The sequence below is a fragment of the Acipenser ruthenus genome, chromosome 9, assembly GCF_902713425.1.
Source record: "Acipenser ruthenus chromosome 9, fAciRut3.2 maternal haplotype, whole genome shotgun sequence".
Classification (NCBI taxonomy): Eukaryota; Metazoa; Chordata; class Actinopteri; order Acipenseriformes; family Acipenseridae; genus Acipenser; species Acipenser ruthenus.
The window spans coordinates 31,403,341-31,508,463 of NC_081197.1; the positions used below are offsets into that span (position 1 = coordinate 31,403,341).

A 105,123-nucleotide genomic window follows, 5' to 3' on the forward strand; every position below is an offset into this window, starting at 1 on the left:
ATTTTTATGTGCCGTGTGGTCTTTTTCTGTTGGTCTTTGTTGCATTTGCACAATCTGACCAGTGACAAGGTGATGATACTCTCATTTTACTGTAAATTGTATGAATTTATCATTCCTCTCATTGTCTTCGGTCTGAGCTGATAAAACCCGTATTGTTCTATTTACATAAAGCGGGCTATGGAACTGCTGCTACATACTTACTAAACAAACACAATGCAAAGATGTAGCCTACATTCTCTTCGTACTGCAGTGCTAGAATTGAAGTGAGCGTTACTTGCATAAATTACTCACTTTTGAAAACGTGACATTCTATCAATTTGTATTTAAGTTTGAATGTATTTTCCCTAAAATTTTTATTGATTTATTTATTTTTAACGGTCGTCTTCCAATCAGCGACTTTAATTACACAACGTTTCAAATAGTTATGATTTGAGCTTTCGTTACAGTGCTAATTTACATTAATACTAAAGAAAACTCTTCTTGGTATTCCAAACGATTGTGTTCTTATTCTTTGGTTATTTGAAGAATGTATGTTCTGAGTCATGGTTTTGATTATTTATACAATTATGGGTAATTATAAAAGTAAAATCAAATAAAACTATTCTTTCCATTTTGAAGCAGTCAGTACTGAAACGTCACTAGATGTGTAATCCACTTCTTTATGTTTATAAGGAGGGGAATGGCTGGCATTTAATATCAACCCCCTCGAGGCTTTAATTCAGACGGGTGCTTTGGTTTCGTTATTTCGTATCAGACTGACACGCTATCATTAAAACACCTAAAAACGATCTTATTACATTCGACTAGCCTAAGTAATAGACACTTAAACAGAACATCAACCGCCCTCCCCCTCCTGTTTGTTATGTACAAGTTACGTGCTATCACTGTTATTCAGCACTTTGCAGCAAAGTGCCCATTATTGTGATAGGCAGTGAAACGTTTTCTGTGGTTGTCTCTCTGACTAACATGCTGTGTCTGCCCCGAACCACAACATTTTGCACAAGCTACTGTAACCCCTAATACCTGGTCAATTACATCAAGCGCCTCATTGATTCACCTTTACAATTATATAAAACATGTGAAACTCAATCGCACATCAATTTAAACATGCAAACGACTCTGAGGAGCCAAAACATTAACTCTTCAAGGAGACACGTCTGTTAAAATATTTTTACAAATATAAATTAACCGCTATATGTTGCCAGACCTCTTTCCACATTTAAAATGAATACAATTATTTTTTTATAAATAAAAAGCGGTAATAAACTAAAAGTGAGGATTGAGTATAGGCATGATTTAAGAAACATGAGTACCATTGTTTTAGAGACAGCATGTGTTTGGTAAAGAAAAATAGATATGTGACATGTGGTATACTTTGCTTTAAAGATACATGTCCTTCCTTAACTGGATTAAACAAGGTCTGTTTGCATCTGTTTTAAATTGCATCAGAAAACGGCAAGTTTACTTACAGGTATTGTTTCACTACTCCGCACCCTGTTTCTCCGGTTACGACAGTCTTATCTTCTCTGTTACCTGCTTCCACATCTTTGGGTGGTTTGCATTTTGATAGTAAACCGTTTTTCTTTTAATTAACGAAAACCGAACACATTACAATCATTTCCACCTGTAATCTGTTTATACATTGTTTTACACATCACAACACGGTCAGATTAACCCCGGCAAGATCAGAGTTTCCCCAACATATCGAAATGAAGTTCTAATTGAAATCGGCAGTTGTAAGAGGAGGGAAAGGAATCGAAGCAGCTGTCCAGGTAGCCCCAGCATGTAAAAAAAACAAAACAAACAAACGAAAAAAACACACACGTTTTTGTTAGTTTTTTATTTTATTTTATTTAATCACTAATAGCATTAGTGCATACCGTATATTATTAGTAGTACTATTACTACTACGAGTAATAATACTTGCCTTTATATTCAGCCAGTGCCACCCCTTTCAAAAAAGGCTTATGAGTTCTCTTTAAAAACAATTATTCAGGTCAAAGTAATTTTCAGATTGCAGGAGCACTTTTAGTTCATAATAAAACGACACTTGCACTGCATGCAAAATGAACTTGATTAATGATGTGTGTTTAACTGTTGAGAACATAAGGTCATAGAAACACATGTTGTGTTTACAAGGATCCCTTTTAAAAGTAACATGTATTGTGTACAACAATCACAAGAGTCATACATACAGTAAAGACATTTGCAGTTCAAATAAATTAATAAACAGATCCAGCAGAGGCGTTTTGGTAAATGCTTACATTCAGTTTCAAGTTTCCTTTGCTGTGCAATGTAAGCACTTCCAGTTACTCTTTTCATTATGAACTGTAATACATTACAGACAAATTTAATGTATTTTTTACTCTCCCAAGAAAACATTATTTTTTTATGAAGAAACAGAAATAAAATGTAAATGTTAAAAAACGTATTTCTTATTACAATGAAGAAACTACATTACACTGAAATAGATACATGCAAATGAATTAAAGCAGTCGTTTTCCTTTATTAAAGGCTAATATTAAAACACATTTGAGAAGGAACATGGTATTCCAAAAAAAGGACATCTCATTTGCGTATGTAATGTCCATCAATATTGTAGCGTTTCAGTTTTGGGACAGTCAGTAGATTGAAGGCCTTTTATTTTTTTACAATAATTAAATAATCACAAAATAAAATCATAAAGTGAGGGAAAGGGGACTGGGAGTCAAAACTGAAAATAAATGATTGTAGTAGTTTTTCATTTACCCTACCCTTCCCAGTCTTTTCCATGCACCCCCTTAAATGCCCTCGCTTCCCCCCTCTTTTGCACCAAACCTGCACTCCAATTCCCCTCCATACACATCCACACACTACCATACAATCCCTGCACGCATAAACCCACCATGCAACCCCTGCACACTCACACCACCATGCAACCCCTGTACGCACACCCCTGCATGCATACACCCACCATGCAACCCCTGCACGCACACACCACCATGCAACCCCTGCACGCACACACCACCATGCAACCCCTGCATGCATACATCCACCATGCAACCCTGTATGCACACACCTGCATGCATACACCCACCATGCAACCCCTGCACGAACACACACCACCATGCAACCGCTGTAAGCACGCTCACACCACCATGCAACCCTGTACGCACAGCCCTGCATGCATACACCCACCATGCAACCCCTGCACGAACACTCACACCACCATGCAACCCCTGTACGCACACCCCTGCATGCATACACCCACCATGCAACCCCTGCACGCACACACCACCATGCAACCGCTGTAAGCACGCTCACACCACCATGCAACCCTGTACGCACACCCCTGCATGCATACACCCACCATGCAACCCCTGCACGAACACTCACACCACCATGCAACCCCTGCACGCACACACCACCATGAAACCGCTGCACAACCATACAACCCCTGCAGTCACACCGCCATGCAACACTTGTACACCCACCATGCAACCCCTGCACGCACACACCACCATGCAACCCCTCTCGCACGCACACACCACCATGCAACCTCTGCATGCACACAACAAAGCAGTCGTTTTCCTTTATTAAATGCTAATATTAAAACACATTTTTGAGAAGGTACATGGTATTCCAAAAAAAAAAGGACATCTCATTTGCTTATGTAATGTCCATCAATATATAATCATGTTTAGGGGTTTATCAGACCACCTGGGTTTAAGAGACCCATCCCCTTCAATAACTTAAAATAAATCTTATTGTATTAGTCAACATTTTCCTTATTTATTCCTGATAGTTTATACTGTAGGCCAGGGGTTTTCAACCTTTACCCCTGTACCCCTTCTATCTCGAGGTTTCAGCTCAAGTTGCCCTTTACAATTTCCGCTAAACTGAACGGTGACTCAATTGCAATAAAATGGAGAATAATGTGATGAACACATTTCCTGTGGATGCATGGTGGTGGTGTATGTGTGCAGGGGTTGCATGGTGGTGGTGTGTGTGTGTGTGTGTGCAGGGGTTGCATGGTGGTGGTGGTGTGTGTACAGGGGTTGCATGGTGGTTGTTTGTGTGTGTGCAGGGGTTGCATTTCTGTTTCTTCATAAAAAAATGTTTTCTGGGGAGAGTAAAAATACTTTCAACTTTGACTCATGTACTAAGGGTTAATCCAGTTTATGGTAAAATGTGCATGCATGACTTAGAAACTCGGCTGTCAGCTGAGCAGAATATCCCAAAAACTGGGCTGAATTAAAAAATGCAAAGCAGCCCAGAATTTGGAAAGTTATCTGAAAACTACAGCGGCCCAGAATTTGGGATGTAAATGAAAACAGGGTCAGTCTATATGTAAAACTGTGATTACATTAGAGATAAAACTAATGTATCTTGTAACAAAACTGTAATAGTGTGGAAGAAATATATATTTGCTATTAAAATATATCGCACAAAGGATTACAGATATGCTATTTGAAAGAAAAAAAGTACACCACCACAGAAAGCTCTCTCTCTGATCGCAATGTTAAAACATGCCTGAAAGCTTTCCCTCTCGTGTGACGACATATTCCTGTGACAGACAAGTACCAATCAAAACACGACACTGTTATGGTTCCATCCCAAAAACCGGGCCTGTGTCATACCTCGATGGTAGAGCAATTTATAAACTGTCACAGAAACCCGAGATGGAATTGTTTTCCTGTAACTCACTGAAGAGGCCCATCTATTATTTTTATAATACATGGATACCCGTGTGATGCTAATAATAAATAAGACGAGGTTCAGCAGTACAGTTCGTTTTTTTTAAAATGTAGTGTTTCCAGTGCTGTACAGACATTCTGTTGTTATCCGTTTCTCCAGTTTCTCTGAGATACGAATGTATCAGCTTTACATCTTTTTTCTTTTTAATGTATTCTCATTTTGTTGATCATTAATTAACATTTCTGTACTGTGGGTGTTGTCGAGTGATTGAAAATGAGACATTTTGTGTTTGAATTGAAAGTGATGGTCTCGAGTCAGAGTCAAAGTTCAAGTATATTTTCCTCTAGAGGAATTATCACTTTTTGACGTCACTAGTGTGGTATTCTGCCTTTTTTTTTTTTTTTAGAATGGCTCAAGATGCAAATATAGGCAAAACACACAGATAGGGAAGAGTCCCCTCCGCTCGGCGTTGGGGACGGAAAGGCTTGAGTACGGTTGGAGAACCTGGAAAAGAAAAAGGGTAGTCAGGTGCCTGTCACCAGGAGTCATCCTCTGTTAGAGGTGAAGCGCGGCTTCTAAAGCAGAGTACGGAGAAGTACCTGCAGGGACCTGGGAAAAGGGAAATGTTTAGAAGGCCGGAGCAAGGTGAGGAACTGAGCCCGGGCAGAGTAAGAGTAGGATTAGGATAGAGCCAGCAGGCGAGGCAAAGCGCATGAGCTGCAAAAGTACAGTTGTGGCCGGGGGTCCCCTCTGACTCCGCGGGAGAACCTGAGATGCATCGGCAGAGGGCGAGTCCCCCCCTCCCCTCCCCTTAATAGAAGAAGGAAACCTCTGGTGGACCTGGCAGATGAGCTGCTGCGTTGTCAGAAGGGGAGGATCGAATGTAGGACTCCTGCAGATGAGGTCCAGCGCCCCAGTCTTAATTAGGGGCTGGTTGATTCCTGCGCGTGCTGCTGAAGTGGCATCTCCGATCCGGAAGGAGTGGGGAGTGTAGAACCGGGCAGGGAGGCCGGGTCTGGAGATGAGAGTAGCGAGGCATGAGGAAAACCAGTGTCTGGTGACGACGGTCCTGGAGGAGTCAGTGAAGAGCAGGTCTGCTAGGAGAGAAGGATTCTTCGTAGCGAGATATCTTAGGGGCAGATAGCAGAATTGATTTTTGAGATCTCAACGCACTGACCTTGACGAAGTTGGTTGGTTTTAGATGTCCTGATGATGAGAACGAAGTGGCTGTTTGGGACTAGGGACAAGTCGGAGTGAAGCTGTCTGTTGAAGGAACCGTAAACTCGGAGCAACGCAGGAAGCCGAAGAAGCCTACGATTAGGGCTTATGATTTTCGGTTTTAACCGATAAAACACCCGATACAAAAAAATTAAATCGGTGGATAGCCAATAAACACCGGAAAATACTGGAAAAACTGTGGAAATGGTTAATCTATTCACGTTGACTTTATCCTTCTCCCATTAAAAAAAATAAAACCTACTACAAAAATAATAATAAATACATTTCCCTGTGCTGCTGGGCAATGTCCCGCCTTCCTGACTTGCATCTATCATTGATTCATTCTCAATAATTTAAACCCGCCCCAACTACAGAGTGACAGCAGATTCCTACATTTCTATTGGAGACTCCGCTTGCAAGATTTAAAACGAGATTACAATCAGGATGGAGGCCTGCTAGCTGAATTTAAAGATGTATTACAGTTAAGATCCGGAGGATTTAAAACTGAATTGTGGCGAAATGTACAATAATGCCTACACACAAAAACCCCAGAAGAATGTGCCTGTGATCATAGGGATTTCGTTTTGGAAGACAGCAAAGGAAAGAAGGTACAACTTAAGAGTGCAAGTACTGTCGAGCTACTATACATATTTTGAAAAAACAAAAACAAAAAATAAAACAACAACCTCAAGCATTTTGGAAAGTAACCGAAAAGACTAATTTCATACAGTATATAAAAAATGAAAGCCCCGAAATAAACCAAATTTACATAAAACCTGAAAACAGCTAAAAATAAGCACCGAAAAATACAATTAATAAAACCCAAAAAACAGAAACCCTAACTATGATGTTGTCAGTTGCGAGGGCTGCTGCAGCCTTAGCAGTGAAGCTCTTGTGGTACTCTAAGAACATCGTACAGCCGTATCGCACAGACAACTCGACAACGTATGTTAGGTAGAGAGCCAGTTCCTCGTGTCCATGACGGTAAGCAGTGCAGAGGACATCGCGGAAGATGGAGAAGGCCAGGACAAACTCTCCCAGGGTGAGGTTCTCGAGCAAGCGGGGGTCACTGGACTTCAGTGCAACAGAAAAATCTCCACAACAAACTACTTGATGGTCTATTAACTCTGCCGTGGCAATAAGAACAGAGATAAGATTTACGTCCTTACCCTCAATGATTTGCCGGTGCACAGCAGAAGAGATGGTGTAGCGTCGGGTGGCAGGACCTAGGTGAGGTCCTGAGACCGATGCTGAAGCCAGACTGAAAATGGGAGCAAGGTTGGGATCGACGGTGGTGGTAGCGGTGGTGCTGGCGGGTGGAAAAGCGGGCTTCGATGATGTCGAGGCGGGAGTTGATGGCCAATATAGAATCAGCAAGAGGCTGCATGAACTCCTTGATCTTCTGAAAGATACCCTGGTGTAGCGACTGGAAGCTTGTGGCTCTGGCGGTGGCTGGAGGCTGAGGAGGAGACCTGGGAGCTGTGGGGCTGGAGAACTACCTGCTGGGGCCGCTTGGATGCTGGGCGACTGCAGCGGTAGCAGGCTGCGAATCGGAGGCTGGAGAGCCACTGGCCGTGCTCCTGCTGGGGGGGAGGTATGCTGCACCAGAGATGATGAACGAACACCAGTGGAAGTGGAAGGCTGGGCTGGAAGCAGCTCAGGGGAGCTGGGAGGTGCAGAAGCTGGAGCAAAGCTGGATTGGCAGCCTCCGGTCGCAGCGCATCTGCATTTCAGTGGTGGTAAGACGGGCTTTGCCACGGTTGAGCTACAGTAGAGCAAGACAAAGGCAGGAAGTCGTGCTCGTGCATATATAGAGTAGGGAGTGATTGACAGATGGGACAGTGAAGAGGGGAGCCCCGACCCACCCCGCTCTGGCCCGGAGGCTGACGTAGCATGCAGGGTGCAAGGCTATTGGAGAGCTGGCAAAGAGAGAGAGCGTCGACCCGCAACTACCTTTTGCTGGTTTCCGCGGCGGCGCGCTGCTACAGCTGGAAGGAAACAGAGAGGAGAGACACGAACTACGCCTAAAGGCTAACATTATATGTGTGTGTGTGTGTGTGTGTTTTGTTTTGTTAATAATGTATTATAGTGAAAACTGAAGGTAATTTATCTCTGCCTGTAACGTGGGTATATAAAGCCCCTGATTTGAGTTCAATATGTTTTTTGTTTTCAAGAATGGCAAACTGCTACTGAGGGTGATTTATTAGAAGATGTTCTTCCAAGGTGTTTGCCTACTCTGTGTACACTTTAACTCAGAGTTGACAATTTGGGGGTGTGTGTGATGAGAAGCACTGCTTTATTTTTCAAAAAAGTTTTGTCCTGCCATCGCTTCTGACAATCCAAGATGCTTCATTTTACAACTGAGACAGCATTGACGTGTTCTGTTACTTCTGTTCAAATTTGTTTTCTCAGTTTTATTGATGCACTTTTTTCTCCCAACAATTTCTCTGTATTTGCAACAACCTCTTCTCTAAAACGAAGTTCTTGAGTGGAACATTTTGTTTTTCTTTTCCTCTCTCTCAGAATGGTTTGATTTCCACAAGCCTGTACTGCAGCAAAGTAAAACTTTCCAGCCAGCTCTGTTTCCGATATAGGAATGGGACGAATTCATATTAATAAATAAATAAATAAATAAATAAATAAATAAATAAATAATCATTAGCTGTCAATATATTTATCCGAACAGTGGTTTTATTAAAAATATTAAAAAATAACCCACACACAACAGCAGGGTGTATTATTGGGACAATCTGTCTTTTTATGCATAACCCCCATACATTTCTTAAGATGTAACACATTGTATTGAAGGAGGTCCCACATTAACCTGTGATCTAGAATGCAACAAGTACACATTTTTCAGGTGTTGTTCAGGCTGGTTTTCAATGGTGCAACCAGGCAGAACAAGACACATATCACTTACTGAACTCCCTCAACTAAATTTCTTTCTCCGCCACACTACCCGAGGATAAATCTATTTTGAAAGGAGTAGTACAGATGTTGTCAAAATTGTGTAATACCTTTGGTACTGCATCTAAAAATCCCTGTTCAGGATGTTCATACCATGCACTTAAGATCAGCTGGTGACACAGCTCTATTTGGCTAACTGCTCACATGGTGGAATCAACCTCTTGACCTCACTTACAGATGCACTTCTTTGTAGCTTCTCCAAAACAAAGCTGTTTTCAGATCACATTTTTCACAATGAGTAAGGACTTATAAAACCAATGCATTTATTATGCATTCATTCTGTTTGGTTTGAACTAATTATAAAGTGCACTGAGACTATGATGAGGGCCATTTTAAAAACATTATTTTTGTCCAGTTAAGAGTGTTATACTCACCAGAATATGTAAGACTTGAAAGTTGCTAAAATGAGCAAACTATGATTCGACATGTAACCCAAAGAAAGTTCTACACAAGAGCAATCTGCTTTAATTTCAGTTCTGATGCAAATCTGTCATTATTTTTATTAAATGAGTAAAATTAGCTAAAACCTCATAAAATAAAGCACTTTTAACTCCCGAAACAGAAAACTCAATTTTATTGGGATTTCTTCTTTACCCTTGATCTAAGGACACCATTTGAAAGGCTTTTCTTCTGTACTATAATAATAATAATAATAATAATAATAATAATAATAATAATAATACTACAACAATAACAATAATAGTGACTGTTGTCCTCTTTTCCACTATTATTATTCTAATACGGCACTATTAAGTATTCAATCTACTTTAATTACAAATTACATTCAGAGTATTTTGTCCCTAGTGGGGTTCCATCAGATTCTATGTGGTTCACATAGTAAGAATGGGCCTGTACATCACAGTTCACATTATCTGTGAACAAACGATCATTCTTAAGGCTTAAAGAATACTATAGGCTAAATCACATGTCACTCTTTATATGAAGTGCTTGAGATATAGGTTTGGAATGTTTTAGAATTCCAGCACTGGCCTTCCAGGTGAACAGAACTGAAATAATGTGCAGACAGCATTACAGAGCAACTTGTTACAGAGTTAAAGTGCGCTTTCAAAGACAATGAAACTGGGGTCTGTGCCTCTTGACCTGGTCGTGGTGTGCATCTGACTATTTAGCACAGCATTCGGGCGACTGCTTTTCATATATATCTGAAAAAAAAAATAATACAAAATAAACACGTAATTAAAACAGCTGATATTTATAACTTGAAGGCTTTTTTTTTTTTTTAAACCGTTATCTTATATGCATAATAACAAAAATGAAACTATTATAAGATACTTGACACCGATGTAAAACATATATGGAATCTATTTCTTCAAATGTAAGTGGGATGAGTCACCAATACTGTGACAAAAACATCTTCAGTATTTTGGAGAGGTGCATTCTTTCCATTTTGAATTTTATGCCAAAGCAAGCCTCATTGTGAGCCTAGAGGCTATATACTTTTGTTAATACTCTCTTTACCAGTTACATTGAAACTGGGAGTGTGGTACTGCAGTACAGGAACACAATGCCCAAGATTCAGGCAATGGGACAAAAACAAATCTATTATATATATATATATATATATATATATATATATATATATATATATATATAAAAAAACTGCCTTACAAAAAAAGTTACATTGCAAAGCAGCAAAAAGTAATTTCAAATGCTTGTAAAAGATGTAAAAAACTCAGTTAACAACAATAGTAGATCTACTCCTGTCACCAGGTTCCTCATTCAAAGCACACAATAGATTTGGACGTTATTATCAGATTATAATCCCAATGTATTTAAACCCTGACTGACAACTATAGAAACGTCACACTCTATTTATGAAATGTCTCAGTATTTAATAAGTGGTGCTAGGCGGTCATGGGAGTTAAAGTAATCTGATCTGTGGAGGGAACCGTACAATAAAGAAACGAGACGCAAGTGCTCTAACAATGTCTCAACCAAGCAACTACTATGCAGCGTAAGGTGATACTAAACAATAGGACACTATGCAGAGTCTTTTGAAATCTAGTATTTTGCCAATTTCTGTCTGGGCTTGAAGAGATACAGCTTTTCTGATAAACGTGTAAGAAGGACAGAAAGGAAATTAGATGATGCCAAGTTTGTCTTATTCCACAATGACCAGTTTTAAGTTGCTATATTGTATCTGTGGTTCCTGGCAGATGCACATGAAAAAACCATATTGAATGATGAATAGACTGTTATCTGAAATATGTTGGAAGGAAAAATGCACCACAAATGAATTTTAATGAAAAAAGAAGATGAAAACTATTGTAGTAAAGCCCATAGAAACTTTACTATAATCCAGTTACATTAAAAGAGACCAGTCCTTCATTAAAAAGATATGCAAGGAATGAGACTAGCCTACAAACCCCACTTCAGCAATATAGTTTGGAAGTACACTTGAACATAGATAAGACCATATATGTGTGTTAGAAAAGCTGTAAACCTTTCAATACAAAAAAGTAAACTCTCATTTCATCCCAATAACACAACTGCTATGCAGTGGAGAATCATGACCTCTGCCTGGGGCTCTGGGCTACAGCTGCCCATGGCAACAAAACAGTGTGTTTCCACTGCTTGCCCAAGCAAGGTATCGGGTAAGGTTTCGCATCTTATACTCAATGTAGGCAAACTGGCTAAAAGGAAGTGCGTCATCATATAGGTAAAGCACACATATGATATTTTCTTTATTTTTGTTTAAGCTTTATTGTATTCACCAAACAGCGGATAACTTTTTTGAATTGAACAATTTCTATCCTGCTTCGGGACACAAGATAAAAGCCTGGTTGTTTGTTTGGCTGTGCTCTACTTCTTAACCAGAGTCCTTTCTATTAAAGAAACAGCTGCTTAGATTTGTGATGATTGCTGTTTTTCTTAGATTCTGTGAACAGCATGGTTTCACTGGAATGGTAAATTAGCCCAATCAACACCACTGACACTCACCTGTGGAGATCTTAGCAAAATGATCGAATAATTGGTTTGTGCAGCTCTATTTGCTACAAATAAAGCAAAAACCCAAACTACACCTACAGGTGTATCCAGAGGAAAAAAAAAAAAGAAATACCTCTATAGAATATTTTTGTATAAGATACACCAACAAACCCTCTTATATCGTTTTAAAATCTATTTTAAAGAAATGAACATCAAAATGCAAATTAACAAAATGCTGTGCAATGAAAAGTGAGTGGCTAAGCCAGACTTCTATGTAATGATAGCCTGTGTGATGCCTTACCTGTTTGGCTGTCTCAAGAAGAGCAGCAGCTTCAGCCTTGCCAGTCTGCTGAACCATCTTATAGAATATGCTGTCATTATTTTGCAGAAGAACATAGGGCTCATCATATTCATGTATTTTTCCTGCATCTAAAACCTGTAATCAGTACAAGCATGTATAAGCAAAAGTTTTTTGTTACCCTCAACTCTTTACCTTGATTATCATAACTGGTACTTCAGATGTCTGTTAGTTAGCTGGGAATAATAAAATAAAATACATAAAAAAACCAAAAAAAAACCCACACAGAGTAGGGTACTATAGTTCAGCTTGACGTGACTCAAACACAAGATCCCTTTACTGTACTATTATACTAAATGTAGCCGTAGTAGTTGAAGTTGAATACCAGTTGAAATTGGAACCTTCTATAAACCTGTTTCTATATAATACATTAAAAAAGTACTTATTATTAGTCATTTGTACACATATTTACCTTATAGATGGCTATTATCCAGGCTAGAATGAACGCCACACAGGAATAAATGTCCATTCTAGACTGATAGGAGGAAAGTGTTGACCTGCATATGGGTTTCTTCTAGGACAGAATGAACTTCCAAAGTGCACAAAGTCATTCCCAGCAGAGGACTAGCAATGGGATTCAAAGCCTTTCACAATACTCAGAACAATGAACACATACGGGTACGAGTACTTTCTATAGCTAAGGCTCTGCTATCCAAACATAAAAACTGCCTTCCATCTTTTTTGGATGACAAAGCTATTTAACTAAAATGTGGGGAAAAATCAGTGGCCTGCTGGCAGACCACAAAACACTGCAGTGTGTATTCACATGTTCCCTCATGCTGCGCTCAATCATTATCATGCTTAGGTGGTTATATAATGGAAGCCTGTCTGCAGGTGGGTCCCTATCTACCAATTACTGTTTGTTTGCTTTTTGACCTGTATATCATTATATAATTATGAGGACAATGTAAGTACACTATGTGGCAATATTTGTGTTTTTAGCTGCAATGTACAGTGTAACATATAGCACTGCCACTGGTATGGACAAGTACATTTACAAAAAGTTTCTGTGGCTGTAATGGGGGATAAGTCCATCTTATTTGTATGTTCTGAACAACACCCGTAAAGGTGGATCTACACTGGAAGCGAGCAAATAATTTAGAAGTGACTGGAATGTATGGGTGCGTCTGCACCGAGTGCTAGCGATGAGAGCGGCCAGTCTGGGTGACGCGAGCTATTCCAGAGGAATAAAAATGTGTTCTATTTTTCACGACAGTCGTGAGTGACTAGAGTGAAGCAGACCAATCAGAAGCAAAGTCAGTTCCCAACCCACTCACAAACCACATCCAGGATCAGCTTCAGTTTTCCAAGCAGAGTCCCAGGGTCAGTCCCAACCCCAGTACCAGGATAAGCCCCACCTGCAACAGCTTTAATGCAGTATGGCCTGTTGGGATTGTGGGAGAGGGTAGACGAGAAGGGGAAATTATGTAAATACTTGTTTGTGTACTGTTTTGTGGGTGTATTGTGTTGTATTACTGCGTGCGTGACTGCGTGTGTTTTACCTCTTCCCCCTGTCAGCGAGACCTCTCTCCTGGGTGTGTGGTGATTTCACCTGTCATTTCCCTCTCTCCTGGGTGTGTGGTGATTTCACCTGTCATTTCCCTCTCTCCTGGGTGTGTGGTGATTTCACCTGTCATTTCCCTCTCTCCTGGGTGTGTGGTGATTTCACCTGTCATTTCTCTCTCTCCTGGGTGTGTGGTGATTTCACTCTCTCTTTGGTGTGTGTTGGCTTCGCTTGCTTGTTCCATAGTCCATGTGCTGCGTGAGTGGTGTTGTGAAAGGATGCAACTGAAGGGGGGCGTGGAAAAATTACCAAGTAAGACAGAGACACAGCTGACGGACTGGTTGGGAGAACAGCGACAGTGTTAAGGACATGGTCACATGACAGTTTCTGCTAAAATATTCGCTTTTGACGTAGATACAATATTTGCTCACATCGCTGGCTTCCAGTGTAGATCCACCTTAAGGACTTGATTGAGGGCATCAGAGAACCCAGCTGTGTATCAATTATAAATACCATGTCGCAAAAGTGTGCTGTCTCTACCATGAATAAAACGAAAAAACACTATCCCCGCTGTCAATGTCATTTGGTCTTTCATGTTTATAGAATATGAAGCAAGAACTTCCAACGGTCTCCGAGAAGGATTTCTTTATTTAATTTTCACATTTCTACAAAGTGTACATCTGGCTTGTTCTCCCCCTAAAGTTAAACAGGGTGTTCATTTCTATGCATATATAAAACAATAATAATGAAACACATTAAATATTTAACAGACTTACCAGTATTCTATCACTGTCAATAATAGTGTTAAGTCTGTGTGCAATGGTAAGTACTGTACATTGCTCAAACTTTTCGCGAATCGTCTTTTGAATTAACACGTCGGTTCTGTCGAAAAGTAAGAAAGAAATTTTAGTCAATCATGGGTCACATTTTTCAATTTACACCTTGCATATCTTAAAACTTTAAAAAGAATAACAAAGTGACAAATCAACCATTTAAAACATATCTGTATTCCTACACTTTGATATGTGTTAGCTTCTGTCAAACTGGTTAGTGTGTAGCACACTATAGCTGAGTACAGAAGCTGAAATTGGAACATTTTAAACAGGCATGTGTTTTATATCATTGTGCGTACAGCAAGTATGTCTGCCAAGCCAGAAGACTAGAAAACAAAAAATTATGTAAAAATCACAAAAAAATAAAGATAACCGAGTGATTATTTAATGACATCACTGTATAAGATTTCCAAAACCATCAATTATCTTTGTAACACTTGTTGTAAGTTTGGGCATTTGTTACATTTTAAAAGCTCTATAAAGCAAGCTGTGCCATAATTAAAATTGAATCTTATGGTCAGAGTCAGTTTGAGGATCTAGTGAATGAATGGTCCATGATAGAGCAAGGAAACTTCCAACACTGCGTAGGCCCCATGGTCAGGTCTCACTAGTTACTAAAGATGACCATTGCAGTGTAATGTTTGCACAGTTGCATGCATTTTGAGCACATTACCTTGGGTCCACATTCGCTGTTGCTTCATCGATTATCAGTATACGCGTTTTCCTGAGGATTGCCCTGGCAAGGCACACCAACTGCCTCTGGCCAACACTAAAATTTGATCCAGATTCAGCTAGCTGTGTCTCCATCTTACTTGGCAATTCTTCCACTACCCCCTTCAGTTGCACCTGTACAAGGAATCCAATTACCATTTATCCACAGGTATCAAAACACCAGGATCATTCCTCTCTTTTTCTACATTCCCTCTATTCAAATCAAGGGACTGTGAGCTAGAACAACAAGCTAATCAACCAGTCTCTAAAAAACAGAAATCAGCCTGCCGTGTCCCATCTGACTGACCAACAGGATTACAAAACATAAAACAAACAAACAAAAACATAACAAGGAACATTCTTTAACACAGAGTAGGACTGGATTCTTTTGAACTTTAAACATTTTAAAAAGCCCTGATTCGACACCAGGACCGATTCATGAATATCAAACTAGAACTGTATTAAAACTTTAAATGACACACACGTTAGAGCTTTGTGTATGGGGTCATATGGTTAAGACACCTGGTTATGATCAGCAATCACCTGTGACCCCATCTTATTGTTTGTCTCTTGAGCACATTCAACACATCCCTTACATCTTCACTTCGGCATAGCACAAAGCAGCCCTAACAGGATCTCTCTTCAGTTTCTGGTGCCTAACAGGAAACAGAAATCATTACGGCCTTGTCCTCGTCAAAAAAGAGACCCCCCCCCCCCCCCCCGCTAGAACAGCCATCTGTAAAACACTTGGGAGTGTGAAGAGACGATTCAAACACAGATTGCATTCCTCCAGTACCTCTTGGAGTGCATTCCACAGGTCCTCATCAGTGTGCTCGTGAAATGGATCAAGGTTCTTCCTCATTGTGCCTGTAAACAATACAGGGTCCTGGAGAAAAGAAGAAGGGGTGTTAAACACAATAGCATCCCAAGGACAATGTGAAATGGTACTGACACGTGGAATACAGCTGCAAGCATAGAGTGTGCAACATTCCATATCAAATCATCTCACCGCTATTCACCACTTGGTATTCAGATGAAACTAGGCAAGTTGAGGAAAAAACTAAAGCATACAAAATCACAGAGATCACGTGTGATGGCTAAAGGGTTATATATCATAACCTGGAGGTGATGGGATTATACGTGATGCCAATGTAAAAAAACAAAAACAAAAAAAAATCACCATTTCAGGAGGAATCTTATATCTTTGAAATGTTTTCTCATTCAAGCATAAACTAGATTTACGAATTAAAAATGTTCCAGTTACATGTAGCATGTAACATGTAAAAATGTGTGTTACACATATTTACGTACAGGCACCTCCATATTAATTTGTATTTTGAATAAATTGGTTCTCTAGATTTGCATTCCTTGCATCACTTCTCTAGTTACTGATTCTTAATAACGTCTATAGTTTGATCAAGGTCCAGCAATTGGGCACCATTGAATAAGAGCAAATAAAATACTTTATTTTATTGCTGTCTGCACACGCACTTTCCCTGTCTGCACGTTAAACAGGTAACAGTGTTCCAACATGCCATACTCGCTGCTGTAAATCTAGGTCAACCGGTTGTTAACAATAAAGCTATGTGACTTAAATTTAAATTGGCAAGCCTGCCAAACATTTTACATGTGGAAAAATACAGGAAGTTGATTTGTTTAAGAGGAGTAACAAAATATGATTGGAGGCTTTCCATGTTATCTTATTATTTGCTTATTGTTTCGCAATTGTAGCACCTAAAGTAAACATATCTATTGCCTGCTTCCTTGACGAACAGCAGTATTTACGATACTTTAAGTGGTGATAATGGGTGTTTGATAAAACATTAACAGGGAAGTATTGGCCTGTTTATGTCCTGTAGATAAACGTAGTGGCAGGACATGTGGTTTGTAGTCTAGGAAACTCATCTAAGAAAACAGTCAAACAATTAAAATACAATTTTCAGATTGAGAAGTCTTGGATGGAAAGCTGAGCCTCTTCATATGCAAACTGCCATACACAGAATTCCTGTATGACGTCCCTGACTGACAGTGACATCACGTTAGCTATGTGAACAAACTACTGTTTGTTTACATTCGTTTTCAAACAGATTGATTTTTTTTGGGCTCAAAGCATAATTAATTTGCCACTCTAACTTTTTTTGCATTCCCTTTTCCCAGCACTCAACTGCCATGCTATTTAACCAGCTCAAATCCAATGTTCATTTTAATGATGATTCCAGGTAACATGAAGCTTTCTAAGGAGTGATTGTGTAATTGTTCATACCAAGCCTACTCTTTGCTACCCATTTCATGTATATGTTGATGTCATTTCTGCACATTAAATAGAACCTGAAACAGATTTAGTTTAATACAGATTTTATAATACTAGATTGAGTCTCTGAAGCTACAGTACAATATACAGGACCTATATCGCATGTAGACTTTTGTACATGACAGTGCCTTGAGCATATGGTCTCTATCATGAGGGATCAGGTGATAGGATGGGGAAGTGAAACTCTAGTGGGAGAAAAAAGGTCTTAAAACAATGGGACCTGACATGACAGGTAATCCCTTTAGCACAGACTGGTCTGAGTGAGTAAAATCACCCTGGCAGAACTGGTATAGAATGACTGGTAAATCACCACTATGCAGGGTCTTCTTGTTATCCTAACAAAACCATTAAATATTAATCATGTTCCTTTGGTATCCGATTTGAGAACAATCCCCAATAGTTGTGACTAATGTTCATAATGGACCTTTGAAAAACCATTAACAATTAAAGATTTGCCTGCATATGTCATATAGATAAACATAGTGGCGTCATATGTCTGTAGTACCAGGATCTGTTTGTTTTCTGATTTAATACAAGTCTTGTAAAAAGGGGCTTCTGGATTTGCAAGCTACCACAGCAAAAAAAAAAAGAAAGTGCTTATACAAGATTCAAGGTGTGCTTACAATACACTAAATTTACTCTTTGAAAAACAGACGTTTCATCTCAAAGAGATGACAGTAGAGAGCAATATTTACTGCGAGTGTCATTTCTTACTCTTAAAACAACAGGACTTAAAGTGCCAATCAGTGGAACCCAGCTGTTCATTTAAATTATACAAATACATTTGTAATTAATACAGTATTTCTTGAAAATTCTAATTAATTCACAAGTGTCCCTGAAAAAGTGTATAGACAAAAAAAAAATAACAAAAAAAACGCACACACAACCTTTGTAAACCACTGAGTAGCAGAAAACAAGTGCTTCTTTATATAAAAGAGAAACCTTATATGCGACACAACTGATACCAGAAACCCATCAGGGCCGTGGTGAAGACCTTCATGAACTCAGAAACCCCCAAAGCCCTCGGAAACACTAAACAATTAGGCTACAACAATAAGATCAGAGATGATTTACAATATTTTAAAATATTTCCACAAAAAAACATCTTCTGTCACCAGCTATTTTACAAGGTGCAAGAGTTAATCCCCTGAATTTACCAAAACACATTCCCAAAGGGTGGTATTTTCTAATACGGTACCACATATCATAATGTAGAAATAACCTCAAATCTTCTTATAATACCCCCCCCCCCCCCCACACACACACACCTTTTTAAAGCCTGCATCTCCTAAATGAACTGATCATCATCTGTTTGCAGTAGAAAAAGCACATTGTATTTGCACAAAGCACACAAATTTAAGTTCATGTAAAGTTCTCTTCACAGACTCAAAGGTTACCAGCTTGAGAGAGTAGCAGTACTGTGCCTTGATGAAGTGCTCAGTGTGTAGAAACAAAGCAGAGCCTCCACTGGGCTGCAATCCAGTTGTGTTGCTTTGATGGAAACACAATACCAAACTCCCTGCATTGAATTGCTGTTCCTCTCATAGGTGAAGCCCTTCTCATGGCATGGCTGCCCACAACCCTCTGACAAGCACGGGACAAAAGCACAATTGCTACTTCCTTGAGCTTCTGTGTTTAAGAAAATATTGATGTACATTGTAATTTCGAAGCCAGGTAATCTGTGAGATACCTAAAACCGAAAGTTGCCCTCTTGTCATGGTGCTTAACATGTACAATCCCTTGGTCACTCTTATGACACTATGTGATGTTGGTGTAATGCAAATAGCCTTTTCTTTGTGGATTCCAGTTGTCCAAACGGGCAGACCTGCTCTAACACCCCCCCCACATTGTTTCTTCGCATCAGCAGGGTACTCTACCTGAGGTATGATTGACATTTTCGTACGAAGATCATGAAGTCCAAGTTCAGAGGTCAAGACTCCGTCAATTCGGATATTGCCGTCAGGTTCAGCCAGCCGAAACAGGGCAGAGATTAGAGAACTTTTCCCAGCACCCGTCCTTCCAACTATACCAACCTACAAGACAAAAGCAAGCACGGACCAGGAACTGGAGTTTGAGAGAAAGAAACATGAAGTAAAACAGATATAGTCTGTTTCATTGATCTAGCTAGTGATTAAAACAATATGGCAGGGAAACGGGTCATTTGTAATGGACAGCACCTGTAATGGATTTTATTTAAGAGAACCAAATATAACCTGTATTTATATGGCAAGAGGTTAAAACAATGTGGCACTGACAGTTATATTTGTACTGGACAACACTGATAATGAAACTTAACCGAGGAAATCATAGTATAAAACTGTGTACTAAATATTACACTACAAGATGTGCCTCTGTACTCGTAGTGAACTAACAGGACATCAATACAGGAGTCATTAGGCCAGAAGTCAAGTTAATACAGTGCTGCCTAAAATCAGTGACATCCTCCTATCTTTTCAATATAAATTGATACAGTGCCTTGCGAAAGTATTCGGCCCCCTTGAACTTTGCGACCTTTTGCCACATTTCAGGCTTCAAACAAAGATATGAAACTGTAATTTTTTGTGAAGAATCAACAACAAGTGGGACACAATCATGAAGTGGAACGAAATTTATTGGATATTTCAAACTTTTTTAACAAATAAAAAAACTGAAAAATTGGGCGTGCAAAATTATTCAGCCCCTTTACTTTCAGTGCAGCAAACTCTCTCCAGAAGTTCAGTGAGGATCTCTGAATGATCCAATGTTGACCTAAATGACTAATGATGATAAATAGAATCCACCTGTGTGTAATCAAGTCTCCGTATAAATGCACCTGCACTGTGATAGTCTCAGAGGTCCGTTTAAAGCGCAGAGAGCATCATGAAGAACAAGGAACACACCAGGCAGGTCCGAGATACTGTTGTGGAGAAGTTTAAAGCCGGATTTGGATACAAAAAGATTTCCCAAGCTTTAAACATCCCAAGGAGCACTGTGCAAGCGAAATGGAAATGGAAGGAGTATCAGACCACTGCAAATCTACCAAGACCTGGCCGTCCCTCTAAACTTTCAGCTCATACAAGGAGAAGACTGATCAGAGATGCAGCCAAGAGGCCCATGATCACTCTGGATGAACTGCAGAGATCTACAGCTGAGGTGGGAGACTCTGTCCATAGGACAACAATCAGTCGTATACTGCACAAATCTGGCCTTTATGGAAGAGTGGCAAGAAGAAAGCCATTTCTTAAAGATATCCATAAAAAGTGTTGTTTACAGTTTGCCACAAGCCACCTGGGAGACACACCAAACATGTGGAAGAAGGTGCTCTGGTCAGATGAAACCAAAATCGAACTTTTTGGCAACAATGCAAAACGTTATGTTTGCCGTAAAAGCAACACAGCTCATCACCCTGAACACACCATCCCCACTGTCAAACATGGTGGTGGCAGCATCATGGTTTGGGCCTGCTTTTCTTCAGCAGGGACAGGGAAGATGGTTAAAATTGATGGGAAGATGGATGGAGCCAAATACAGGACCATTCTGGAAGAAAACCTGATGGAGTCTGCAAAAGACCTGAGACTGGGACGGAGATTTGTCTTCCAACAAGACAATGATCCAAAACATAAAGCAAAATCTACAATGGAATGGTTCACAAATAAACATATCCAGGTGTTAGAATGGCCAAGTCAAAGTCCAGACCTGAATCCAATCGAGAATCTGTGGAAAGAACTGAAAACTGCTGTTCACAAATGCTCTCCATCCAACCTCACTGAGCTCGAGCTGTTTTGCAAGGAGGAATGGGCAAAAATTTCAGTCTCTCGATGTGCAAAACTGACAGAGACATACCCCAAGCGACTTACAGCTGTAATCGCAGCAAAAGGTGGCGCTACAAAGTATTAACTTAAGGGGGCTGAATAATTTTGCACGCCCAATTTTTCAGTTTTTTATTTGTTAAAAAAGTTTGAAATATCCAATAAATTTCGTTCCACTTCATGATTGTGTCCCACTTCTTGTTGATTCTTCACAAAAAATTACAGTTTCATATCTTTATGTTTGAAGCCTGAAATGTGGCAAAAGGTCGCAAAGTTCAAGGGGGCCGAATACTTTCGCAAGGCACTGTATAACATTTTTAAGAAATGTGGAGATCAATTAACTATACATGAAAATTCTTCTAAATATGTTTTGTTTTTATTTATTATTATTATTTATTTATTAGCATGATACTTTGTTACAAAGTATCATATTACAGATAACAGCAGTTATAGAATACAATAAAAGCAAGTTCAAATGAGAATAAAATTTCAATAAATAATTACGTTTGAGAGTGGTTATGACTAACAGCAGTTAAACTTGCAAATATTTGGTTATACGAATCAATTCCATTAAGAGCAAGTAGTAAGTATAATAAATGGATAAGAATGATTTCAAATAAGAGCAATTGCAAAACACAACACAATACAGTTACCTTTAAGAGTAATATCAAGTACAAGATACAGAAAGTATAATTATGATTGAGAGCAGTAGTAGAATACAGCAAAGCGGAGTAGTTAAGTGCAAGTACAAGATGATGCACGTACTGACACAGTTGGGAATACCATCTCATACTAACAAATGCCCATGCATATATTCAAACCCTAGCAAGTTCTAGATTCTGATAACTTTAGGTACGAATGCCCATACCCAGCTTTATCACAATTTATAGCTGTGAAGGTGTAAGACTGACAGAGAGGGTCAGTTAATTATATATCAGTCGTGACCCTACTGATGGTAACCACACATGATTTTTCTCTGTGGAGCAACAGGTGTCATAGGTTAGGTAAAGATCCTCAAGATACACCAGATGCACTACAGAGAAAATCATGTTTGGTTATTCTGTGTGTAAATATTATACCTGTTGCAGAGGCACTGTCTTCATGAAAGAGTAATAGGATATACTGTGGTAGCAGTGCCAAAGGGCTCATTAGAATTTGAAATATTTTTAGTTCATGGGATTTAAAAACCTCCAACAATTTAGATGGGGTCAACTGTTCGCCAAACAATGGCAAATTGGTTATTGGTGGTTTTTATTAAGAGGGTTCCAATTATATATTGTCAAACCCCATTTACAACGTACCTGGGATATAATGTACACAGCGATATAAAAGAACCAGTATCATGGAACTCAATAAAATCGTATTAAATCCAGTTTAAATTCTCCTTTTAGTACGTACTCCGATATTGCATACTTCGTGATGGCATGCAGTGGTCTGTGCAGCGGATATTGTGCACTCGTAGGCCTACTATTTGCTGTTTGAACTTGACCTTGCTCTTGATTACTGTAATGTATGCAGTATAATAATGGCCAGCGCCAAACGATCGTCAATTTCACTCAAGGACAAACTGTACATTATTGGAGAAATCTTAAAGGGACAAAAGCAGTCAGAATTATGTTGTCAACTGCCTGTAAACGAATGAACATGTCTGTGTATACTGAATTGGATGAGGCTCTGCTCAAGTGGTTTAAACAATCACAAGATGCATCAATACCGTTGAGTGGTCCACTAATGATGGAAATGGCGAACGAACTAGCAAGGCTTTAGAACGTCAAACAGCTTTCTTGATCACTTCAAATTCCGCCATGGGATTGTTTAAGAGAATTTGCAGAGATGAAAAGTCAGTTGATGTTGCAAAATGCAGTGTGTGGACAGACACAAGACTGTCAAACATATTGTCGGCATATGATCCTCGGGATATATTTAATGCAGATGAAACAGGACTCTCAAGATGCTGCCGTCACACTCTGTGCTTCAAAAGTGAGCACTGTTCAAGGGGGGGGGGAGCAAAAAAAGACACTTACTGTTCTTGTGTGCAGTAGTATGGTTGGTGAAAAATTACCCCTATTGATCATAGGAAAGTCTAAGAACCCCAGATGCTTAAAAAATGTTAGGTCCCTCCCCTGCAAATACAAAGCTAACAAAAGACCATGGGTGACGGGAGAGTGGTACCAGAAATTAAAACGTCAGAATGGTCAAAGAAATGCAAAATTGTGTTAATACTGGATAACTGCCCTGCCCATCCAGCCAGCATGAACCTATCTAACATTAAAGTTGTATTTTTGCCACCCAACACAACCAGCAAACTGCAACCCATGGACCAGGGTGTTCTACAGGGTTTTAAATACCACTATCACGGATCGTTCTCAAACACCTCTTGGAGCTGCAAGCCAGAAAGGAGGAAATGAAACTGTCACTGCTGGATGCCATGGCATGTACAAAGGTGACTTCTGAAACAATTTCAAACTGCTTCTCACATACAGGATTCAAACTACCTGGTGAGGTGGGTGACGCTGAAACAGTAAAAGGGGAAGAGGAAGATGCACAGCAATTGATGGCAGATCTTAATGTAGGGGACATTAGCTTCTCTGACTTTGCTAACATTGATGACAATGTTGTCACTAGCAGAGGTCTGTTTGACCAGCAGAGTGTAAAAGGACATTCTAGACAGTCGTGAGAGCGCTGTGGATACCGAAGCAGCAGAGGGTGACGATGAGAACAATGTGTCAGTGATGGTGGTCCCTTCTCTCAGCCAGTACAAACAGGCCCTTGATAGTGTTAAATCTTTTGTGATGAGCCAACCAAATGGAGATGAGTTCATGGACTTAGTAGTACATCTTGAAGAGCTCAAGTTTAAAAAGCAGCAGTCATCTATAAGACTTCTTAAAAGTAGCACACAGGCAATGATTACTGTACTGTACCTGAACCAACAGTTTGCATGGTAATGTTTATTAACTTGTATATTACTTTTATTATTATTATCAGTTGTATTATTTCTATAATGTATTAATTATTACTGTACTTTATTTTTTTATTCATTCATTTATTATTTTACTAATTACTGAACAGTATTATTTGTACATTAATTACATTATCATTTTTTTTTTGTTATTTTTTATTAACTCATTTAGCTGACCATCTTTACCCAAGGCATCATAGAATTACTGTATTAAATCTTAAAATACAGAATGTTACATACTGTATAGTAATGTACTAGTTACATGTTACATTATTTTATATTGTTTCTACTGTAAAACCTTTATACTACATACATTGTACATGCACATTATCAATTAGTACTGTACCAGGTTTTGAATTTTGTTTTGAATGCTGATTAGCGGGTATGTGGATGTACCTGGCTATTGCATACCTTGGTTATAACATTCTGTTTTTACGGTGCCAAGGCAGTATGTTGTATCAGAGTTTCACTGTATATATACATACATACATACATACCAACCATACATAGTTGTAGTCAAAAGTTTACATACCATAAAACTTTAAATAAACGCGGCGTTTATTTACAATATTTGCCAGTAGCCCCGGTGCCTATTGGAGACCGGCGACATTAATGCTTGTGTCAGTGGGTAATAACAGTTTGTATTGTAATAATAGTAAAAACAGTAAAATCCACTAGTCAGCCCTGTACATATCGGAACACAAGCGTGTATTAAGGTAGGCTTGCAGCACAATGGAAATTTATAATTTCTAGAAATTTCTCAAAAACAAAGAATTTTAGGGAAAAAAAAAAAAGTTACAAGAAAACAGAAGTTTACAATTATTTATTTCAACAATTTTTTTTGCAAAACTCCAAAAATGCAAATTCAGAAGTAGCCATACCCTTTGATGCTATGATAGTATTGTCTACAATTTCAAAGGGTATGGCTTTGAAATTGAAATATGATCATGCAGAACCCAATTCTAGAAAAGTCTAGAAAATGCTGAATTGTAGGTGAACATTCTTAGAGAGTATAAAAGGGTTAGGCATAGGATGATTGCTGCAATTACCAAAACCTGAAGACCTTCGGCAGAAAATTATTTATTGTCACAACGCTCCCTCGGTCTGGAAGAAAGAAGGTTCTTTCACCAAGAACAAGTAGAACAAGGTTAATAACAAATCTGACATTGACTGCCAAAGATGATTCCAGTGGAAAACAAAGTGAATTGGTTGCAAGTGGGACCGGGGTTTCCATTTCAACTATAGGTCGCTCTTAGGAAAACGTCACAAGGACAAATCGCTCAAAGTTTGCAAAACGGCATTTGAATGATGGTATGAGTTCTGTGGAATGATGAAACAAAACTCAAGCTATTTGGTCACGCTGATTGTCATTATGTTTGGAGAAAGTCTGCTGAGGCGTACAAAGAAAAGAACACCATACCGACTGTCAAGCATGGAAGTGGTAAAATCCTTCTATGGGGCTGTTTATCCTCTAATGGCACAGGAAATTTAGCTCCAATACATGGTAAAATGAATCAGAAAAAGAAAAAGAACCAGGAGCGCTCTTTGGTTTAAACTGTTTATAGTATAACAAATCTTCATGTTATGAAAAAGGTGCTCTTTGGAGTCGAGGGTTTCTTCAAAAATTTAGTAAAAAATATGTGAAAAAATACCTGTATCCATTGTTTTCATTGTCATCAGACAAATCACCAAAAACCAAGGCACTCTTACAAACTTATAGGTAAAAAACCTTTATTAACGGGGCATATCCAACAACAAAAAGTTAAAAATAGAACACAAAGCCAGCATGTTCTAAAAAAACAGAGACTACTGATGCATAGCGGCAAAACTAGCCTTCATCAGGGTACAGTCTGGTAAAATGGATTCCACAGCATACCAAAAGATATTGGCCAATCACCTGAAACTCTCTGCTGCAAAACTTTAAAGCGCAACTGGATGGTCTAACACAACAATGATCTACAGCACACATCTAAATCTACTTCAGAATGGTTAAAGAAGAATAAAATCAAGGTTCTGGAATGGCCTAGTCAAAGTCCTGATCTAAATCCAATTGAGAATCTTTGGTATGAGCTGAAGAAGGCTGTGCAGCACAAGAGAAATCCTCAGAATTTGAATGAACTGGAACAATTTTGCGTTGAAGAATGGTCAAAAATCACAAAAGAATCATGCCAAAAGCTCATTGACAAATATCCTAATTGTTTAAAAGATTATTTAAAAGATATTGCTAAAGGTGCCTCAAATAGCTATTAATTTCATTTTCCTTGTCAGGGTATGAATTAGCATTTTTGGAGTTTTGCAAAATTGCTGAAATAAATCATTGTTAGACTATTGTAACTTTTTTTCCTCATCCACAAAAGCAAAACTTTTGCCACTAAAGATTTTTCCTACAATTATTTGTTTTATAATTTCTAGAAATTATAAATTTCCATTGGGGTATGTAAACTTTTGACTACAACTGTATATACATACATATAAACACCTTTCCAAAAATGAACCCAATAAAATAAAGTATGCATGTGTCATTCAGTGAAGGATAAATGTGGCAGCAGTGACAGATTTCTATGATAGACTGTCACAGAAATATAATGAATCTTGGTTGTAAATCTCCCTCCCGACCTGTGAGGACGCTAAGCATCGAGGACAGAGTTCTTTGGACGGGCTGGTCTGACAGTTTCCCCGGATCGGGAAGTCTGTCAGTCTGGAAGAAGACGAGACTCCGTTGCAAGAATGTATTGACCCAGAAGAAAAACAATGTAGCAGCCGCAGATTGTAAAGGCAGCTGCATTCGTTTACCAAGGGGTCATGCGTGACAGCATATAAGGGGGACGGAGAATCGTAATCGGTTCCTTCGCTTGGTTTGTGGTTTTTAAATCTAGAAGGACGGTGAGAGACCCTAAAGGACTATAAAAGTATTGCAAGTGTTTTTTGTTTGTTTGTTCTGTCTGTTAGGAATTGTCTTGTTTGTGAATCACCAGACAGCTAACACGTTTCCGGAGCTGTCACCTTGGGCCAGCACAAAGCCGGAACAGCACTTCACCACTGTCACGAAATAAACTGTATCACTCACCACAAGCACTACAGCATGCACCCAGGACTGGTGACCGTGTTAGTATATTGTAGGAAGGATACGCGTGTTTATTATTTGGGACTGCAACCCTGTTGTTATTTACTGTTATTTACATTGCTGTGGATTATTATTTGGTCACCAGACCTGGATAAAAATAAAAACTGTTGCCTAACCGGATTATAAATCTCTGCGTGTTTCATTACTGCACTGCATCACGCCTGCACCTGCATGTACCACTTACCACATAGACAAACAGATTAATTAGAAGTATATTCTTGTGGTTGTAAAGCAAAGCATTGCCCCCTCTATTTTCAGTGATTCACAGGTATTTGTGTTTGACTTTGCTACAAAGGGTGATGAGTGACAGGTGCGTGTTCCACTTATGGTGTTTGCAAAGAGCTGTCTGCACATACACAAAACCTACAGGTCTACAGCATCAAAGGAATGCACTACTTAAATGCTGTGAAAGTCTTTTCAAGGCCACTTGAGATCTGCCCTTTTCATTTCCAGACCATCCAATGCAGAATCCACAGAATCAATTATCATTTTTAACATTTAACATTTTTCAAAAGAAAATGTGGCTGGCCTCAGTGCTGCTTACACAGGAAATGTGTATTCAGGCCAGCTCACTTTTTTTTTTTATTATTATTTATTTTTAGAAAGGACACACATTGTGCATGTGCAGTTATACCTAAAAAAAAAAGAAAGAAAATACGAGAATATGAATAATACATGATTTCTAATGGATCACTGATGAAGGCACTAGATGAAAAAAGCATGTCTATACTGTATGTATGTATGGTTGCTCTGGTGTATGTAAACCACAATAACACGTTTTTGTTGTTGTGTATCATGGCATTAAAACCATTCACTGCTTATGCACTGCATTCTGGTGCTTGGAATACATTATTCTACATGCTAATTAGCAGTTATATTTTTGTTATTTTTTAGTTTTTTTATTTGTTTTGTATTAATAGAAGTGCCTTAATCTACTCAAAACACCTGACAATGTACTTGTTAATGACCTACATTTAGCTATATTGAAAAAAAAATAAACTACAAACTGAATATGAATCTATGGGTTTTTAAACCTTGCAGAGTTAAAAACATGCTTTATTCAATTATACTAACTTTGTAGCTGTATGTATCTGTAAAAGTGCACATATGTTTTTTGGAAAAGATAGCTGCATGAATGTTAACTGGGTCTGGAAATAAATACTGTATGCCTGACAGTGTAGCAGTGTTTTTTTTATTTTAATTTTTTTAAAAACAAATGTTTTATTTTTAACACAGGGCAGTTTAATAGAAACTTACGTAGTATACTAACCTTCTCTTTGGATCTGAAAACTGCATTAATGTTCTTAAGAACATGCGGCCCGTCACGGCTGTAAGCAAAGTTCACTCCCTCGAAGACAATCACTCCGTGCCTTGGCCAGTCTGGGGGAGGCCGGCACTCCGTCACCCAGGGGGCCTCGTTCTCCAGCTCTGTGTAATCCAGCACCCGCTCCACTGACGTCATCTGAAGGTGGTCGTACATAATTAGTGTTGCATCTTAATCTTCTACAAAAAGTTTAAAATGTAAATCCTGTGAACATAAACCTACAGGAAAAAACTGTATATTCTTATATTCATCATATGCAAAACAAACACATTAACATTTGGAATTTACATTGGACTTCCAGAACAGCTAGCATATGTGCACCAATCAGCAGTTGATTGCATTTTGTAGTCACAGACATTTTCAAAGTCCCACGATGTACACGGCAGAATTTTGGAATTGAGGTCATGGTGTGATGAATTTCAATGTTGTTTATAGTAAAATTTACAGGACAACACTCCTACAACTTGAGGAGTTTTGGACAGAGATGTGGATCTTTTCCAACTAGTGGGCGCGTCTTAATTAGGAAAGCAGTGATCCACCATGACTGCCTGTAATAACACGGCACAATCTGTCAATGAAAACACTGGGGCTGTGATAAAGGAAGCTCTGCTTGATTTGTGGTTAAAGGTACGGCTGCCTTGAACAAAAACCTGTGAATGAAGCTGTCAACCAAAGCAAACATAAGCATGCTACAGCACAGCACTGAGACTCCACATCAGGGCTCTGTATCCATGTATTCCTTACCAAGTCAAACATGTATTGTTTTCAATGTCTATATACTGTACAAACAAACTTGATCTTACCTGATTCTCAATAAAACCAGATGGATTTTTGTAGTTTCTCAAGTTGTATTCAGATTGAATTTTATTTATTTATTTATTTTTTTTGGTTTCATGACAGGTTTAATTACCTGATTCTCAACTTCGGCACTTTGCCGGACACCCCACTGGAACATTCCTACCAGAGTGATAGCGTAGGAAAGGGCCAGACCAACGTTGCCAGCCTCCAGTTCTGTAGAACGGGAAAAAGAAAAAGGGGAAGTATGTAAACTACCTTGCTTCGAAGGAGGTCATTTTCTGGATATGACCTAAAACTACCTCGCACAATTTCATTTTCCAACAATTTTTTGTTTTGTTTTGTTTCTAATTATGATCGTGGATCTGTCTTTTGAGAGCCATAACACATTGTTTGTCAGAGCGTTTTAAAACTGGAGTACAATTGCACTCCACATGGAGTCCAACTGGGCTATTTTAGATTGGTAGTGATGAAGGAGGCTGTGTGTTCCAGTGGTTAAAGAAAAGGGATTGTAACCAGGAGGCCCCCGGTTCAAATCCCACCTCAGCCACTGACTCATTGTGTGACCCTGAGCAAGTCACTTAACCTCCTTGTGCTCCGTCTTTCGGGTGAGACGTAGTTGTAAGTGACTCTGCAGCTGATGCATAGGTCACACACCCTAGTCTTGGATAAAGGCGTCTGCTAAATAAACAAATAATGAAAGTATTTTAGGGCATGAGAAAGCTCAGTTGCAGTTTAGGGGAAACAGAACTTTTGAGGGGTGTCCTATAAAACTTGATAACCCATTACTTAATTGTCTTTAGATAACCTAGCCTTGCTTGTGGGCAATCAAGTTTTTCCACCACATGTTTAATATTCCAGAAAATAAATAAATAAATATATATATATATATATATATATATATATATATATATATATATATATTAAATGTAGTAATTGCCAATGATTTTACCCAAGTTTTCTCCCCAATTTGGAATCGCCAATTGTATTTTTATTAATCCCGGTTCACCGCTGCAACCCCCCAGCGACTTGGGAAACGATGGCTGACACAAGCGTCCTCTGAAACGTGTCCCTACCTAGCCGTCTTTTTTTCTCACTGCAGATCCACAGCGAAGCCATCAGATCTATAGTGCCGGAGGACAACACAGATGTGAATGGCTCCACTGCAGACCCACAGGTGCCCTTATCAGCCACAGGAGTCGCTGGTGCGTGGTGAATCATGGATTGCCCTGCCGACCTAAGCCCTCCCTACCCGCACAATTGTCCGAGTGCAGCCCCCTGGAAACTCCCGGTCACGGTCGGCAATGACAAAGCCTGGATTCAAACTCGTGATCTCCAGGCTATAGGGCGCACCCTGCACTCCACGCGGAGTGCCTTTACTGGATGCAACCACTCAGGAGGCCCCTCAGAAAATATTTTTTGATGGCAATAAGTGGAAACTGCAATGGTGGGATAACATTTTTTTCCAGGACAGCCCTTATTTTATCAAAAACAAATTGACACCAAGGTTGATATATGTTGATATCTTTTATAACAGATTTGGTGAAAATAAAAACTAGATGCAGTGTCATGCTTTATTCCTTACATATGCTATTGTACAGCTTTTATTACACATCACTTCAGGTTTAGTGACTAGTGGTTACATTACAATTGCACCAAGCTTAAATGGGAAGAACATCCAGTTTAGGAGATTATCTGATCCAAATCTGGAAGCACATTAGCAAATACTTAGTTATTGCAAAGCAAATCACATTTCTTACCATTCGCGAGGAGAAGAGATCCAAAGGCAACCGTTGGTACAAAAATTGTACAAAGGCCATCTAGTCGAACAGAAAACCACCGTGATGTGGTTAAAAACAAAAACCAGGACTCTGAGGGGGAGGACGACAAAAAGTCCTGATAAAACATGGTTCTTAATTTAAGAGCTTCAGACAATCCAATCATTAAATCAGAGGTTAAAGCACTGTGGCAGTGAAAGAGTTACTTTTAACTGTGCAACATCAGTAATGGACTATAAAAGACATTCAAAGAATCAGTTTACCACATTAAGACAATTACTCCATACAGCAGAAATTTAGAAAGTAACATGGCCTCAACATCAGATATGAGGCTTTGACACTGGCAGCGACAGCTCTGTAAATATAACGAAAGGATTCATCATAGAATATAGTCATAGAATGTAGTTGTGTATGAAGCCAATCTCTCAAAGCATTAGGTCTTTATCATCTGGAAACCAAGAAATGGCAAATATCGGCAAATTCATACAAGCGCCCCTTACAGGGAATGTTCACTAAACCAAAACCAGAACTTTCCTTTAATACTCCAATCAATAAGGTGTCAGTACTGCGAGGCCACCAGGACTTCACTTTATGCAACAAACGAATATATAGTGTTAATCAATTAGGGGGCACAATGACCCAGATTAAGAAGAACTGGGAAACTATTACTAACTTGTAACAAATTCATATAGTTTGAATTAATTACTGCTGTATTAAGAAATGATTCTATTTCAAGACAGACACAAGAAAAGGAATGAAGATCTTGCCATGTATGTCTTCAATTTTGCTCAAGGGTTGAAGAAGCTGCCTTCCTCCGAAGTCAATAGTACACTAACCTGAATGGAGATCTTGATGGTCATCAAATTCACTTTGAAATCTTTGTTCTGCTTTAAAGGCACGAATGGTCCACAGCCCTTGGAGAGACGAAGACAGGTGGGAGAAGACAGGACTCCGGGCTAAAAAAAAAAAAATTAAAGACCTTCAGGAATCAAAAATTATTAATTTTATCATATCTAAAACTGGGGTACGGGTTCCCCAGATCACCTAGAAAGATTAGAATCTGAAACATAATAAATAAATACTGGGATAAACAAGCTGTCATAACTTTTAAATGTACACATTATCTTAAATTGCTTAAAACAAACTGGTTGACTATTCAACAGCTTCTTCAAACAGCCGTTTCAACATTGTAATTTCTCAATGAACCTTACAGCTGTGTTGAAACACTTGTTTGAATAAGCCATGTGTTCCAAGTTTAAAGCTTGAGATAAAGAGAGGTTCAGGTACGGATTGCAACGTGTCCCAGAATGTGTCTCATCACATGCAGTGCGGGTTAAATGCTTAAAGCTATTTAACACCTTAAATAAATAAGCATACAAAAAGAGTTGATGAAAATGTCCTATATTTGAAAGGATCACATTTTGTAGACAGCACATGTACATGTGTGTAGTGGGCGAACAAGTGACCTTCAAGTGAATAAAACAAAATAAAATGATATATCTTGAAATATCTACAGGCGAGGACAATCTGTTATGTGCAAGCGTACAACCCTGTAGTCAGGACAGGTGAATGAACAGACCATAATTAAAAGGTTAGTAAGTACACCTTTAAAATCTTCAAGATGGAGTTTATATACATGCTGCAAAAAATAAATAATTACTGGTCTGTGTCTATGGTTACAGAGTAAGTCAGGGAGGGTGGATTTATAACTGTGGATCTGTTGGCTATCCACTGTAATCTAGCCATGCTGAACTGGTGCACTGTTGGAGGACTACTTACTATGTCTTGTAATGAAGAATGCCTTTGATTTCAGTACCGCTATTAGTATGCCATGCTTATAAAAAAAGGCCAAGAAAAAAGAATGAGCTTCTTAAAACCTACTGGTGGATTCCAAGCGCTTGACATCTCGAGAGGTCTGCAGGAAATACCGGCGTAGGATTATGAAAATGATCAAGAGGGGAATGAGCGGGATTATAATCCAGGGGATTACAGACACAGCCACGGCTATCACACCCACAATCTGCAGGGAGATCTGTGGAGAGAAAATAAAACATGTGTTGCCAGTTTATTGTCTCTTTTAAAAGCATGATCCAAAGGGCAAGGTGAGACAGGGGGTTAATGCAGTAGCTGTTCACTCCCGGCGCTCACTGTCCTCCTAAGAGGCTGATAACACCAGGTCAGGATTGGAAGATTGTGGGTTACTGTGCTGAAGCTCACACAGCTATCCCTGCTCTGTGGAGGAATAGTGATGGATAGAGTTCACAGCTGCAGAAGCATATTATGTAAAAATAATATACTGTATATATATATATATATATATATATATATATATATATATATATATATATATATATATATATATACACACAGTACTGTGCAAAAGTTTTAGGCAGGTGTGAAAAAATGCTGTAAAGTAAGAATGCTTTCAAAAATAGACATGTTAATAGTTTATATTTATCAATTAACAAAATGCAAAGTGAGTGAACAGAAGAAAAATCTACATCAAATCAATATTTGGTGTGACCACCCTTTGCCTTCAAAACAGCATCAATTCTTCTAGGTACACTTGCACACAGTTTTTGAAGGAACTCGGCAGGTAGGTTGGCCCAAACATCTTGGAGAACTAACCACAGTTCTTCTGTGGATTTAGGCAGCCTCAGTTGCTTCTCTCTCTTCATGTAATCCCAGACAGACTTGATGATGTTTAGATCAGGGCTCTGTGGGGGCCATACCATCACTTCCAGGACTCCTTGTTCTTCTTTACGCTGAAGATAGTTCTTCATGACTTTCGCTGTATGTTTGGGGTCGTTGTCATGCTGCAGAATAAATTTGGGGCCAATCAGATGCCTCCCTGATGGTATTGCATGATGGATAAGTATCTGCCTGTACTTCTCAGCATTGAGGAGACCATTAATTATGACCAAATCCCCAACTCCATTTGCAGAAATGCAGCCCCAAACTTGCAAGGAACCTCCACCATGCTTCACTGTTGCCTGCAGACACTCATTCGTGTACCGCTCTCCAGCCCTTCGGCGAACAAACTGCCTTCTGCTACAGCCAAATATTTCAAATTTTGACTCATCAGTCCAGAGCACCTGCTGCCATTTTTCTGCACCCCAGTTCCTGTGTATTCATGCATAGTTGAGTCGCTTGGCCTTGTTTCCACGTCGGAGGTATGGCTTTTTGGCTGCAAGTCTTCCATGAAGGCCACTTCTGACCAGACTTCTCCGGATAGTAGATGGGTGTACCAGGGTCCCACTGTTTTCTGCCAATTCTGTGCTGATGGCACTGCTGGACATCTTCCGATTGCGAAGGGAAGTAAGCATGATGTGTCTTTCATCTGCTGCAGTAAGTTTCCTTGGCCGACCACTGCGTCTACGGTCCTCAACGTTGCCCTTCTTTGTGCTTCTTCAAAAGAGCTTGGACAGCACATCTGGAAACCCCTGTCTGCCTTGAAATTTCTGCCTGGGAGAGACCTTGCTGATGCAGTAGAACTACCTTGTGTCTTGTTGCTGTGCTCAGTCTTGCCATGGTGTATGACTTTTGACAGTAAACTGTCTTCAGCAACCCCACCTTGTTAGCTGAGTTTGGCTGTTCCTCACCCAGTTTTATTCCTCCTACACAGCTGTTTCTGTTTCAGTTAATGATTGTGTTTCAACCTACATATTGAATTGATGATCATTAGCACCTCTTTGGTATAATTGTTTAATCAATCATACACCTGACTATATTCCTACAAAATCCCTGACTTTGTGCAAGTGTACCTAGAAGAATTGATGCTGTTTTGAAGGCAAAGGGTGGTCACACCAAATATGGATTTGATTTAGATTTTTCTTCTGTTCATTCACTTTGCATTTAGTTAATTGATAAATATAATCTATTAACATGTCTATTTTTGAAAGCATTCTTACTTTACAGCATTTTTTCACACCTGCCTAAAACTTTTGCACAGTACTGTATATGTATATTTAAAATATGGCAAATCTCCTATATTTATTTGAATTCCAACTCATATAAGAGATGGGAGATGGGTTGTGGTGTATTAGAGACGTTTGAGAAATTATACCATCTCAAGTTCCTTTTATAAAAATAAAAAAAATGAAAAACTCAGCAAATACAAGTCAAAGCAATAAATAAATAAATAAAATAAAATAAAATAAAATAAATGTCTGAAGTTGCACTGCGCGGTGTTTTTCTAGCTATGCAGAGAAGTAAACCTGGTCATTTGTGAGTCAAATGATGTTGTGTCCTTAAAGATTCATTAACTCTTTTTGAACATTCTACTGTAAGTAATAAACTATATTAAGCAAGGCATTACAGAAGCATGAACACATAATGTATCAGTCAGCTGTCAATATTGTTTTTACTCTTCTGAACTTTGGCCTTTGGGGAAAAGATAATACACATATAACACACATACAAGTTGTGGGACACCAACTGTATTGCCCAACAGACTAAAATAATTATTCTGTTAATCTGAGTAAATGAGACAAGTAGTATTAAAGATCATTTAGAAAGGTAACTTAATTATGTTATTATAAACATTTAAATTAGGATGGCTCTTTAAAGCCAGGCAGTAGATAACTAAATGTTCTTAAAGAGTATGGTGTGAAACTAGTAGCTAAATATTTTAATTTTCACATAATGACTGGCACTCCTCAAAACCACCATGAGTCTTTTCTACACTTTGTGGTTTCAGCTTTCTCCCCCAGGCCTCAATCAGTCAGTTCTTACTAGTATGTAACTGCCAACTGTGGGACATCCCCATTTACTCACTAGCAATCACTGTTTGACGTACTGTGATTTAGCATTACATTAGAAAACCACAGATACACCTTTGTAATTGCAAAATGACTAAGAAAAGAACCAGTGATCTTGAAAAGAATCGCACGGCTCTTGAGCAAGTGAACAGTTGTGGGGATCAAGGGAAGAAATACTGGGAGTTGGGAGAGAAGACACGGGTAACATGCAGAGAAAGGAATACGGTGGTTCAGCTTACACTGAGTGAACAAAATAAAAAGTCCTAAAACTGTCATTAGTACTAGGAATTTCAGAAACTGTTCCAAATGAGTATTTTAGAATGCAGACTTAAATACACAATGTATTAATGTTCAAGTACATACAGTGCCTATAGTAAGTATTCACCCCCCTAGGATGTTTTCACAGTTTGTTGTGTTACAACCTGAAATCTGGATGCATTTAAAATGGGATTTTTTTTCCTTTGATTTACACAACCTACTCAACACTTTCAATGTGTGAAAAAAATGGGGGGGGGGGGGGGGGGGAAACAAATCAATTAAAAATAAAAACCTGAAAAGTCTTCATTAGATAAGTAATCCCCCCCCCCTCTTTGCTATGACACTCCTAAATAAGCTCAGGTTCAACCAATTGCCTTCAGAATTCATACAATAAGTTAAATGGAGTCCATCTTTGTGCAATAAAAATGGTTCACATGATTTCAGATTAAATACACCTGTCTCTGTAAGGTCCCATAATTGGGTAGTGCATTCAAAGCAAATATACTACCATGAAGACTAAGGAGCTTTCAAAACAACTCCAGGATAAAGTTGTGGAAAGGCACAGATCAGGGGAGGGGTATAAAAAGATTTCAAAGGCATTGAATATCCCCTGGGTCACAGTCAAGTCGATCATTAAGAAGTGGAAGGTATAAGGCACCACCCAGAATCTGCTTAGCAGTCGGGTAAGAAGGGCATTGGTCAGAGAAGCCAGCAAGAGGCCAATGACAACTCTGAAAGACCTACAGCGTTCCATGGCTAAGATGGAAGAAACTGTCCATGTGTCAACAATAGCTCAGGTACTCCACAAATCTGGCCTGTATGGAAGAGAGGCAAGAAGGAAGCCATTGCTGAAAAAAGCCCATGTAAAATCCTGCTTGGAATTTGCAAAAAGGCATGTGGGAGACTCTGAAAAGATGTGGCAAAAGATTCTGTGGTCCGATGAAACAAAAATTGAACTAATTGGCCTAAATGCAAAGCGTTATGTCTGGTGCAAACCCAACACAGCACATCACCCAGGTAACACCATCCCTACTGTGAAGCATGGTGGTGGCAGCATCATGCTATGGGGATGCTTTTCATCGGCAGGGACTGGGAAGCCTGTCAGGGTAGAGGGCAAAATGGATGGAGCTATAGGCAAATCCTTGAGGAAAACCTGCTTCAGTCTGCAAAAGACCCAAGACTGGGACGGAGATTCACCTTTCAGCAGGACAATGACCCCAAACACACAGCCAAAGCGACACTGGAGTGGCTTAAAAACAAGAAAGTGAATGTCCTAGAGTGGCCCAGTCAAAGCCCGGACTTGAATCCGATTGAGAATCTGTGGCAAGACTTGAAGATTACTGTCCACCAACGATCCCCATCCAACTTGACAGAGCTTGAACATATATGAATGGGCGAATATTGCACAATCCAGATGTGCAAACCTGGTAGAGACTTACCCCAAAAGACTCACAGCAGTAATTGCTTATCTAACCAAGACATTTCAGTTTTTTGTATTTTTCATTAACTGTTGTTTCACAATAAAAATTCTCTTGCCTCTTCAAAGTGTTGAGCTGGTTGTGTAAATCAAAGGGGAAAAAATCCCATTTAAATGCATCAAGATTTCAGGTTGTAACACAACAAACTGTGAAAATGTCCAAGGTGGGTGAATACTTACTATAGGCACTGTATCGTTTATAAATCAGAAAATTATGTGACTTAGACAGCAAAGAATCAGGCATAACCAGCCACGTAACTTGCACTGGTTTCAGTCCAGACAGCACACATTAATTTAGCACCCTAATTACAGATGTTTAAGCATTATTACTTTCAATATCGTGTCTAATGAAAAACAACTCAGATTTCATTTACAGCACAGAAAAGGGGTATTCCGACTGTATTTCTGCTACCAGTGTGGTGTAGTGTAAACCATCAAGCATTAAGCTGAAACTACAGTTGTCCCGCATTATACCTCCCCCCTTTATAACGCCACCCTCGCAAAACAGAAAGTACAACATGACAAGTCGACCGTATATTTAACACCAGAGCAAAAGAAAAAAATCTGCATGTATGCATCTGAAAATAAGACAGCAAGTCAGCAAGACATCGCAAATGTTTTCTCGTCTAAGTGAGGCATATACTGTTAATCGAAGGACAATCAGAGACATTCTAATGAATAAAAACAAATGGCTTACCTTGACGGAGCGGGTCGATTTGTTTAACCTGAAAAGGGCTTGGCACAGTCTAAAATAAATGACTTTTATAAACCACAGTAATTGTTACAAAAAAGTAAGGTAAGAGGTTTGCTTGTTTACATGCAAGTTTTGCATAAATGAAGGCTGACAAACTAAAGCATTGGTTTTGTAAACAGCAGAAGTTTTTTTTTTTTTTTTTTTTTACTTTCCGTTTAAAAAAAATGGTTTGCCTGTAGCATATTCAACGTTTATTTTTTTAAATGCTTAAAAATGCTGTTTAAAAAACATCATATGCTTTTTTTGTTTTTATGGAATTATTGTTTGGGTGATTGTCACAAAGACGGCCGGAGTGGGTGGCGTCAGACCAGAAGCAGGGAGTAAACAGACAGAGACTTGGGGTTTTGGTGGAGCTGAGCGAATGGTTTCGCTCAGCATTTCATAAAACAGCACAGAAAATAAAAGGTTTGAACAGACAAAAACAGGACACGGCACTGGTAGCCAAAAGAAACATATAAACAAAACGGACTAAACACTTAACAAACGGTGCACGGAGACAAACAAACACGGTGAGTACAAACAACTATTATATTTACGATCTTTTCTCTTATTTTAACTCTCCTTCTCCACACCCGTTCTCCACTCCCGAACACCTAACCCCCAGTGACTAAAAATGTGCCTATTTATACTGTTGTGCTGGGATTCAATTACTAATTAATTATTCACTTGAATCCCAGCACATGAATTAATTCTGTGCAACCCCGTGCTCACATATTACATTTAACCAGCACGTGAAGTGATTTGTGCTCTCCTCGTGCCTAAATACAAATCTACACTTTAAATACACGTGAAACACAGACCCGTTTATATCCCCGTGTACCAATGACTATACACCAACATTAACACACGCATGCAACATACAAATGCACACAGGGGCGGGGCGCATTGCCACATATACCCCCCCTTGTGCGCAGCACACATGGCCTCAACGGCCACCTCCCCCCTTAAAAATCCAGCAGTCCAGGACAAAGTCTCGGGCTGGGAAGGGAGGCTTCAGTGGGCCCATGGCTGGCCATGCTGTCAGCACCCCTGCCGGTAGTGGCACGGCTGACAGCCTGTTGGTCCCGTCCTGCAGCGAAAAAGCTGCGGGGGCAGGTGGTCCCCCGACCTCCCCCTTCTTCGTAGCCGGCAGCTCCCTCCTGTGGGGCTCCGGCCACAAGAACTCCTGCAGCGAAACTGCTGCTGGGGAAAGTGGTCTCCAGACCTCGTCCCCCTTCTTTGTAGCCGGTAGCTCCCTTTGGTGGGGCTCCGACCACAGTACTGCCGGCAGCGAAACTGCTGCAGTGGGAGCAGGTCTCCGGACCTCCCCCACGATCTCCGGCAGCGAAACTGCTGCAGTGGGAGCAGGTCTCCGGACCTCCCCCACGATCTCCGGCAGCGAAACTGCTGCAGTGGAAGCAGGTCTCCGGACCTCCCCCACGATCTCCGGCAGCGAAACTGCTGCAGTGGGAGCAGGTCTCCAGACCTCCCCCACGATCTCCGGCAGCGAAACTGCTGCAGTGGGAGCAGGTCTCCTGACCTCCCCCACGATCTCCGGCAGCGAAACTGCTGCTGGGGTTGGTGGTCTCCAGACCTCCTCCCCCTTCTTTGTGGCCGACAGCTCCCCTTTCTGGGGCTCCGGCCACCGTACTCCCCGTGGTGGAGGTATGGGAAGCAGAGACAGCTCCTGCTGTTCTGCTTCGGGCAGTGGCAGAGGCAGAGGCAGCTCCTCTGCTCCTGGAAGTGGCAGAGGCAGCTCCTGCTCCTCTGCTCCTGGAAGTGGCAGAGGCAGCTCCTGCTCCTTTGCTCCTGCCGGTGTAGGTGGCGGAGGCAGAGGCAGCTCCGGCTGCTCTGCTCCTGCCGATGTAGGTGGCGGAGGCAGAGGCAGCTCCTGCTCCTCTGCTCCTGGAAGTGGCAGAGGCAGCTCCTGCTGCTCTGCTCCTTCCGGTGGAGGTGGCGGAGGCAGAGGCAGCTCCGGCTGCTCTGCTCCTGCCGGTGAAGGTGGGAGCAGCGTGTAGTCTCCTGCCGATGGAGGTGGGAGCAGCGTGTAGTCTCCCCCTTTTTCAGGGGACTGGTGCTGCTCTGCCTCTCTTGCAGCGGACTGGTGCGGCTCTGCCTCTGAAGGGGAAACCAGCAGGCATTCTTCCTCTGCTGGTTGTGCTGGGGAAACCAGCAGGCATTCTTCCTCTGCTGGTTGTGCTGGGGAAACCAGCAGGCATTCTTCCTCTGCTGGTTGTGCTGGGGAAACCAGCAGGCATTCTTCCTCTGCTGGTTGTGCTGGGGAAACCAGCAGGCATTCTACCTCTGCTGGTTGTGCTGGGGAAACCAGCAGGCATTCTTCCTCTGCTGGTGAAGGTGGGAACAGCTGCCTCTCAGGCTTCGGATTCCCGCGGTCCCCCCGTCTGGGAGCTGGACGCTCGCGGTCCCCCCGTCTGGGCGCTGGACGCTCGCGGTCCCCCCGTCTGGGCGCTGGACGCTCGCGGTCCCCCCGTCTGGGCGCTGGTTCCTCCTCTTCATACTGGGTGGGGCATATGGCTAACGTGTGCCCATAAGCCCCACAGCCAGGGCATAACTCTGCTGCGAGGTTCTTTAAAAAAACCTCCCAGCCATCATCCTCGACCTCCTCCCTTTTGGGCTGTGGACGCCCCGACTCCTCCCTTTTGGGCTGTGGACACTCGGGTTCCCCCCACTCAGGCGTAGGACGTTCGGGTTCCTCCCACTCAGGCGTAGGACGCTCAGGCTCCTCCCACTCGGGCTGTGGACGCTCAGGCTCCTCCCACTCGGGCTGTGGACGCTCAGGCTCCTCCCACTCGGGCTGTGGACGCTCAGGCTCCTCCCACTCGGGCTGTGGACGCTCAGGCTCCTCCCACTCGGGCTGTGGACGCTCAGGCTCCTCCCGCTCAGGTACTGGAGAGGGCAGCGACTGCTCCTCTCCCTCTTGCTCACTGGAAGGCATCCCTCCCATGTCTGCAGCTAGGTAACCCAGCACCACCATGGTGAGGTCACGAACGGATGCCGGGTTGTGCTGTTGCTCCCAGTCCTCCCATCGTTTCCCATCTCGCATCTGCAGTGCGTGAATAACCATGGGGAGGTCACTGGCGAAGTTCCCCTCGGGGTGCACCAGCCAGTCCCATATTTCCCGGGACGGTGGGGAACCCGGTGGCAGTGGGGGTAGAGGGGTGGCTACTGCCCCGTTGTGGCTGTCCTCCTCCCAGCCCGGCATGCAGGATGAGGGCTGTAGCTGTTGTTGTTGCTGCTGCTGCTTCCTGCAGCTCTTTCTTCCCATCCTCGCTTTACTATTTTTTTTTTTTTTTTTTTTTTTCACAGAACCCCCTCTCCTGGTCTGACGCTTGGAGGCGCTATTACCCCACTTCTGACACCACGTGTCACAAAGACGGCCGGAGTGGGTGGCGTCAGACCAGAAGCAGGGAGTAAACAGACAGAGACTTGGGGTTTTGGTGGAGCTGAGCGAATGGTTTCGCTCAGCATTTCATAAAACAGCACAGAAAATAAAAGGTTTGAACAGACAAAAACAGGACACGGCACTGGTAGCCAAAAGAAACATATAAACAAAACGGACTAAACACTTAACAAACGGTGCACGGAGACAAACAAACACGGTGAGTACAAACAACTATTATATTTACGATCTTTTCTCTTATTTTAACTCTCCTTCTCCACACCCGTTCTCCACTCCCGAACACCTAACCCCCAGTGACTAAAAATGTGCCTATTTATACTGTTGTGCTGGGATTCAATTACTAATTAATTATTCACTTGAATCCCAGCACATGAATTAATTCTGTGCAACCCCGTGCTCACATATTACATTTAACCAGCACGTGAAGTGATTTGTGCTCTCCTCGTGCCTAAATACAAATCTACACTTTAAATACACGTGAAACACAGACCCGTTTATATCCCCGTGTACCAATGACTATACACCAACATTAACACACGCATGCAACATACAAATGCACACAGGGGCGGGGCGCATTGCCACAGTGATTTAACACTAAATGAGTGTTTATTTTTAACTATAAACTGTACCTCAAAAGTAACTGTAACTGTATAACTAAAAAAATAAAATGTTTGAATTTACTGCAAACATAGAAGGTTGTGTGTGTTTTTTTTTTTTGTTTTTTTTTTACCCTGACTATAATACCACCCTCACTTACTGCCTGTTTTTGCCCATGGCCCTTACCTGGTGGTATAAAGAGGGCTGACTGAACTAGAATTAGAGATTCCATAATGATGCAAAGGTAAAAGTATTCACAAGGGGCTGGGCAGAATTCTAGTGTCAGTCTCATTTAGCAGCTACAGGTACACACAGGTATGAATGGATAAATCTTGACCCCAGGAAAATTAAGTAGAACCGCAAATACTGCTATCCCTCAACAGACATTAAACTAGAGAAGCATGACTGAAATGTTACTCTGCAATATGCTAGTTACTTCAGCGATTGGCTGCTACAGAACTTACTATATACTGTGACATGTAAATACTTCTGAAACAGCATCTCTTGATTTTTATTATTATTATTATTATGTGTATTTAGCAGATTGCAAGACCATACAGGTTTGAAAAGAGAACACTTTTTTTTTTTTTTTTGGGTACATGTGCAACAACTTTTTAGGTACCAGCAGTGACATTTCTATCAAGCCAGGAGGCTTTATTTTAAAGTTCTATTTTTTATATCACTTCCAGCTTAAACTAGAATCACCGCAAAGAAAGAAGACACTAAAAGTTATTTCAAGTGATCTGGGAGGATAGGAAACAGCACAGTAAAGTCCAATACATCTTGCTGGTATGGTTGTAACTTATATGGCACATGGACATGGCACTGACTAATTCAAAAAAAAAGTGTCAAATATTCAAACTTCACAGTAACAGGATGGAAATAGCCACTTGTACACGTTTGTCTTGCAGGTAACAATTAGTAGTACATTTCTATTTTGTTATTGAAAATATAGTTCATTTCAGGCAAACAAGCCAAGCAGGACAATTTATTTTTTAGCCGAGCCTTACTAAGTCCCTGGTGATTTAGTGTCGCCATGCTCTTGTTTGATGTGATCAATTTGCCTGGTCTGCCAGTTATCATGTCAGAATCTCAGAAAGCCTTACCCCATCCACCCTACATACAGATGAGGTCAATTACAATAAACAACCTCCCAAATCTAAAGCCTGATGCACATGAAAGTGAAAAAAATGCTTGTGTATATAAACAGTTTAAATAAAGCATTACCTCTAATTGCTTTCCAGCAAGAATAGAAGGCTACTGTAGGCATGCGATTTGGTGGTTTAGCTGAACCGGGCACGCTGCTGTACCCATACTTCATTCAGATCTCAGCTGCCTAACTGCTTTATTTTGTAAGCGATACTAATCTGCCTTTGATGTCCAAATAAAATTAGAAAATTGGACAAAATTGCAATATTTGTGTTCTGTGCCGATAGGAACTGTTGTTCCACAATCCAACATAAACATATCTCTGACAATTAAACATCCTCCGAGACCGTGTGTCAGCAGTCCCCCTTTCTTCTCAATTCAGCGGCTGTGTGCGGAGTTTTGAAGGAAGAACAGCCACTGGAATAACAAAATGACAAAGATGCTGTGAAGCATTATTGCTGGAATTTTTTCTACACACTTTCCATGACATGGTCGCACAATAAAATGCAAGGGTCAGTGGTGCTGAAACAAGGGAAGGCAGTTCCACTCTTTTACACGCCAGAATGCAAGTGATCCATGCTATTATCCCTGTCTTCAGGCCCCTTTGTTCGACATACCCAGATGCAGCAGCTATTCTTTTAGAGAAATGACTGTGGACACCTCCTTCACATTTTCCCTTTCTTCAGCGTTTTCACTTCATAAAGCTGCAGTCAATGTGTTTTGTGTGTGGTGAGGAGGGACTGACACATTCCGTGGTGGTCTCAGTCACTGCCTACATTGGTGGCTCAAGTAGTCTCAGGATTAGGTCTTTGTGTCCAATGAAAAGGTATGAAAAGTCAGTTATTTGGGCTCAGTCAAGCTGTTGATTTTTGGGGGTTTTTTTGGCCTGGAAAAAAGGTTTTGTAATTCACTGTTTCCTATAAATCATTGCCCATTCTACACAGTCCAGCTGCAAGATTGTTCACATGCTTTCACATCCAAGCTCATATTCGCTCTCACTCAAACACACACAAAAAAATTGAGGTCTGGTTTAAGAAAAAGGTTCTTGCTGAAAAACAAAGTTTCTTGAGGGGGAAGAGCCAGCTAATATTTCTGGTGAGTGGGCAGCAACAAGAATAAGGGCCTTGGTGAGAGAACTCACTCCTTTTCTGATTTTATATTCCTAACATGCCTGGGGGGGCGGGGGGAGTTGGTAGAATATCACACAGTTTTCTATTGACAAAAGACACCTGTGAACTAAAAGACAACTGAGCTGTCATCCACAGGGTTATCCACTGAATATCAGGGCAAAGTCAAGCTATGTGAAAAATGTACTGGACCACAATGCTGCGAGACCACACATATTTTAGCGACTTTCACACGGGGCTCAGAGGCACATAACTGCTGGTGTCGTTCTCAGCATCTTAGTCAGCCACTTTTCTTTTTCTAGTCATTCACGTGAAAATAGACCAAACCATGACAAGCTTCACACTGTCCGCCATGCAGTGAGGATACTTTGTGAAAGAATATGAAGAATAATTTATATATCAACATAAACATAATTAATTTCTTCAAAAAAAAACCAAAAAAAAAAAAACATGCCTATATTACACATTTTCAGGTTCTCGTAACTGCATACACAATACAGGTATGTTAACAACTTTCAGTTACAATGTAGTTATGTTATTAAAGGAACTCCATACATTAAGCACATTTATTTAGAAAAGTACAATTTTCCGATCATACACGTAATGCTGTTGTAAGTACACATATATAACAATGTAATAACAATGTAAATACAGTGTAGCTCCACTTTACTGGACCTGTACTTTGAAATGTTTAGTTATCTAGAACACTTTTTTTTAAGGAATGATTACTGAGGTTTTAAACTCAATTCTTTCTTGCAGCCTAAATTAAGCATTCAATAAAGGATTAGTCTCCTTGGTGCCCTATTTAGAGCCTCGCATGAATGAAGTTCTCTCAATGCAACATTATAGTACTATGTAAAATAATATGCAAAATAATGTTTTAGATGCATTTATGAACAGTAAATCACATTTTTGCTCCATGCTTTTCAATACTAAGTGTTCTCAATGGATCAATTATTGTTGATGCACACCAGTCAGTATTCTTCTAGGAAACTGATTTCTGATGGCACTTCTAAAAGAACAGAGTACAGCTGTGTAGCAGACATGAAGCCAATTTCTCAAAGGACTTTATCATCCAGAAACCTAAGTCACATGAAAACAACTTAGAAGACATATTACTGTAGAACACAGGTTGAGATTCAGATTTTATAAAATCTCTTGTTTAGAAAGATACAGGGTATTAATACTTGTGACAGGGTAGCCTTCTGCTGTGTGGGTGCGTGCATTCGCTGCTGAGTGACAGGCAGGAGATCGAGACGGAGAATGAAGTTGATACACCCCTGTGACGGAAATATAATGAGTTCTGGTTGTAAATCTCCCTCTCGACCTGTGAGGGTACTAAGTAGCGAAAGGGAAAGGCTTTGGACAGGTTTACCTGACAGTTCATTCCCTGGGTCGGGAAGTCAGTCAGCCTGGAAAAAGATGAAGCTCTGGTGCGGGAACGTATGACCTGGAAGGTAAACAAGGTAGCAGCTGCAGGCAATAGAGTCAGCTGAAATCGTTTACCAAGGGGTCATGCATAATTGCATAAAAGGGGCCGGAGAATTGTAAATCTTTTCCTTCGCTTGGGTTTCAGAGTTACAAGGAAACTGAAAGGACTGGGAGATATACCCAAACTGAAATATAGAGTTTGTGAGTGTTTTGTTGGTGTTTTCTGTTTAGTAACTGTCTGTGTTTGTTAATTAAATAGCACTAGACGGCTAAACAAATCCGGAGCTGTTGCCAGGGGCCAGCACAAAGCCGGATCACCACAACAGTTGTTTTCACCAATAGCACGTAATATATTGTACTTCACCACAAGCACTGAGAGCACTCACTTTGGACCTGTGATCGTGTGTGTCCAATTGTGTGTGTTTTGTACCGTGTTTATTGTTTGCGGGACTGCAACCCTTTTTCATTACTGTGCAATATACATTGCTGTGTATTGCCAGCTCATTATTGTTTTCTGGCTGGTCATCAGACAATTGGATTTCTAATCATTAAAACCCTCATTTCACCCGTACTTTGTTGTCTGTTTGTTATTTGGAATTACTGCATCCGCACTGCACCTGCTATACACCTGCTACTAATTACCACTTTGCCACAGCCCCACACGCGAAAAGGACTTATTTACATATCAACACACAGAACAGCTCACATGACTACCAGCAATGGTAGCGCACAGAGCACAGAGTTCATACAAGACAGTGTATGAAAACTTTTTTGGGATCTACAATCTCTTAACTAATCTACTTTGTTCAACAATAAACAACCTCCGGCTACTCGCCTGGCTGTCAGTGATTGACTCGCTCTTCGGTATCCAATCCTGGTTCTGGTTCTCTCTCACTCACACACACAGTGTTGAAGAGCTGATCATGGTGGATATGTGACGGGTGGATACATGACGGATTACTGTATTTAAAAAATGATGCACCAAAAATAAAACATGCTGTAACTCAGTACTGTTCCTGCAAAGACTGAAATGTATACCTGTTAGGTGTGTTCTAACCAATGCTTATTGAAGCAGCGAATGTTACTTTCAGCAAATTTTAAAACACTACTATATAAAAAATACTTGTGCAAACTAAAAAAAAAAAAAACCCACAAAATTTATCACTGGCAGCCAATAAAGCAAACTCTGAGAGTAGCACCCACTGTATTTGATTAAATTTGTGTTGATTCCTTGTTTAGATTCTTTCACGTCATCTCCCTGCCCACCCCCCCACAGAGGAAACCTGTTGCTCATAAGCTGTCAAAGCGGTCAGGCCAAGGCCTTTGTGCTTCCTCCTGTCCTGTCCTTCACAATCTTTATATCCAGGCCCTCTGGTTTCACATCCTAAATTGGGCAGTTTTCAAATGAAAAAGCAAGCTGGGATTTAAAAGGTCAACCTTTCACAAAAGCCAAATGTTCCAATTCCCTTAGGTGGTTTTAAATAGATGATTTCACTGTTTCTTTCTTCGTCAATTTGAAAAGAGAAAGGTATAGTTCCTTTCAAGTATCTCAACTGCACTGTTAAATGGTCTTTAAACCAGAGAGAATAAAATATCGCTTGGGAGAAGCACCAGATTAAGAATAGTTGGTCCTCTTTAAAACTGCCAAAGTGCTAACCCCAGTATAAAAGGCCACTACTTAAATGCTAATCCCCCACACAGTGAGATAAAGCAGTTACTGCATTGTTTATTAAGTTTCACTTTATTCCCCTTGACAACCATTTAAACAATGACTGTTGGGAAACGTCCCTCAGAGAATGAACAACAATGGCAAGGATCGGTGGTTTTGCTGTCCGGCTAATACTTTGTAAAAAGAGGGAAAACAGCTTCCTGAAAGAATTAAAGAATGTTCTTTTAAAAGGCACCTGCACACAAAAATATAATGGATGCCAAACAAAAGCACTTTGTCAAAATGATGCCACCTTTGTACCTAACACAATAAACCTGCATTTTTTAAAGCCGGGAAAGAGTACATTGTGTCCACACAATGCATAGCCATACATATGGTACATGCTGAAATAATTAGCTTTATTCTCAGCATTGTTTTAAGAAAAGGGGACTTAAATTAGCATATGCCAAGCACTGTGCCATAGCTAAAGCACAGAGGTCTCTCTACAGTGCAAGAAAACTTTGAAGCTATCCAACTACAAATTATGTCTACTTAAAATTGTTCAATCCAAAGCTAATGAACACTGTTTCAAGCCCGCCAGTATCCACAGCATTGTCAGACATGGTTATTGTTTGCTAGAAAGACATGTTAAAATTAATGTCCCATTTATTAAAAATCTGCAAAATATTGAAGCGATCTGTGCTAAGTGTGTGTGTGTGTGTGTGTGTGCGCACGCTGTCCTGTCTTTCTCGCCGTTTGTGTGTCACCCTGCATGAAACTGTAAGTAAAGAGCTGTAAGTGCTCGCACACTGCCTGGGGTGTCACGTGCAGAGTGCAGCTGTATGTAGATGATGGGGTCTGTGTTTGTTGCACTGTGATTTTTGTTCGGTTCTGCCGGGACTGAGGGTCTGAGCGATTGGTCAGTGTGTATGTAAATGTGCCCTTGTGTGTGTGAGCCAATAGGGCTTGGGGGGGGGGGGGGGGGGGGATCTCTATTTAGGAGCTGCCTGCGAGCAGTCTGGGGCTGTGTTGTGGTGTGCTGATCTTCTCAATAAAACCTGAATGAGACCTTGCCTCCCTTTTGCCGCGTCATCTGCCTCTCTTGTTTACCCTGGAATGTTACAATATACACACCACAAATCAGCACAAGTATTACAGTGGGTTTATATACAGTACAGGCTTGTTCCTGCTTTGCATTTATTGGCTTTATATCCTGTTTCCTATTTTTTTCCCAGCTTGACAATTAAGTTCATGCTGTTTATCCGACTTTATGATGTAGAGTTGCTAGAAACTGTCTTGGTGGGGTATATTGTAAAGCTATTAGAAGTCGTGTGTATTAATGTTATGAATGTTTTGTCAAGTCATCATTGTAGATTAGAAATAATGATGACCAACACAGGTACAACTAGAAATGGAAACACCCCTGGTAGCATTCTCAGGGGTACGTCCTGTCCCATCGAATGACTTGTAAACATGAAGTAAAATACAAATGTGAAAAAAAAGACTGTATCATGGATATTTTCAAAGGTTTAAAACAATGAGGCACGGAAAGGGTTAATGTTCCCTGGACAGCACCTGCAGTGGCACTTTACTGAGAATCACATAATGCCAACTATGAGGACCCTATGTCAAAGCATAGCTGGGGTTTAAAGCAATGTAGCATGGAAAGGGCTACTTTTACTGGACAATTTTTTAATGTATTTTTTTTTTTACTTTTATACAGCATTAGATATAATGGCTTTGATTGTGTTTTTCAAAATCATAGAATATTTGAATACTTTTCTAAATTTTGACCGGATATCCTAATATGAAAATTCCATGTTCATCCCAGCACTATGAAATATTAGCAGTAGTAGGTGTGGGGGCTGACAGACTCATAAAGGCTCCCCTTGTGGGGGATACTTAATTAATGGGACTAACCAAAATGTTTTTTTTTTATTTTTTAATCAGGTAAAACCATGAAGTCTAACTAAAAACATAAATACTGGTATATCAGGAAACAGATTTAACTTGGTAAACCTTTATTTATGTATTTTTTATCCTTTAATGTAATTCATTGCATTTCAATTTGACAGTATCCTTTATATATATATATATATATATATATATATATATATATATATATATATATATATATATATATTTATTTATTTATTTATTTTCATTTTTAATCTTTATCTAACATAACATAAAAAGGAGAAACCACAGGAGTATAAAACAGGTTTTTGTGCTTTTGATCTTGTGTGCTTCCACCATTTAAGATGGCTTTTGTTCCAGTCAAGGTTTTTATCTGCCATTAACATCACTCTTATTATTGACAGTATTAAGTTCATCCCAGCATTGTTCTTCTTTTGTCTATCTTTAACAAAGGAACCACACCCGCTCCTGAACCTCAGATTGTGCAGCAAACATTCCCTTCTTTGTGCTAATAGGTGCATGAGCTGGCTCATTGTCTTTCGTGAGAGTGGACTGTTTCTGTATTGCGGTCAGATTTCGTAATGCTACCTGGACATGTGCCAAGAGTGCTGAAGGGTGGCTGAACAAGAGGCTGACACTGAATACCCAGGCTCCTCCTTCCCAATAATTAGGACTCCCATTAACTTTTCCAGTGGCTGCTAATGGTGCTTAATTGAAATTGTCAGCCCATCCTCTGCTTGTGTGCTGACACTTTTATTAAACAAGTGTTAATGCTCTGTCAGGCAAGTTATTAATCCCAAAGTAATTGTTTTGTGATCACAAGAGGCACCGGCCGCAAAGCAGGCCCAGCAGACCATGAAATCATCTCAGTGTACAAATTCACGATTTGCAGATGAACTGCCTTACCTGGATGAAGTCAGCAAATGTCAAGGCAAGCAAGCTGTCCAACTGGCCAATGTCTTTGGAAAAGCGGTTCAGGATTCTCCCTGAATCAAATAATAAAAGATATTCATTCAATAAAATACATTTTTTAAAAAGTAAATGTCACCTCATGAAATAATGGCATTTTAGCAGGGGATTTTGAAAGCCATAAACTTATATTGTAATTTATGAGACAGTACACCAACCCATTCTTAGCAGCTGCCTGGCTAAGAGACAACACTAATGCAATGAAGAGCAGGAGAAAGCCGACATCATCCACTCAATTTCAGTGCTGCTGCTGCTGTTGTGACACACTTGCCCCAGCCATGCAAAGTTGAAGAGAAAGCCTAATGTCCAAAAGCAGTTTGGACCCCAAAAACAGTACTAGAATTGACAGATATACCACAGTTATGCAAGCTGGGTTTAACAGCTCAAGCAGACCAAATTCTGGTATCCTCCACATGTGGGTGATGATACATTGAGCAAACGTTAGAGAAAAAGGTTCCACGATAAATGTAGTATGCATCCTAAAGAAAGGTTGTGTAATTCATTTCACACAAAAAGGACCATTTTGATTAATTTTAGGCTTTCAGTAAGTATTACTGGAACAAAGATTGTGCCTCCCCCCCCTGACTTTTCAGCGTATATATTGTATTTTTTGTGCTACACGTACAGAACATTTGTTTCAATGTATAGTAATTCTTTGTAATCTAATCTGGTGATTTATCATTTCCAGTTTATAAAATTAATCACAGTTGCCTGTGTGACTGTCAGCTGAGTATTACGTATACATTCAGGACTATCAGATGGTCAAATATTGAGCTATATCGAAATTAAACAATGATTCATTAAATCTCCTTTATTATACAAAGCCTGTGTACTCTGCACTGAATACACCAGAAGCTCTTTTGTTCCGAAACAAAAAGGTTCCAAAACCTCTGTACCTGCCATTCTTTTAGAAGCTGCTATGTCAATGCCTTTAATTGCATTCACTCCAATGTGTTCAGGTGTTCATTATCCACTTTTGGTTTTGCAGGTGCTCGATCGGCACTTTCTTGTGGGTCCTTTGTACACAAGATTACATCACACCTGCACTGATATGTTTACAACATGGGTCCTAATCACTGCACCCAAAGCCACAGCTAAGAAAGCAGGCACGCAAGAAAAAAGTTAGGAGTCCATCAACCTGAAAGAACATTGCAAATGTGGCGAAAACAACTGGGTGTACCCGTGGTTGAGGGTTTTCAAGTTCCCAGGCAACAAACTGGTAAACAAGACTTGTATGTTTAATAACAAGAACAAGAACAACAATTTTTTTTTTTTTTTTTTTGTTCCTGGGTAGTAAGTGTTATTTGCTAATTGCTTATGCCTCATAAGTATATAAAATGTCTATTATTCCCCACAAACTTTGCTTTTGTGACCAGGACAGTGATATTTTGAAATTTACCTATTTTCCAGAACATTCCAGATAGATTCAGTGCTGAGTAAACTTGGAGTAACTTCCAGAACTTTCTAGAACTTTCCAGTAATATAAATAGTAGTATAAATACAGGGGCCTTAAGCCCACCAGTTCAGTTTAGTTCCAGCTGCCTAAGTGGATACATATCTGCATTTTTCTGAGATGGCATCAAGGTCATAGGAGACTTCAAAATGGTGGCATTCCTGATGGGTCTCCAAGGCGGTTTTACCAAGTTTCCCTGCTATCTTTGCCTTTGGGACAGCAGGGACACCAAGGCGCACTACCACAGGCGGGACTGGCCACAGCGGACCGAGTTCTCTGTGGGGAGGAACAACGTCAAGTGGGAGCCACTGGTGGACCCCCGGAAGGTGCTGATGCCACCACTGCACATCAAATCGGGCCTTATGAAACAACTTGTCAGAGCTCTAGATAAGGAGTCGACAGCCTTCAAGTACCTTCAAGACTTCTTCCCTAAGCTGTCCGAGGCAAAGGTCAAAGCCGATGTCTTCGTCGGACCACAGATAAAGAAGATCCTGGAGTGCAATGAATTCCCCAAGAAGCTCACTAGTAAGGAGAAAGCGGCTTGGAACAGCTTTGTCGCAGTGGTTTGGGGCTTCCCGGGCAATCACAAGGCCGAAAACTATGTGGAGCTGGTTGAGACTCTGGTGAAGAACTACGGCACAATGGGCTGTAGGATGTCCCTCAAAGTCCATATCCTTGATGCTCATCTTGATAAATTCAAGGAGAACATGGGAGCGTACTCGGAGGAGCAAGGCGAGCGCTTCCACCAGGATATACTGGACTTTGAACGCCGCTACCAAGGACAGTATAACGAGAACATGATGGGAGACTACATTTGGGGGCTGATTCGTGAAAGTGATTTACAGTATAATCTTAAATCTCGAAAAACTACTCACTTCTAAATCTTTTGTAGTCATTTTTGTATTACTTTAGTATAAATACATGTTAATTTGGATTCATATGTTTTTCTGACTTTATGTGAACGAAAAGACACAAATTTGCCCGTTTTCTCATTGGAAATAGGTACATTTCAAAATATCACTGTCCTGGTCACAAAAGCAGTTTGTGGGGAATAATAGCCATTTTCTATACTTTTGAGGCATAAGCAATTAGGAAATAACACTTACTACCCAGGAACAAAAATGGTGTTACATAGTGTAGTTTTTGAGGTGGAAAGAGGGCAGTTGGTGTAATGCATTCAGTGCCTTCCATACAGTAGGCATTCTAGTGGTGCTACCCAAATACAAGAACAATGGAAAAATCCAATATGGTAAACTGGTCTCTAGTAAAGAGAGCTTTCTATTGATGGAACACATGACTCTGGTCTGCTACCATACCAAATAACCCATGACCCATCCCTAAATGCCTAGACCACAAACCTAAAAATGGACTACTGTAACAATACCTAGTATATTTAAATGTAAAAGGCTGGACAGGGACAGTTAGTCCATTCATAATTATAAAACACTCAATAGTGGTACATTTAGAAATACTAAGAGAAACTTAGTAAATTTAATGACAAACATTTCAAGAAAACTTTTAGTCTAAACATGTTTCACCTTTGTTCCAAAAGTATGCCTGAAAAAAAAATACACAACACGTGGGTAAAATAACTAGGGGGGCAAGTTATCAGATTATTACTTTGGCACATTCTTTCAGTTAAAAAGAACAGTAAAAAGATTAAGGTAGTGAATTTGCACATTTCTTTTATTACTGTAAGGGGATTGTTATCAGTCTAGCGCCACGAGGTTTATAGCTTGTTTCCTTAGAGCATGGTGTAAAAAAAAAAAAAAATTTAAAAAATAGATAGATTACGTACAAAGATTATAAATACTTGGACGACTGACAGATAGAAACGTCCAGGGAGTTATTTTTTTTTCCCACGTTGCTGTCTGCTAAAAGCAGATCCTCCCATAATGTGTCTGTGATGCCAGCAGGTTTCCTAAACCTCCGGGTTTGAGATGTGGTATTAGTATGGCAAGCAAGTAACTAAGTAAGTAAGTGATAGAATCAAAATCAACCCACTGGATATATGAAGGCAGTCACTTAGGGTGGCACTTTATTCTCAAGGCAGTGACCTAAAAGTTTATTTCTGACTTGGCACTGTAGTCACCTTAAAGCTCATAGTACATCACTCAGAGGTGACTCCTGTAATTACAGTGTTTAAACATATTAGCAGCTTAGTTCTTTATTCCAACAACTCCTTGCTGACTAGTCAGTATCTGCCTAAAATGAAAGACAATACTCAAGTATCAGAACCAGATTTTAGCAACCAGCGAGCACACATTTGAATGTGACCCAATTTGATTATTACATTGGTACAGTGGCCAGCATTAATATGTTAGAAAACGTCCAATCTTTTAAATACCTTGGTCTTTGGCTTGACCCGTCATTGTGATTCAGTTGCCATATGGATCAGTTCAAAAATGTAAATTAAAACTTGGTTTCCTGTACAGATAAAGGAGGTGCGCCACATGTGAAGGTCAGACAAGGTTGGGGGTAGAAATGACGCAGTCGATAATCGATTACTTTATTTCAACACGTCCCTTACAAATGTGTTCGTGCTAGTTCCTCTTTGTAAGAGAGCAGAGGAAGTATTCTTACTGCCATTACAGAACCCCTATCATCACTAATGTAAATGAACCTGGTTAAGTGAAAGGTAAAAACACCAACATGCCAGAAAACCCTTGAAAACAGATATCCTTTAACTATCTTCTCATCATACTGTGGACTGGCATCCTTAAGGTCAACCTTTAAAAGATTATTGTGTATGTAAGGTTGATTTTCCAATTGTGGTGTTTTTTTGCTTTAGATTTTAAAGTATTATATTTTATATCTTTTGTACTGATTGTTTTGGTTGGTTGGTTAAATTGGTGAGTGATGGGAATGCTACTGCTGCCTAAATTGCTGTTCTTCTCCAAGTTAAATATATACAATTGAATTATATTGAACTGAAGAGTGAAGTGGGCAGTCTTTGGGAGCAAAGCTTACCTGTCGGTCACTAGCTTCTAAGTGACGACACTTGCCTATTCTCCAGTACTCCACAGCGCCAATACTAATACATTATGAATCAATTATGTATGGTGCTGGGTTGAGGTCCTTGCAATCTATATTTCCTTTATGGAATTAAATTGTCTAACTGTGCAGCAGTGGGGAGTTGTATCACCCTACGTCCACACACACACTCTCAAATGTGAAGTCCATATTAGAATTTTATAGTTTGAGAGTATATCTGCCATGAGATTATGTGCAGATCAAAAGTAGCCATTTTTCCCCCCTCCCATTAGATAAATATATAAATCAGTTTTAAATCCGTACGTAAAATGGGCAGCTGTTTGAGTAGGTGTTAACAGAAATGTTGGGTAGCTTCTTTAAAAAGGAATTGGCTGAAGCAGGCTAGGACAGTGTGGTTCTACAGATACCAGGAAAAAAAAATCCTAATTGCTAACACCAAGATGTTTAAAGAGACTTTATAATGTACTATTATTGAGAAATGCTGTGCTATGCTTTACTTATTCAATTGCTTAGGCACCTCTTGCTCAGAAGATTGTGGCTAACAGTCTCAGTAGGGATTATCCGAGTTAGTACATTTAAATTTAAAAAGGATAAACATTTACAGAGAAAATCTACAGCGACAAGCTGAGCATGGGTCAATTATACTGTACAGACTCCAAAGCCAGCACACTTGGGACAAGGCAGCTGTCAGGAACGTGCAGGCAGTGTGATCTAGTATTGGTTAGGGCTTCTGATTTTGAAATAAAATCGCCCCCCTGGAATAATGATGTAACCATGGGGAAGCCCTCTCTTGTTTAACTGAACAATTCTCCAGATTCTTCAAGCAAGCCCAATGGAAACAGCCTTGGTTCAAATTTAGTTGTTAATGGATTCAAAATGTCTTAGAGAACTTTCAGCAAAAAAACCCAAAAACAAATCCTTTAAGGAAGTCGAGACATCATTTTAAAAGGGCTTACAAAGGGGAAAGATCCAAGTTTAATCCTCTGCACTGTTTACTTGACATGGGCAGCTCCTTATGACTGGCCCTACTGCACAATGGTAACTGATAGCAACACAACAGCAATCAGATAACAGCAACTGTAAAGCAGTTTTACAATCAAATAAAACTAACTCTTGCATTATGAGCTGTAAAAGAGCTCCTCCCATAAACCTATTTATAAAAGTCACACCGAGTTCTACACTCTGTATAAGTGACTTTAGAATATATACAGACGTGCCCAAATTTGTTGGTACCCTTACAGCTCACTGAAATAATGCTTCATTCCTCCTGAAAAGTGATGAAATTAAAAGCTATTTTATCATGTATACTTGCATGCCTTTGGTATGTCATAGAATAAAGCAAAGAAGCTGTGAAAAGAGATGAATTATTGCTTATTCTACAAAGATATTCTAAAATGGCCTGGACACATTTGTTGGTACCCCTTAGAAAAGATAATAAATAATTGGATTATGGTGATATTTCAAACTAATTTGTTTCTTTAATTAGTATCACACATGTCTCCAATCTTGTAATCAGTCATTCAGCCTATTTAAATGGAGAAAGGTAGTCACTGTGCTGTTTGGTATCATTGTGTGCACCACACTGAACATGGACCAGAGAAAGCAAAGGAGAGAGTTGTCTGAGGAGATCAGAAAGAAAATAATAGACAAGCATGGTAAAGGTAAAGGCTACAAGACCATCTCCAAGCAGCTTGATGTTCCTGTGACAACAGTTGCAAATATTATTAAGAAGTTTAAGGTCCATGGAACTGTAGCCAACCTCCCTGGGCGCGGCCGCAAGAGGAAAATCGACCCCAGATTGAACAGAAGGATAGTGCGAATGGTAGAAAAAAAGAACCAAGGATAACTGCCAAAGAGATACAAGCTGAACTCCAAGGTGAAGGAAAGTCAGTTTCTAATCGCACCAACCGTCGCATTTTGAGCGAAAGTGGGCTCCATGGAAGAGACCCAGGAGGACTCCACTTTTGACAGAAAAACATAAAAAAGCCAGACTGGAATTTGCTAAAATGCATATTGACAAGCCACAATCCTTCTGGGAGAATGTCCTTTGGACAGATGAGTCAAAACTGGAGCTTTTTGGCAAGTCACATCAGCTCTATGTTCACAGACAAAAAAATGAAGCTTTCAAAGAAAAGAACACCATACCTACAGTGAAACATGGAGGAGGCTCGGTTATGTTTTGGGGCTGCTTTGCTGCGCCTGGCACAGGGTGCCTTGAATCTGTGAAGGGCACAATGAAATCTCAAGACTATCAAGGCATTCTGGAGCGAAACGTACTGCCCAGTGTCAGAAAGCTCTGTCTCAGTCGCAGGTCATGGGTCCTCCAACAGGATAATGACCCAAAACACACAGCTAAAAGCACCAAAGAATGGATAAGAACAAAACATTGGACTATTCTGAAGTGGCCTTCTATGAGTCCTGATCTGAATCCTATCGAACATCTATGGAAAGAGCTGAAACTTGCAGTCTGGAGAAGGCACCCATCAAACCTGAGACAGCTGGAGCAGTTTGCTCAGGAAGAGTGGGCCAAACTACCTGTTAACAGGTGCAGAAGTCTCATTGAGAGCTACAGAAAACGTTTGATTGCAGTGATTGCCTCTAAAGGTTGTGCAACAAAATATTAGGTTAGCGGTCCCATCATTTTTGTCCATGCCATTTTCATTTGTTTTATTATTTACAATATTATGTTGAATAAAAAATCAAAAGCAAAGTCTGATTTCTATTAAATATGGAATAAACAATGGTGGATGCCAATTACTTTTGTCAGTTTCAAGTTATTTCAGAGAAAATTGTGCATTCTTTGTTTTTTGTGGAGGGGTACCAACAAATTTGAGCACGTCTGTGTATAATATATATATATATATATATATATATATATATATATATATATATATATATATATTTATATTATTATTATTTTTTAAACACTGTGAACCAAAACACATCTTAAAATCACTCCACCTACTGCACCTAATATTTGGCACAGCCACAGCATCTGAACACCCTCAAATCATAGTTAGTGTTTTATTATGTGGTTATGAGTCATTATGGCAGATACTACATGTCATCATGCCTACGGTTCTAAATAGTATAGATTATTAACAATTATATACATATATTGATTGCGAGATTATATATAATTGTAACAAGCATATCAGTGACATTCATCCCCTGCCACGGTTGTAAATGAATGTATGTTTGATACAGACTGCTATATAGATTATGACAGTCTCAATAACATATGCTAAAGAAAAGCATCTTTACAATTTGAGAAGCTGTTCTCAAGATGCATGTGTGATACACAGAAAGACTCTATATACATCCTGAAGGTTATGCTACACTAGATTACAACAACATATGTTAAAAGAAGGTCCTTAGCCAGTTTTATGACACTTGGATACGCAGTTCTAACATGACATACAGAAAGACAAACACATGCTCTGGTATACTCATACATAGCATACCTTGGGCTAAATTGTGAGCATTTGAGATGCACACTGTTCGAGATGCAAAACTCTGAAGCATGACATTCTGCATTGTAACCCCCAGTGGGGGTATGCATCCTTAGCAGGGGGTAGTAATACAAAGGCATCCATTGAAAAAGCTAGGATGTATTCGGAATCATTTTTTACTGGCATAATATTAAACAAGCATTCTCTACTGAAGCAACATTTAGTTTTCAATTATTCTAAATTGATTTGTAATGAATTTGGGACACAAAATCAATAAATCAATCTACACATTTGGTTTCTACAGATTACAATAATATTACTACCTAAATCAATTTACTGTTTATTGACACTAGCTTGTATACTTGGGAGATTTCTTTGTACAAATTGCTGTTTGTTGGAGGAAACCCAAATGTTTACTATAGTGAAAAATCCTTACTGTGATCAAGTATGTACATCTTCACGTTTAAATCGCGTATAGCAGCTCACTCAGTGCAGCTTTGCTTCATACTGGGTGAACAGCAAAGGGAATGCAATATTTGATGTTGGTTTTAGTGTTCCTTCTTTTATAAGATTATGCCCACCTGTCAGCTGAACTTTTTCAACTATAGCCTAGTAAGCTAATTCAGTAATCAAAAGGTGTCAGATAAGGTTCCCAGGGCAAATTGTTCTGTATTTACTCAACCCTATTGTACAAATATTTTCTAGTATTCAAGATATCCTATAATCAGTGTTTCCACTGATTGCAATATATCAATGTCACTCCTGCCTGCACTCACAAGTGAATTGCTAAGATTTTGTTCAGACTAAAAGGGTTATTTCCTATAGAAAAGAAAAGTATTTTTTTATTTATTGTTTTACATTTAAAAAGTAAAAATAAACAAAGGACATTACCCATGTCTAAAAAAAACATTCATTCATTTATGTACGGTCGCAAACAAAAGTATTGGCACCCTTCACTACAATACAAGTCATTCACAATCATTATAAAAACAGGTTTTTATATATATATATATATATATATATATATTATATATATATATATATATATTATATATATATATATATATATATATATATATATATATATATATATATATATATATATATATATATATATATATATATATATATATATATATATATATATATATATATATATATATATATATATATATATATATATATATATATATATATACACACAGCAGTGTGGAGTAGTGGTTAGGGCTCTGGACTCTTGACCGGAGGGTCGTGGGTTCAATCCCAGGTTGGGGACACTTCTGCTGTACCCTTGAGCAAGGTACTTTACCTAGATTGCTCCAGTAAGACCCCAACTGTATAAATGGATAATTGTATGAAAAAAAATAAATGTGTTGAAAATAATGTAATTGTATGTAAAAATAATGTGATATCTTGTAACAATTGTAAGTCGCCCTGGATAAGGATGACTGCTAAGAAATACATAATTTATATAAATATGCGGGTACAGCAATCGTCCAAGCAGCGAAAAACAAAATCCACGGGTAACCGACTTAAAGAAATATTTAGTAGCATCGGGCATAGTAGTGCACAAAATAACTGTACAAAGGCACCTGAACAAAGAGGAGTGGTATACATTGCAGTCCTTGATGCAAACCACTTTTAATAGACAATTCATAAAACAAACCATCTAACATTTGCCAAGAAATAGTAAAAAGGAATCTGAAGCAAACTAAATTCTCTGGTGCTATGAGACTAAAATACAACTTTTCCCAAAAAATGGACCACAGTATGTTTGGAGAAAATAAAGGGAAAGCCTTTAATGAAAAAAGCTGTAACCAAGCATTGCTGTAACCTATCTGTCTGTGCTGAAGGAAATATGCAAGACAGAACGGGCTCAGATTTCACCAACAAGATGTAACATACTGGAATTATCATAAACGTCTGAAAGTCAGAATAAAAGTAAAAGGAGGACACCTGAAATACTAAAACAGCGCTGCCAATGTTTTTGTCATGAAAATATAGATTATGTGTTACATTTCTAGAAATTGTGTATTTTGCTTTTGCTTTTATTAAAACGTGGTTAAAGTTTACTAAATGCTTGTCCTTAATCTGTTATCTTGAATTATGGTACAATAAGCATAGCGTGCCAATACTTCTGTCTGCAACCTGTAGCTGTTACTTAGTGAGAGAATATTCATAACTTAAAATAATACATTCAAATTGGAGATGTTCACAAAATGCTGTTCCTGGCCAACTGAATGGAACTTATTTAGTTCTATGAATAACATTTACATTTAACTGTGGTTGGGATTTTTGCCTGGCATATTTTTGGTGTCTTCAAAATATGGAACCTGGTTTGATTTCACACCCTTTCCTACTGAAACCATGTACAGGAATAAAAGACTGCACTCTAGTGGCGAAATAAAGCAAATCATTTAAAAGGGGAAAAAAGAGCAAGTATTATTATACTACCCCACATGTTTACATAAGAACAGTTGAAATATTTATTTAAAGAGCGCGTATTTCTTCACATGTATACATGCCTTGCCACTACACCCTCAGCAAGGAAACATTATTATTTACTCCATTTATTTTACCCCAAAATTTAGAACATCCAATTATGTTCCATTTCATTACACAACCAACTCCAGGACAATGAAATGTCCCCTGCTTCGTGTGGCATGCCCAGACAAGAACGAGAACTTGCACTCATGCACTTTCTTCACTGCATGTCTCTGGCTAAGAGAGCCACACTACATAGCCAGCAAGTCCTACTTATTATACATACTGTAGAAGAGAACAAAAAAAAAAAGTTACTTACCAATAGGATTTACATCAAAGAACCGAACTGGAGTTCTCAGTATGGATTGAAACATTTGGTTGTGCAGAGTCTGTGCTGAGTTTACTAGCACTTTAAACAACAACAAGCTTCGAATAAATCCAAATATTACAGTTACCACTGTTAAACCTAAAAAACAAAACAAACAATCTTAAAATGTGGAAGGATCACTTTTCATAAGATCAATTATAGGTGTACATAACGGGCAGTGTTGTGTGACACACTGCCGTTAGAGATTCTGTCCCGTCATAAGATGAGTTTACCAGCTCTAAAAAACGAATGCAGATGAGCCCGGCTCTTTTGCATAGTGGTTAAGATGCTCACTTGCTGTGTGTTCACCAGTTCATGCCTGTCCTCCCCTGGTTTACATGTACAACATTTCTGGTTGCAGAACAAAATAGAAGAAATCTGTGCTTGGCTGTGATACAGCTATTTGCCTGTTCCAACTGCTGTACTACAGGTTAACGGCATGTGGACGGGAGTGCTTGTGGGGCGTTGCAGTGCAAAGACTGCATTGTTAATAAAACGTTTGAACTGTAATCAGACAAACTTGTTGAATCTTTTGCTTTCACGCCACAGCACTGCACTTCTGTCAGCATCAAGGACCATTTAACTTTCTTTTAAAACAGTTTTACAAAATTAAAAATAAATAAATAAATAAATAAAATCCATCACTTTATTCACCTGCATACACTCCTAAATAAAAGCTAAGGTCCAACTGTTGAGTTTCATTATGATTGTGAGCATCCTGAGTAATGTTTAACTTCTCCTGTTCAGATGCCCTGCAGCAAACACAAAAAAGAAGCACAGTCTGGAAGGTCAAATACAGGTCGATGTAATCCCAGCCACTAGCTGCAATGTAAAAAAAAAGGTAGCAAAGGCAAAGCATGAAGCAGGGCCATGTGCCAACTCTAAAGTTTGAAAAAAATACAGTGATGTGCAAAACCACACTATACTATGGTGAAAAGGTAGAGTTAGAGGTAAGGCAGACAGTTATTCTTTAATTAAAATGTGTAAAGAATACTGATGTTGGAAATACTTCATCAAAAGGTTACATAAAATACAAAATACATTCAATATAAAATAATAGAATTTGAAGTGGTAAAAATTACCATACTGAATAAAACTAGCACCAGTTAGTATTTCTTACCAATAGGACAACCACCAGTCCTGCAGGATATACGCGGTCTAGAAATAAGAAAACAGAAAAAAGAGTTAACTGATACAGCAGTGTAGCACAAACAATATGGCTGTTGTTACATTTGAAACACAATTCATGGTGTTCGACTTAAGCCAGTTAAGTGACCACATTCCACCTAGTACAAGTACACCATCTCTCTAGCATCAACACAACTCATGAAATCTGAAACCAATACTCCTCGAACAGCAAAATGGTCATACCCAAGCTTACTGCAACCAGCAAATTAGCCATTTCTGGTTGCAGGCAGTGCTTTGAAACGTGTCTGTATACATATTTATCTCTAGCTATATGTATCTTTTTAGATGTAATACATGACACACTAAATGCATTGTTTGAAGAAACCTTTTTAATGCCCAAAACGATAAAGCTGTGAGCCAAGGATACCGCTCATAAATGACCTGTGAACCCTTGATTTACGTTTGTTTACTATTCATGAAGTTAGATGAGGCCGGTTAGTTATGTAAGAGAGTAAACCAAGATATGTCACATTCTTGGATTGGTCTCACAGAAGCCACCATATACCTGTGCTAAAAGGCTGAGCAGGAACAGGAGCACAAGGACAGCACAATTGGCTCCAGCAATAAAATACTTCCAGTAAAGCCGTACACCAATGGACCCCTCTGAACGACTCTCCTCTGACAGCACTGTTGTCACTGCCTCTGCCTGAAAACGACATACAGCAACAGACAATTATTTTAGCCAGCATTTCCATTTCAGTTTAAAGCTATGCTAAAGAAAGGTGGTGGCCAGCGTCACACACAGTTGATGATTTGTAATGGAATGAATTCAACTGAACTACTGTGTAGACATTGGTTTTTATCACTCCGTGCCAAGTTGTCTTAGAATGTGATTATTGTGTCTGATATGCAGTATACAGACTTCAACAGTGCAGTAACATGGTGGTATGAATAAAAAGGGACACTAACAGCGTTACGAACAGGAGTTACAGTTCTTTGTAAAGTTTACTGTAAACTGACACCTTTTACTTGACCACTCTTTACCATTTATCATGCTTCTATTAAGACTCAGTAAATTTTAACAAGCTCAAAACTGAATAAGAGACTGCAAAATATGACAGTAGCATCTCGTATTTGTTTTTTGTTTTTTTAAATCGATGTTCACAATATTTGAAAGAATAAAACCTACTAGAAAAACATAACACTACATTCAATAGCTACACTTACAGGTAGTGGACAAAAAAATGGAAACACCTGGGTAAATGAGGGACACCAAGTATATTGAAAGCAAGGGCTCCCACACCGGTGTGGCTCATGCGTTAATTAAGCAAATAACATCCCAGCATGCTTAGGGTCATGTATAAAAATGCTGGACAGGCCTGGTTGCCTATAATTATGGCTAGCATGGCTGAAAGAGGAGACCTCAGTGACTTTGAAAGAGGGGTGATTGTTGGGGCGCGTTTGGCAGGAGCTTCAGTAACCAGGACAGCTCAACTTGCTGATGTTTCACGAGCAACAGGTCTAAGGTGATGTCGGCATGGAACTCCGAGGGAAAGGCATCATCAGCAAAAGGCAACAGTGGGCGGAAGCGCATACTCCTGGATCGTGATATCCGTGCATTAATTCGAAGTGCAAGGCAAAACAGGCGAGCAACTGCAGATCAATTGACTGCAAATTTCAACCTGGGGCGCGAGCAGCCAGTTTCATCAAAAACGGTCCGCCGAGAACTCCACAGAGCGGGATACCATAGTGGCCCAATGCCCTATTAAGTGAGTTTACATTGGTGTTTCCATTTTTTTGTCCACTACCTGTATGTTAATAATTCATTAGTTTTAGTGCAATATACAGCTGTTTGTCAGATACTGCAGTACTCATACAAAATCATAGAAATTGCTCATAAATTCATAGAAAATCATAGAAATTGCTCATAAATTCAGTAGTGGTGACCAGTGGTGACCAGTGGGTCACTATGACTGGCATTGTAGAAAAAATACTTATAACAAATATCCATTAAAACTTTCTAGCCATTATTAATGATTTTGAGAAATAAAATACCAGTATTTTGCTTCAGTACTCCTCCACTATATTCCTCAGGATTGTGAGAATAAAAAAAAAACAAAAAAACTTGGCTTTTAAAAGTTCCATCTTCTAAAATAAACATATATTCCATGATTCAAATGTGATTCATTTTAAACTGTATAATTTAAAATACTAAAAGTGCATACACAGAGCTTTTGTCTAAGGTATATTTAATCTCAGAACACAGATTGAAGTATATAATATTATCCTTCATTGAGCTGTACAGAACGCAAAACACAGTCATGTACTGCACCAACAATGTAATTCTGCCATCTTGTGGCTGAATACAGAAGTGAAGGTGAAGAACAAGGTGTACTGTAGTTTTAGGGCTTGGGCTTTTCGGTTTTTATTTTTCAAACCTCTACCTCCCTTTAAAATGTGAATAAAGTAGTCGGTAAGCTGTCTCTGCAGGCTGATAAAGAGAAATCAGGCTCAGGTCAAGATATGAAGGTAAAAACAAGCGGCATTGTTTTGTAATTAACATATTTTTCTGAGTTTAATTAGAATTGTCTCAAAATAAGTTTAAAGGGAAGTCATGTGATCAAAAAATAAAACCCGAAAACTCCAAGCCTTATGTATGTCACACTTTGGAGCCCTGCATTCTGTTAATCAGACACCATTCTTTGATGTTAACCAGCACTATGGACTCAAATCCAATATATTCAGAAAAATGTTAGATGTAGTTCCCCTTAGAAGCACACCATTTTGTTGTACAATGGTACATATTGCTAGTGTGGGCACTGAAGATTAAAAATGTACAATGTAAAAGTAATATGAGGCTGTCTGGTCCAGTGGTTAAAGAAAAGGGCTTGTAACCAGGAGGTCCCCAGTTCAAATCCCACCTCAGCCACTGACTCATTGTGTGACCCTGAGCAAGTCACTTAACCTCCTTGTCTTTTGGGTGAGACGTAGTTGTAAGTGACTCTGCAGTTGATGCATAGTTCACACACCCTAGTCTCTGTACGTCGCCTTGGATAAAGGTGTCTGCTAAATAAATAAATAATATTAACAACTGAAACATAAGAAGTGCCGTAATGCTACGCAGCTAAAAGCAGCATTAAATTAAATAAATTAACTCCCTGGCCTGGGGATCATTGCTTTGTCAGGTGTCGTGTTATTTGGGTGCTACGCTGGGGCACCCCTGAAACCATCTTGTGGTCCCTAGTTTGGAAACCACCGGCAAAGCTTTCTACAAATCAGTATGTTAACATTTTATGCAGTACTCTTTTGACCATTTATTTGTTGCTGTTTTTTTTTTTTCATTTTTTTTTCAAAAACTCAGCCAGCTGCCTTGAGTTGTAACATGTCTGTATCTTTCACAAAGTATCAACGTCTTCAAAAAGTCTCTGTGTACGTACTGGAGGCAGGTCTGCAGTCCCATCTTTGGTGGACTGGCTGGAGGAAGTCTGTGACCAGGCAGAGTTTTGGGAGATGGTACGACAGCGTGCGGACCTGCTGCCGTTCTGCTCTGTAGGAGCCTGCTCATCCTCATCCTCTTCATCTTCATCTTTCTTTAACAGTGAAGTAAAATCCACTCCAGACCGCTGCAGCTCTCCATAGGTCCCTTTGGCAATCATGTGACCCTAAAAGCAAAACAAAATAACACGAATGACAAACAGGCTGAGCAGATCATACTGTATGTAATGGGATGCAAACTCATTCATATCTTCTTGACATCGAAAAGGCTTCTAGTCAAAACTTCTTGTCAACAAAGGTACTAGTTTCTTTTAGTATTGTACATGTCTACAGATAACTAATTTATAGATATGGATAAAACCACAATTGCAGCTCTGGAACCTCAGAATACAGGTATCCAACGAGCATCCCCTAAAAAAAAAAAAAAAAAAAAAAAAAAAAGTATTTTCAAAACGGGACATGCAGCGTCTGGCTTTGCTGTCTGTGACCGTTCTGTGGACAAAAAGGACTTTGTCATAGGTACCACCAAATTCAACATATTTCTCAAATGTTTTTTTTTTGTTGTTGTTTTTTTTTTAAATAAAGAAAAAAAGTTATAGTATTTGATGTTTTGAAATGTAAGCAACACATTATTATACCTTTTCTATTTGTTTATATATGGGTGCAACGTAATACAAACAAAAGGTTACCTGTAACCTGTAAGCGTACCTCTTTTAGCACTAGAATCTGGTCTGTAGCTTGCAAGTACTGCAGCTGATGTGTGACAAGAATACGAGGTTTGTTACGCAGAATACCACATATACACCTGGATATGAAGAGAACAGAAAATCCATATAGAAAAGCTCACACAAAGAAGCAATACTGACAAAAAAAGGAGGTTTAGAAAGGGTGGAGTTTTAAAGGGATAATAACTGCATAGCGCTGTTATCTTAAAGCATTCTTAGCTTAAATATATGTCAATGGGCAATAATTGTTAGCATATATATATACAGACGTGCTCAAATTTGTTGGTACCCCTCCACAAAAAACGAAGAATGCACAATTTTCTCTGAAATAACTTGAAACTGACAAAAGTAATTGGCATCCACCATTGTTTATTCCATATTTAATAGAAATCAGACTTTGCTTTTGATTTTTTATTCAACATAATATTGTAAATAAGAAAACAAATGAAAATGGCATGGACAAAAATGATGGGACCGCTAACCTAATATTTTGTTGCACAACCTTTAGAGGCAATCACTGCAATCAAACGTTTTCTGTAGCTCTCAATGAGACTTCTGCACCTGTTAACAGGTAGTTTGGCCCACTCTTCCTGAGCAAACTGCTCCAGCTGTCTCAGGTTTGATGGGTGCCTTCTCCAGACTGCAAGTTTCAGCTCTATCCATAGATGTTCGATAGGATTCAGATCAGGACTCATAGAAGGCCACTTCAGAATAGTCCAATGTTTTGTTCTTATCCATTCTTTGGTGCTTTTAGCTGTGTGTTTTGGGTCATTATCCTGTTGGAGGACCCATGACAAAGCTTTCTGACACTGGGCAGTACGTTTCACTCCAGAATGCCTTGATAGTCTTGAGATTTCATTGTGCCCTGCACAGATTCAAGGCACCCTGTGCCAGGCACAGCAAAGCAGCCCCAAAACATAACCGAGCCTCCTCCATGTTTCACTGTAGGTATGGTGTTCTTTTCTTTGAAAGCTTCATTTTTTTGTCTGTGAACATAGAGCTGATGTGACTTGCCAAAAAGCTCCAGTTTTGACTCATCTGTCCAAAGGACATTCTCCCAGAAGGATTGTGGCTTGTCAATATGCATTTTAGCAAATTCCAGTCTGGCTTTTTTGTTTTTCTGTCAAAAGTGGAGTCCTCCTGGGTCTTCTTCCATGGAGCCCACTTTCGCTCAAAAAGCGACGGATGGTGCCATCAGAAACTGATGTACCTTCACCTTGGAGTTCAGCTTGTATCTCTTTGGCAGTTATCCTTGGTTCTTTTTCTACCATTCGCACCATCCTTCTGTTCAATCTGGGGTCGATTTTCCTCTTGCAGCCGAGCCCAGGGAGGTTGGCTACAGTTCCATGGACCTTAAACTTCTTAATAATATTTGCAACTGTTGTCACAGGAACATCAAGCTGCTTGGAGATGGTCTTGTAGCCTTTACCTTTACCATGCTTGTCTATTATTTTCTTTCTGATCTCCTCAGACAAGTCTCTCCTTTCCTTTCTCTGGACCATGTTCAGTGTGGTGCACACAATGATACCAAACAGCACAGTGACTACTTTTCTCCATTTAAATAGGCTGAATGACTGATTACAAGATTGGAGACATGTGTGATACTAATTAAAGAAACTAATTAGTTTGAAATATCACTATAATCCAATTATGTATTATCTTTTCTAAGGGGTACCAACAAATGTGTCCAGGCCATTTTAGAATATCTTTGTAGAATAAGCAATAATTCATCTCTTTTCACAGCTTCCTTGCTTTATTCTATGACATACCAAAGGCATGCAAGTATACATGATAAAATAGCTTTTAATTTCGTCACTTTTCAGGAGGAATGAAGCATTATTTCAATGAGCTGTAAGGGTACCAACAAATTTTAGCACGTCTGTATATATATATATATATATATATATATATATATATATATATATATATATATATATATATATATATATATTAATTATTATTTCCAGCTCATGTTTCATTTTATTTAATCTTTAGCAAAACTGACTTACTTTTCAAACAAGTGTCTTCCTACTTCAGCATCCACAGCACTGAGAGGGTCATCCAGCAAATATATGTCTGTATCCTGATAGACAGCTCTTCAGAAGAAACAGAACCACAATAAACTGCAGCCTTTTCAACATTTACACAACATTCGTTGCTCTTTTCATATCAGCATTACTCTTCATTGTTCAAAAGAGTGTCCTGAATTTTCTGATTAACCCCTCATATCCCAGGTAATATTTCCTAATGTTTTGGACTATAATTTCTCATAGCCAGACATGGCAAGCATAGTAAAGAATTTTAAAATCAATATGGTGTAAATGTTAATAGTATTTAGAAACGGCCCATTCAATTTGTTTTTGCCTCTGTGCCCTATAAGGTCACATGATTTTGAACAAAATGTTACCTTGAACAATTACAGATGCACAAATAAACTTTTGTTGTAATTGAACTGCATAGTTAAGTCTGGCCTCATATTAAGTCTTGTTCCAAACATTTAGAAAGAGTATAACAACCCCAGAATGACCCATGTTGCTCAATTAAAACCTTTATGAAAACTCTTTGTATCTTGAAAACGAAGGGTGTGATAGAGATCTGCAATGTGGTGTGCTGTGTTCTATTTACTCACTCAACGCACCCCATTTCATACAAGTCTCAAATGGAGAGAAAAAAATGCATCCTGAAGCATCAAATAAGAACTTGTTTCAAAACAACATTTTTTCTGTAACAGGTTTTCAGACCCAATACAATAGGCACATTCTTGAATTTGGCAAACCTAATGTAAATGTGACCTCAAAAAGAGACTGTACTATTAAGTCTTGTGTTATATGGAGCTGGATCCTTTGAAACTTAAACACTATTTTTTACAGGCATGCCGAAACAAGGCATAAATCATTAGGTTCATCAAATACCTAGCAAGGTTTACACGGGCCTTCTGACCACCACTAAGCGTAGCTCCTCGGTCCCCAATAACAGTCATATCGCCGTCTGGTAAAATATCTATATCCTGCAAGAAAAAAAAGCTACTGTGTATCACAAATACCGTGTGAATTTCAGCTTTCGTGATTTAGAGTTTAACAAAGAAAGAAAAAGTCTGATTGGACATACATAAATAGCATGCATCACTAGGGGGTATCTAGCATGATTTAAACTGTAAAGCTGAGGCTAGGGCTCAAATGAAAAAGTGACCATGCCCACCACCAAAAAAAAAACAAAAAAACGTACTTTGTTGAGAGCACAAGCTCCGATGACTTGTTCATACTTCTGCGGGTTGTACTCCATCCCAAACAGAATGTTGCTCCGCAGAGTTCCTGAGAACACCCAGGGCTGCTGTGCTGCAAAGCCTAGCTTCCCTTTCACCTTAACGTCTCCCCGGTCTTGAGGCAGCTCTCCCAGAATAGCACTGAGGAGAGAGGACTGAAAATAGAATTCAAAAGTTAATTCATACACATTGACGCCCTGTTATATTTCTAGAAATATTGTGTAATTTGCCATGAAACAAGTACATTCAGGAAATCCACACTCAAATTTGTTGAGATAATTAAAGAAAAATCTATAAATTTTACACTTGTCCAATATTTCTCAAATGCATAATTATTTATTTTTTTAATTTTCCTTAGCTAGTTTTACGAAATTCTAAAAGAAACTTAATTAAATTCAATGACAACTGTTTGACCAGAAAAGGCTTTTGTCATTTCATTTTATTAGGTTTTTTTTAGTATTTCTAAATTTAGGACCATTAAGTGTTTAATACTTACAAATGCCCTTAACTACAAACTATTTTAAGATTCCTGAACCCCTAAATTATTTAGTGCTATTTGCTATCTTGCTAAAATGGCTAAAGAGGCGTGTCCTAATAGTCAACAATGGAACATTCTAAATAAAGTGAAAAAAGGACTAACTTTTCCTGCTCCCACTGGTCCTATCACAGCAAGCAACTGGCCTGGATGGACAGTGAAGGAAACATTCTGCAATGTCGGTGCATCCAGGTTCTGTAAAGTAGCAAAAGAGGGGTAAAAACAATAACAAAAACATTAGTGCATTCAAATGTTTAGTCTGTTGGTTTCTGGGGTATTTTGAGGGAGCCTCCAACAGTGCCTGCAGCGGTCCTCCACCATTGTTAAGTTGTATTGACTGTCACATCAATCCAACACGGCATTCAGTAGTTCACAAGCTTTCATAGAAACAAACAAAAATCCAGATAAGAAAACACTGTGGGGCTGATGGAAAGATAGGCGCAGTGCAAACCATTGAGGCTGCAAAATCCAAATTGCCTAGTGGCCAGGCAATTATTTTGCATTGCAGCCTATGTAAGCTTAAGAGCAATGCAAATGACTCAAAACGCACAAATAATGAGCTGCAATCATGATAATGAGGGTTGCAATGAGCGCCGCCTGTGCATCGGGATATATAGCGGCCGCACTTTAACAGCCCAGAGGTGAGGCAAGTTAGGAGTACAGAGTAGGCGCAGTATGAGACGTGTGGAGCACGAAAATCAAACCAAGGGCAGCAAAGTCCTTTTGGCACACTGAAAATAAAATAAAGGTTTTCCAAGTAGAAGCTGAGAGTCCTTACGGCTGAGGTCACTCAGCATGACATTGAGTTCTTTGGAAAAGCCTCAGCCAACACCAGTCATGCTAACAAAGAGGCCATATGGTCCTCTATAGTTGAGAAAGTCAATGCTGTCTGTGTTACCAGGCGATGAAAAGGTGGCAGGACCGGTGGCGAATCGCACGAGGTTCGAGTCAACTGTCACCGCATCATGAACTGTACCACAGGCCAATGACAGGTCTCTGCAGGTGTGTGCTTTTATACAGCTCTTAATTACTTACTTTTACAATGGTTTGCACCTCGTCAGAGGGTCTGCAATTACCCAAGTGCAAGGCAAAATCTTTACATCTCATTATAATGTTTGCGGCCGCTTAGTATTCCAGATCCCTCCCCCCAATTCCATGCTCTTTTCTTCATTTGAATACATTTCTATATCATTTAAATGGATTAATGATGGCAAAGTGCTAATCTGATAGCGGGTGCAAAACCAGGTGAAAAACATGCTTTACATACACCGCATTTTTAGTGAGTGCTAAAGTCCCACTTTATGCCAGCTAAACACGGTTTCTGGCAGCAATATAGGTGTTTTGCAGCCACAGATCACTTTGCACGTATCCTTACATCGGTCCTGATGTGTACTCACATAACTAAACTAAAAACATGAATCCGAACGCACTATAAAGAGCAACTCATACATACTTTAAGAAAATCCCATTTATATAGAGATCTGAAATAGTTACACTTTGCTGGCAACAGAGGGCACTAGTGCCATGCAGAATCTCTTTTTGGGTTATTACAATAGTTTTTTTTGTCTGTTTAAAAAAAAAAAAACAATATAAAAATGTTAAATGGTTTTAAAAAACTATAAAGAATTTGAAAGTGTTGTTCTATTATTTTACACAGTGTTATTCAGAGGGTACATGTGAAGACCCATGACAGAACAGAAAAAAATGTATTTGCATTTAAAAAATTACAGGGGGGGGACTATATAATTAATAAGAAAAAACAAACATTCCTTAAGTAGTTTTTCAGACCTAGTCCTTCCTTGACATCAGATGTTTCACACTGAGATCAAATAAAATAGAGTACCGAAAGGCACTGCGGTAAGGAAGTCATCTTTAATATTTTACAATCCATCTGTATTACATACAGTCTGCTCCGTGTACTCAAAATAAAACAAACCGCATAATCCCTGGGTCTGAACAGCCCGTACACAAGCCTGTGTTGCTCAGGTACCTGTGTTTTTGCAGTGTAGGTCCCTAATGTCATCTCTTCTCATGCATGGAGGGGAAATGTATTCTGAGGGTTTCTGGGTTTGGTTGGTCCTCTATAATATATTTATTTTCTTTATATACTGTATGTCTTTATCTGGCTTTGATTACAATAATGTTCCGAGACTTCAGAATGAGAACTCGATATTGGATCGAGAATTCAGAATGAGAACTCTATATTGGATCAAGAGAATTCAGAATGAGAACTCTATATTGGATCAAGAGAATTCAGAATGAGAACTCGATACTGGATCAAGAGAATTCAGAATGAGAACTCGACATTGGCTTTGCAATTGAACAGACTTTCATTGTACTGTATTTACACCCAGCAGGGAGTTTAGCAATACATTCAATGTTTTTGAATGAAAAAGTGAGTCAACTGTAATGAAAAGACTGTAGAAAGGGTTAATGAGCTGCTTTCTTGTTTTAGCAGACACATAACAGAAACAGAAAAAAGGTAGTTCTTTAACACCCTTGTGAGGCGCGATACTGAGCGAACTAAGTTCAGGGGGTTTGATAACATGCAAAAGCAATGTGCTTCTGGCACACAGCCACACACTAAAATGTTTTTTTATTTTAGGTTTACAGACAGCAACAGAAAGTCTGCTCAATTGTCAAAATGGGCAGCAATAAAAGATTTTGACAGTGAAAAACAGGGCAGGTGTTCATAAAACTATGCAAGTGCATTGTATAACCTGAAATGCGTTACCAAGTACAGTATTTGTGCATAGTCATTCACAGGAGACATGAAAGCAGAGCATGGCTGCCAATTATACAGCTTGTTGTTTTCCACAGATACATTATGGGTGTACTTCTGTGGGTTTATGTCCTGCCGAGACTGACCATAGTTAAATATTGCTTTCTTTCTGTAATTCTCACCTTGTACTTACAGAAGTAACAATATACAATGGTATGTTGTAAAGGTATGTTGTCACACATTCATGTTACTATAAACTAGAAAGAACAGCTTTACCTTGTCCCAGTAACAAATCACATCCTTCATGTGAATAAGTACATCCTTTTTCTCTTCCTTTCGTAACTCCACACTGGGCTTAACAATCTCGTCCAGTATTAAAAAGTTCTAAAAAAATAAAAATAATTTAAAAAGATTTATGTACATTTGTAAGGTAAAAAAATTGTTATTTCCCTTAAAAAGGTAAGTGTAGTATACTGCAATAATAGCACTGCAAAATCTAGTAAAAGCAAGACAGAGCATAGACAAGCAAGGTAAATCAAAGAGAAGTGTGGGACATCATTGTCAAGATCATGTTTAAACAATTGTGAAACTGATGCAACAACTCTGCTTGCAGGTGTCCTACTTTACAACAAGGAGAGTGCCGGGATTTACCCAGATTACACAATCAGTGTCTGAGCTAGGATTACACTGCCCAAAAACATTTGATCACTTTGCCTCCCCGGTGTAATGGTTTCTAGCAGTGCTGTCACAAGCAGATTAGAATGTGGGTTTCAAGACAGAAATATCTGTAAACGGTAAATATCTGTGTACAGCATAATATACAGAACTCTTCACTTCTGCGACAGGGTGGCTGTGCGGTGCGGTGCGGTGCGGTGAGGTCAAAAGCAGGAACTGAAAAACACTGACACCGGGGAAGTACTACAGTTCAAAATAAAGACGCGGCGGTGCCGTTTATTTAAATATGAAGACGAACACACACTGTCCTCCGAAGCGTGTGCCGTCAGCCGACCACTTTTTTTTCACACTGCAGACTCACCATGCAGCCACCCAAAAGCTACAGGCGTCGGAGGACAACGCAGCTCTCGGGCAGCTTACAGGCAAGCCCGCAGTAGCCCGGCCAGACTACAGGGGTCGCTGGTGCGCGGTGAGCCGAGGACATGCTCGGCCAACTGTGCGCCGCCCCCTGGGAGCTCCCGTCCACGGTCGGCTGTGGAATAGCCTGGACTCGAACTCGCAATGTCCAGCATCCTGCACTCCACCTGGAGCGCCTTTACTGGATGCGCCACTCGGAAGCCGCGGCGAAAATAAAATTTTAAACAAAACAAAATCACGAACACAAAATACTACAGGTCAGGCTGGGCAGTCGCTGTCACTGTTCCTGTACTTCAATTTTAAATAAGTTTCGTTTCTCTCTTGCTCCTCTCGCTTTCTCCACTCTCGCTCCTAACACACCCAACCCCGAGCTGGAGAGCTGCAGGCTTTTTATACCGTGGCTGAGGGATTTAACTAGCTAGCAATTATTCTATTACCCCTCGGCCACAATCTGCACAGGTTTTTTTTAATTACTGTGGATGGGGCTACCCATCCACGCTACTAAACAAATACAACAACAAAACACACGGCTACGCTGACACATTTATACATACCAAAACAATACCAAAACCTGCGGCGCTTCGCCGTCATATAAATAAATCATAATACAAAACAAATACAAAATAACACACTGCAAAGGGGCGGAGGGGGAGACCCCGTTCTAAAAATAAACAAACAATAACTGTACAGGGCTACTCGTCCTGTTACAACTTCCTACAGAGAAGGTAAAAGTTTAGCCTGCAATGAGTGAGACCAGGGAAAGTAATGAGACAGTGCTATGACTTGGACTCACTAGACTGCATGCAGAACACAAGCATTCTAATGCAGTGTTTGCCTTCTTAAGCCTAACCTTTATTCTGCGAATGCTGATCATGGTTTCGGAGGCCTTCTCGATAGCTGATGGGAAGAAGAGGGTGACGGTGAGCCTGACTGCACTGTACAGTGACACAGTGACAAAGACTTTGCTGGCAGAGATGGGGTTCCCCAGCAGCACAAAAGTGGTGAAAGTTATAAACAGGATAATCTTGCTGGCCACGAAGAAAGAAGCCATGTTCATCCCACGGAGATAGGAGCTCTTTTTGACCTTAGAAATCTCCTTCCTGCAGAAAACAAGAAATCCAAAAAACCTTCTCACAACACAGTATACACAGTACCAATATTATTAACTACAACTCCTTTAAGTAGGAATACGCAAGAATTACAAGCACAATAAAATCATTTTCATAAAGACCTCATTTTGATCAGCCTTAATTAATCTGCGGATACCTCATTTAAATGTTTTAGTGTTTGAAGAAAATCAAATAACTATTGCAATGACAGTAAATATATTACATGGATAGTATCTATATTTACACTGTGGCCCATGCGAAGAAAAGTCACATTGTACTTTTGTGACCTCAAAAAAAGTCATATTGCACGATTGACTTTCCCCGTCAATCAAGATTAGCTTGAGTAAAAAGCGTTCGTCACAAACGCTCAACACCCAGCCGACACTGATGCGCGAAAGACTTTTATTAGTCAACAAGAAAACGTAAACACATCCAAGAAAATCACATTTGGCTCTGGTAAAATCGTATCTAACGGAGATCGGACAGCACAGAAGCAATATCCGTGTCCGAGCTTGACACACTGCCAAATTTCATTTTCTGCGCAACAACGGCAATAAGTATTAACGTGACACTCAGCGTTGTAGAAGCCTTCTCTCTCCTTGCGGTGATGTTTCCTGTTAGAAACATTGCTTTGAAGGGGCAGGGCTTTCCCCAGAGGCTCTGGTCTGACTAAGGCTGGGGAGTACTGCCTAAAAACAGCCAAATTACCTTGAGCTACATGCCTTGGCTTTTCTTCATAGATCCGGTAGGTAGTGTTTTTTAAAGATGGCTACAACACTTGTTATTGTCATTTATGCATTATGAAGAGACAGCAGTGAGCATGAACCTGGAAAGGTACGTTCTATTGATAGATATCTTGAACAACAACAATTCTTGTAATTATATATATATATATATATATATATATATATATATATATATATATATATATTATATATTATATATTATATACTATATATATATATATATATATATATATATATATATATACATATATACATATACACACACACACACTGTATATATATGTATACTATTTTGATATATTTCCTTATCTTTTGGTATTCAAATACAGAGGCTCCAAATTACCTTCTGATTTCAGTGACTAGTTTTGCAAATGGCTTTTCCCATGCATACATCTTAATTATCCGCATGCCTGACACAACTTCGTTCATCGTGCGAATTCGTGTGTCTGTAAACGCTGCAGTTTTGCTCCTACAGGGGAAAAAAAATAAATAAATTTAAAAAAAAAAGGAGTAAAACAAACCTGGTACCCCATCAAATTACATATTGATTAAATAGAGAAGCACTTCGGTATAGTAGAATGTTATTTTATTTCAGTCGTCATTTCTGCATTATTATTATTATTATTATTATTATTATTTATTTCTTAGCAGATGCACTTATCCAGGGTGACTTACAATTATTACAAGATATCACATTATTTTTACATACAATTACCCATTTATACAGTTGGGTTTTTACTGGAGCAATCTAGGTAAAGTACCTTGCTCAAGGGTACAGCAGCAGTGTCCCCACCTGGGACTGAACCCACAACCCTCCGGTCAAGAGTCCAGAGCCCTAACCACTACTCCACTGCTGCATGATGTCTTTTTGATACAATTGATAAATACATTTTTATATATAAATACATGCAGTAATGTTTGTCATTGAATACATTTCAAGCAAGATTTATTTGAATATTTGTCCTAGCACTAATACAGTATAAGATGTTTCAAATGTCTTAATCTAAAGAGAAAGAATTACTTCGCTTTTATTTTTTTTAAGATCACTTTCATAATCGGGATGGGAAGGATTATGAATTCGGAGAAATACCTTAGCTTTGAAAATAATCGACCAAAAAATGTTTGCAGAGGCATCAGAAAAACAAGGATTGCCATTCCTGCAAGGCATGATGGGCCTATCTCCTGCCACAGAAGGGCTGTCACTGCCACTGCCTGCAGTGGACCAATCCATAAAAAGTGCAGAAAAATTGTAACCTGTAATAAAAGACAGGGAAGATGAAAGCTTATCATTCAAATGTATTCACTTTACACCTAAAGATAAACTGAACTTGAGGCTACATTTTTGGTATGAAGTAGATTGACATTTTTGTTTGGCAGTATGTGAAAACTAGTAAATTCCTGTTAACACACCATTGGCTGATGTACAAGAATTAAGGATTATTGAAAGTATTTAAAAGTAAATCTGATTTTAATACTAATGAAAGCCAAACCCTTGTCTTGACATGTTAGTGTAATTTCACTACAACAAAACAATTTAAAAAAGCAAACCAAAGTACTGGAAACACAACAGACACCACAAGGCCAAACATGTCAGTGCTCTGTGACTAATACTGGTCCTTTTCTCCATCCTTGATGGTTCATCCGCAAGTGACATTATAACCACTGAGAACTACAGTACAGTAGTTGACCCTCCATTGAGGACACAAGCTTAATTTGGCCCCACCACTCTGCCTGTCCATCTTGTAACCTAATCTCACTTATTACATAAGAAAGATGCAGTGGCACTGAGTAACCCGCAGTGCTTCTGTTTAAGAAGACCTGCTATACCACTGGTGTTTCAAACACAGGCCCTGGTGCCAAATCTTCCAAACTTTTTATTTTTATTTTTTATTTAGTGCGTCTGATTATACTTCTGATTTTCTCCCCAATTTAGAATGTCCAACAATTTTTTCCCCTCACAGCTCGGGAGAACTGGAGGTTCCGTGGGTGTCTTCCGATCCCACGACCATGCCAGCTTCCTCTTCTGCACCCAGGAACTTGAGAGCAGATGTCAGAGAGCTAGTGGCCAGTGGAGGACAAAGGCCAGCCCTGCAGGTGTCTGCCTGAGCTCACTAGACGCCCGGCCAGCAGGGCTTTTTATAGTGCGATGAGTCCAGAGCCAATGCCACGCTCCATTCAGAATCCCCAGTCTTTCCAACTTTTAAATGGCATCTGGCACTAATGATTAAATTGTGCCTTTTATCAAGGGCAATGTGCCCTTCACACACAGATTTACCACATGAGCTCTTCTCTGTTCTTCATTGTATTAACAAACGATCTGCCTCATTGGTCAGGTGAGAAAAGATATCAGCACACTCTGGCCCTTCAGGGGCTAAAATTCTATTGAAGGTAATGATGTGAAACAATTAGGTATGCATATAAATCATGTTTGGTTTATTCTTTTTACCTGTGACCTTACAGGAGCACACTCTGCCCCACTGTTCTCCCAATACTATTCAAGCAAGGTAAGCAGTGTCAAATATGAAGAGACTCTACCTCATCAAACTTGTTGACGTCATTCGATAGAAGATTTACAATCTGTCCTGTTGTTGTTTTTCCCAGGGCTGTGTTACTAAGGCAAAGGGCCTAGAAATAAAAGCATTAAACAGAAACACATTAAACAGATGTAAAGTAGGGATACAATGGTTATGATTTCCCCCAAAGTGAAACTCACATTTTCATAACCTAAAAGTAGTTTATTATTATTATTATTTTTTTAAATGAAAACACTTTTCTTTCAAATGTGCAAATCTAAAGATCTATATAGCTAATGGAAGTGTAAATCAGGTAAGCTTTATGGGTTTATTTTATAAACTACAATTACTTCAACCTACAGTGTTAATCTTTATGACACAGCAGAACTAAGCAACAGTAAACTATTATCAATCTACCCAGGGTATGTTCCTGATACAGATTAACACAGAGGAGGTAAGTAGACAGTTGCAGAAATATAGAGACTAAAAAGCAATAGAAACATGTGCCACTGTAAAAACATATATTGATATTTCATCATTTACCTTTTTAAAAATCATATGACACATAGCCACTCGAATTTTCATTCCTGCTCTCTGGACATGATAAAAATACAAGTGGTGGAGAACAGCAAACGCAAATGTTGAGAGAGACACACCTGCCGCATATCCGTACGCGACATACAGTGCTTCCCTGTCGTCATGATTGTAGGTTTCAAAGAAAATGATCAATTTGCCTAGAAACACAGGCTGGATTACTTTGACAGTCTCCTGCAAGACATACAAGAGACCCATTTCAGACGCAATTCACACCCCTAAAATCATTGAAAGCCATTAATTTTGCTACATAAAAAAATATCACCACTGCTAACAAATGAATAGGTTTGCAAAACAAAACTAAATAGAAAAAGTAAATCCAGGCCTGAAAAAACAAAGGTAGAGGAAAAATGAAAACTGAGCATCTAACCCATTGTTAAAAAGTTAAAAAGTTAACATGGTTAAAAAAAATAAATAAATGCTTTTTCTCAATGGTTAGAAAATCTATAGAAAAAGAGCAGATGAACATTTAGGCCCAATTTCCAGCATTATTATTCCACAGCCTGGAGAAATCCACCTTGCTGTTAGAGTTCCTTCTCCTTTTTAACTGAACAGAACTTAATGCTGTTAGTTGATAGTTGATCAGGCCCTAATACAAACAAGACTTTCCTGTATTGCGAGTGGGACCTTTTCCTTTAGGTTGCTTTGCCATCGTGCATTAGGCTAGTCCTTCTATTCCCATTAAAGTTGCGAAATACGCAGCTATACATTACTATATTAGAAAAAAAACACACCAGCATACTTAAGGTCATTGGTGTTTATTAATGAACAAGAAATCCAAATATGCATGGATTTGTTCAGTGCTCAGTTTGGAGTGTAAATCATTTCTACCCTGACAGAAGTTGTATGCCGTTTAGTTCCATCTATTGTACTGGATTAGCTTGACAATCACACAATCCTGATAACCTGCATCATCTTTCTCACTAAATATATCTTCTTCATACCAATTCAAACAATTGCACTCATTAATTAAAAGTTAATTTGCTCAACTGCAGTAAAGACTATTATATACAAGCTGAGAAAACTAGCCCAAACTGCAAAATATTCAAACCCAATCTATAGCTCATCTAATGACAGATGCAATGGAAATACACAAATACAGACAACATATTAAATATAATACATATCCTAAACAACGTAACCCCACCCACATACAGTAAGGCAGTCTGTATCTCTGAACATGATCATTTACACTTACCGCGAACAATATGAAAGCCCCTAAAACAGCATAGGACTTCCAGTAACATTTCACAATAGCTTTAGTAAGCTTTGGTACCCGTAGATCTTTCTTTGCTTGCTCGACTTCTTTATCCCAGTACCTGTGGAACACAATACAGTTGGGCCCAGTCGCTGTATACAGAGGGTCACAGAAGCATGCATGAGCACCAGAGTTCCTGTTTTCATAGAAAATGCCCCATGTCCAAATCTTCTGTTACAACTGAAACAATACTACAATAGGGTTGTGCATGTTCATTTATATAGGCACAGAAAAGTACGTATTACATTTTGTAAATGCAAGTGTCTCCAATAATTAGATGCTTATGTGCTAGGTATATCATTTGTGGACATGACCTATACTATTTAGTCATAAAGTATTTGTAATTATTTGTAAAAAAAAAAAAAAAAAAAAAAAAAAAAACCACCACACATTTTTGCAACAGTATTTCAGACCAATTTAAAAATAGAAATACTGTTTATGTACAATATAATAAATAATATCGCACAGAAAGTTTATTTTTCTAGATGGTTATTCAAGACTGGATAATATGAGCCTCAATACAGAACATGACCTAGCATTGGCTTGCTGCACAGAGCAGAACAATCAGGTTATTACTACAAGCTGATTAGCTAAGAGGTAAATATGGGGAAAGATTAGGCTTCATAAGGAATGAGGTTACAGGAAGTGATGAGGCCTGCTTGTGTACAGTCCAGAAGACAGCTGTTAAGTAACTAAAGTCTATTGGAGAGCGCTGCTATCTTTGAATGATGCTGAAAATGACAGGCAGATAGTAAAACTGCAAGCAATGCTTGAGGCAAGGCTGCCTGAACCGACGACACGGCTGTAAGGGCTGCAAATTAATCACAGTTCCTCTGTGGAATGTCTGCAAAAAAAAAATAGTAATGAACTAGCACTTACAGTACAAGCGCAGGTAACAATCCCAAAGCTTCTAATGAAGCTGGAGCTGGTTTACTGATGTTCAGTCGTAAGTACTGTGAGCACACCATGGGTTCTACACTGCTGAACACAGCAGTGTTTGGCGATTTGTTTCCCACAGAATAACTATTCCCTATTGCACACTTGACAACAGCATACATTTAAAATTGCCTCACGTGTGTAAAACAATACAGGTCTAATTCTTTTTGTTCCAAGATTCCTATTATGAAAGTGTTTGGAACTGAAATGGTTCCCTGCATCACCGAGTCACTTCAGGGAATTTGTGACAAATATACTTTAAGAAATCAGTGCCAGCATTCATAACAGAAGCTTTGTCTAAACAGGAAAAGGGCAAATAAATACTTGTGTGAAAAGTAATGGGTGCGTGCAGTATTATTCTTTAGAACTGTAAAAACAGGACATGATTAAAAATTAAGACATGCCCTGCAGCAAGTGTTACACATTTAAAAAAAGAGATAAACTGACTTCCAAGAAATACACATTTAACAAACTTATTGTATTGAAACCATATGCATCACTGTTGACTTGCTACTGTAACAGACAAGAAGAATTTATAAAAAAAAAAAAAATCCCATTGCATTTCATTTTTTGTTTCTCCATGTTGTCCACAGTGTGCTCATCGTATTCTTTAAGCCAGGTTCTTTTCTGGATGTGAGCAGTGAATTACTGTACAATCAATGAAAGCCCTTTGGTGTGTGGCTTATAGGTGGCAGTCTGTGACCAAGCCCCTGGCATGGTGCCCCGTCTAAAAATCACTGTCACACTCTTGATATTGATTTTGGAACAGCACTTTCTAGAAATTACGGTGAAAAATGGCACTATTTGTGAAGACAATTTTTAAAATGAAGAAAAGGGTACAGATTGAACTGTTAAAATCAATTTCACAGAAGATCCGTTTTCAGTGATAGCTCAGTGTACTGCAGTGCACAGAAAAAAAGCTTTGACAAAATGGGTCCAGGTTTTGGCATAAAAGTGCTCACTTCTACATATGTTACAGGATAAAGCGAGCAAGCTATCAATCTGTAGAATATGGTACCATATTTGTCAATGGATGAATTATTTTCAAGCTAATTGGGGGGGGGGGGGTGGGAGAGGGTCCTTAATCCCTGGTTACCTGCCAGCAAGTACTACCCCTGCACATGACAGGAGAACAAAGGAAAACAGTAAATACATTTGTTCAGGTTGCTAAACCTACTCAACCATTGTTAATTAACAGCACAGTATAAGCCTACAGAGCCTTGTTTTTAGGATTTCAAAATAGTGCATTTCAAAAATCCTATATATAGGGAACTAACAAAAGGTGGCATTTCCCCATTGTTGAAATGTAATTCTAAATACAATTTACTATTATTGAAGTTTCCATTGTGACCAGGTAAGCGGTTCCATATTTTGCCATACTTTGGCCCAGCCTTTTAAGTAAGGCCCTGTGAAAATCGCAGAAATTTTCTTTAAAATTCACGGCAGTGTCATGGGTAAAGTATCTTATTTCGCAGAAAGTGCACGGAAATAGCTTATAAAATTACGTGTACAGATTATTATTTTTTTTTAAAAACAGCAAATATACAGATTAATGCACGGACATCAAAATTAACATCAAAGTTATTCAAGCACTTTACAATACCTTGTGAAACGGTGTTGTAATTAACAGCCTGTAGGTAAAGTGTATCTGCAAGGACAGCACATTTAGGGCTTGCAAAACAAATAAAATGTGTAACTGTGGCAAAGTGATGAGTGGATACAGGTGAGTGCAGTGCAGGTACAAATCACACGGACAATTACTAACAGGTGCAAGGGTGTTTTGATAAATTACTACAATGTCCAGAGCCTTAAGGCAAAACACTTGTAAATAATAATGCTGGAAGTGATTACAGCGGCGTGTATCACTTCGGTTTTGTAAAATCCCACGGGTTTGACCCACAACCAAAAAAGTCCAGTTTTATAACCCACACAAAACTCAAAGACAGAGACACAGTTCCTACGGTGCGTGATTTAAGTGCTTGTGGTGAAAAGCCAGTTCTCAGTGGAAAGTGAAGTGCTGGTGTCCGGGTTTAATGCTGGCCTGCGGCTGCAGCTCCGGATCGTGTTAGTAATCGTTTAGACAAATTAAACAAACAAACAACGTTTACAAGACAGAGTAACAGAACACTCACGGTTTTTACATGCAGGGACTCCTTTTAGGTTCTTTCCTAACCATTCACAAAAGGAACAGATCACGTACGCTATGACCCCTATTTATATCCTCGGTCATGACCCCTAGGTTAACGAGCGCATCCGCTTCTCCAATCCTCAGATGCCACGCCGTTTACTGTCTGGGTCACTGAGTTTGGATACCGTAGCTTCGCCCCTTTCCTAAATGATCGACCTCCACCTACCCTAAGGAATAAATTGGTGTGTCATTTAGTTAAGGGTACTCTGTTCCTTTTACACAGTGCCCTCACAGGTCGAGAGGGAGATCTAACACCAAGAGTCATTCGATTTCTGTCACAGTAACCCATACTGATCTTGTACATCTGTCGACTCGTCAGTGTGACCACTGACAAGCAACCAGACTGTTTTACCAATTCCATTCTCTCCTGCTTGTGATACTCGGAAACTTTAGGTAAGTACTCAAGTCTCAGCTGGGCTGATGAAGGAATCACTCCACCATTTGCTTCACTCAGTCTGAAGAATTTCCATAACTTCTGGTTGTCCAATTTTTCAAAATGGATATTTGCGCAAACAAACGCCTCTGTCAGGTCAAAATTTACTAAGTGGACTTTTGGAATATGGAAGTCATCTTTTTTTGTTTCTTTGCAAGTACTGCTCTGGATATCCGCCTTTCTCTTTCGGTGAATACTTGCTGTCAACAGACGAGTTTTGGTAGTGATCTACAGTAACGTTGCAGGATGTACAGAAGAGCTTACCTCCATTGCTGTGTAAACTCCTGCTGGATACTGCTTTACGTGATCCACTGCAGACAAATTTTTAGCCATTTTCTTGTTTACAGTGTGTAGTATTTTAAATTTCCCACTTAGATTGCATATAGTAACATGACAATCACTGCACAGCACTGTGTGCACGGCGAATATTACACACAGGCACACATCAGAGCTGTACAGTTTCGTTAATGTGATTTTTTTTTGTATGAAATGCAAATAATTATGAAATTATTTTTATTTCTTAAGAATATTGTAAAAATCACGATTTCACAATTTCCGCGCAGCCCGTGAAATCGCAATTTTCACAGGGCCCTAGTTATAAGGAGTTTATACACGTTCACTATTACATTTTGTCCAAACATTATGTAGACAAGCGCATTTCTGTATGACAGGCTGTCGGACAGACACATCAGAAAGACTCCCTAAACCCCCAGATTACAATACACACAAAAAGGTCTTTAGCAAGTTTCCCCACAGTTCATCATATACAGTATGTATGACCAGCTCCACTACATTGAAAAAAGGAAGAGGCCCACTAAGTTTAACCTTTGGGGAATGTATTGACTTTGTCAACAGAGCTCTGAAGTGCAGTATACTGTACATGTGTACAAAAAATGAAATACTGTACAGAACCAGACACTGTAGACAAACAGTAGAAGACAGACATACCACTGTAGCTCCTCTCCCAGTCTTTCTGATCGATCTTCTGGAAGCACTTTGTACATATCATCTTCTTCTAGCTTTCTTTTATATCCAATTCGAAATAAAGGATTTAACCAACTGTAAGAGAAAATAAGAGTTTCAGTTTCAGTCACCCCCCACCATGGCTTCATACACTCCCAGATTCTGATTCCCTAAACAGCTTAACAGATAACATCATAAACAAACAAGTGCTTCTAATATCTAAAAACTTAGTTCGACATATGGCTGTAAACAGACTAATCGTACCTAATACCAACAGATACTGAAACTCTTACACACTTGTGTCTTTGTCAAGTTCCATCATAATTTGCAGTAATAGTTCCAGAGATATATGTAAAAATGTAATGATGACAGGAGTCACGCGATGCAGGTGAGAAGATGGCTGCCTAACTCTGAAGCTCCATGCCTCCCTGCATCCTAATCCTAAAACATCCTGATCAATACAGCCCTGACACGACTAAACAGAACGCCAAAACACGAACTAACCTCCTGAGATGCCATGGCTGGCCGAGCATAATAAATTAGACTGCCCCCCATCCCCAAGAAAAAAAACAAAACAACAAAAGCAAAAAATCCCCAGCAACTAACAGAGCCAGAAACTGAACAAGATGGTGACAAAGCAGATGTACAGCCTGACCCAAACAATATTGCTAAGGACATTGCAAATATCTAGCGGTACTGAAAGATATCTCCAGCGATCTCAGGCTCGGGAAGAAATGAAGATTGATCCTCCTGCCTCCCAGTCTGTATTGGAGACCCTTCGCTGGAAGACATTGAAAACAGAAAATCTGCACAATAATCTCTGCTTTGGACAGAGCTCATCGGTCCCTGGGACCATGTCCTGCCCCAGACCAACGTCCGAGACCTATCATTGGAAGACTTCTGTGATTTCAGGTTGGGAATTACTACTCCGTGCTGCCAAAAACAAAGAGGAAATTCACTGGGAAGGACAGCGAATATTAGTCTTCCCTGACCCATCAAGAGCCATATAAGAAATGGTGGAAATTTACTTCAACCAAGAAAATGACTACATGCGCATAACATAAAATTCACCCTACTGTATCCGGCTACACAGAAGTGGGAACCAGACATTTTGAAGACCCGGAGAAAGCTATACAGTGTGTGCGCTTCTTAGTCTAATTAAAACTGGGATACAAAACACTTTAAACGGTCCATGACCTTGCCTACCCCTATCTACGACTTCTCTATAGGAAGACTGACTGAGTAAGCAGCCTAAATATATACAGGAACTAGGGCTGCAACGAAGGGTACATTTTGACCTTCAAAGGTTCGGAACACATTACTGAAGGCAGGTTTGAAACACATTACCGAAGGAAGGTTTGAACCTTCGATGGTACTCATTTGCATAATTTATTGGTGATGTCACCATACTACTTGTTTATATTTGATTGAAAATCCTATTTTACAGGTAATCCATATTAATGGAATAAAACAGTCACATGTAGTTTAAAAATATGTTATATAGAACAATATGTTTTTATAATTTAAATAAAAATAAAAATACACGTTGTTTATTTACACATAATTGAGCCTGCTTGCGATATATACAGTAAGCATTGCACCAGCACCAACTGCAGCAGACAAAGCTTTATTTAACTGTCATCGTTCCAAGCAGGTTATCAATCACATTTTACTACTACTAAAAATATTAATAATACTAATAATAATAACGCTAATAATAATAATACTAATAATTATATGAACTTATGCTTGTCAAGTGACCCCAGAGATTGGTTATGCCTCCATGATGATACGAGTCGCTTGCACAGTTTGCATTCAACTTTTTTTTCGTAGTCTAGGCATTTAACAAAAAAATCCCAAACAGCAAGGGGTTTCGAGACATTTCTTTCAATACAGCTTACACCTTACGCACGCTACGACGCTTTGCTGTCAAGACGGCCGATGAAGAAATTAAAGGTTTGCCTCTGGATAACACGAGCTGGAGCAGACGGTGCTCAGTTTTCGAAATTAAAATTATTAGTGTTAGCGTATATTTTGTATGTTTCAAACATATTCTACCATAGCACTTCTCTTACATGGTCTTGTACACTAGGTATTCAGTACATATGTTACTGAAGCAATACAGCCTACTAGTACGAGCCCACTGCTTTGGATACTTTACACCCTGCTTTAAACTCTGCAGCAACACCATGTAGAGTTGCTACTTACAACTTTTGTTTATGTAATATGCATTATACAAAAGAATTTTCAGTAACAGTAACATTTAACGTATGATTTATAGTATTCACACATTGTCAAACAGTTTCTATTAACAAAAAGAAAAAGAAAAATACAATACAGTGCATTCCCGTCTGACGAGCCTTTGAAGGTTTAAAACAATCTTCGAAATCCTGGCTAGCGAATAAACCTTTGTACCTTCGGACACAGCCCTAACAGAAACATATTTATATTTTATTTTGCAGTAATGTTTTTTTTTTTTTGTTTGTTTTGTTTTTCCATATACTATAATGGGGTTAAGAAAAAAAGTAAGCAACATACATGTTTTATAACTGGAAAGCTATAAGAATCTAGTAATGAATGCAGTCTTTTTTTTTAATTTATCAGCACTCAAATTACAAAAACCAGGTTATTTATAGCAATACAAAAATATAATTTCATGTTTATGCAGATAATGGTGAATATATGTGTTGGCATGCATATACAGGCTAATTTCACTATAACGAACCCCCATAGGACCTAGAGAAATGTTTGTTATATCAGGGTGTTCACTATAATAGGGTTTGCCATTTTTCTGATAAATAGTACTTTTATGAAGATTCCTTCACATTGATCAATATTTAAATGGTATTGGGACAAGGTACTTATGTCACATGTGTGGGTAACCAACCGCATTGCAAGATAGTGAGACTAATTATTTTATTTATCCATTTGAATGTGCAGTTACTGTTTTTTTAGTTATTTTCTTATCTTTTTGTGCCATTTCTCATTATTATATTGCATATGGCCTGTTTCCAGATGTCTGTTTGCCTTTTCTCTTAGATAAAATATGCAAGCCTGTAACTGAATAACAGATTAGGTATTGCCTCATGGAATGTGAAGGGCTTAAACCACCCTATTAAGAAAAATAAGGTGTTATCCAGTCAAGTCAAAAGTGTGATCTTGCATTTTTACAGGAGACACATCTCTCTGAAGGGGAGGCAAAGAAATTATGTAGAGACTGGGTCGGACATGTATGTTTTAGCGTGGGTACCAGCAAGAGCAAGGGGGTTATCATTTTAGTCAACAAAAAACGACAATTCAAGCGTGTTAAAGAAATAAGGGATCAAATGGATAGATTCATAATAATATTGGCTGAGATACAGGGTCAGGGGGTTATCTTAGCTAATGTCTAGGGGAGCCTTTAATCAGATAATGGATCCAATTTCGGAGCACAGTTCTCATTTCACAGGCCGTGCACCTAAGTCAACGAGAGTGTGATGTGTGATGGGCTGGGCTTAATAGATATTTGGTGCCTGCAAAATCCTAAGGAAAGAGTACACATTTTTCTCTTCTCCCCATAATGTATTTTCTAGAGCTTATTTTTTCGTAATATCAAAATTTCTAGTTAATTCCACTGTATCCTAAGCAACTGGCAATATCGCTGTGTCAGACCACACCTGTATATCCCTCCAACTGCTTGCATTTACAAAAATTAACAAATCCCTAAGGATTAATATTAATATTTTACAAGAGGAATTCAGAGATGTCCTTAGAGCCCAAATTGCTCTCTATATAGAGACTGCAAAGGTAACCCGGGAGGCCATGAAGGCTTTTCTAAGGGGCTTTACTATTCATTACTCTTCACAAAAGAAAAAAGCTGCTGCAGCAAAACAACCGACAGTCGAAAAGGAACTTCAAACTCCAGAATATATGTCTGCAGCCAATTTAAGAGGCTTGATAAAGATAAAATAGGAATATAATTGTCTCCTAACAAATTAAAAAGCAGAATTTGCCTTATTTAGGGTTAAACAAAAGTATTTTGAGGAGAGAGAGAAGGCAGGGCGATTAGTAGCTCGCTATTTAAAACAATGTGAGGCCGCAGCTATCATACCAGCGGTGAGCACTCGAGTCATGCAAAATAAACCAAACTTTTAGGGATTTGTATCATACATTGTATTCCTCTGCGGCATCAGCACAGAAATGTGAGAGGCACTCTTTCTTTGACTAGCTGGGCCTACTTGGACTAGATGACCAAGACAGAGAATCCCTGGATGCCCCAATGACGTTGGAGGAGATAATGGAGGCAATAAAGGGCTTACCCTCGAACAGGGCCTCACAGGGGACTTCTATAAAAGTCACTGAATTAGCTCCTCTGCTACTAAACATGTTCACAGAATCGTTTACAAACAACTCCTTACCAACCACCCTGTCTCGAGTGCTTATTTCACTTATACTTAAAAAAGGCAAGGACCCATGGTCAGTACTCAAGCTATAGACCCTTCAGTCTAATTAATAATGATGGAAACATTTTATCAAAAATTCTCTCTTGCCGTCTGGGCAAAACCATGACAAAATTGATTCACCCTGACCAAGTGTGGTTTATTAGAGGCCGATGCTCATCCGACAATAAGAGGCGTCTGATTGGTATTATGGGGGCTGCACAAAAAGCAGACTCTCCAATGGCAACTATCTCTTTAGATGCAGAAAAGGCCTTTGACAGAGTGGAGTATTTGGTATTGGTCCTAATTTCATTTGCTGGGTGCAATTGATATATTAACACCCAACAGCAGTATTTTTAACAAATGTCTTAATGACCCAGTAGTTTAACCTAGGAAGGGATACCAGACAGTGATGCCCTCTTTCACCCTTACTGTTTGCTCTAGCATTGGAACCACTTGCTGCTGCTGTTCAAATAAACCCCTTTCCCAGGTGTTCAGGTTGGAGGTTCAACACATAAGCTCTGATATCCTGTTCATGTCTGACCCAGAGAACTCTTTACTGCCTCAGACTTTAAATTCTAGGTGACCCCTCCAGATTAGCACACCTTCCTGCCTATAAAGCAGACTGGATCTAAACTGTGCTACTGAACACTTTGGTGGGAGGGTGGAAGTCCACGGAGCCCCCTCTCTACATGAATGGCAGTTACAGCTGGGTAATAGTGCAGTCTATGAGCGACTCTTGTATAGGCTGGTTAACAAAACTGAGATATTTGAGCAAAGATGGTCCGGATATTTGGGCATCCTTAGTGTACCAACCAATACAGAGTGGCAACCTAATCCACTTAAACACTTGCATACTTTAGTGAGTGACTTGCGTCACAGAGATATTAGACATCTGGAACCACAGATGTCTAGGTCTAGGGTGGACAGGGTTAAGACACTGGCACTTCTATTTATTTAGATTTATTATTATTATTATTATTATTATTATTATTATTATTATTATTAATGGTGTTTAATTGTTTACTTATTATATTTAGTTTATGTGCATATGTATCCGTTTTATTTTCTGGTTTTCTTTTCACTGGTTATGTATAAAGATAGTTTAGTATATTGCAATGTGCTTTGTTTGTAACCTGCTGTTATTTTGTTGTAAAAATAAATAAAACAATTGAATCTTAAAAAAAACATTAAAAAAAAATAAATGTAATTGACATACCGAGAGATAGTCGGACTTACCAGCTTTCTCCATATACCGCCAGGTTATGTTAACCGAGTAAATTGAGCTACAGATGGTTCTTACAGTAGCTAGATTGATCACTATACTGTAGGACAATCACTGCTGCATCTCCAGAAGGGAAACATACTGTACATGCACAATAAGCAATTGTGTACTGTGGGGGAGTGGGATCTGCCAGGTTTTAAGTGAGATTTTACCACCTGAAAAGTACTGTACTAATATTATTTTATAGGTCTATTTAATACTCCTGCTTTATCACAATTAATATATAATATTCATACAGAAATGTTCACTACAAGAAAAAAAAATTATAAATGGGGACTTTTTTTCCATTAATGAACTACTGCCTGTGGTATTTACAAAATATTACAAATGGAAAATAATCTCCATACTGTCATCATACAGTCTCTTACAGTAGCAGTGTGTTCAGTACTTTAATGTATTGCACAATTACTTGAATTCACATGGCACTCTTTATATACCCTTAGAGATCAAAAAAACAAAGCTGTCTGAATCCAAGCTCTTCTTCTGATACAACTAACAATATTACTTCTTTAAAACCAGCATGATGGCTAGTTTATTGCTGCAGTACATTTAACACACACAAGAAGGGAGATGAAATCCAGGGACTGTTCCTCTGCTGGTACAATAATCAGCCATCTCCTTCAGCAGATAGATGTACAGGGAACAGTAGTCTCCGATTCAATGACATCACCTGATACACTGACGGACTCAGACAACTTGTGACATTCTGAAATGCCAAAATACTGCCAACGAAGCTGAAAATAACCCATCCAGAACAGTGTAATGCACATTAGATTGGGAGTATTTAATTACAGGACCTGAAATGAATTCTGTCAAATCTTTCAATTAGCCATGACGTGGCTATTTTCTACTAGAAAATTGTCCAACCTGTTATATTGACAAATATTCACAGCAATGCTTTGACTGAAAATGGTTCTTGCTTTAGGTAGTAATGTATGACACCCAACTCCTGGTTATCTAAGGTAATGGCAGCCAACTACGAGGGGTCGTGGCTTAGTAAAGGAGTCAGCCAGCATTGTTTGTTTTACAATCATATTCAATCTATAAATATTATTTGTTTATTTAGCAGACGCCTTTATCCAAGGCGACTTACAGAGACTCGGGTGTGTGAACTATGCATCAGCTGCAGAGTCACTTACAATTACGTCTCACCCGAAAGACGGAGCACAAGGAGGTTAAGTGACTTGCTCAGGGTCACACAATGAGTCAGTGGCCGAGGTGGGATTTGAACCGGGGATCTCCTGGTTATAAGCCTGTTTCTTTAACCACTGGACCACACAGCAAGTTAACTAACATACATGTGTAGCCTCCCCAACCAAGGATATAGATAGAGCATCAGCAGTCATCATTATTATTATTATTATTATTATTATTATTATTAGTATTATTATTATTTTTTTTACTTGATACAGTTCTTGTGCTTGATTTTCTTTAGACTGTGTCAACGCTGTATAAGGAACTACTGTTTATGTTGGGCAGCTCTTTCAAGCAAATGAATGGGTCCTGTAAACAGTACGGTTTGCACAATAGGAATAAGAATCTGTATTTTCTTTACAAAGTAGTGGACAACAGGACGATGTAAAATCTCAAAGCTTTTCTCAAGGATCAGTAAACCTTGTGGTCCCCAGAGGAAAGTTGAGTACCTATTTGTCCTCCGATTCTCTAGTTAATATATACAGTACAAGTTCACTTACACTGCCCCAATCTAGTGCTACATAGCTATCATTTACCCTACAACTATAAAGTAAGCATTGCTCAGTAAATAAATGCTTTAAAAGTCATTGTGACACCTAGTTTAGACCAGCGGCTTGTACAGTTTTGTAGAAGGTCTGACGTGTGAAAGTGCCAACATTACATCACACGCTTTCTGTGTGATTTTTTCCGAACTAAAGGCAAATTTGACTGCACTGTTCTATATTGTATTAGAGACTAGCAAAGGCAGAAGGCACATATGTTTCAATGATATTTTAGATACTGTGATTGGACTGCACGTATTCACTATACATTAGTACCCAAACTGGCCTCACTAGCATCCAGAAGTGCAGTGGTTCTCAAACAAAAGTGTGAAACCTTGTTGTCTAACAATACTAAATAATTTCAAATGCTGTTTAACTACAAACTACACGTTTCTTCTAATGCTGCAATCCAGACCATAATGAAGGTTTCTGACGTATTATAGTTTGTACAATACAGAATTAATAAAACTGCAAAGTTCCTACGTCTAAAGTAATGCACAACTTTTTAATAGGCTGGTCTGGATAGCTCAGACAGAGACGCAGCAGACTGACTCGGCTGGTTTTTGTACAATATCTTAAAGACAGCTGTTATGATAACACTATAACACAATTTTTGTTCCTGGGTAGTAAGTGTTATTTCCTAATTGCTTATGCCTCAAAAGTATAGAAAATGGCTATTATTCCCCACAAACTTTGCTTTTGTGACCAGGACAGTGATATTTTGAAATTTACCTATTTCCAATGAGAAAACGGGCGAATTTGTGTCTTTTCGTTCACATAAAGTCAGAAAAAAACAACATATGAATCCAAACTAACACGTATTTATACTAAAGTAATACAAAAATGACTACAAAAGATTTAGAAGTGAGTAGTTTTTCGAGAATTACGATTATACTGTAAATCACTTTCACGAATCAGCCCCCAAATGTATTCTCCCATCATGTTCTCGTTATACTGTCCTTGGTAGCGGCGTTCAAAGTCCAGTATATCCTGGTGGAAGCGCTCGCCTTGCTCCTCCGAGTACACTCCCATGTTCTCCTTGAATTTATCAAGATGAGCATCAAGGATATGGACTTTGAGGGACATCCTACAGCCCATTGTGCCGTAGTTCTTCACCAGAGTCTCAACCAGCTCCACATAGTTTTCGGCCTTGTGATTGCCCAGGAAGCCCCGAACCACTGCGACAAAGCTGTTCCAAGCCGCTTTCTCCTTACTAGTGAGCTTCTTGGGGAATTCATTGCACTCCAGGATCTTCTTTATCTGTGGTCCGACGAAGACACCAGCTTTGACCTTTGCCTCAGACAGCTTAGGGAAGAAGTCTTGAAGGTACTTGAAGGCTGCCGACTCCTCATCTAGAGCTCTGACAAATTGTTTCATAAGGCCCGATTTGATGTGCAGTGGTGGCATCAGCACCTTCCGGGGGTCCACCAGTGGCTCCCACTTGACGTTGTTCCTCCCCACAGAGAACTCAGTCCACTGTGGCCAGTCCCGCCTGTGGTAGTGCGCCTTGGTGTCCCTGCTGTCCCAAAGGCAAAGATAGCAGGGAAACTTGGTAAAACCGCCTTGGAGACCCATCAGGAATGCCACCATTTTGAAGTCTCCTATGACCTTGATGCCATCTCAGAAAAATGCAGAAATGTATCCACTTAGGCAGCTGGAACTAAACTGAACTGGTGGGCTTAAGGCCCCTGTATTTATACTACTATTTATATTACTGGAAAGTTCTAGAAGTTACTCCAAGTTTACTCAGCACTGAATCTATCTGGAATGTTCTGGAAAATAGGTACATTTCAAAATATCACTGTCCTGGTCACAAAAGCAAAGTTTGTGGGGAATAATAGCCATTTTCTATACTTTTGAGGCATAAGCAATTAGGAAATAACACTTACTACCCAGGAACAAAAAAAAAAAAAAAATGTTACACGGTGTAAACATTAAATACAAGTCATGGGTTTTGTCGCTGAAATTAAAGTGACATTGGTAGTCGATTACTAAAAAGTCACTTCTCCGTAGGCGAGATAACCAGACACGTGTGCTGTGTACTGTAATAATTACAATTACACAACACTGTCAGTCACGCGCTAGGACAGGGTTGTTAGAGAAGACCCACGCTGTACAATTTACAGCATGCTTCTGAACTATAAGATTACCTACCATGTTAAAAGTTTTAATTCATTATTTCATCTATTTATTCATAATGAATAGGTTTTAGGGGTTAAACATATCATCAAAACGTATAATTTTAGATTACATTTTGTGTATCCTAGCTTTTTCAGATTTTCTGAAACAGGAAACTGTTCAAACTTTGAAGTTAAGAATAATACATATACCAGTTCAGCATATTGACGACAGCTAAGAGCAAACACAATACGTTCTGGCTGGACTAAAGTATCCTGTGTTTAGAAGTACAAAGCTGAGGAAGAGATGTTACGATAGACCACAATTTTTCAAAAACAGGAAAAATACGAACATGAACAATGATCCACTGTAATGTTTGTAAAATACTACAGTTCACAACAGGTCTAACTCAGAATTCTTGCAAGCGACATCTCCTTCATCAATTGTTAAAAATAGAAAATTGCAAAAATAAGAGACTGCCGATGTATTTAACTCCAACTAACAAAATCTAACGATTTGTATGTGCAATATACCCACTGTGATAATATACCCAAATAAGAAACAGGTGAGCTAGTAATACAGATCAGAATTGGCTGTGAGACAGAATCACTGGCTTACCTGAGGCTGTAGCTAACTCACTGACTTGGCTTTGCTTACCAGAAAAATATATTGGAAAAGACACTAGCAGTAGCAGATGGATTTGGCTTCTCGTCTTTGTGTAGTCGTTCCATAACGGTGTGATTTCTTTGTCTTTAAAGTACAGTATATCATGTGAATACAATTTCGGAACGCTATTTATATAAACCACGTATAGCTAATGCACCAAGAAGAGCCCCTGTAACGTTAGTTTACTGGTGCAATATATTTTGTACTTGTGATCAAGACCTCTGGTTCCCAGCTTTCAGTTAGCAGAACGGAACCTCCGCCCACTAAGACTAGAGACTGAGGGAAGGGGATTGGCTCCATTATGTGGTCCTCACATAAACGGCTTCTGTGTTAATTTGTCTTAAAAACAGGAGGTATGACACTGGCCCGGTTTTTGGGATGGAACCGCATAACAGTCTCGCGTTTTGATTGGTCCATGTCTGTCACATGAATATGTCGTCACACGAGTGGAAAAGCGTGCTGACATTTTACATTGTGATCAGATAGAGAGAGTGATCTGCTTTCCACAACCTTACCATTAAAATATAATGTGGTATTACACTGTACTGATATTACAAACTATGAGGAATTACTTTATATAAATTATCATGTTATGCACGAATGTAAGAATTGGCTTTCTGTGGTGGTGTACTTTTTTCTTTCAAGTAGCATATATCTATAATCGTTTTTGCGATATATTTTAATATAAAACATATACGCTATTGCAGTTTTGTTACAGGATACATTAGTTTATCTCTAATGTAATCACAGTTTTACATATAGACTGCCCCTGTTTTCATTTACGTCGCAAATTCTGTGCCGCTTTACTTTTCAGATAATGTCCCAAATTCTGGCCCGATTTGGTTTGCAGATAACATCCCAAATTCTGGGCCGCTTTGGTTTTTAGATAACGTCGCAAATTCTGTGCCGCTTTGGTTTTTAGATAACGTCCCAAATTCTGGGCAGCCTTGGTTTTTAGATAACATCCCAAATTCTGGGCCGCTTTGCATTTCCGAATTCAGCCCAGTTTTGGGGAATCAGCTGACACAGCCGAGTTTCTAAGTCATGCATGCACAGTTTACCATAAACTGGATCGTGAATTCATTTGAGAGTAACCCTTAGTACATTAATCAAAGTTCGTGTATTTTTTACTCTCCCCAGAAAACTTTTTTTTTTTAATGAAAAAAACAAAAATGTAAATGTTAAAAAACGTATTTCTTATTACATGAAGAAACTACATTGCACTGAAATAGATACATGAAAATTAATTTAAGCAGTCGTTTTCCTTTATTAAAGGCTAATATTAAAACACATTTTTGGGAAGGAACATGGTATTCCGAAAAAAGGACATCTCGTTTTCTTATGTAACGTCCATCAATATATTGTAGTGTTTCAGGTTCTTTTTGGACAGAAATGAGACTGCAACTGTGAGTAGATGAAGGCCGTTTATTTTGACAATAATTAAATAATCACAAAATAAAATCATAAAGTGAGGGAAAGGAGACTGGGAGTCGAAAGTGAAAATAAATGATTGTAGTAATTTTTCTTTTACCCTACCCTTCCCAGTCTTTTCCCCGCCCCTCTTGTGCGCAAAACCTGAACTCCAATTCCCCTCCACACACGTGTACCACCATGCAACCCTGGCACGCACACACCACCATGCAACCCCTGCACGCATACACCCACCATGCAACCCCTGCACGCACACACCACCATGCAACCCCTGCACGCACACACCACCAACCGTAGCAATTCTTTGCAAAATATATTTTCGGGTATTCAGCCCCATTCATGTCTATGGCAGTGTTATAAAACACATTTTCAGGCATATCTCTCGAAACCCGAGCACGTAGAACCACCATTCAAAGTGATATAGACTCAGGGGAGCACCCCAAACCACCCCCTAAAAAGGTGTGGTGGTTCACCCAAAAACTCATGTCATGACGAAAAAATTCACTTTGCCAAGCCGTCCTGGCATTTGAACCATGAAAACGGTGACTCCTTGTGCGGGGCCCCATGGGGCCCCAACGCAAAACAAAAATCAAGTTCCTAACCCCCACAGAACCAGAGATACGCCCTGTCAAAAATGTCCAAAAACTACCCTTTTCGGGGTCATATCTCCATGACCCCGGGGCCTAGAAACCGGGTTCAACTTCCTAGGGTCATGTCTGGGGGCCCTCTTTCACAGGGAACCATCCGTTTTCAAATGCTACACTTTTAACAAATTTACACATTTTCAGCATGATAGCATGTCAAGGTTGCATTTCCAATAGCTTTTGAGCTCCAGGTTGTCAAAAAAAGTCTAAACTGGATCGACAGGGGCCCCGAGGTGGACCTCCGTACCGATTTTCAAGTCTTGGGGACCCCCGGAACCTGAGATATAGCATCCTGAAAAATGTCTATGGGAAATACCATTATAAAACCCCTTTGGGGCAACGCCCACCATCTGGCGGTGGGGTGAATCCAGATGCTCGCAGTACCTGTTATTAGATGTCCGAAACCACTGTATCGCTGTATAACTGTATACCCTATAAATATCACTTTTTATTGTGTATTTGAGGAACACAACCAATTACAAACTCCATTTGAATTGCTGTGCTATCAGAATATCAGTGTATAACTTTGCTGGGTATTGCAGTGTATGCTGGGTATCAAAAGGCCTTCACTTTTACAAGGCTGTCAAAATTTTAAAAAAGGCCGTCAAAGTTACAAAAGAATAGGTGTGCTCCTAACCCAATACTTGTCTTTTTAATTCTGTGCATCCCAATACTTGTAGTTAAAAGTTTTAAGAATTAAGCCTACTGTTTGTTGTTCTGTCCTAAACCAGCAGTTTGTCACCCAAATTTATTAAATAAATGGGGGGGGGTCATCAGATTATTCTCCATTTTATTGTAACTAAGGTACCTTTCAGTTGAGCAAAAATTGTAAAGGGGTACTCGAGCTGAAACCTCCAGATAGAAGGGGTACAGTTTCAAAAAAAAGTTGAAAACCCCTGACCTACAGTATAAACTATCAGGAATAGATAAGGGAAATGTTGACTAATACAATACAATAGGATTTATTTGAAGTTGTTGAAGGGCACTGGTCTTTAAACCCAGAAGTTCTGATAAACCCCTACGCCTCACTATATATTGATGGACATTACATAAGCAAATGAGATGTCCTTTTTTTTTTTTTTTTTTTTTTTGGTATACCATGTTCCTAAATGTTTTCTGGGGAGAGTAAAAAATACATTAACTTTGATTCATGTACTAAGGGTTACTCTTAAATGAATTAACGATCCAGTTTATGGTAAACTGTGCATGCATGACTTAGAAACTCGGCTGTCAGCTAAGCAGAATATCTCAAAAACTGGTCTGAATTCGAAATTGCATAATTAGGGACGTTATCTAAAAACCACAGCAGCCCAGAAATTGGGATGTTATCAGAGCGGCCCAGAATTTGGGAGGTTATCTAAAAACCAAAGTGGCCCAAAATTTGGGACGTTACCTGCAAACCAAATCGGCCCAGAATTTGGGACGTTATCTAAAAACCAAAGCGGCACAGAATTTGGGACGTTATCTAAAAACCAAAGCGGCCCAGAATTTGGGACATTATCTGAAAAGCAAAGCGGCCCACAATTTGCGACGTAAATGAAAACAGGAGCAGTCTATATGTAAAACTATGATTACATAAGAGATAAACTAATGTATCCTGTAACAAAACTGCAATAGCGTATATGTTTTATATTAAAATATATCGCAAAAACGATTATAGATATATGCTACTTGAAAGAAAAAAGTACACCACCACAGAAAGCCAATTCTTACATTCGTGCATAACATGATAATTCATATAAAGTAATTACCCATAGTTTGTTATATCAGTACAGAGTAATACCACATTATATTTTAATGGAAAGGGGGTGGAAAGCAGATCACTCTCTCTCTGATCACAATGTTAAAAATGCCTGCAAGCTTTTCCATTCGTGTGACGACATATTCATGTGACAGACATGGACCAATCAAAACGCGAGACTGTTATGCGGTTCCATCCCAAAAACCGGGCCTGTGTCATACCTCACCGTAAAACCGCCATCGTGTATTTTATGAACGTTAGAATATTTAACTGTTACGACCATAATATACGACGAAGAGGAGGAGTATTGAAGATTTTTTTGTTCCTGTCGGTAAGACGATAGTGACACAATCATATGCTTTTTGTATATTTTGTAAGGAATAGTTAAAGTTATCAATTTTATACAACAGGCGTCCGTTTTATTTATTTATTTATTTATTTATTTATTTATTTATTTGTTTGTTTGTTTGTTTGTTTTTGTTTTCCGCTATTACCAAGAATTTTTTTAGTAATTTGTGATTTGCATAGCAGGATTTAGCGGAGTTGTGTAGCAAGAAATATTGGTGTGTCCTCGTCCCTGTCTGTGTTCTTTTGAGAACTGAGTATTGTATTTGGGAGGATTTTTTTTTTTTTTTTGTATATTGTGTTCTGTATTCTGTCAAAGGATAACAGTATTATTTGTTTTACTCTTGTGTCCACACTGCTTTTAACATTATGTGGTAGTACAGTTAACTTGTATGACATACTTACCAAACCAAACAGTATATATATATATATATTAGCTCAAAGAGCTAGCTGCCCTATAAATATATATATATATATATATTTACACATATACACAGATATATATATATATTGTGTGTATATGTGTATATATATATTTTTTTTATTATTATTTTTTATTATTGTTCAAATTGTTCCATGTTGGTGTATTGGATCAGATATAGCTTGCATTTTTAAAATTGATTAATTTTGTTGACTTTGTTAATCCGCCTCATGGGATCAGCTGGGTAGAGAAATGGTTAATCTGCCCTGAGTAGAGCTGTAAATTTGATTAACAAAATAGGACTTTGTCACCTGGGTCAATGGGTCCTTGGGATGCTTATCCTGCTTCGTACTTTACAGTCCACTCACTATTTTCTGTAGGAGTCTAACCCTGCTTAAAACACGGCTGTCCTTACAAAGGTACCACCAAATGTTCCTGTCAGGACACTGTACTCTGATTGGTTATGATATTGTTGTTAATAACACAATGAATAATCCTAACCCTAAGGTCAGTATCCTATACTGCAGCCATTGAACATCGAAAGTAGTTCATGTTTGGCAGTGAACAAGTGTTTTTGTTGCTTTAAAAAAAAAGTGCCCGGAGGTGCTAACTAACTAATTGGTGCTAATTTTCGTAGCAGACACCCTTATCCAGGGTGACTTACAATTGTTACAAGATATCACATTATTTTTACATACAATTACCCATTTATACAGTTGGGTTTTTACTAGAGCAATCTAGGTAAAGTACCTTGCTCAAGGGTACAGCAGCAGTGTCCCCCACCTGGGATTGAACCCACAACCCCCCGGTCAAGAGTCCAGAGCCCTAACCACTACTCCACACTACTGCCCGTTCGTCCTGATAGGAACATTTTGTGGTATCTTTGTAGGCACTGCAAGAACATGCATGCTGGAGACTGCACCACAGTTGTAATAATAAAGTCATAGTGTGCAATATATTATATAACCGTATTGATTTGATATTTTAATTGTTTTACATGATTTGTTTTTGAAGAGCATTGTACTGCTAATTAGTGCATTTACCACTAGTAGCAGAGCAGAATACCGTCTCCCTTCACCTTTTAATGTGTGTAAATAACCATGTGCTGAGGATGCAAAAGTAGTTCTCACTGACACTATTTCCATTGTAGTGCATTACATGATGAAACTTCGCATGAACATTTGTCACAAATAAACTAATCTAGAATATGTTTGCCAACTTTTCCATGTTACTGTAACTTGACTGCAAATTGAAGTATTCAAAACATCCATACAAACTGCCCTCCAATTTAAACTAATAAATTGCTGCTAAATTATTAGATGCCTGGTATACGGTTGCACATGATTGTTTTAAATGCCCAAAGTAGTGAGGAGGTGACTATGTAAAATTGAATAAAATGGAAAACTACAGGTCACTGTCATCACTTTATTGTTAGAGACAATTTCACTTGACAGTGTCTAAAGGTATAATACTTTCCAGAGTAACCTGTGAATGCAACATTAGATCAGTGGAAACATGACTGTGCCAGCTGATGTAATTTACAGGTTGCATCCTCAGCTTTACACAAGGTTCTCAGACGGAAAGCTCAATTATCTTGCTGTTTCTGGCACTTTTTGACAAGCAACCCGCCGTCAGCAACTCATATCCTGACACAGCTTGTCCTGTGTGGGAATGTGTCCAATTCTCGTATCTCCTGCACAAAATGTATAACAGAGTAGATGATCACCTTTTGTAAATATCCCTTTCTAATTGTGAATCCTAGTCAGAATGAAAACAGCCAAAATAAAAGCTGAACAGTGGGAACACCCCGTGATGTGAGATGGTAAGTACATTAGTGTTGGGCATGCTTCAGTGCACTATGGGTCACACTGCTATGCTTTCCCAACTTGAAGAGTCTTTTCAAAAGCAATTTTTGCTGGAGTAGTTAGTAAGCGTGGCAAATAATGACCTAAGCAGAAATAATATAATACAGAATGTAATAGGATATAAAACTGATAAGTGTGGCATGAAAGTGGCAAAAATGCCCATTTTGGTGACATACAATTTATGTAAATTAATTTTCTCACAATGAAATTGTTTACAGCCATAAAGTGACACGGTCTACTTATTGCATCAGTCACTGGCAACCAGCGCTCCAGATAAGGTCTTGAGTCAGTGAGTAATTTACTCTCCAATTTAAACACTGGGGCTGATGTAAGGATACATGCAAAGTGATTTGTGGCTGCAAAACAGCCATATTGTAGCCAAAATCAGCGTTTTCCACGACATAGGATGGCTGCTGTGGTTCACTTCCTGATGCAGTGACACTTGGCTCTTGTTAACTACACAGGCAGGAAAACCTTCGGAGGAGAAGGACAGCAAGACTGAGAGGACCCTGCATATTCAAACCCAGGGTCACTGTTTGGGATGCCGGAAGATGCGGGGCAAGACAGAGAAGACCCTGCATATTCAAACCCAGGGTCCCTTTGTTTGGGATGCTGGAGAATGCGGTGGTAAGGCGTTATCGTCTCAGTCTACAGGTCATCCTAGACCTAATAGCTGAATTTCACCTTTTCATCACCTGGTTGGCTGACCTCGTGGTAACATCGGAGCATTTACTTTCTGCACTATAGAGGACCATATGGCCTGTTTGGTAGCATAACTGATGTTGGCTGAGGCTTTTCCAAATAACTCAATTTCATGCTGAGTGACCTCAGCCGTAAGGACTATCAGCTCCTACTCAGAAAACTTATTTTCTTTTCCGTGTGCCAGGAGGACTTTGCTGCCCTTCCTCTGACATATTTTGTATTTTATTTTATTTTATTTGATTTTTGTGCTTCACAAATCTCATACAGCGCCTACTGCTCTCTGTACTCGTAACTCAGCTCTGTGCTGTAAGTGCGGCCGCTAAATAGCCTGATGCACAGGTGGCCCTCATTATCATGATTGCAGCTCATTATTTGTGTGTGTTGAATAACTTTCATTGCTCTTAAGCTTACATAGGCTGCAGTGCAAAATAATTACCTGGTACAGCAGGTAACCATAACCTGTCCCCCTGAAACAGACTACCCCAAATAGAAGTTCAAAATTACTGACACCTGTCTCCATACTGTACACATTGTTATCAAGACTGAGGTGGTTCCTTCACATGAGCTAAGCATAGCGTCACCTGCTCTGTAAATCCAAACACCATCTGTTGTGAATCTCAGAAAGTAAGCACAGTAATGAATATTAAGAAAGAAAGGTCTCCCAACATTTGATTTTGTCTACTTTTAAAGAACATTTTTGGTTAAAATGGTTACGAAATTGAGATTAGTAACTGGAATATATTTTATACGAGGAGGCTGCTAAGGATAAATTAAGTACTGTGCTAAATATAAGTTATTATGTATGCCAACACTTGGGCACCTGGTCATTGGATCGTTACGAACTTGCTGTTAAGTTACTGTGTCAGTGTTACACAACAAGCAAAGTGTACTTTTATTACTAGGGTGAACAATGACACACAGTATGAATCATCTCTATCATTGGCACATCAAAAGGTAGGCACATGAATCAGCAAAAATTACCTCTGGGTTGGTATTTTTCTTCTTGTGTCAGAAAGTTGGACTAGCCGCTATTACACAATATGCTCAATATAATATTTAGATAGTTTATCAATTAGGCAGCCATCCACCCACAATCATATTTTGTTTCTTGTTTTTTTTCATTTGTTTGATATTTTAGCTTGTTATCCGTCTCTGTCCCGTTGATCTGTTTTGGCTCCGCTCGAGGTGTTTATGACCTGCCAAGAACTTTTCACAACCAATGCTCTATGCAGATTAGCCCTGTTAAAGTGATAAGTGTACCAATGAGGAAACTATTGACCCATGTAATCTGCATTAGACCAATCTGAGAATTTCTCTTTACAGGATTGCAGCAGGAGCAGTCAGAAAGAGTCCTTCTGCTCTAGAGCCACGCAGAGTTGAGAGAACCAGCAGGTCTGCGTTTACTAATTGAACTTCCGTCACCGAAGTGAAAAACACAGGGACCTAGACAATGTTGGTGGGTCTGAATACTATACTCGTTTTAAGTCATTTACATAGGACCCTGTCTGTCATTTTACATCAAAACCTTTAATGCACATCTACCCACGTTACTGTACTGTGCAGAGATGGGATCATTTCAGACTTCAGAACTATAGAGATAAAGGGCAATCGTAGAACCCTCTGGCAGTTACTTTCTCCAGTATTAGACATACTATGCATTAGTATTTTGGTAAATAATTAGTTTAAATTGTTCAATTTGGTAGAATGTGGGGGGAATGTTAAAAACAACAGTGGTGGTGTTGATTGTTATAATTTTAATATTTATCATTATATTTTAAAGCCCCCATCACAGGGAACTTTATATAATCTACATTTCCATGATTTTAAGTATTTTTTTACTTATGCCTTTTGCTGTGGGAGATGCTGATAGAACATGGTGGCAATCCATGACACAGTACATGGAAAATATCCACTATAAGCTTTGTGTTCATGAGAGGGAATACACTGTGAATCACTGGCAGTCTGCCAATGTGTGGTGATGAAAGAAAAACGGCAGAACTTGGAAGAGAATTCAAATTGATCAAACAGGCAAAATAACATCAAATCTTAGCAAAAGACTGGCATGTCTTATTACCAACTATCCTTGTACAGTAAAAGACCAAGGAGTTATTTTTGTGTTTTTCTTACTTTTTCCTAATTTCACATCTGTTTGCTTTACAGTAATTGTTACTGTAAATTTAATAACTCACAAACATGTTTTAATTACTCTTTTCCTTTCTGATGTGTACTCTGTGGTCCAATTACAATATTATAAATCATTATTGGCCAATCATAATGCTCTAATACAGACATGCCCACATCTTCACTGTCTCTTGAATAAAAATAAAAAACAATATTTCCATGACATTCACATATCATTGGTATTATTAACTAAAACAACAATTAGCAACATTCTAAGTATACAGTATCTTACGGAAGCCATGAAGGGACATGGTTATATATATATTACCAGCAGTGGCAGCAGTGTGGAGTAGTGGTTTGGGCTCTGGACTCTTGACCGGAGGGTCGTGGGTTCAATC

The 105,123-nt window shown here is 39.2% G+C and overlaps 1 protein-coding gene across 4 annotated transcripts; it reads right to left on the reverse strand.

Moving 5' to 3' along the window:
- Positions 1-8,568: 8,568 nt before the first annotated feature.
- On the reverse strand, positions 8,569-95,789 carry LOC117405927 (ATP-binding cassette sub-family C member 4-like). 4 transcript variants are annotated; one of them, XM_034009461.3, is made up of 31 exons: positions 95,447-95,789; positions 85,218-85,328; positions 80,653-80,773; positions 79,404-79,628; positions 78,883-78,972; positions 77,438-77,601; positions 76,691-76,816; positions 75,343-75,592; positions 73,677-73,784; positions 70,784-70,873; positions 70,107-70,298; positions 69,794-69,888; positions 68,891-68,977; positions 66,865-66,961; positions 66,099-66,323; positions 63,227-63,367; positions 62,654-62,691; positions 62,188-62,285; positions 61,486-61,632; positions 50,721-50,800; positions 33,178-33,328; positions 32,133-32,252; positions 31,279-31,389; positions 29,634-29,734; positions 28,670-28,861; positions 19,406-19,561; positions 16,014-16,103; positions 15,180-15,352; positions 14,450-14,555; positions 12,113-12,247; positions 8,569-10,025 (listed from the first exon to the last, which is right to left on the reverse strand). In XM_034009461.3, exons 1-31 carry the CDS (start codon positions 95,518-95,520, stop codon positions 9,915-9,917), a joined length of 4,005 nt encoding a protein of 1,334 aa, XP_033865352.2. In that variant the 5' UTR covers positions 95,521-95,789; the 3' UTR covers positions 8,569-9,914. The 4 variants fall into 4 exon arrangements, with proteins under 4 accessions (XP_033865352.2, XP_033865353.2, XP_033865354.2 ...); XM_034009462.3 differs by having other exon boundaries at positions 95,408-95,789; XM_034009463.3 differs by lacking the exons at positions 8,569-10,025; positions 12,113-12,247; positions 14,450-14,555; ... (6 more) ...; positions 32,133-32,252; positions 33,178-33,328 and adding an exon at positions 42,553-44,108.
- Between the last annotated feature and the right edge of the window lie 9,334 nt (positions 95,790-105,123).

Bases quoted from the DNA above. Each gene is read 5' to 3' on its own strand.
- LOC117405927 (XM_034009461.3), bottom strand. From the start codon at position 95,520: ATGGAACGACTACACAAAGACGAGAAGCCAAATCCATCTGCTACTGCT. The intron at 63,368-66,098 runs GTACGTACACAG...TGTCGTTTTCAG, and splicing joins GGACTGCAGACCTGCCTCCA to GCAGAGGCAGTGACAACAGT. The intron at 16,104-19,405 runs GTAGAGTACCCT...TCTTTTCTCCAG, and splicing joins AAATGTCAATCATACCTCAG to GACCCTGTATTGTTTACAGG.